This window comes from Leuresthes tenuis, unplaced genomic scaffold (assembly GCF_036924035.1).
Source record: "Leuresthes tenuis unplaced genomic scaffold, fLeuTen1.0.hap1 SCAF_13, whole genome shotgun sequence".
Taxonomy (NCBI): Eukaryota; Metazoa; Chordata; class Actinopteri; order Atheriniformes; family Atherinopsidae; genus Leuresthes; species Leuresthes tenuis.
The window spans coordinates 22,566,579-22,710,757 of NW_027325367.1; the positions used below are offsets into that span (position 1 = coordinate 22,566,579).

Below are 144,179 nucleotides of genomic sequence, written 5' to 3' on the forward strand. Positions count from 1 at the left end.
AAGCCTCAGATCAGCTGAAACACTCAGTGTATTTAAGTCCAGGTTGAAGACACATCTATTTTCAGCTGCATTTGAATAAGCTTGAGTTTCAAAACGGAATCATGTTTTAACTATTGATTTTATCTATTGTTCTTATTTCCTTCTTTTGTTTAAATTTTAAATCATGCTTTTTATTTCTTCTGCACTTTGAATCACCTTGTTGTTGAATTGTGCTATGCAAATAAACTTGCCTTGCCTTGTATTCTAAGTGCAGATTGTTCTATTGTGTTTGTCTACTTACAAGTTCTTCTTTTTTTTCTTCAGATTTTTGTATTTATTCTTAAATGAACTAAACTTCTGCGTAGAGAAGAAAGTAAATGAATCCTTGGTTTTTAGGAGCAAATATGAACTATTTGTAGCATTACAGCATGGCGTCTTGCATTCCATTATGTGAACGTTATTTTTGTTATTTTCCATGCTTCTTTTTACAAAGGATTGTCATTGCGCCAATTATGAATTTCCTCTTCACGTTGTGTAATATAAACCAGTCTTCTGCTCTCATGTCAGCATGGTCACATGCATAGTTGAATTCAAGCTATGATTACAGCTTTATAGTCACATGGACCCAGGGAGCCCCAGTAGAAGTTTGAATTGTAATGTAACGAGATTTTCTTCACATATACCTGACAGTAGTTTTGATGTTGTGGCTGATCAGTCTTTACAAACAGTGAGAAAGAAAACATAAAAGATTGTTTGAGCTGCAAACATTGTTTGCCACATTGCTCTGGGCACAAGTCACTGCCACATTGCTCTGGGCACAGGTCACTGCCACATTGCTCTGGGCACAGTCCACTTGCACATTGCGTGCCACGTTATGAGAATCTAGATGTACATTCTTGACCAAAACAACATCAAAGCATATGATGCAACAGCTATTGTGACGTCCATTTTAGAACGCTCAGCTATTCGAGGGAGCTGGAAACATGGACCATGACAAAATGCCGAACATAGACAAGTCACGTGGTCATAAACTAAACATAACACCCTAACTTGGTCTGACTTTAACTTGCATATCAGTGTTACTTGTACTTATTCAGTTCAAGATATTGAAAGTGATATATAGCACTCAGTGTATAGACTGTGAGGATGCAAATATCCACATGAAAATTAGCAGCTCCCCCTTTATAAAATCTCCAGAATATTAGCCGGTGAGACAATGTATGAACATGTTGGCAAATATTTCGAAGCATTTGCTGTGCCTGTGTGCTGCTTTCCACTCACTCCCTGCTATGTTGTTTACATACAGATACATGCGGAACTCATATCAACATAATAAAGAGCCTTAACTGCTACTCTCACGCTGTGGAGAAAAAAGACATTTCCACAGTAGTTTTCGGATCACATGATCACATACCTCTTGTGTGCTGTAGACATTCATCACACAGCTCTCTTACCCTTGCATTAACAGTCTGGAGAGCACATGACCAGCAAAAAGCCTTGTGCTGCGTTGGTCTTGTGTGAACAACTGCAGAGAAAGTAAAGACCAAATTGTTGGCATACCCCTGAACGCCTTCCTGTGTGAAAACAGCTTCAGGTTTCTTATTACACTGAAACTTGAATACTTTTCTGCACTTGTAAGTTGTTTTGGATAAAAGCACTTAGTCGATGTAAATGTTAAAAGTTCCCACATAGGTAAATAGTGGTATATCCATGTGTATTGTTAGTTTTCTCCAAGTGAATTAATGCAGGGATGTCTTTTTCATGCAGCAATGTGGAATCGGTGCCAGTGACACTGGAGGCTGGAGGATGCAGGATTCCACACCATTGAAGCAGTGGCCTATGCACCCAAGAAGGAACTGCTCAATATTAAGGGCATCAGTGAGGCCAAGGCCGACAAAATTTTAGTAAGGAACTCTCATTACATGTGTAGTTTCAAAGTCTTTTATGTGTTTTTACTAGAAATTAAGCATACATACGTTTTTGCAGTTTCTATAATTAAAGACTTGTGGCCAGCATGGCTCGAGTTTGTTCAATTTTACTTCTTAATATGCAGGTGTGTATTTTTTCCTCTCATAGTCCTAGATACATCTGGGCATTCAGATGTAGGGCATACAGTCATAAAACTCTCATAACGGTTAACTTCACTGAAAATTAATTTTCAAACAAAACCCCAATGATGTTCTCTTAATTCTCAACAATAAAACATGAGATGATGGTTTGCACAACTCAACAATACATTTGTCATTGCTAACTGTATGGGCCTCAGCTATTTGTTTTCATTATATGTTCAACAATGGGCCACACCAAGCTGGCCAAGTTGCAGTAGCTCTGCTGGATTTGTGTGCATTTGTTGTTTTTTGTGATTATACTGAGCTATTTTTCCTCAATTTACTGATTTTTGAGATATTTTTCTGTGCTGCTTTGGAAGCTGTGCTGCTTTAGTGGATTCTCAATATCTGTTATGAAGAGTTGGCAAGCCAACAAAAGAGTCATTTATCAACGGGAGCAGCTAACGGAGTTTCCAGATCCCAGCTCAAGCCCAAAATAAGACACCGAATTCACAACCATTTGAAGAGAAAACGCCTTGGATGTCAGGCAGGAGCTAGAGAAAAAACAGATGGAAGGACGCATACAGACCAGGGGCCTCATGTACAAAGGGTACGTACGCACAAAAAAGTGGCGTACACACTTTTTCACGTCAACGATCAGATGTATCAAAAGCGAAATGACCGTGGAAATGTGCGGTGCCTCACGCAAATTTCAGGGCTGTCGTACGCACTTTTCTACAGCGGTTGTTTCTTTGGCGACACTTACAGGTGATGTTGGGAAACTGTTATAATGATAAATTTAAACACAATTTGTCCTCAGAATGAGCGTTGTGCACATCTGAGACACATGAACAATTATCACTGATAAACAATTAACACACCCATGTGTCTGCAAATACAGTTAGAGTGAATATAAAAGTATGCGCAAAGTGGTGCAATGCATACTATTAAAAACAATGGCTGCTTTAGCGGTGTTGGAAGACATATGAAATGGTGCAATAAGGAGAGAGCGTGTATTTAGAGACAGACATAATTTGTTGGCACATGAGGACAAGTGGCTCATCAGCCGCTTTAGGTTCCCGAGGGCAATCCTCATGGAGCTATGCACAGAGCTGCGGCCGGCGTCGGAGCGCAACACAGCGAGGAGCCATGCGCTGCCTGTTCGTTGGGGTTCCTGGCAACCGGGGCATTTCAAAGGGACTGTGCCAGTCGACCCTGAGCCGAGCCATGCCAGCCGTGTGGGATGGGATTATATGCATCTCAGCCAGGTATATCAAATTCTCATACAATGCAGCTGAACAGGCCAACATTAAAGCGCAATTTGCAGCGACAGCCGGTTTTCCTAATGTAATCGGAGCCATCAACTGCACACACATTGCTATAAAAGCGCCATCACATGATGAATTTGTGTATGTCAACAGGAAGCAATTCCATTCCATCAATGTACAGATCATTTGTGATGCGCAAATGCACTTAACTAACATTGTGGCAAGGTGGCCTGGTTCAACGCACGACTCATACATTCTGAGTAACAGCATTGTTGGGAACAGACTACAAGCTGGCACTGTGCGCGATGGGTGGCTTCTTGGTGAGTAACTTTCCTAATATTATTCCCCATGAAGTGCATTGAGCATGTGCGAAGAAAATTTCTATCCCGTCTTCACAGCATCATAGTTGGTGGTTAAAGTTAGAAACTTGCTGTCTTTTTGTTGGTTAAACTACAGTTTAAGATCTTTCTAACAAGCCCCTGATCGTCTCTGTGTGCAAATGTTAATAACCCCGTGCTTGTGAAATGTCTCACTGAGTCTCACCTTTTCCCCGGTGCACTTCTGCTCTAGATTACTGTATGAACACGTTTGTTGTGAGTTACACAAATATAGGTATTTACCTTGGGGGTAATCAGAGTCACCCACATTCCCACACCCACCACCCCTGAGAGAGCAGTGTCACCCATAGTTGTGTCGACTCTCTGTTCAACTCCTCAGTATTAAAGGCCTCGCTCACGCTCACGCTCTCCCACCCACTCCTCTTACGTTTGCTGCTTATATCGTAGGCCAGCATGCCAAAGAGCACATTTTTCTCCTCCACTTCAGAAAGTAGCACCAAGTTATTCATTTTTCTGTTTTACGCATTCTTTATTCTTTCTTTTCTGATCGTGCAGAGAGGGGAATCGCAGGTGTAAGGCTCATTTAAATATGATTTGCATATTTAAGTAGGGGCGTGGACAGGGAGGAGTCGGGTACTCCAACATGCGCGCTCAATTCCACGTTGATTGAGATGTACAAAGGAAATGTGCTTGGATTCATGCGTGCTCACACATTGATACATCTGGATATTTTTGTACGTTTGTACGGGCATTTTGGTTTGAGCGTACGCCATGTTTCAGTAGGAAATCCACGCAAGTCTTTGTACATGAGGCCCCAGGTCTTCCTTCGATATTGATGGCAAATATTAGATTGCTTGCAAACAAAATGGACGAGCTTCGCTAGCTCAGTAGGACACAAAATTAATCTAATCTTGAGAATGCAGTATTATGTAGTTCACTGAGACATGGCTGCTGGAGCATATTCTGGATGCAAATGCATCTCTGTCCAGCTTTAAGACAAAATGAGCCGACGGAGACATCAGGAGCAGTGGCAAAGGCAGAGGTCAAGGTATTGCAGTGCTTGTTAACAAGAGATGGTGTGATCCTTACCATTTCACTTTGAAGGAGAGGATCTGTAGCAGGTACATTGGACTGCTTGTTGTGAGTTTATGTCTATACTGTCGACCAAAGGAATGCAGCAGTGTTGTTCTGGTAGCGGTTTATACATTAACTGCAGTCCCTGCTGACGCAGTCTGTGACGTCATCGACTCAGTTGTTGCCAGGCTACAAACGCAACATCCCAACAACTTCATGGAATTCTGGAGGTTTTAATCGAGTCTACTTCTCAGCTGCACTTACAGCCTTTCAACAGTTTGTCAACTGCTGTATTTCACCAGAGAAAATAAAAAGTTTTTTATGCTAATGTAAAAGATGCATGCAGTTCCAGTGCTCTGCCTCCACTAAGAAACGCTGACCACAATATTGTTCTTCTAACCTCCAACCCATTGTTAAGCAGCAACTTTGAAAGTACAAACTTCAAAAAAACATTTCTCAGGAGGCTTAGGATGAGCTGCAGAGATGCTTTGAATATACAGACTGAAATGCACTCTGTGAACCACATGACAGATGATATCAATGCCACCACTGAGTGTGTGACAAATTACATCAGCTTCTGTGTGGATGGTATTATTCCCACAAAGGACAGAGAGATGCTTCCCCTGTGACAAATGCTGGGATCACCACTGACCGAAAAAGCTGCTGAACATGAAACAAAAGTCTTGTGTGAGGGAGACGAGGAGTTATTGAGAACTGTTCAAAAACAGTTGGAAAAAGAAGACAACAGTGTGCAAGGAGGTATACATAAAATGCTATAAAGAAAGCTCCAGCAAAATAACGTGAGTGATAGGTGGTCAGGGATTAAAAAGATCAAGGCTTTAAAGTGAAAGAAGATCTGATGGAAGCCTGGACAGAGCCAATGAGTTAATATGTATTTCAGTGGTTTCAGCGTAGGTCGACATGCAGCATGTTCCTCCCCTGCCCCCAGCAACACAAACAGTACCTCACACCCTACCTGTGCCCACATCCGCCCTGTCACACTCCATGATGTCATCCTCCACCACGTTGATCTTAATACAGCCTTACTGAAACCCGTGTCTCCAGTAGTCGGGGGAAGAGGCAGCTAGAGAGACTGAACCAGAACAAGGCTGCAGGTAATGGTCAGAAATTCAGTGGGAGGGGGGTTAGAATAGTCCCACACAGGGCTCTACCTCTCACTATGGCCCCACATACTACTACGGTCCGCCCAAACATTGTTCCATCAGTCTTGTGGTTTGTTAAGAAAGATGCAACTTTGCAAACCTAAAGTATGCTTTTTACAGAGAAGAGGCTTTCTCCTGACAACCAACATCACTGAGATGTTTCTTTCTCTTAGCGTTACATGGTCTAATCTCGGGTAAACTTGCTTGGACATCCACTCTCAGCATCTTGCCCGGAAGTTCACTAGCAATAATCTTTCCCACTATAGAATGTTGAACTGCCGATTGTTTCAAATCTCCTCAAAACGCTTTCCAGATTGATGGGCACCAAGAGCTGCTCCTGTAGGGCCATTGCTGAGGTCTTTCTCCTTTGGCATTGTTTTAATACACACAGACATGTTTTAGACCAGCTAACGGCTAAAACCTCTATTTGCTGATGACCAGGTAATCAGTTGCACCTGGTTGCTACTTACCCTCTTAATTCCTATGGAAGCAGTAAGAGTGTACGTGGTTTTTCACACACTGCTTGTGCTTTGTAATGTCGTCGGGCTGTCTTGCTTGACACGCTTGTGCAACACTTTATGGAGGTGTGGGACACTGCAGACCAGACGTACGATGTAGTACAGTCTCTTCTACCCTGGATATTTCACAACCTTTCACACCTTGGATCTTGTGACCAAAACATTTTAGATGTTGGTTTGGGCTGCAGATTAACTGTAAAGCCAAAATCATTACCTGATTAGTTACCGGGCACAGTTACCTGCTTTTTCCTGATTGGTGCAAAATATTTATATGCATTTGCTTAGTCCCAGGCGTTTGAAAAGCGCCCCCTAGTGTTAGGGTTGCCTCGTGGTGTTACACTTTTCGAACAGCTTGGGGCGCTTATTTAATGCCTGATAGCACTTGTAATAAAGTGCAAGGTAAAGCAAATCGTATTTTGGATAGCGGGTGAAGTGGATAAATTAATACCTTTTTGTCTGTGTCTGTTTGCCCACCTACCTCACCTACCTAAGGTAAGATATGAACTACCATCCAAAGAGGAAGTTTGCTTTTATTTTGAAAACTGTCCCTAAACATAGATAAGATGATGCCTAATATATACAAGCACAAAAAAAAATAGCATGAGCTGACTTGACTGCAGTTTGACAATCATAGGGCATAAGCACTGACACCATGGCTGCTGTTTTTCTGCTGGACAGATAATGCTTTGGTTTGCTTTGTGAGAAATTTCTAATTTTTAAGACTATACAGCTAGCTCAACTATGTTGTGTTTTAGTGAGTGACTGTATTTGCCACAATTTCTGATGTTAGCCCAAGGCTAACTCACTGCTCTTCCAGCTGACTGTGATGGTGAGGGTTCACACGTTGTAGAGGCGTGGCTTTGGAGGGGATGGTTTAAAAATCTAGCTTTCTCTTCCTTATTACTTTTGTTAGACTTTTGTGGGACGGCTGTAACTCAGGAGGAAGAGCAGTCACCTACCAATCAGAAGGGCAGTGGTTCGACTCTCAGCTCCTCCAGGTCACGTCACAAGTGTCCTTAACCTCACATTGCCTACCGATGCATGTGTGAATGCTTTGAACAAAGCACTGTGTAGCGTGCTGTACGCGTGTGTGAATGAATGGGTGAATGTAGCATGTAGTGTGAAAGTAATGTGAGTGATCAGCTAGACTAGAAAAGCCCAATACAAGTACAGTCCATTTACCAGAAATTGTGTTTGAAAATCAGCCCATTGGGGCGCAGGGTTGAACAGGTCCTCCTCATACAGAGGCTAAAGCTCCTCGACACAGTCAACTAGGGTTAGAGTCCCAGCTCGGTCCCTTCGCTGCAGGTTATCTCCTTCCTGTCGTGTTATATTTAAATGATGGCCAATTGTGCCAAAAAAAAGTTTTTATAACTATGGCAAAATCTGGTAAAATCTCCATGATGATCTCTCACAGACAAAGATGAAAGTTTTGACAGAAAGCCTACAGCACCACAGCGCAACAATTCCCGTCGTGTATACTGGGACAAAGACAGTAGTCCAGTTAAACTACCAAGTTGAGTTGTAACCACAGCTTGACTCAACTGTGCATATAACAGATGCAAGCATCCACAACATCTGCGAGAGACGCGTCTCAAGCCATGACAGCCGTGAGGCATCTATTATTTCAGCATGGTACCTATTTATCATGCACAAGGTAATCATAAGGAATCTTTTCTCAGTAAAATACATAATAATAAAATATGTATTTATCATATTTACTTAATATCCGCAACAATATGCTGTAGTTTCAGTGTGTAGGCAACATTTCGTAGACAAAAAAACAAATGACCTGTTATGATGATGATTTTCAATTAATTTTGGCAGTTACATGTTGCTGCTTTCAACTAACGGCTGTGAAACTTGAATGTGTTCACTTTTCAAATCTCAACCGCCATGGATTTTACAAAAGTCTGTATTTGTGGTCATTAGCAGAGGCATGTGAAAAACAACTGTCTACATCTGCCGCACTTCAGCAGATTCGCAGCATCAAGATTGTTGGTGTGTTTCAACTTTTTAATTCTCATTAAACTATAAGAAATTGAGTACTTTCTGCTACTACTGTGTTGATATGGAACTATATGTTTTAAATGGCAGGTGACAGTGATGCGCTTCCAGCATGGTGGTAATGTACAGTGCCATTTTACTCACTGGGGCGCTTTTGGCTCATAGGTGGAAGAGCTCAGTGTTCATGGCTAGCACATAAACTCTGCATAAATTCTGCTTAATTTGATACACACACACCAAAGCATCTTTCAATCTCACTGTTGGCCTCAGAAAACCTTCCTGTTCATTCACTGTCAGGAGCCATTACCTCTATTGACACACCAACTAGAGACTAAGCACCAGAGCAAAGTTAACAAGTCTCACTTCTCACTCCTCTCTTAAAAGCAATGAACAGAATTGAAATGAACATTTGATCTCAAAGACTCAGAATAAAAGATTAAAAGAACACTGACTTTCGGTCGAAGAGAACAGATGGCACTGTATCGTTGTTTGTATCATTTAACAGAATGATGTTTTTATTTTTGGCTTGCACCCTGAGATTGCCACAACCTTCACAGATAAGTGGTATACTTCAGGATACACAGGTGTTCAATCCAAAGACCTTGAATTCTTATCATAGTGTGCATGTGGAAATGTTCTTACTTTCGCTATCAAACATTATTGTTTTATCCTCTTAAACTCTGTTTCAATAAAAGTTTAGATAACCTCTGATCACGGTAACCATATTGTTTCAGGCTTTTATAATGCATTGAACAGTTATTTCTTTATTTGCTTGATGCCGACAAATATTTGAACCCTTTTACAGCAAAATTACACACTGCAGTACACACTGCAGTACACACTGCAGTACACACTGCATTACACACTGCAGTACACACTGCATTACACACTGCAGTACACACTGCAGTACACGCTGCATTACACGCTGCATTACACACTGCATTACACACTGCAGTACACTCTGCATTACACACTGCATTACACACTGCAGTACACTCTGCAGTACACTCTGCATTACACACTGCATTACACACTGCAGTACAGTCTGCATTACACACTGCAGCACACACTGCAGTACACTCTGCATTACACACTGTAGTACACACTGCAGTACACACTGCAGCACACACTGCATTACACACTGCAGTACACGCTGCATTACACACTGCAGTACACACTGCAGTACACACTGCATTACACACTGAAGTACACACTGCACACTACAGCACACACTGCAGCACACTGCAGTACACTCTGCATTACACGCTGCATTACACACTGAAGTACACACTCCACACTACAGCACATACTGCAGTACACACTAATACACACTGCATCACACACTGTAGTACACACTGCATTACACACTGCAGTACACACTGCACACTACAGCGCACACTACAGCACACTGCAGAACACACTGCAGTACACACTGCACACTACAGCACACACTGCAGTACACACTGTAGTACACACTGCAGCACACACTGTAGTACACACTGCATTACACACTGCAGTACACACTGCACACTACAGCGCACACTACAGCACACACTGCAGTACACACTGTAGTACACACTGCAGTACACACTGTAGTACACACTGCAGCACACACTGTAGTACACACTGCATTACACACTGCAGTACACACTGCACACTACAGCGCACACTACAGCACACACTGCAGTACACACTGTAGTACACACTGCAGCACACACTGTAGTACACACTGCATTACACACTGCAGTACACACTGCACACTATAACACACACTGCACTACACACTACTGCGCACTATAGTACATACTGCAGCACACACTGCAGCACACACTGCACACACTATAACACACACTGCAGTACACACTGTAGTACACATTGCATTACACACTACTGCACACTATAGCACATACTACAGTACACACTGTAGTACACACTGCAGCACACACTATAACACATACTGCAGTACACACTGTAGTACACACTGCAGCACACACTGCAGCACACACTGCAGCACACAGTACAGCACACGCTGCATTACACAGTACAGCACACGCTGCATTACACAGTACAGCACACACTATAACACACACTGTAGTACACACTGTAGTACACACTACAGCACAAACTGCAGTACACACTGCAGTACACACTGTAGTACACACTGTAGTACACTCTGCATTACACAGTACAGTACACGCTGCATTACACAGTACAGCACACACTATAACACACACTGTAGTACACACTGCAGTACACACTACAGCACAAACTGCAGTACACACTGCAGTACACGCTGCAGTACACACTGCAGTACACACTACAGTACACACTACAGTACACACTACAGCACACAGTGCAGTACTAGCAGGCTTTTAAAAATGTGCTTGGTTAAATGCAGGTGATGTCAGGTTTTGGGCCAGGCAGTCTGTCGTGATGCACTGTGATGACCAGGGTCCAGCTTGACTATATTGCTTTGGGGCCCAGTGTTGACTTGTTATGCCACTGCTGGATTATCTAATAAAATCAATATTTTTTGTAGAATTATCTATCACAGTCAGATTTTATATATACTTATTTTAGTTACTCATGCTGATGGTCTTTGATGTCACAAAATGTTTAAGTCAAATTTCTTTGATATTTTTCACATATTAGATCTGACATGCTTTCTAAAGTTTAAAAATGCTATCCTATGAATTTGCACATTTGTGACATGTTACACATCCCTTTTTGTGTAGACTTGACTCCTGTGATCCAGGATTTTGTTCTTTCCTATGGGCAAATTTGACCTGCCTTGAACAAATATTTTCTACATCTTTTTAACATTTTATTTATGTTTTGTGAAGCAGCACTAGAGATTTTTTTTCTTCGCTTAAGCCTTTTGTTAGGTTTTAAATCTTCCATTGTAAAGCAAAAAGATATGCATCAGTTTTGTTCGGCATTCAATGCAACCAATTGCTGTGCTTACTATAGCTGTAGGTTTCTCTGTCATTGTGTACTAAACGTTTTGATTTTACTGCAAATTTTATCTTCCCTTCTTTTCAGGCAGAGGCTGCCAAACTGGTGCCTATGGGCTTCACCACAGCAACTGAATTCCATCAAAGGAGAGCAGAGATTATCCAGATCTCTACAGGCTCCAAGGAGCTGGACAAACTCTTGCAGGGTGGTTTTCATGTTGCTAATTTATCATCCAGATGTTATAAAAGAGAAAACCTGATGTTCCTCTGACCATCAGCAGTATGAAACTGTGTTAGTTGACTTCCTGTTTCCATGCAGGTGGGATTGAGACAGGCTCCATAACGGAGATGTTTGGAGAGTTTAGAACGGGAAAGACCCAACTGTGCCACACACTCGCTGTCACCTGTCAGGTAGGGTCTGCTGAGAAAGCAATGGTGGGGTAGGTTGTGATGTAAAAGGTCCACTGGTAAACTGAAGTTAGAAAATCTGCTTGGGTGATAGAATCTACATGTTTTCATCTGTCCACAGCTGCCCATTGAACAGGGAGGTGGAGAAGGTAAAGCAATGTACATCGACACAGAGGGAACTTTCAGACCAGAGAGACTCCTGGCAGTGGCTGAGAGGTGAATTGGTACATTTCCCCCCTTCAGGTTCAATGCATGGCAATTTACTTAAATGTATTAATATTTATTTACACCAATGTTTTTCTTATTCCATATTTATTTTAAAACTATAGGCTCTGGGAAGGAAACATCACACCATGTAAGATGTGTTATGCATTGTGGAATATGCCACAATATTAACACACACTGTTTCCAGTTGAATTATTATTTAAACAGAAGAGTTGAACAAAATTAGGCTTCCATGGCATGGACTGTGGCTTTCAGCAGCATTCTACAACACATAACAACATTTTTATACTAATTGTGCATTTTACCTATAAATAGACAGTGAGCCCTACTTCATCTGCAGCATAATCAGATCTACCCGGCCGGACATCAAGTATGCAGCTCTATCTCCCAATGAAGTTACACCTTTAGATAGAAGGTGAATATAGATAATACTAGATCAAGCAGAATAGCATTCATATTTACTTCAAAGCGCTAGCCCAGGCAGCAGTCCACAACAGTGCTGAAACAGCAAAAACAAGTATCTGCTGTAGAGCACACTGAATGAAAAGAGAAACTAATGGTAAAAAGACTTTGGACAGCAATTAAGTGGAATTCAGTGTTGTTTCTACAAAAATGTTATGATGAGCTAACACGAATTACAAGGAAACATTAGCATCTATAAATGACGATAACGTAACTTTGTGAGAACAACGTTTTCTGGTCATTTAGTCAGAAAATCTGCAGGTCTTGCACCCAGCTGTCGGTGATCTGATGATGGGCTTTAAGGGATTTTAACATTTTTGAACTGCTTGGATGTGTCAACTCCCATTTTAGAAAACCCTTCTGGAAAGGTTACGTGTGGTCGCTTGTTGAGATCTTTCATATGACAGATTATGGGATGTGTCACACGGATCAGCAGTTTCCTGACGCAGTATAGCTTTTTTGTCTTTACAGAGTGACCTTCATCTGCTCCATCAGTCTCTCCCTCTCTTTCACTTCATATCTCTCCTTGAGCTGTTAATCTGTGTTTGTTTTGGGGTGTCTGCAGGACAGGACCATCATGCAATATGTGTGACATTCTTGCCCATTCTCTATATTTATTTATTAAATAGTTAACTCTTATCGCAACACCTTTTAATCCTGAGATTTTTTTTAAATAGAATTTCTTTGTTATTGTGACATTAGATATGGGCTGGTAGGCAGTGATGTTCTCGACAATGTGGCCTACGCCAGAACATTCAACACAGACCCTCAAACTCAACTGCTGTATCAAGCATCTGCCATGATGGCTGAGTCCAGGTAAGTCATAATGATACCTACAGTTCTACCTACAGCCAACTGTGGTTGCTCTTTTGTCTGTTTTGTAAAATCCATTGCATGGGTGGGTGTTGGACCAGTCCCTTCCCCAGCAGTGAAGATGTGGTCAGCTATTTAAAAAGGTTTGACAACAACATTCTGGAACACAGTAGTAACTTGTAAAAAAATAATGAAAATTAAAGCTGCAACCTGCCATAAACGGCTGTCGCACCTCAGCACCACACCTCACAACCGCTGTTCAGGCCCAGACTCATCAGGGATGTTGCTTGAAGAAATATTTTCCGCTCAGCAGACATTTGGTAGTGATGTGACCTTCTGCCAGGACTGAGGTGTAGACGTTTTCAGGTGTCAGAAAATGCACTACTGCATAACATTCACTTCCTCTTTCATTGCAAATGATTGTCATTTCACAAGAAGCCAGTAGAATAATTACAATATGTAGAAGGAGACATGTTCTGTTCTGGTTAAGGTTGAAATGGCTTGAGTTGAACTGACATAGAAGTGTGAAGCATGCAACACGTACGGGACTATGGTGGTGACATAACATTCACTCGTACAGGTGAAGGAGCTAGCTGTCATTTGTAAAGATTGGATCATGTATGTGTGAGGTGAAAGTACTTTCATGGTGAAACATCAAAATTCACCATGCAAACGTCTGGCAAGAATAATGAATTTGAATCCGCTGAAATCGTGAAAGACTTTGGCATATTCTGAGATAATGTGAAATATACAGACTCAAACATATATGGGCAGGTCGTCAAAGTAAAAAAAAAAAAAAAATCCACATTCTGTTCGTGGTAGGCAATATATCTGGACGTCAGAGCATCAAATTCCAGCCAACGCATCATTTGTGGTATGTGGTTCAGCGCTGCCGTTTAAAGTGGAAAAATAAAGAGACTAAAATAAACGGTCTAAAGTAAAACAAGCTATTGCTGCACTGATGGGGGATAAAGTGTGTGTGAATGAGGTTAGGAGTGAATCTTAAAGGTTTTGTCTGAAGAAACACACCAGGTACACAAAGTTTTGTTGGCTTTATTGCCCGTTGATGAAGCACAGAAGCATGACATATGGTATCAAGCTAAAATGTCCATGATTTTTTTTTGCTGATGCTCAAAGTTGCTCAGCTGCTGTGCTTGATGATACTGAACAGAACGACATACAAGTTCAAGGTCAATCTATTATTGACAATAATAAAGAGAATAGTGAAACTCCTGCTGCTCCTGTTGAGGAACACGACATTAAAGCTGCCCACAAACCACCGTCAAGGTAATCTGGAGCAAGACATTGAAGAATGCCATATGTCTGTTTTATTTGAAGCTCTTTCCTCTCCAAGCTGCGCTTGCTTTGCTCTTAGAAAGATTGCAAACTGAAAGATAAAGCAGACACGGCCCCCTCTGACTTTATTTATACTCAGTTTTGTGCATCCAGCCAATTTCTAAAGGGAGAGAAGACCAGGCAAGTTAGTCACAGACAGTTAAAGAACACGCTGACACAGGGGCACAGTAACAGTGTTACTGTCATCAATTATATTCCAGTCAGTGCTTCTGAAAGAGTCTTGGATCTCTGAAGCTCTGAAGCTCCCTCTGGTGATACTTGCACCTCCCTGATAGTTGGCTTGACTGCACTGATATTGTAGCATTTCTTTTTGTCTTTTCCAGATTTTTGCCCACCCCAGCTTTAACATGGGCAAAATTCAGTTTTTCCAGGCCAGCTTGATTTGGCTGAGGGCTAAAGTTTCCTTTAACATGTAATCAATGATTCAGTTGTTATAGGAGCTCATTCTAAATTGTTCCATCATAAAGTGGAGGAGGAAAGCCTCTAGATTTCTGTTGAATCAGTGGGGTTTGGTATGCTATTTAATGTTTTCAATGACTGCAGATTTCAGTAAGAGTATTTTTGATAATTGTCTGATCCAGGTGTATATTCTAACACAAACATTGTACATATCAGGTATGCTCTGCTGATAGTGGACAGTGCCACAGCTCTGTACAGAACGGATTACTCAGGCAGAGGAGAGCTGTCAGCCAGGCAGGGCCACCTGGGACGTTTCCTCTGCATGCTGCTCAGGCTGGCAGATGAGGTAAGCAGCTTCTGCAGTGGCATCTGAGGTGGAGAGAGGCTGGGAGGAAAAGTAGGTCGATGCATGGTTACTAAAGTCTTCACCTAATCAGATTCTCTTGTTGTCACTATCTTACAACAAGCTGACAAAAGCTTAAATCATTTAATTCTATTAAACAAACCTCGAATGACGTTTACAAGTTGTTTTTTTATAGATAGCAAGTCATCTATCCAAAGGACAAAAGCACTATCATTATCATCCTAAAGTCAAAGATAATTGAATATATTGATAATTGAACAATATTAAATTAATAACTGTTTTAAAATATGATAATTTTCTCCCAAAAATGTATTTTTTCTTTCTTAAAATATCTTTTTAACATAGATATAGTTCTTGTCTTCATTTTGGCAATATTCCATTTGGTCATGGAAATCTTCCATTATTATGCAGAGGATACAGCTGGATTTCTACATCAAACCAAATTAAATTAGTTCCTTTCATAAACTCATTCATTTAATAATTTGATCACATATTCGAAGAAATGAATCTAAATGCCTCAAAGACATAAGACCTGGATAATCGGTAATTATGCTTCCTAACTTAAGTTATCATAACTGTCCCTTAACACCTTAAGAACACACTATCAAACCACACAAAAATGATTCAACCCCCACTGAACAGGGGTAGACTAAAGCCCATTTCAAATGCACTGCTTTCCATTAATCTAGTGGCAATTTAAAATGTTGGCCATGTAAATTAGCCTCTTGCTGCTTTTCCATAATATTTTAAGACAAAAATCAGACTAGGTTTGACCAAACATATACGTATCACATTCAACACAGCAAATGTGTAAACTACAGAAGCCACATTAAAGGATAGACATGCATAGCAGTATTTGGTAAATTCAACATAAGATTAGTTGTTTAAACTTACTGCTGACTTAATGTGCTGATGAGAACTGCCAGAAATGCAAACAGTGAAGCGTAAAAAAGCTGCAGCCAAGCTGAACACGAGCGTAGACACAAGCAGCTCACAACAGCAGCTGATCAAACAGTGAAGTGTTAAAAAGATGCAGCCAAGCTGAACACAAGCAGCTCACAACAGCAGCTGATCAAACAGTGAAGTGTAAAAAAGCTGCAGCCGAGCTGAACACGAGCAGCTCACAACAGCAGCTGATCAAACAGTGAAGTGTAAAAAAGCTGCACCCAAGCTGAACACAAGCAGCTCACAACAGCAGCTGATCAAACAGTGAAGTATAAAAAAGCTGCAGCCAAGCTGAACACGAACAGCTTACAACAGCAGCTCACAACAGCAGCTGATCAAACTGTGAGGTGTAAAAAAGCTGCAGCCAAGCTGAACACGAGCAGCTCACAACAGCAGCTGATCAAACTGTGAGGTGTAAAAAAGCTGCAGCCAAGCTGAACACGAGCAGCTCACAACAGCAGCTGATCAAACAGTGAGGTGTAAAAAAGCTGCAGCCAAGCTGAACACGAGCAGCTCACAACAGCAGCTGATCAAACAGTGAAGTGTAAAAAAGGTGCAGCCAAGCTGAACACGAACAGCTCACAACAGCAGCTGATCAAACAGTGAAGTGTAAAAAAGCTGCAGCCAAACTGAACACAAGCAGCTCACAACAGCAGTTGATCAAACAGTGAAGTGTAACAAAGCTGCAGCCAAGCTGAACACGAGCAGCTCACAACAGCAGCTGATCAAACAATGAGGTGTAAAAAAGCTGCAGCCAAGCTGAACACGAGCAGCTCACAACAGCAGCTGATCAAACAGTGAAGTGTAAAAAAGGTGCAGCCAAGCTGAATACGAGCAGCTCACAACAGCAGCTGATCAAACAGTGAAGTGTAACAAAGCTGCAGCCAAGCTGAACACGAGCAGCTCACAACAGCAGCTGATCAAACTGTGAGGTGTAAAAAAGCTGCAGCCAAGCTGAACACGAGCAGTTCACAACAGCAGCTGATCAAACAGTGAAGTGTTAAAAAGATGCAGCCAAGCTGAACACAAGCAGCTCACAACAGCAGCTGATCAAACAGTGAAGTGTAAAAAAGCTGCAGCCAAGCTGAACACGAGCAGCTCACAACAGCAGCTGATCAAACAGTGAGGTGTAAAAAAGCTGCAGCCAAGCTGAACACGAGCAGCTCACAACAGCAGCTGATCAAACAGTGAAGTGTAAAAAAGCTGCACCCAAGCTGAACACAAGCAGCTCACAACAGCAGCTGATCAAACAGTGAAGTATAAAAAAGCTGCAGCCAAGCTGAACACGAACAGCTTACAACAGCAGCTCACAACAGCAGCTGATCAAACTGTGAGGTGTAAAAAAGCTGCAGCCAAGCTGAACACGAGCAGCTCACAACAGCAGCTGATCAAACTGTGAGGTGTAAAAAAGCTGCAGCCAAGCTGAACACGAGCAGCTCACAACAGCAGCTGATCAAACTGTGAGGTGTAAAAAAGCTGCAGCCAAGCTGAACACGAGCAGCTCACAACAGCAGCTGATCAAACTGTGAGGTGTAAAAAAGCTGCAGCCAAGCTGAACACGAGCAGCTCACAACAGCAGCTGATCAAACAGTGAAGTGTAAAAAAGCTGCAGCCAAGCTGAACACAAGCAACTCACAACAGCAGCTGATCAAACAGTGAAGTATAAAAAAGCTGCAGCCAAGCTGAACACGAGCAGCTCACAACAGCAGCTGATCAAACAGTGAAGTGTAAAAAAGCTGCAGCCAAACTGAACACAAGCAGCTCACAACAGCAGTTGATCAAACAGTGAAGTGTAACAAAGCTGCAGCCAAGCTGAACACGAGCAGCTCACAACAGCAGCTGATCAAACAATGAGGTGTAAAAAAACTGCAGCCAAGCTGAACACGAGCAGCTCACAACAGCAGCTGATCAAACAGTGAAGTGTAAAAAAGGTGCAGCCAAGCTGAACACGAACAGCTCACAACAGCAGCTGATCAAACAGTGAAGTGTAAAAAAGCTGCAGCCAAACTGAACACAAGCAGCTCACAACAGCAGTTGATCAAACAGTGAAGTGTAACAAAGCTGCAGCCAAGCTGAACACGAGCAGCTCACAACAGCAGCTGATCAAACAATGAGGTGTAAAAAAGCTGCAGCCAAGCTGAACACGAGCAGCTCACAACAGCAGCTGATCAAACAGTGAAGTGTAAAAAAGGTGCAGCCAAGCTGAACACGAGCAGCTCACAACAGCAGCTGATCAAACAGTGAAGTGTAACAAAGCTGCAGCCAAGCTGAACACGAGCAGCTCACAACAGCAGCTGATCAAACTGTGAGGTGTAAAAAAGCTGCAGCCAAGCTGAACACGAGCAGCTCACAACAGCAGCTGATCAAACAGTGAGGTGTAAAAAAAGGTGTAAAAAAGCTGCACCCAAGCTGAACACAAGCAGCTCACAACAGCAGCTGATCAAACAGTGAAGTGTAACAAAACTGCACCCAAGCTGAACACAAGCAGCTCACAACAGCAGCTGATCAAACAGTGAAGTGTAAAAAAGCTGCAGCCAAGCTGAACACGAGCAGCTCACAATAGCAGCTGATCAAACAGTGAAGTGTAACAAAGCTGCAGCCAAGCTGAACACAAGCAGCTCACAACAGCAGCTGATCAAACAGTGAAGTGTAAAAAAGCTGCAGCCAAGCTGAACACGAGCAGCTCACAACAGCAGCTGATCAAACAGTGAAGTGTAACAAAACTGCAGCCAAGCTGAACACGAGCAGCTCACAACAGCAGCTGATCAAACAGTGAAGTGTAAAAAAGCTGCAGCCAAGCTGAACATGAGCAGCTCACAACAGCAGCTGATCAAACAGTGAGGTGTAAAAAAGCTGCAGCCAAGCTGAACACGAGCAGCTCACAACAGCAGCTGATCAAACAGTGAAGTGTAAAATAGCTGCAGCCAAGCTGAACACGAGCAGCTCACAACAGCAGCTGATCAAACAGTGAGGTGTAAAAAAGGTGTAAAAAAGCTGCACCCAAGCTGAACACAAGCAGCTCACAACAGCAGCTGATCAAACAGTGAAGTGTAACAAAGCTGCACCCAAGCTGAACACAAGCAGCTCACAACAGCAGCTGATCAAACAGTGAAGTGTAAAAAAGCTGCAGCCAAGCTGAACACGAGCAGCTCACAACAGCAGCTGATCAAACAGTGAAGTGTAACAAAGCTGCAGCCAAGCTGAACACGAGCAGCTCACAACAGCAGCTGATCAAACAGTGAAGTGTAAAAAAGCTGCAGCCAAGCTGAACATGAGCAGCTCACAACAGCAGCTGATCAAACAGTGAGGTGTAAAAAAGCTGCAGCCAAGCTGAACACGAGCAGCTCACAACAGCAGCTGATCAAACAGTGAAGTGTAACAAAGCTGCAGCCAAGCTGAACACGAGCAGCTCACAACAGCAGCTGATCAAACAGTGAAGTGTAACAAAACTGCAGCCAAGCTGAACACGAGCAGCTCACAACAGCAGCTGATCAAACAGTGAGGTGTAAAAAAGCTGCAGCCAAGCTGAACACGAGCAGCTCACAACAGCAGCTGATCAAACAGTGAAGTGTAAAAAAGCTGCAGCCAAGCTGAACACGAGCAGCTCAGAACAACAGCTGATCAAACAGTGAAGTGTAAAAAAGCTGCAGCCAAGCTGAACACGAGCAGCTCACAACAGCAGCTGTATATATATTAAATGTATTAAACCTTATGAATTAAGAATGGGATGTCACTCAAGTTCATAAATTCGTAAAGGCAGATGAGCGAATACTTTTGGCAATATAGTGTTGTTACTGTTTACAATCATTACAAAATCTGGTCTTAAAGGTTTCGCGCATTGCACCCACTTCTCCCAATTTCTGTCTTTAGGTCTACATAAAAAGTAAACTTATCCATCTTATAAATCCCAACTGAAACCTCTATTCTGTCATTTATAGTTGGTCCAACAGGCATCATCCATTTCTTGGTCAGTGCTGTTTCGCTGGTGTATTGTACAAATATTTTTTCATACCTTTCACTTCTGGAGGAATATAGCCTAAATAAACCACTTTGAATTTAAATGGTATCTGTGTTTTAAAAATAATCTGGACTGTCCTGTGAAATTCTCTTCAATAATTTCTTATATTTGGACATTCCCAGAACACATTTGCTATCACTTGCTCCACCACTGGGCAACAGTTTTGACAGTTTTCCTTCATATGAGGGGTGATGGCAACATTTTTCCAGTCACATTTTCTCCATATAATGTGATTTTGTACATCCACTGGGAGTCACATATGACATGCCATTCATCATCTGAAATGAACAGGTCTCCTTCTCTCTCCCACCTGTTCTTTATACATCTATATATTATTAAAGTTGAGTGGGCTTTCAAACTGTTTAGGTACTTGTATAGTTGAGTTATGAATCCTCTAATAATTTGTATGCTTTCATAAAAATTTGCTGGCCTCCCTGCAGTTTTTATTTTTATGATGTTTTGGCTGCAGGTTTCTTAGTTGTAGATATTATTAAAAGTCGTGCCTTTTCTTGTCCATGATTTAAATCTATCATCCATTTTGTTTGGTGTGAAATCCAAATCATGTGCTTCCTAACTAAGAATCTTAATATCTTTTTCCAGTTTGTGTTCTTTTAGGATTTCTTTCCACAACCTAAAAAACAATTTCACCCTTGGGTTTTCCATCCTATCTATATAGCCATGCACGTTATCTGACAATATGGCCTTTATATGTACATCAGGCATCGTTTCACATTCTGTAACTTTCCACTGTGCCCCATGAGATGAGTTCCATCAACACTGTAATACTTCAACCTGCCATAAGATATAATAGTTTCTTAGACACGGTAGGCCCGTCCTCCTTTTCTTTATAACTGTAGCATTCTGTATTATATTCAGGTTTTTCTCCCCCTGCAATATAAATCTAGATATAATTTTGTCCCACTGTGAAATAATTTTGGAAAATTATAACTGGGAGGCCCTGGAATAGATATAGAAATCTATGCAAAACATTTATTTTAATTGTTCCAGTCCTTGAGCTAATGCTTGTAAATGCTTTCAATCTTTTTTAATGTTCTACATCAAAATGCCAGTTTTTCTGAAATAGTCTTAAGGGGTTTTTGAACAGGACTACCCCAAGTATTCCAGATATTCACGTCACTTTAGCAGATATGCATTTTGGATTTTTTTTCAGCCAGGTCTAGGTCGTATGCAAGAGTTTCTGTTTCATCTATGACTGTATACCGATAATGGGCTAATTTCTTCCAGGGAATTCATAACTTCTGGGAGGGATGACTGTTTTTGGCTTTTTTAAAAAGTACATTAGAACACTGTCCACGTCGCATGCTGTTTTGTGTTCCGTTTTTGCACATTTTGATACCTTTAATTTTGTAGCTCTGCCTAATATATTGTGGTCGGGTATAAGTATAAGTATAAGTATAAGTATAAGAGGGAACCAGGTGCAACCCTGTCTCACTCCTCTCTTTAGTGTGAAGGGTTCAGACAATCCTTGCAGTGGGCAATCGTAGATGGTGTTAATACATTTTATCCTTGCATCTTGGAAGCCAAATTTATTAAGGACTTTGTCGAGGTATTGGCAATTCAAAGAGTCAAAAGCTTTTTCAGCATGCTTTTTCTTAGTAATATTGCTTTTTTCTTATGTTGCTGTATGTTTTTTTTATTATATGGAGGGTGTGTCTCATATTATCATGCGTTTGACAACTATGGATAAATAATGACTATACATAATGACCTGTCCGGTCATTAAAGCTTTTCACTGTCTTGCTGTCTAACAAATTTCAGTATCAAATTGTTTTAACTTTACACTCAGCAGGCTGTTTTCGAGTTCTGCTGGAAGAGAGTGCATTTTAGGCTGCCATCTCAGGTGAATCCCAGAGTTTCTATCTCCCTTCAGTTATCAGGCCCCTCTCTGTGGAGCCAGCTGCCAGTCCAGGAGGCAGACACTCTCTCTACCTTTAAGATTAGGCCTAATCCATCCATTTACTGTACCCGCTTAATCCGTCGGTTGGGGGTTGGAGCTTATCCCAGCGGGTCATCGGTACACCCTGGACAGGTCGTCAGTTCATCACAGGGCCACACAGAGACAAACAAGCATACACACGCTTAATTTTAGAGACAATTAACCTAATTAATTAACCTAATTTTTGGACGGTGGGAGGAAGCCAGAGTACCTGGAGAGAACCCACGCATACACGGGGAGAACATGCAAACTCCACACAGCTGGGAGAGTTGAACCTCTCGCTGTGAGGCAACGGTGCTAACCACCACACCACAGTGCAGCCGCCTTATAATTTTGTATTTGGTAAATCTTATAGTTGGGGATGGCATAGTTACGCTACTATAGGCCTGGACTGCTGGGGAAACTATAATCTCATGATGCACCTCTCCTCACTCTGCTCTCTTTTGCTCTGCATGTACACACTCATTAAATGCTTCTTTTTCTCAGCAGGTATCCGTGGTCTGGTGTTATGGAGCTTATTGTTCCCTCTTTCTGGTCCTCTCAATCCCCAGCCAAGCGAGCCAGATGCCTTGGTCTATTTCAATCATGTGAAGTGTGTACAGGCAGGATTGATTCAATACCCAACCACACAATCTGCGCGTGTTAGTCAGCCTCTGAGAGCTTTGGTTTTGTATCATTTTGGTTACACTAATATGATTACATGCATTTAAAAATCAAATCTTGGTTTCACGAAGAAAATAATGCGTTTGTTTTTTAGTTTCATGTAAATATGCTCACTGAGGCCTCCAGAGGCCCTCTGACTCACCTAGCAGCTGTGACATTTTTTGGCTCTCTCCTCCTGAAGATGGTCATGGCTTCTGGTTCACCTCCTGAACTAAATACCGCCTTTAATACCTGGCTGAGCCAGGACTGGTGGACAGTAGATTTCAGTGTTGTTTATTATCTCCTACATTTCAGTTAGATGGCTTTTAAGAACTCACAAGAAACCTCAGATGTTCCAGGCACAAGTCAGAATTTTTGTTGATGTGATCAACCAGTCAACCAGGAGCAGCCACAACTATGTCTGCTGTACTGTGCCTCACGCTCCCTCTGGAAAATAAATCAGTTACAAAAACAGCTCAGCCTGTGTCCATGTGTGTCCAGTCCTTCAACAGTGAATACTGCACCACATCCTGATCCTGTCACAGCAGCAAAAATTTACATAATGTCAACTTGAGTGACAATAAAAAGAAAAAAACAATTGGGGAAAAACTGTTAAACTAATATTAATCACCAAAGCAGTTACTTGTAGTGTTTAGCTACAACGAAACCAGTCATTTTTCATCTTTCTGTCTGTTATTTTCGCTCTTGAAGTGCAAAACACAGAACAACAGCAGTACCACAAGATACAAGCCTGTTTCATGTTGAAACAGGAAAGTTTGAGGGGCCGCCACACCCACTCCCACTCACGAAAACTCAGGCTTTTGATAATTCATTTAATCACACATAGCTTATGACCATATGAACCAAGCTTCAGGCATCTCCGATTAAATCTCTAGGAGGAGTTCAGTAAAATCTGAGGTGCCAAAATGGCATCTTTGAATCAAAATGGCCAACTTCCTGTTGGATTTGTTGGTCTTGACATAATCTATACGATCTCAAAGTTTCATGAAATTCCAGGAGTTGAGTTTTTGAGCGTGTTCAGGCCCCCAAAAGAGCAATTCATTTAGGAACAGAAGAAGATGAAGAAAATTAATAAACACTACAGATAAAATGAGCCTTTCGTGTTCAGGCCTAACAATAAACACGACAGATACATAAGGCCTCAGCACCACCTTCGGTGCTTGGGCTTGATAAAAAGCATTGAACTGCAAGATTTTTTTGGACCCTTACTTTTTGTCTAAGATCAGCATGCATATGCTTTGTGAGTAACTAAATAAGCTTTATCTCCCTAAAACTGTTGCAGCTCTCTGACCTTTCCAGTATTACAGCTTTTGCCCTCACCTGTGCTCTGAGAGTGAAGCCTGCTCTGCAGCAAAGGACTTCTGACCAGCTAGCATCACCACTTTTAATGTAGTTCCTTCAGCATATGATGCAAACACTTTGTAAACTTGTACAAGAAAAAATGTCAGCAAAGCTAAAGAAATTTAGAGTAAAGTTCTTTCAAATGTCTTTGAACAAATGGTTAAGATCTTGGTTCTTAGGTTGGCAACATGGCCAAAGCCCGGACTTCACACACCACTCGCTCCATTAATACCTGGCAGTGAACAATTTATACTATTTACACACATGCACCAGAGCCTGCACATTACTTTCTCAATGTTATTTGACGGAGATGGCGGCAGCTAACCTGTATGACAGGCAAGACGAAGGAAAGAGTCTTGCCACTGCCTGTTGGTGCAGACACGCAGATGTCTCTGGGTCTGTAGCCACCTTCACCAATCAGCAGTCCATACTGTGCACCTTCCAATATGGCTGGAATGACTTCAACTTGCACTGTGAAACAAAAGAAAATTATTCAAACCTCTATACTCGTGCATCCTCAAAACATCAAAATGTTCTCAAACAATTTCAAATAACAGCATTTTGTCAAAGTTTGTCAAGTTACCATATTTACATCTTTGGGTTTCACAACTTCAAAAAATGTGTATACAAATACAATGTTTCATCACCTGGAAAGAAGTGTTGAATGCCATTATCTTGCAGTCTTTTAAGGAGCTGAGCACAAATCCCTGACACATTTTTAACAGGAACGAGGTTGCTTTTAATGTCTCTCTGAATCACATCAGGCTCAGTGAGCCACTGAGGCAGGACTGCGTTTACCTGTGAACAGAGGAAACAAAAATGTATGGAGAGATGGTTCTTTTTCTGGTGACTACTGGCCCTGTTTTTAACCATCAATGTACCTTTTGAACAGGTTTGCTCTCAAATCCTCCAAGAAAAGTAAATCCAGTTAGAGCAGATGTTTTATCTGAACTTTCTTTTGAGTCATTTTTCATCTCTTCCAACTCTTGTCCTCCTTTGCATTCCCCTCCATCTCTTTCAGACCCAGGAGAAACAGCTCCAGCTGAGTTCCCTAAAAAACAAAAACAGATAAACACAATCCTCAGTTTGAACTTTGTGTATCATTTGAGTATTAAGAATGGGTCAAGCATGACGCTGCAGTACGGCACGAGACTCAACCCCCCTTAGTCTTCCAGATAGGTTGTGGCGCTCATACATCTGGAGGTAAGTTTGAGTAAAGTAGCTATTTATCTGCATCGAAGGTGTGTGGGCATCTAATCGGAATGCCTCCCAGTTGCCTACTTTTTGAGGTTTTCTGGGCACGTCCAATTGGGAAGAGACACAGAACTCACTGGAGGAATAACATATATCCCCTCTGAAAAAATCTATTTCAAGACCAACAAAATATCATTTATTACCATAAAGTCACATTAAATTGAACAATTGATCAATTAAGAAAGTTCCTGCTCATAACTCAAAAATGAAGCTTATAACAGATCAGATTTTGTTCTCCACCAAATGACAGAAAACGTTGAAGAAAACAAATGTGTGAATAAAAGTGTGTCCAAGTGAATTTAAATCATGAGGAATGAAACTGCATTGATGCATTACTTTAGGCTTTTAGGGCTCCCTAACATCCACCCAACAATCAGCCATCAAAGCATTGGGACTGTACGTCATAGTCTCTCTCTTTGGTCTTCTCTGCGTGTTTTTTGATGTGGAAAAGGCATATGACATGTTGCGGAGAGAGGGATTGCTAATTAAAATGCATTGAATGGGAATTTAGGGAAACATGTTTAACTGGACTATGGATTTTTTAAGTGAAAGAGTTATACAAGTTAAAATAGGGTCGGAGGTGTCAGAGAGCTATGTGGTAGAGAATGGTACACCGCAGGGGAGTGTGATAAGTCCAACGTTATTTACAATATTGATAAACGATATATTCGACAGTATACCAGCAGGAATGGGAAGATCTTTGTTTGCAGATGATGGGGCATTATGGAAGAGGGGAGGCAACATAGATCACATAGTTAAGAAACTACAGGAAGGGATAGATCAAGTGGAGAAATGGGGAGAAGAGTGGGGTTTTAAATTTTCAGTGGAGAAAAGTAAAGTAATGTTCTTCTCAAAAAAGAAAATTAGTGAAAATAAAAAGTTAAACTTGTACAGAAAGAACTTAGAGAGAGTAAATAGCTTTCGATTCTTAGGAATGATAATGGATTCTAGATTATACAGCATTAAAATATATATACATAGCATTAATAAGGTCTAGAATAGATTACGGTTGTGTGGGATATGGATCGGCAGCAAAATCAGTACTCTCGCAATTAGATATAATCCAAGCCAGAGCATTAAGAACTTGTCTCGGAGCAATAAAAACAGCACCAATATGTTCACTACAGGTTGAAGCAGGAGAAATGCCACTATGGCTCAGAAGAAAACAGCTCATAGCCAACGACTGGATAAATTTAAAAGGACACAAAGATGAACATCCAGCAAAGACAGTTCTGGAGATGTGCTGGGAAAAGGGGAAGGAGGAAAAAACGAGTTTTGGGTGGGTCAGTGAGGGTTTAGCAGAACAACTAAAAATACAACATATGGAATTCAGCCCAACAGTTCTGTGGACAGTAATACCAAAATGGATGCTAGACTTAAACATGTGGAACATCAAGGAAAGAAATAAAACAGCAGATCTAGTGCAGGAATTTTATAACTATGTGGAGGAAAAATATGGAGAATATGTGTGTATATATATACAGATGGGTCCAAAGAACAGGCAACAGGAGTAACAGCAGCAGCAATGGTGGTTCCCATTTATAATAGGACAATTTCAAGAAGAACATCAGATCATTTAAGTATATATGCAGTAGAATTATGTGCAATATTGCTAGCAATAGAATGGATGGAGGGGGTGAGGGATAGGAGAATAGTTATATGTAGCGATTCATTTTCATCACTCTTAAGTATTAAAAGCGGAACAGCAAAAACACATCAGGAAATTTTATATGAACATCCAGGTTAATGCAACAGGGGAGGGAAATAGTGTTCATGTGGGTACCAGCTCATGTAGGAATAAAAGGAAATGAAAAAGCAGACATAGCTGCTAAGGATGCAGTAAAGAAAGAGATGGTGGAAATTAAAGTAAAATTATCAAAAACAGAAGGGAAAAGTTTAGCATGGAAAGAAATAAACAATCAGTGGAATCAATATTGGAAGACTCAGGAAAAATGAAGACATTTATATAAATTACAAAGTGTAGCAGGAGAGGCAGGGTGTTATGGACAGAACAGAACAGAACAAGTCATTATTAGTAGGATAAGAATAGGTCATTGTAAGCTGAATAATACACTTAAGATAATGGGGAAGCATCCAACTGGGCAGTGTAGCTGTGGGGAGAAGGAGACAGTGGAACATGTGTTGATAGCATGTCCCAGATATGGAAGGGAGAGGGAAATAATGAAGATAGGGCTGCAGAGGGCAGGAATAACAGAATATAATTTGAAAAACATAGTAGAATCTGCCAAGTCTAAAGAAGGGAGGAGAATAACAATGCGATTCTTGGTAAATACTGGAATAATTAAAAGAATATAGAAAAGAAGAAATAAGGAAAAAAAAAGAGAAATTTAGTCCAGTAGATGACGGCATAGGCAACACCAAGGATGCCAGCTGCCATTAAATATCAAAGAAGAAGAAGAAGAAAGTGGTTAAAATCACCAAATGACGTTAACCAATCACAACAGAGTGCCATACATTCAAAAATAAAGAAAGAGAGCGCCGGTGGCTTTGCTGTCTTTTGGATCTATTTAGTTTCTAATAATTAAAAAAAGAGTCATATTCGTCTATTTGATGGTTTCTTATTTGTTAGATCAGTGTTTTTCAATTCCGGTCCTCGTGACCCACTACCTTGCATGTTTTCAATGTTTCCCTCCTCCACCACACCTGATTCAAATGCTCATCAAGCTCTGCAATGACCTGATAAGGAGCCATTCTAACTATGTTAGATCATTGCCATAAAGACAATGACAGACGAATCAGCTGTAAAAGTTTGTGTTCGAGTTCGTCCACTCGTTGCAAGGTAAGTTTTTAGCTGCTGAAGTTTAAATTTCAATAGCTACGTACGTTACCACAAGCTAATGCTATCTAACATTAGCATAGCAAAGGATTTTTCGCATCTTTTGTTAATTCAAGTTTGCAAATGCTGAGAGGATGCTTAATTCATACCCTAATTATTAAATGTTTTTATAAATTAATGCTTCCTAGCTGTTTTCCATTAAATAGTGAAGTATTGGTTAAAAAAGTTAGACAAATTATTCCCACAAAGCAATGTTAAACTATAGTTCCTTAAGATGCTATTCAGATCGTCTGCTAAACATTGTTAGGGGTCTAGCAGCGTAGCTGCAGAACCCTATTGTTTTTGTAGCTTTTCCTATTATTATTATTATTGATCTACTTTCCGCTGCAATTGAAGTCTATGGCAGCCCCATTAACGCAATGGTAAAAACTTGTAAAATTTGGCCCTTATTTTTAGGACAAACCCATTAGCAAACTCAACAAATTTGGTGCCCAAAATCTAAACTCTCTATCGCCACCAACATGTCAAAGTTTGAAGCACATTTAGCTAAATAACTTTTGACTCGTTGGTCCACTCGTTGACGTCTGACTAGATTTTCCGCCATCTTGAATTTAGTTGAAAACCTTAAAGTTTCACAGGTCACAAATTTTGACCAATTCTCATGAAAATTGGCACACAGTATCTTTGGACAAAAGTTACGAAGCGGATTTTTCAATTTCGACTTTGTTCACCCAATATAATCAATCAAAGTTAACGGCGACAACGCCAAAAAGAACGTGAGGCCATATCTCAGCAACCGGTTGGTCTTTTGACATCAAACTTCTACCAGAGACTCAAGACTCGTTCTCTAAGAGGCCAAAGAATTATGGTGATCTTTGACCTATAGGTGGCGCTATATTTAGCAAAAATGCATTTTTGCTCATATCTTTGGACTCGTTTGTCCAAATTTCACAAATGAGGGACCGTTGTAATCCCTGGATATAGCCGAGGTCAACCCACCCTATGACGTCATTCGCGCCATCTTGGATTGTCCGCCATTTTGAATTATATCAAAAACCTTCAAAACGCACTACAGGTCACCCAGATTGTCTGATTTCTACGGGACTTGACACATAGAATCTTCAGACCAAGCCTCACAAGAGCTTTCAAGTGGTATTTTTTAATTCGATTCCGTTTGCCCATTGCAGCCAATCAAAGTCAGCGATGACGCGCCAAAGAGGACGTGAGGCCATATCTCAGCAACAATTTGATCTTTTGACATCAAACTTATAACACAGACTCATGACCAAGTGTTTAAGAGGCCCAAGAAGTCTGAACCTCCACCCAGAGGGGGCGCTATAAGTAGCAAAACTGCATTTTGCTCATAGCTTTAGAGCCGTTGGTTCAAATTGGACAAATGAGGTACCGTTGGAATCCCTGGATGAAGACGAGTTCATCTCAAACTTGGTCTATGGACTCATGATGCCTTCCTGAGCAGCCACAGGCTTACCTGCTGTTCTGCTAGACCCCACCATCGCTGCTTGCAGCTATATTTATAATTGTCTTTGTAATTAGGTATTATGTATTCATATTTTTTATTTTACTAAATAACCTATGTTCCTAGTTTGTACTTTCCACTCTGCTCATACTACACAATAGATGACCTTAAATGGTCCAAGACTTTAAGATAGCATAACTAGACTAAATTACTGGGTCAGATGAAGCTTCTCTGTCTTGTCAGACTGGTACACGCCTAAAACAACACTCACACACACACATTTTTTTTTATCACATCCAAAGAACATGATGAAGACGGTGGCTGGCCTGCTCATTCCACTAAAAACTGGCCAATTATACTCTGTCAAGTGTGAGTACAACCTCTGTGAGATAAAGCTGATAAATGTTTCGGGAAATCGGTACTCAGGCTGACGGATTTCCTACAGGAGCTCTGTCACTCCGAGTCCAGCGCTGACATATACTTCACATGTGATCACTAATAAATACTTTGTTTAACTTAAGATTTCTCCAGCTTGTTCTTGGGCTTCCAATGAAAGATTGGGGCAAACATTTTTCTTATATCTTGAACATATGAATATATCTTTTTTTCTTTCTTTTACTTTGCAGGGAAGAAAGAGCAGGATCTGAGAAGGCACAACCAGTCCAGTTGTTTTGAAAAGCTGATGAGAAATCAATTAATCAGATAGATAATGGAAATTCCAGCAAGAGCTTTAGCTTTGGTATGTATGGCAGCATGTGTAACATTAGGACATATTTATAGTGTCTTTTTTGTGGTACTTTTGACATATTTTGTTGTTCAATCTTTTCCCTCTCGTTTGCAGACCGTGTGTTCACTGCTGAAGAAACAACCAATCAGCTCTACCAGGCTATTGCAAAGCCTATAGTTGTCTCCACTGTTGAAGGATACAATGGTATGTAATAGATGGATAACTTTATTTATCCGCTTGGGGAAATTCAGTTGTCACCTAGCTCATCCATACACACATCCACCCATAAAAAATATTCAACATTAAAAATGTATATAAAACAGATCAACAGAATCAGAATTATAACGGCATAACAACGATGCACAGAGCAGATGCAGCAAGAACCCAAAAATAGTAAAAGTGTGTCATAGTGATGAATAAATAAAAACTAGCTAATAAAATGAACATAACCAGGTATTACTGGAGGTTATTAAAAAGCCTGATGGCTGTGGGGACAAAAGACCTCCTGAACCGTTCTGTCTGGCAACGCAGCGAGTTGAGCCTCCTGCCGCTGTTGCTTCTCTGCCAAGCAAAAAGGCTATACAGAGAATGTCTTTTGTTGTGCAGAATGACCTGAACTTTAGCCCCTGTGCACCTCTCCACCACCTGCTCCATAATGACAAGAAAGATAAGACGGATGCTTACCTTAATGTGACGTTCCATCCAATCACTTTAGCTGCTGCTAGAAATGTTTTTCTGATTGATAAGTATCAGGTTACTGAGTATGAAAGATAGACCTGCCACAAAAAAGATAGACATGTCATGAATCAGAAAATTTATGAAATATTAAGATTAATAACTTAAACTATTAGTGTGATAAGAAAATTGTGCAAAATATAGGGAAATTAAATTATTCGAAAAATGGGTTCTTCTGTGACTTCCAAAAGTTTCTGTAGTGCTTGTGGTTTTTCTCAGTGTCCTTTTCAACATTCACTCATATTAGATTTTATCTACAGATGTGTGAAATCCAGTTCCAACCCAATAAAATCAACTTCATAAAAAACAAAAGTAGTCCAATTCATATAATGCTAATTAAAAAAAGTTATCAAGCCAAGGAAACAAACTGATCTCTTTGAAACTTCTCATCGATCCAATCCCCCATCTGAGGCAACAGTGGAAACCTCAAGCTGTAACCAGCCTCAGGAAGGGTGACCATCTACCTCAGAGATGTCCAGAGTCGGTCCTCGAGGGCCGCTATCCTGCAGGATTTAGAGGTTTCCCTGCTCCTACACACCTGATTCAGATGAAATGGATCTCTGCAAAATATTAAGTTCTGCACAAGCCTGCTAATGATGCAATGATCTGACTCAGATGTGCTGAAGCAGGGAAACATCTAAAACCTGAAGGACAGCGGCCCTCGAGGACCGACTTTGGACATTCCTGATCTACCTCAACTGATTTGGGGTTTTGATATCTGTATTGCCTTCAGCCTTTTCTCAGTTGTGTGTGCGTTTCATGTTGGGTTTGCATTTGCCGGTTTCAATTTCCTTTTACAATTTAGTTTTGCTGTGTCACTACTTTGTGTGCTACTCTGAAAATTTAAACAACACCATCACATTGTAGTCTTTCTGCTAGACTTTGCCCACCAGCTGAATCTAGTGTCCAGACTGAGTATTAACTACTTGAGCACCAAATTTTGTCCTTTCTCTGACAAGAGCTTGGTACCACAACATGATACAGTTCTATTCAGTATATGCAAAGTGTGACACTGAAGAATATTTTTATTTATTGGCACTCCTGTCAACTTGCTTTCCGACGTCTGTTTTATGTCAGCTGTAGAATAAGTGTCCACATAATATTTCTCTGCTGCAGGGTAGTGTTGGTAGGGTGCGTGGAAGTTCTTCCTACCAGCGAGTCGCTATAAAGGTTCTCTGATGCAGCAGAGAACCTTCCATTGGTTTCTATGACAACACATCTCCACTTTAACTATTGTTTACACATTTAACATTAGTTTACACCTTTGCTTTGAATAGTTTAAAAATAATTTGCCTGAATATGTTTAACTAAACATTTCTTAATTCACCGTGAGTGACTCTATACCGACAATTGTATGAGCTTGTCTCAAGGCACTGTGATAGCTGTGGTGCAGGAAGAGGTCAGTGGGAGAAACAATTTGTTTGAAAAATCACTACAATGATAATCTATTATGAGAAGGAGTCTGATTCTGGGCTTATATTTGAGTGAGTCTCTGTTATGATCGTGATGCCAGAACACAACAAACTTCCAGAGATGTTGCTCAGCTGGCACCTGCCAGACAAACTGCAGGTCATGGAGACTGTTGGAGCTTTGTTGCCAGCACATTGATGGACCTCTGTTATCATCACTTAGTATTGAACTGATCTCCCAAAATTGGGCTCTACATTCATTTTATTTTTCTGTCCTCCACTCAAAAACAAGAACAAGTTTCTCTCTTTTTTTGTTTTTGGTTACCATGGCGACAGTTTCTGCTCATATGATTGGTTGTCTGGGGAAAAAAGCAGCAGTGATGACACTGGGTGTCTTTATGAAAAGTTTAAACTGGGATTTTTGCAGCCACACAGAAAGGTAGAACACCCAGAAAAAATATGCCTTTCGTAGCTCTTTTTCTCAAGGCGGCCACGCATACACTTAATGCTCATTGGGAAAAACAAAAAAAAGGCGCTAGCGCTCAGAAAAACAGTGTTACGTAGACGGCATCCCTAATGTGAAAAAAAAAAAAAAAAAAAGTGGCAGGAGCTTGCAAACCTTTCCCCTGAGTGAAAATAAAATAGAAAAAAATGTTGATTACCCCAAAAGGAAATTATGATGATGCAATATTTATTATTTGATTCATCTTCTTATTTGATTTGTATGTCCTACCGAACTGTCACTCATGATCAATCAGTAGCTAGTGGTTAGCCCCCCTAGTGTTGCGTCCAATCCCCTCTGGGCCTGGCTCATTGCCTGCTCATCTTATCTGCTATGATGCCTGACAGGAGCTTCCATGTTTTACAGAGGCGGGCTATTGGACTGTAGTTGGATGGAACTGCTCCCTTCTGGGGAGCTTTTATGACCCAAACTGTCCATCCTTGGGTTGACCAGTCTGGGTGTGTCCCATCCATTAGCAGCGTGTTCATTTGTGCTCCGAGGCATTCATGAAGTGTAGTTAGTTTCTTTAGCCAGTAGGTGTGTATCATGTCCAGCTCTTCATACTTGACTCTCTCTTGGATATCTGCTCCTGTGATGGTCACTGGTTCCTAGTCTGGGAAATTGCTGTGGTCTGCTTTCAGATCTATTTGCATGTCATCTTATTACCTTGTCACTGAACATATACTTTGGATGGTTAAGTGGACAGCATCCTATTTATTCTCCTGGTTTCAGCTTCTTTCTTCTTTTTTTTACCTTTTCCTTGTCCTGTCCAGCATTATGGCAGTAGAATTGTAATCTGAATACCGTTTTATGCCAAACACATTTGCTTTGCCAAGGGAACCTTTATGAATGTAAAGCTCAGCTGGATTCCCAAGTTCTGCTTATTTATTTATTTTGTTACAATACTTTACATGTAATAGTGCCGAACCTGACAGGGAAAGAGGGAGAGCAAAGAAAGTAAAACAAGACAAACATGGAAAGAAATGATCAGAGAAGACAATGGAAAAACAGGACGAAACCAAGCAACTAGCTGCTTACCTGTAGAAACCAAACAAAAAAGATCCTACGGCCTCTGTGGGGAAACCAGGTGGAGAACCATCCGGAGCACCTGCAAGTAGACAAACTGAGAGGGGAAAAAAAGCACAAACAACACCAGCATTACTGTAGATACAGATGGTTTGGACGACACAGCAACTGTATCATAGGTGTGTGTGTGTGTGTGCGCACGAACATGCAAAATATTTGGTAGAGGTTTTACATGAATTGTGCTCAGTTATGAGTGCAGAGGGCCGTGGCTGTCTGGTTTTATCTGGCTTTTATCTTAAAGGAACTATATTTGCCTATGGGCAGACGTCTTCTGGGAAGACCTTCACCATGATGGGGAGTGAACACAACCCTGGAGTTATGCCCTTGGCTTTAGAAGACGTCTTCCAAACCATTAAAAAGGTAAGGGTTGTGTAACATTTTTGTTCCATACTGCAGTTTGAGTAGTCACTGTTTATCGTAAACAATTGTTTCACTTTTTATTTCAAGTTTCCAAAGAAGGAGTTCCTTCTCAGGGTGTCTTACATGGAAATCTACAACGAGACTGTAACTGATCTGCTTGTTGATAGCTGGAAGAGAAAACCCTTGGAAGTCCGAGAAATGATTAATGTAATTTTGAATAATCCCTTTTCCCATCTTTGTGGATTTAGTGTTCTACATTTGCTTCTGAGAGAAAGCGTAAAATTGGTATCCAATTCTGAGTCGAATGACTAACCATTTATATATTTATTATGTCAGTTTGTGTTTGCCTAAATGATTCTTGTGATTGTGTCTTTGTGTTTTCCTTTAATGCACCAGATGGTGGATCTTTACAGCTAATTTGTCCTAGCTCTTCTTCAGTTACTCGAAAGGGATTTTAATCTGTTTGATCTAGAATAGAAATATAATAGAAAAATACTTTATTCATCCCCCAGTGGGGGAAATTCAAATTAGTTGAGTAGCTCAAATAATATAATATAATATGATAATTATTATATTATGATTATGGCTGTGGGGACAAAGGACCTCCTGAACCTCTCAGTCCTGCAGCGCAGTGAGATGAGCCTCTTCGTTGCTCCATCTCAGCACTGAGAGGTTTAGTCTTCCACCTAACACAGAACTGGCATTTTTGTCCAGGCGCCTACAGTTTTTGTCTGTAGTGCAACTCCCCCAGTGCACTCTCAATGATGGTGTGATAAAATGCACATCTAACAGTAGTCATTGGGATTTGTTAGCCACAGCTCTGATGAGCAGGAACTGGAAACATAACTCCCAAAACTAGATATGCTCATTTTTGCACCAGTTCGTGGTGCTTTCTGCTGTTGCTAACTCTGCTTTTAAAAAGATTTATGAAATAAAATGAGAAAAAAAACAACTTTATTTATCCTGATGTAAAATTTCCAACACAGACTTGGAGGACCATATGAAACATGTTTTTGCAGACTTTGAAGGACCAAAGCTTGTTTAAGAAGTACAGTGTTTTTGTACCTTCATTTCTTTCAGTAGATAATGTTGATGTAAAGTCACCGCTATCGGTTAATTGTCTGGGGTACAGATTCTCTGCTTCACAGTGACATATCCGGTATTACACCCTCTATTAACAATTTCTACAATGATAAAGGGCAAGAAAATAGAAATGTTGTATTTTTCTACCAGAAAAATTGTGGGTGGGCAACGGTTTCCCGCTCTGCCTGTGAAAATGTGCCATGATTTTTGTTTTAAAAAAAAAATCTATAAATATAGGTGTTATTAGTAAAGAACTACAATAATCTGTTCATTAATGACCACAGGTGGGCAAGTATGCGGGGGTGGACTCATCAGTTTTGCCAAGGGAAAAAAAAAAAGATAAAATGAGACAATGAATGCTTTTGGTACATTTTTTTTCTTCTTCTTCTTAAATTCTTGGAACGACTGAACCCTGTGAAATGTGCTTTGGTGTTTTGCATGATCGTTATGTGTTGACAATTACTGTTTGCAGAAAAATATCTACGTGGCTGATCTGACTGAAGAACTGGTTACATCTCTTCCACAAGCTCTTGCCTGGATTCGTAAAGGAGAAAGTAAGATCTGATAGTTTTCATGAGAAATTCCTTCACGGTATTTATAGCTGATCCTAAATAAAAATCTGAAAACTATGCTTCAATAGAGAACCGTCATTATGGAAAGACTAAAATGAACGAGCGAAGCAGCCGCTCACACGCCATATTTCGTATGGTAAGGATCCTGTCTATATGCTGTCTCTAACAGCAAGGAATCAAAGGGATTACTTTTTCATTATTAATGATAAACAATTAAAAATTGTTCTTTTTTGTTACATTTTTTTATTTAATTTCCCTAGATCTTGGAGAGCCGAGAAAGGAGCGACCCTGAGTCGGGTGACGACGCAGATGGCGCCATTATTGTGTCTAATTTAGTAAGTTACTTCCCATTGTTATTTGCTTTTTTTTTCTCTATTTATTTTTACTTCGTTCACTATTTTGTCATTAGTACCATTTCTTTTGTATTATAATTATTTAGTCTTTTGCCGTTGGTCTTTTAGAATTTAGTGGATCTAGCGGGATCTGAGAGAGCAAGTCAAACAGGAGCTGAAGGTAAAGTAGAGTTGAACCTGTTGAATATATTTTGGTTTATGGGACATGTGATGCATGGTTGTTTGGACCTTATACTGTAATTTTATTGAACAGACTCTGTAGTTTACAGTCCTTTCTTTTTATATCGTAGGTGCACGTTTAAAAGAAGGTTGCAATATCAATAGTTTGTTTACACTCGGCCAGGTGATCAAGAAACTAACTGATGAAAGCCAGAAGTAAGTAGACTAAAACTAAAATTATAGAAGCGATGAGCAAACTTCAGAGCTGCACAGACTTGCTGCCGATAAAGCCGTCGCATAGAAACTGCTATCTGTGTGTGTATGCATGCATAATAATATTAGAATATTGTTCTTTCTCTTTAGGGGTTTCATAAACTACAGGGACAGCAAGCTAACCTGCATCTTGCAGAAATCCTTGGGTGGGAATGCTAAAACTCTCATCATCTGCACCATCACCCCCGTCACTCTTGAGGAGACCCTTAGCACTTTGCAGGTTTGGAAAAATGCACTTTTGTTTTTTCCTACCAACTCTACCTTAAACTTTTTATGCTTATTTCTTTAATATTAAATGGGATAGTAAATTTTCTACAGTTTGCTTTGCTCAGTACATTTTAAAGAGACATTTTACTGTTGCTGTTCGAGGTGGATGGAAGTGAAATTTAAACAATTATAGCAAAAAATATGAAGTAAATCCAATCAAATTCCATGATGATCCACATTCTTTTTTTTTTTTTTTTTTAAGTTTGCCAGCACTGCAAAGAAAATGAAGAATGACCCGCATGTAACAGAAGTGTCAGATGATGGAGCTTTGCTCAAAAGATATCGCAATGAAATTGAATATCTAAAGCGACGTCTTAATGAGGCAAGTGTCATCACTCTGTCTTCAGTCATGTTCTCTGTGGTCTGTGTGTGGTAATTTCATCACAGCGACTTTGAAACTTTTACAGGTTTCTTCATCAACGCAGACCACAGTTACTGAAAAGGAGGTTCTAGCCCAGCTGCTTCAAGAAAAAGGTCAGCTCCAAAGAGAACAAGAAGACAGGATCAGAAACCTGACCAAGCTCCTTGTCACAAGTTCAAATCAGGTCCCTGTTCCAAAGGTAACTATGAGAGCAATAAAGTGGTCATCGGAGGACTTTCTTCTGTTTGCTTTCAGAATGGTAATGAGCCTTGTTTTGTTGTAAGATGCCTAAACGCAGGGTTACATGGGGAGGGAAGATGCTAAGACTTGCCCATCCATCTGCCTGTGATGATGGTATGTCTGACCTCAGCTTAGTAGAAACTTTCAGGAAGAGGATGGCAAACTCCTGTTCAATGGGGCTGGCTGAAGGTAACTGGAAAAAAAAAAACAAATGCCCAAACTACACTATTCCATAATTTGTTCCAAAAATATATGCAGGCTGTATCTTAACAGATGAGATTTTTGACTCTCAATGGGGGATTCCTGATGAGCTGTCGGATGAAATGGAGATATCTGGGAGCTCTGTTACTGTTCGAAGCTTTGGAGACAGGTGAATTTCTGTTACTTCATGAGTATTCCTGGAGACGTATGTATGACAGCTATATTATGGAGAGAGGTGTAAGAGGAAACATTTGTTTTTAGTTTATTTGGTCGTCTGGGTAAAAGAAAGTGAGGCACAAGTAAAGTTAAATCCTCTAATCAAATTTAGGATGTGTCTTACCAATTTAGATATTCGGCATGGATTAATTGTAAAGCTTCATATAAAATGAGCACGTGGCTTAATTTTCCCCACAGGTTAGGGATAAAATGACCCAGGTCAGAGGTTATGTTGCGCCATCTGGGGTAAATGGACCATCTCATTGTATTCCTGTAATAAAACTCAGGAAACACTGTGGGGTGAAAAGTATTGTATACACACAAGTGTTGCCACGTTTGCTTTAGGAAATAGAACTATAGAAGTATAACTTCAAAATGCTCACACTCGAGAACCTTGCATTGTGAAACCCAAGTTATACTTGAAGTTTCACTACATGGATTATATTTTCAAATGAATCTGCCGATCAAAGTAAGATAGAACTGGGTACGTAGGTTCTCTGTTATAAACTCTTAAATGATGCATGCATTTCTGCTGTCAGTTGCGTGCCATTCTGTTGTTAGTGGCTGTGGATATGTTCCACACTGAGTACGTAGTTACTAACTTGAAAATGGGAAGAATGCATGTAGAAGAAAACTTTGAACATGGAGTATCACACACTCACGTTTTTTTTGTTTTGTTTTTTGTCCTTTTTCCCCAGAGATTTTGCCTCTCCTGATTTAATGTGTGAGGTTTCAGAGAAAGTGTCCACCCTGGAGTTGCAGCTAGAAGTCGAGAGACAACAGAAAGAGGAGGCCATGAAAAAGTTAGCAATGTTAGATGGTAAAGTGGTAGAGCTGCAGGATCAGCTTCAAACAGGGGCTAAAGAGAAGCAGGAAGCCTTTGAGAAAACACAAAGAACAGAGCTGAGATTAGAGGAGCTGGCGGTACATCTACAAACTGAAGATCGGCAGAAGATGGAAGCCTTGGAGAAACTGCAGATAACGGAGAAGAGGGTAGCCGAATTGGAGATGCAACTGCAAACGGAAGCTCAGCAGAAGCTTGATGCCTTTGATAAGATGCAGATCACAGAAAAGAGGGTGGCAGAGATGGAGATGCAACTACGAAATTGTCACACCGTAATGAAGTGCGGGCCCCGGTGCGGTCACAGAGTAAGGAGAACAAGAACTCTTAGTTCAAACAAAAGTTTATTGGATAACACAAGATCTCACACAGAGGAAAAACGTGGCCTAGTGAGCAGGGAAGTCGGCCTGCAGAACCGGAACAAAAAAAACAAGGTAATCCAAGAACAGAAAATAATCCACAAAACACTAAAGGTCAGGATCCAGGTCGTGAACCAAACAGGCATAACAAATACATTAACACACGAGCGAAGAATGGCAGAGAAGACCAGATATTTAAACTAACGGGGCAATCAAAGGAAGATGGAACACAGGTGACTTAAGAACCAGGTGTCACAGCTGTGGCTGTGACAGTACCCCCCCCCTCCGACGACCGCCTTTAGGTGGCCCACCAGGCTTGTTAGGGTGGGCTCTGTAGAAGTCGGTGATGAGTGAGTGGTCCAGAATAAACCGACGTGGAACCCAAGAACGCTCCTCCGGCCCATAACCCTCCCAGTCAACCAAAAACTGGAAACCCCTGCCACGACGTCTGACATTCAGAATCTGACTAACGGAGTAAGCAGGATGGCCATCCACAACCGGGGGGGAGGAGGAGGTTCAGCTGGAGGGTCATGTGCACAAGAAGTGACTGGCTTTAAGAGGGATACATGAAATGTGGGGTGTACCTTAAGGGAGTCTGGGAGCTTAAGGCGCACAGCCGAGGGATTAATGATTCTGACCACTGGAAAAGGACCAATGAAACGAGGAGCCAGCTTTCGGGAGTCTACCTGCAAAGGCAGGTCCCTGGTGGATAACCACACCATCTGCCCAGGCTGATTATTAGGAGCGGGCGAACGCCGACGGTCTGCCAACCGTCGGTTCCTGGCAGCGGACCTAACTAAAGCAGCCCGAGCCTCCCGCCACACTCTGCGAACCCGTCGCAAGTGTTCCTGTATAGAAGGGACGGACACCTCATCCTCCTGGGAAGGGAACAAAGGGGGTTGAAAACCATACATTACCATGAATGGCGACATACCAGTAGCAGATGTGGAGAGACTGTTATGAGCATACTCCACCCAAGGCAGCTGAACACTCCAGGAGGACAGGTTACGTGCACACACACATCTTAAAGCGGCCTCCAGGTCCTGGTTGGCCCGTTCTGTCTGGCCGTTTGACGCTCCACAGAATGCTCGCCAAACCTGGGAAGAAAACTGGGGTCCCCGATCAGAAACTATGTCCACGGGGATACCATGGAGACGAAAAACATGGTGAACTAAGAGCTCAGCAGTTTCCAGAGCAGAAGGGAGCTTCGACAGTGGCACAAAATGCACAGCCTTAGAAAAACGATCAATAACAGTAAGGATGACAGAGTTACCTGCAGAAGGAGGCAGACCAGAGACAAAATCCACCGCGATGTGAGACCACGGCCTTGAGGGAATGGGGAGAGGGTTCAGCAAGCCAGCGGGCCGTTGGTGTGAAGCCTTCCCTCGGGCACTGACGGAGCAAGCTGCCACAAACTGATTGGCGTCACGGACCAGCGTGGGCCACCAGAACCGCTGTCGAAAAAGCTTAAGTGTGCGTGCCGCCCCAGGATGGCAGGCCAATTTGGAGGAGTGCCCCCACTGCAGCACCTGAGATCTAACGTTCTCGGGAACGAACAAGCAGTTAGGTGGTCCAATCTCTGGACGGGGACAACGGGAAAGGGCCCTCTTAACCTGCTGCTCAACCTCCGGACCGCCCCCACAAAACAGCTTGGAGGGAGCACAGACTCAGAAGGATCAGTCAATGGCTGTCTCTCTGTCTGACGGGAAAGGGCATCAGGCTTTAAATTACGGGAACCAGGTCTGTAAGAGAGAGTAAAATTAAATCGGCCTAAAAAAAGTGCTCATCTGGCCTGTCGAGAATTGAGACGTTTGGCTCGCTGAAGGTAGGCTAAATTCTTATGGTCCGTCCAAACTACAAACGGAATTTCTGCCCCCTCCAGCCAGTGTCTCCACTCTTCTAATGCCAGAACAACTGCTAAAAGCTCTCGGTTACCCACGTCATAGTTGCGCTCAGCCGGAGACAGCCGGCGAGAAAAATAGGCGCAAGGATGCAACTTCTGTTCTGAGATCTGTGAAAGCACGGCTCCCACACCACTGTCAGAGGCATCCACCTCCACTATGAACTGCATAGAGGCATCAGGGTGGATGAGAACAGGCGCAGAAGAAAACAGCGCTTTAAGTTTTAAGAATGCCTGGGCAGCTTCAGAGGTCCAGGTAAAAGGGCTGGAGGTGGAGGTAAGTTGTGTGAGTGGTGCAGCTACCTTACTAAAATTCCTAATAAAGCGCAGGTAAAAATGAGCAAAACCAAGGAAACGCTGAAGCTGCTTGCGGTTTTCAGGTACTGGCCACTCAATCACCGCCCTTACCTTGGCTGGATCAGAGCAAATCTGTCCCCTTTCTATGACAAAGCCCAAAAAGGAGACTGACTGGACATGGAATTCGAACTTCTCAGCCTTGACAAATAGTCTGTTCTCAAGCAACCTTTGGAGAACTAGTCTGACATGCTTGCAATGTTCCTCCAGTGTGCTAGAAAAAACTAAAATGTCGTCCAGATAAACAAAAACAAAACGGTTGAGCATGTCACGGAGTACATCATTAACTAAGGATTGAAAAACTGCCAGTGCATTAGTTAACCCAAAAGGCATGACCAAGTACTCAAAATGGCCAAGAGGTGTGTTGAACGCCGTTTTCCACTCATCCCCCTCTCGAATACGGACAAGATGGTATGCATTCTGAAGATCTAGTTTAGAAAAGACAGTGGCTTGGTGAAGGGAGTGAAAGGCTGAATCCAACAGTGGCAGGGGATATTTATTCTTGACAGTGATAGCGTTCAGACCACAATAGTCAATGCAGGGGCGCAAAGTCTTGTCTTTCTTAGACACAAAAAAAACCCCAGCACCTACAGGGGAGGAAGAGGGGCGAATGATACCTGCTGCCAACGACTCCTGTATGTACCTCTCCATAGTCTCTCTCTCGGGACGGGAGAGGTTGTAAAGGCGGCTGGAGGGGAGAGGGGACCCAGGCAGTAAGTCTATGTGGCAGTCATAGGGACGATGTGGTGGGAGAGAGAGAGAGAGCTTGATGTTTGCTAAATACCTCAGCCAAGTTATGATAACAAGGAGGAACCCCAGAAAGATCAGGAAAGACGGAAGGAACTATGGCAGGAGGGCTCAAGGCTGCAACAGCAGATCTAAGACAATTATTGTGACATGCTACACTCCAGCTAATGATTGTGCTCTGTGTCCAGTCAATGTTGGGATTGTGCAGTCTAAGCCAGGGGAGACCTAAAACCACAGGAGTATGAGGAGCAGGCATAACAAAAAAACTGATAAGCTCATGGTGGTTACCAGAGATAAGTAGAGATAAAGGAACAGTCTGGTGAGAAATTATAGACAACAACCTACCGTCTAGAGCATTTACCTTACGAGGTGCTGTAAGTGACACAACAGGAATCTTATGTAGTTCAACAAAATCCGCGGCAATAAAATTCTCATCTGCCCTAGAATCCACAAACGGGTTTATACCCACCTCCTTAGAGTCACAAAACAAAACGGCAGACAACTGAGTACGTGTGGAAGGAAAACAACTTGAATCTTGGCTCACCTGGGTCCCCCCCTCCTCAGGTGAGCCTAGGCTTTTGGCAGATTGGGGCAGTTCTCTCGAACGTGGCTGGGTTGGCCACAATAAAAAGCACAGCCTCGCCTGAAGTCTCCGTTGACGTTGTACCTGTGTATGTATCTTCAACAAAAGTCTGATGGTCCTTATGATCTGCACTCTCAGGACTTGTACACATTGATTGTCCCTCGTGTTTGTACAGAGTGGGAAGCTCCTTCAGACTGTAAGATGCCTGGAGATGCAATCACTGCTTTTAATTCATTTTAATATGAACCTTTTTTTTTTAAATTATTTATTGTAACTGTCTTTAACTGTGGTTGTCTCTTGTTTGTGGGTCATGTTGCTGCTTTTTCTTGGTCAGGATTTCCTTGAAAAAGAGATCTGTGATGTTAGTAGGATCTTCCTTGTTAATCATAAGCGATATATTTTTTTTTTTAATTGTGTCTCATATAAAGGTGTCATACACCAAAAATTATAGTGAGGTGCTGATCACTGGGAACAAATCATTAGAAAAAAACATACAATGTGTCACTCTAGCACTATCCACAGGACAGAGTTTTTCTGTGTGTCATTATTGAACACTAAATATTGAAATTGGCATTTGCTCACTGACCTTTAGTAACATGACCATTAATTACGTTTGATATATTGGATTAGAGAAAAAGGCAGAGGGTCTATTTTGCTTAGGCACCGTACTGAGAAAAGACCCGGTCGTGTGTGAAATTCAGTTCCCTTGAAACCTTCTGTTACCCCCTATATCTCTGACAGAGAGTAACCAATCATGTCATATTTTGGGCCATTTATTTCACTCATAATGCTCAACTATTCCTGTGAATTTGAAGTCAATATGTCACAAGGACAGAGTGTTTGATGAGAGGAATACACAAATTACTTCAATACTACATCTGCTAGCGCGGATGATTTTAAGACACAAAGCACATTAACTGACATTAATGATTAAAAGCCATGGTAGCTACTAGAAATCCTTCATTTATCCAGTAATGTGTTATATATTACATTAGAAACGTGGTTTACAAGAATAACATTGAAAACATCCAGGAAGTTTTATTTTTCATGTCCAGCAGACCGAGCTTCCAGCATTTTATATTAGCAATAAGAATAAGTAAAACGGGCTGCACGTTGGTGTGTTGCCTCACAGCCAGAGGGTTCCAGGTTCAACTCCCGGCTGGGGCCTTTCTGTGTGGAGTTTGCAGGTTCTCCCTGTGTATGCGTGGGTTCTCTCTGGGTACTCCAGCTTCCTGCCACTGTCCAAAAACATGCATGTTAGGTTAATTGTCTCTGAAATTGTCCTTAGGAGAGACTGTCAGCAAGTGTGTGGTTGTTTGTCTCATTTGTCTCTATGTGGCCCTGTGATGAACTGGCGACCTGTCCAGGGTGTACCCCGCCTCTTGCCTGATGACCGCTGGGATAGGCTCCAGCGCCCCTGCGACCCGGGATTAGATGGATGGAATAAGTAAAACACGATGTGTTAGAATACAGCGTTTGGGTTAAAGTGAACAGATAAGAGCTGTGATTATCCAAATTATCTTTAATATGATACATACGACACAATTTTCATGTAACAATGTGATAAGAATTGAAGAGGAATAGTAGGATCTGAAACATATTTTTATTGTACATTTCCCATGTCAGAGCTGCAGACCCACATCACATCACAGCTCAGTGAGGTCGGATCTCATTGCATCACAGTCGTCTTTTCCCAAGTCTTCAAGACTTTTCCCTACCATTTTCCTTAACCCCCATGGCGTTTTCGAACGAGGTAAAATAAGAGCTGAAAAGGCTATACGAGATCACCTTTTTGACTATTCGATGGGACCCCTGATCTTCTTTTACTCCCAACCATAGGAAATGGCACAGATACCAACTTAAGGGTGATGTGATAAACGAATACTGAAAATGTAATAAGCTTCAGCACCTTATGTAAGGAGTTCATATGCAATTTTGTATTTTAGAAGTGATCCTGTTATTGCTTATGACTAGCCCACAATGAGTGCTGGAGCTTTTATATTGAAGGAGTAATGGTTCCATCGGTTTCAGTGATGCTGAATGGACCGACACAAGCTTGACTACACAGACCAAAGCATATTGCAAACAAGAGAACAACTGCGAATCATCCTAAATGTGTACTATAATGTCAGGGAACCCCTTAACATGCAGAATTATGCTGTTTTAGTAATAATCTAGTTATCTCAGTTATAGTAAAAACCATTATTAATTAATTTGTTCAATATTGAGATCCTGATCCGTTTCTATTTACAGATGAGCATCATGCATTTGGTTAACATCTGTTGTTGTTCAGAAAAAGAACAAAGACAAAGAAAAGAAAAAAGACCAAAGCAGCAACTTTACATAACTGTTCAGTTCCGTTTACCCTCCAACACCCTCCAGAGCAAGAATGTACCTTTGTATTCCCTCATGTCACAAGTCACTGATGACTCTTACTCTTGACAGGTGCATAAACCAATTTCTCTGTCAGCGCAGCAGGATTCTATAAAGCCTAAAGACACTGCCAGGAGATGGCCAGCTCACCCTGTAGATAGTATCATTGGGTTTTATCAGCCTTCCCCTGTTCCTTTTATTTAATTATTAACACTTTCCAATGGTGTGATCATTGTTTAAATGCAGCGCTTTATAATTCATTTATCAATGTCTAGATTGACTTCAACAAAGAACAACATTGGACTTTGCAGTAGAAGAAGTTGAAATCGATCTAGACATTGATAAATATGAAGGACAAAGCAGTTTCCACTTGGTTTGAGTGAAGGAATGAATTTTATAGCAAAATCCGATATCATGCATAACTCCTCAAAAGGAACGTATTGCCCGCTTTTTACAAACTATAGTCAGACATTCACACCTTGCAGCTGAACCACCTACGCTCCCTGTTTTGATCATATATGGTCTGGCAATACTACCTTATCTTACCCGTTTGTGAGTAATTATGGCTGGACATTCACACCTACTTGCAGTCGAACAGCTCTGCTCCCGCTTTTGATTACGTTTGGTTGGATATTCGAACCTTTTCTCACCCGCTTTTTACTATGGTCGGCCATTCACAGCTTCCTCTCCACCATACTTGTATGGTGGGATATTCACACCCACTTGCATCCAAAGACCTCCGCCCCGACTTTTGTTGATATTTAGTCGGTCATTCGCACCTTACCCGCTTTTGGCAAACTATGGCCTTCTTGCAGCCAAACACCTCTGATCTCGCTTTTGATGATGTAAGGTTGGGCATTCAGACCTTGCTTCACCTGCTTTTCACCAAATATAGTCGGACATTCACACCTTCTTGCAGCCGAACACCTCCGGTTCCGCTTTTGATGGTATATATTCGGGCATTCGAACCTTTTCTTACCCGCTTTTTACAAACCATGGTCGGACTTTCACACCTTCTTGTAGCCGAACAACTCCGCTCCCGCTATTCATTGTGTACAGTCGGGTATTTTAACCTTTTCTTATCTGCTTTTTACAAACTATGGTCGGCCATTCACAGCCTCCTCTCCACCATACTTGTATGGTGGGATATTCACACCCACTTGCATCCGAAGACCTCCGCCCTGACTTTTGTTGATATTTAGTCGGTCATTCGCACCTTACCCGCTTTTGGCAAACTATGGCCTTCTTGCAGCCAAACACCTCTGATCTCGCTTTTGATGATGTAAGGTTGGGCATTCAGACCTTGCTTCACCTGCTTTTCACCAAATATAGTCGGACATTCACACCTTCTTGCAGGCGAACACCTCCGGTTCCGCTTTTGATGGTATATATTCGGGCATTCGAACCTTTTCTTACCCGCTTTTTACAAACCATGGTCGGACTTTCACACCTTCTTGTAGCCGAACAACTCCGCTCCCGCTATTGATTGTGTACAGTCGGGTATTTTAACCTTTTCTTACCCGCTTTTTACAAACTATGGTCGGCCATTCACAGCTTCCTCTCCACCATACTTGTATGGTGGGATATTCACACCCACTTGCATCCGAAGACCTCCGCCCCGACTTTTGTTGATATTTAGTCGGTCATTCGCACCTTACCCGCTTTTGGCAAACTATGGCCTTCTTGCAGCCAAACACCTCTGATCTCGCTTTTGATGATGTAAGGTTGGGCATTCAGACCTTGCTTCACCTGCTTTTCACCAAATATAGTCGGACATTCACACCTTCTTGCAGCCGAACACTTCCGCTCCACCTTTTAGTGTTCTATGACACCTTATTTTACACCGCATTTTATAGATTATGGTTGGAAATTCTCAACCACTCTCATCCGAAGACCTCTCCTCCCGCTTTTGTTAATATATTTGAACTTTAGTCGGACATTCACACCTTCTTGCAGCTGAACCACCTCCGCTCCCTGTTTTGATCATGTATGGTCTGGCAATACTACCTTTTCTTACCCGTTTGTGAGTAATTATGGCTGGACATTCACACGTACTTGCAGCCGAACACCACCTCTCTCACTTTTGATGATGTATGGACCGGCATTCTTACCTTTTCTAACACATTTTTCAGCAATTATGGTCGGAGAGTCACACCTACTCACAGCCGAACAACTCCGCTCCCGCATTTGATGGTGTATAGTCGGGCATACTCACCCTTTCTCATCAGCTTTTTGCAAATTATGATCTGACATTCACACCTACTTGCAGTCGAACAGCTCTGCTCCCGCTTTTGATTATGTTTGGTTGGATATTCGAACCTTTTTTTTTTTTACCCATTTTTCAGGAATTATGGGTGGACATTCACACCACCTTGCAGCTGAACACCTCTCCCACTTATGATCATGTGCGGTTTGATTTTCGAAAACTTTCTTTCATGTTTTCTAGCAATTATTGATGGACATTCAGACCTTCTTGCAGCTGAACACCTCCGCTCCAGCTGTTGATGGTGTATAGTCGGGCTTTCGAGCCTTTTCTTCCCCGGTTTTTACCAACTATGGTCGGACATTCACACCTTCTTACAGCGGAACACCTCCGCTCCCTCCTTTGATGGTGTATGGTTGGGCATTCGAACCTACTTGTTGCCCGCTTTTCATTGATTATGGGTGGACATTCGCACCTTGTCGCAGCCAAACACCTCCGCTCCCGCTTTTGATCATACATTGTCGGGCATTTGCACCTTGTCTTACCAGCTTTTTACAAACTTTAGTCCAACATTCACACCTTCTTGCAGCTGAACACCTCCGCTCCAGCTGTTGATGGTGTATAGTCGGGCTTTCGAGCCTTTTCTTCCCCGGTTTTTACAAATTATGGTTGGACATTCAGACCTTCTTTCAGCCGAAAACCTCCGCTCCCTCTTTTGATCATACATTGTTGGGCATTCGCACTTTTTCTTAGCCGCTTTTTACAAACCATGGTCGGACTTTTACACCTTTTAGTAGCCGAACAACTCAGCTCCTGCTATTGATTGTGTACAGTCGGGTATTTTAACCTTTTCTTACCCGCTTTTTACCAACTATGGTCGGACATTCACACCGTCTTACAGCGGAACACCTCTGCTCCCTCCTTTGATGGTGTATGTTCGGGCATTCGAACCTTTTCTTACCCGCTTTTTACAAAGTATGCTCGGACATTCAAAACTTCTTGTAGCCGAACACATCCACTCCTGCTTTTGATGATGTATGGTTGGGCATTCAAACCTACTTGTTGCCCGCTTTTCATTAATTATGGGTGGACATTCACACCTTGTCGCAGCCAAACACCTCCGCTCCCTGTTTTGATCATGTATGGTTGGACATTCGCACCTTTTCTCACCCGCTTTATACTATGGTCGGCCATTCACAGCTTCCTCTCCACCATACTTGTATGGTGGGATATTCACACCCACTTGCATCCAAAGACCTCCGCCCCGACTTTTGTTGATATTTAGTCGGTCATTCGCACCTTACCCGCTTTTGGCAAACTATGGCCTTCTTGCAGCCAAACACCTCTGATCTCGCTTTTGATGATGTAAGGTTGGGCATTCAGACCTTGCTTCACCTACTTTTCACCAAATATAGTCGGACATTCACACCTTCTTGCAGCCGAACACCTCCGCTTCCGCTTTTGATGGTATATATTCAGGCATTCGAACCTTTTCTTACCCGCTTTTTACCAACTATGGTCGGACATTCACACCTTCTTACAGCGGAACACCTCCGCTCCCTCCTTTGATGGTGTATGTTCCGGCATTCGAACCTTTTCTTACCCGCTTTTTACAAACTATGGTCAGACATTCAAACCTTCTTGTAGCCAAACACCTCCGCTCCCGCTTTTGATCATACATTGTCGGGCATTCGCACCTTTTCTTACCCGCTTTTTACAAACCATGGTCGGACTTTCACACCTTCTTGTAGCCGAACAACTCCGCTCCCGCTATTGATTGTGTACAGTCTGGTATTTTAACCTTTTCTTACCCGCTTTTTACCAACTATGGTCGGACATTCACACCGTCTTACAGCGGAACACCTCCGCTCCCGCTTTTGATGGTGTATCGTCGGGCATTCGAACCTTTTCTTACCCGCTTTTTACAAACTATGGTCAGACATTCAAACCTTCTTGTAGCCGAACACATCCACTCCTGCTTTTGATGATGTATGGTTGGGCATTCAAACCTACTTGTTGCCCGCTTTTCATTAATTATGGGTGGACATTCACACCTTGTCGCAGCCAAACACCTCCGCTCCCTGTTTTGATCATGTATGGTTGGACATTCGCACCTTTTCTCACCCGCTTTATACTATGGTCGGCCATTCACAGCTTCCTCTCCACCATACTTGTATGGTGGGATATTCACACCCACTTGCATCCAAAGACCTCCGCCCCGACTTTTGTTGATATTTAGTCGGTCATTCGCACCTTACCCGCTTTTGGCAAACTATGGCCTTCTTGCAGCCAAACACCTCTGATCTCGCTTTTGATGATGTAAGGTTGGGCATTCAGACCTTGCTTCACCTACTTTTCACCAAATATAGTCGGACATTCACACCTTCTTGCAGCCGAACACCTCCGCTTCCGCTTTTGATGGTATATATTCGGGCATTCAAACCTTTTCTTACCCGCTTTTTACAAACCATGGTCGGACTTTCACACCTTCTTGTAGCCTAACAACTCCGCTCCCGCTATTGATTGTGTACAGTCGGGTATTTTAACCTTTTCTTACCCGCTTTTTTACCAACTGTGGTCGGACATTCACACTGTCTTACAGCGGAACACCTCCGCTCCCTCTTTTGATGTTTTATGTTCGGGCATTCGAACCTTTTCTTACCCGCTTTTTACAAACTATGGTCGGACATTAAAACCTTCTTGTAGCCGAACACATCCACTCCTGCTTTTCATGATGTATGGTTGGGCATTCTCACCTTTTCTTACCCATTTTGCAGTAATTATGGTTGGACATTCACACCTTCTCGCAGCTGAACACCTCCTCTCCCGCTTATGATCATGTTGATCATATTCGAAAATTAGGCTCAGAGTCGCTGGATACGATTAATTAACACAAAACATTTATTTCTTGCAAGAAAGAGACAAGTCCGCACAAATCCACACATCCTGTCGGGAAGATCGCTCAGAGTTGTCTCCCGACAAAATGGTGCTCCAGCTATTTATGTTGTTTATGCTTGCTGATCACACAATGTTATAAGAAAAGGCGCTTTTCTCACCATTCATTATTATTGGTAGGAACATTCAATGTTATGGGGAAAGGTGCTTCTCTCCCCATTCCTTGTTATGGGAAGGAACATAAGAGGTGCTTCTCACCAGTTAATATTATGGGAAAGTCTAGTACCAGAGTCAAAACCCTTTTGCTTGAATCATAGAAGGTGAACAGATGGAGTGACTCTTCTGTCATAGTATAACTATATAATTTTTCCAACATTCCCTCCTGTTTATGCTATGAAGTATTAAAACTGTACAATTAACATTGAATGTATTTCTATTGTTCGCAGTGCATAGGAGCGAAAAACCCATTTGCTTTATTTACGGGAAAATTCTCCTATGGCCCCATTCTCTCCTTGGCGACCGACCGCTTAGTCACTTTCTCAGTATCAAAGGTCGCACTCCGAACCGTTAATTTCAATGAATGGTGATGGACCTAGGTGTGACCAGCAAACACAAAATGGATACAACCAAAAATACATGGAAATAAGGACAAAAATCAATAAAAATGGAAATCAATAAAACTATGACTAAATGATTAATGAACAAAATTAATACAATGGAATAATAAAAATGGAAATATGACACAAACAAAAAATTAATTAAATGAAAATATGATTATATGCAATTAATAAATTGATATTAAATGGAAAAATTAATAAAATGAAAAAATTAATAAATGAAAATCAAGAATAGTCAAACAATAATAATAATAATACAATGCAGTTTATTCAGTCCACTCTGCAATCGTCTGCTTCTGGCCGAACATCAGTCCGGCTGGGTCTGGAACTGCTAAGCTATCTTGGAAGGAGAGGTTACTAGCACTTCACTTCCCGGAAGAGGTCTTTACCACCTCTTATTCCCTAACTAATCCTCTTTTAGGACACTTCAGGATATAATTCAGCCATACAGTGGTTGGAGGCTGTAGATTGTTAGACGTTACTTGGTGGAATGAACTCTTCAAATCAGCTTTTCATTCAGTTGGGGTGGAGCGCTTAGCTTCGCCGTCCACCCTTTTGTACACATGTGGATAAAAATTTGTGATTGTTCCGCCATCATCTTGGCATGATCAGAATTCCAGAAACCTGGTCAGTTACCTGACTTTGAGTCCTGTAGTGGTTCTGCTGCTGATGCAGTTCATCAAACTGTGGACAAATGTTAGCAGGAAGAAGCAACATATCATCTTTATACAATGCTCTACATTCAGGAATTGCCTTTTATTATGTCCAATTCCCATGTTCATTGGTCTTTCATATGAACGCAAAAATAATCATTAAAGAAATCATTGAGAATTCACTCGGGGTCATTCAAAGTACTTTAAATGTTATCTGTATCATCGTCTCCATCATCCATGTGTCGCTCGTTGTCATCGTCACCCTCTACCTGTTGATACATTATGCGGGTACGGATGGTTTCAATCAGTCTTTGGGACAGTCCTCTCAAGCATGTGATACAACATCAAGCACAGGTGGCTACTATGGCTGTGACAACAGACAGAGACCAAACCACTTCTCCATCATGTCAGTGAAGGGGTCGTTGATTTTCTATCAGCTCTGCAGAGAGTGATGCGAGTCCCTCTTTGTGATTCTGCCATCTGCGGAAGTATTGTTAGGAATAAAGGAACAGGATAAAGTTCCAAACATTTTAATTGTTCAGCAATGCCTTGTAGATGTAATTTATCCAATAAACATTTTTATTTATTGTTGCCCACCAGAAAAGAAAAGATTCGAAGTCTGTAGTTACTTAATTTCTAGCTTTAAATTCATCTGGGACTCAGAATTCCAATGCTATCCAGGTACACTCTATTGTCAAATGAACCTCCAGACACAGTTGAACGCTTGAGACGTTGCAGCTTCTCACCCAAGGCCTTAAAGTCCCCCTCAGGGAACAGACGGAAAGGCATCAGTACTGCTATTGTGCAGCTGCCAGTTAGGCAGAAGGACCTAACTGGCGGACCTCAGTTTCATCTCCCCACACAGCCATCAGAGGTCTGCTCTCATGGAAGTCTGGTTCCGAAACCAAGATGCTGAGTAGTTACCTGCGTCCCGAGTGACAATAGATGGATTCTTGACAATTATGTGACATGAGTGTACCCACATTCTTACCTGTACCCCTGTGGATGAAACATATATAAATTACCCTTATAAGCCAACGCTGAGGGCAGTTGTCTCTTTTCTTAACTGCTGGGAACAACAAAGAGAGAGTTTGTTAGATTGGTGATTTTGTCATGCTGTATACATTCTAACAAAATTCCAACTGATACACCGGCGATTCTTCAGAAATCTTGTATTAACATACATTTCACATATGTACTTTTCAGAATACACATGGGCTTTTTGGTTGTCTTTACATAAAATAATTGAGCATAAGTCAATGTCAGCCACCCCATCTATTCCTGCAACAAAAAAATAGGTTGACAAGTTGTCTGTTGGACCTGAGGGACCTCTTATCTCTGTGGTCAGTCTGTGTCCGTGTGATTCATTGTAGTGCATTATCTTTTAGTTTTTTATTAATCTGTGCTTAATCCCATAGAATTAGGAATACGATAATAAGAATAATGATTAACAATACACAACTGGTTCCTTTTAACCTACAAATCCTGGTCATTTAAATGGATGCCACGGCTGCTGCCTGTCTATCCCTGTCTTATTTTATCCACACCCTATGTTCTCGTTTTAGCCGTTGTTTTCTTCACTGAGGTTGAGACGAACCCCCTCCTGTTGAGAGAATTCCCCTTTGTAGTCAGACTTATGCCTCAGAGAACGGTGGTGGGTAACTAATCTTTCCCTACTTCTGCAGGTCGTGACCTTGCTAGTTTGCAGTGTGATAAGTGCATCCAGGATATATTAGTTTAGCTGCTGTGGTTTCTGAAAGCAGTACCTGATATGGACCTTCCCACCTTGGGCTGGAGCAGTTATCTTTCTTTATCACTTTGATGAGGATCCAGTCTCCAGGTTTTAGAGATTCCTCCACAGGGTCACCTGGAACAGACACTAGACAGAATAGATCTCTCTACTTGTTAACATTTTAACCATGTATCCTGCTAAGGTTTCTTCTCTTTCTTCATCATGTCCGGTGAATAGTTCTGTGGTAGTAAAAATGGTCATACATTATACATTATCTCAAATGAAGTTAATCCTGTGCTAGTTAGAGTAATATGCATGTTTAGGACTACTAGTGGTAAACAGTAAACCCAATTCTTCCCAGTTTCTTCAGTCTTGACCTAATTATTCAATTGTGTCTCTCCAGCAAACCTGCTGATTTTGGATGATATGCACAGTGGTTTCTGAGATCCTTTTTTGTTTTTAAGTTCTTTGCCATCAGGAAGATAATATTGTTTACAAAGTGTGTCCCATTATCACTGTAGATTTTTTCAGGAATTCCAAATCTAGGTAATATTTAATTCACCGGTGTTGAGGGTACATCTGCCTGTGCATCTGGAAATACTTCAACTAATTTGGTAAAACATCACTAATCACCAGGGAGACCCCTTTATTTAATTCAATGAAATCCATACAAACGTGTTGAAAAGGGTCCTCCGGCCTCGGGAACTGTCCTCGTCCCGGTCCTAGGCCATATGTATGGATCATATTTGCACATATTTGACATGTTAGACAAAAATTCTTTATTATCATATTATGATATTATGATTTTATTATAAATAAAACCATACACTGCAAAAACCTTGTTCATTATTGCTACCTTCCCTCCTGTAGAGACATGACGTGCTCCATGGCTCGATACTGAAGCATATTTAAACAAACTCTTTGGCAGTATAAGTTCTACATTTCATAGTAAATGGCACCTTTATTCTTCCAGATCTGTCCTTGTAAGTGTACATTTGGTTTTGCATCCATGGTCCAATTTAATGGACTAATATATTCATCCAGTTTCCCAGAATACTCTATTCCTGGCTCCACCTTCTCCCAATCTGAGGCTTCTTCACATGTAGTCACAAACACACCTAAACGCCTCCAGTGGTCGTCTGTGGGTTTGGAGAGTGACACATGGGGTGCATAACATGATATTAAAAACTTTCTCATGCTGTGGGAGAGTAAGCAGCTAGCTGCACAACAACCCTCTTTATTCCAGTATAAGTGTTTTAACTTTAGCATGTTTTAACTTTCTCATTTGTTTAAAAAATTAAATATGTCCTCCCCTTGAGTATATTTGTAAGACATAGTGCAGTGTAATTCATGTGGTGACCTGAGGGTGAGCTCTCCTGAGACGTGTTCTTTTCCCTTCTGAAGGAGAGGAAGCGTGATAGAGCTGGGGCCTGTAGACACAAGATCCAAACTATACCAGTATGAAGGTGTTCTCATGCTGAATCATTGTTTGAGCGGACTTCATTCGAACTACAGTTAACCCTTTTTCTTCTGGAACTATTCTTAGCTTCAATAAATGGAGTAAATCCCTTCCCAGTAAGTTACAGGGACACAGAGTGGACAAGACAACTTGACAATCAGCACTTACTCCACTCCGTGTATCTGTTACTGTCAAGAGTTTTGATAAACACTCAGGATGGCTCTTACCATTTGCTGATTTGACCCAAATAATTTCTTTGGATTCCTCAACTCCCGGAATGTCATCAGGATGGATTACAGTTCGTTTTGCACCTGTGTCACATAGAAAAGTTACCTCCGTCCCGGAAACATTCAATCTAATCTCAGGTTTGATGTCATACTATAAGATAAGTTCAATTCCCTCTAAGTTTAACACTTTATCTGGCTTTCCTGCTTCTATCCTGGTTACAGCTCCTGTTTTTTTTTCTTATCTAGTCATAACTGACTCCCAAACTCTTCCTCTATCTTACTGTTGCTCCTGCAGTCCCTCGCCCAATGCCCTCTCCTGCCACACAGCCGACATGTATATCCTCCTGCTCTGTCTCTCCTTCTCCGTCACTGTTGTGATCTGTGTTTTTCCCTCATCACCTCAATAGTTGCTTCTCTCCCTTCCAACAAAAAGTTTAGTCCTTTCTTCCTTTTCTTTTTGTTGTTAGAGTGCACCTCCTGTGCATTCCCTCTTTATTCCATTGCTGTGCAAACGCATTAAGATGACTGTTTATTGTCATGTTACAAGTCACACAAAATTACTCTCTGCATTTGACCCATCTAGTTTGGCACCTGTTGAACACACATGCACAACCTTTCTGTTTAATTTAATTAATATTTATCTGCAGGCTTAGAAACTGCTTATAGTATTAATATATTACTCCATATATTACGCTGATTTATTGCAGCTGTCTTTAAATTTCTCTTTAAGAAAGCTATTGTTTGATATCTGACTCACATAGCATATTTCATTGCTGTGTTGTTTTTTTTTTTAAATATATATTTTATATATATAAATATATTATATATATATACTAATACTCTTTTGGTTCCCATTCTGTGAGATAAATGCTTTAATCTCTGATGAATATGATGTCAGTTCCTAAGCTCATAAATTCATAAGTTTTAGGGAAGTTAGTCAATCAGAAGTAATGAAGCATTACTTAACCATAGCATTACTTAACATTAATATGTTAAATTCTCTATTTCCGGCTTATGTTTCTGATACACTTATGATTTTTTTTTTTTTCAGAAGAGCTAATCTCAAATTTAGAAAATGTTTCAGTTTGGCTTGAAAATCATCTGCACCTGAAAGGTTGCTGGTCTCAGACCTGCTTCAGGTGGAAAGTATTTCATTTTTAATGCCTTGAACTTTGTCATTAAAGAATATTCCAACTTCATTACCCTTATATGTAGAAATGAGTTCTAAATGCAACCTGGAGGGTTTGTTAATCTGTTTACTGTAGCAGAGAGTTGTTACTGCAGTTTTTTATGATTTCAGAAAAATAACTCTCTCTTCATCTATGCAAAGTCACACGCTGAGTTAGACCAAACATTTCAAGGAAAGCAGTGAGTTCTTTAGCTTGCTTATTATGGGCTACATCCATGTGCACCTCCAAGTCCCCTGTTATGACTAAACAGTCAACAGCAGTGCACACAATTGAAAGAAATTCCAGTAAAATCATCAATAAAATCATTCTGCGGTGAGACAAAGTATTTAAGATAATTTTATCTCCATTTTTAAATGACACATGCTCGAATTAAGGACAAAAATAAATGTTTTATCTTGTGAGTGGGTATATTGGCCCTGAATATGGCACAAAGACCCTCCCCACTCTCGTCTTGTCTTGTTGTTTCATCTCTCAGTTAAACACATAAAATCAAGACTATGAGAGGAAAGTATCAAAAGCATTGTTAGACAGGAAAAAGTCAGAAAGCTGTTGGTATACAACTTTTCCTAGGACTTTGCCTAAGAATGGCAGGTTTGATATGGAAATGATAAAAATCTCAGCTTGTAAAACATCTTTTGCTCAGACAGTTTTTCCTGTGAAGGGAGTAAAGATTTGAAATGATCTGTTTGTTCGTCTGAGATCTTCTGAACTTTAACTCTTTAAGAGAGCTGCTAAATCTCAATACACAAACTTGTACAAATGTCTAGCTCTAATCCTTGTTGTTCTTTTTTTTTGTTGTGTTTTTTTAAACTAGATTTACTTTGTACATTACTTTTGTCTTCCCCTTCTCTAGGATTGGGCAATTTTACCATGTTCAATTCTCCCTCAAACCCAAATTTATTTTCTCATCTCTCTAAGTATTCAATATTATCTGGTTTTTAGCACTCCCACTTAACTCCCGGTTAGCTTTAAAACAGATATTTCCCATACTGTCCTCTTGCAGCTAATCAATTTTTGGTGGAGTTATTCTGAGTACTACCGAATGAAACACTACTTCTGTCGTTATGTCACGAGCAACAACCAGATTCCAATGTTCACTTCAACTCAATTAGTCAGTAATACATTTTTTCTGTCGTCACCATCCGCAACATCACACACCAGCAGCTGTTTCACTCTTATCCAAACATAGCAAATCAACCAACACTGCAGTCAAGCAGGAAAAAATCACAATTTAACAAACAAATAACTTCGGTAACCAGCCCTTTTAGAAACAAACAATCTTATCACCAAGCAACAATTCAACAATAACCTATCCTTTTAGCAACAATACACACACACACACACACTTGTTTTTCCCCCCTACATACATAGCAAATAAAACAACACTGCAGCAAAGACTTTAGCAACCTTCGGAGGTTGGCAAAGACCTTTACAAACAATTCGACAAACAAACAATAACACAACTAACATGGATTTAAAACTTGCGATCTTTCATCGCAAACTCTCTTAAGAAAGATTCCGTTTCTAACGCGCGGCGCAGAGTTATTTATTCCTGTAGTCTTCTCACACAGACTATGGACTAACCTTTTCTGACTGCATTTTTGTTGTCCTTGGTTAATCCCACCACTACACACGGTTACCAGTTAAAAGGCTGACATTTTCTGATCGTTTCATTTGTGGGTTATCCAACACAACATACAGTTACCAGTTAAAAGGCTTTCTTCCTTTGCCTCACCTTTTCTGACTGCTTCTTTTATGGGTTCATCCAGCACAATTTACACACAGTTACCAGTTAAAAAGATGACCTTTTCTGACCGCTATTAGGTTTCCATGGGTTAATCCTATACACAGTTACCAGTTAAAAGATGACCTTTTCTGACTGCTTCTTTTATGGGTTAATCCAACACAACCTACACACGGTTACCAGTTAAAAGGCTAACTTTTTCTGACTGCTTCAATTGTGAGTGTTCCAACATAACTTATACACAGTTATCAGTTAAAAGGCTTCTTTACTAGGTTGCATTTGAAATAGTAATATTCTTAGGAAAATAGCAACGACTCAATCTATTTAAAGGCCTCCATTTTCTATCACTATAACTGGAGCACCATTTTATATCAATTTCTAGTTAATTAATCAAAATTTTCCCTAATAATCACACTATTTCCAACCAACAATAGTAATACAAAGGGTTCCTTACCATAAATCCACTGGTAAGTTAAACAACGAAGAATCCAGCGAGTCTGTCCACTGATTCAAAAATAGATTCTGTCACCTTTCCTCCAGCCAGTGGCAGCCGGCCTCTATCAGAAACTGTGCTGAGAGGACTTCAGTTAGGAATCCTGGACTCCCCCGTGCACGGTTTCAGCTCCGATTCTGGAAGGTGGAAAGGACTTAGAATCCGGCTCGAAGGACCATTATGTTAGAAAAATTCTCTGTAAAATTAGGCTCAGAGTCGCTGGATACGATTAATTAACACAAAACATTTATTTCTTGCAAGAAAGAGACAAGTCCGCACAAATCCACACAACCTGTCGGGAAGATCGCTCAGAGTTGTCTCCCGACAAAATGGTGCTCCAGCTATTTATGTTGTTTATGCTTGCTGATCACACAATGTTATAAGAAAAGGCGCTTTTCTCACCATTCATTATTATGGGTAGGAACATTCAATGTTATGGGGAGAGGTGCTTCTCTCCCCATTCCTTGTTATGGGAAGGAACATAAGAGGTGCTTCTCACCAGTTAAGATTATGGGAAAGTCTAGTACCAGAGTCAAAACACTTTTGCTTGAATCATAGAAGGTGAACAGATGGAGTGACTCTTCTGAAATAGGATAACTATATAATTTTTCCAACAGACATTCAGACCTTCTTGCAGCTGAACACATCCGCTCCAGCTGTTGATGGTGTATAGTCGGGCTTTCGAGCCTTTTCTTCCCTGGTTTTCACAAATTATGGTTGGACATTCAGACCTTCTTTCAGCTGAAAACCTCCGCTCCCTCTTTTGATCATACATTGTCGGGCATTCGCACCTTTTCTTACCCGCTTTTTACAAACCATGGTCGGACTTTCACACCTTTTAGTAGCCGAACAACTCAGCTCCTGCTATTGATTGTGTACAGTCGGGTATTTTAACCTTTTCTTACCCGCTTTTTACCAACTATGGTCGGACATTCACACCTTCTTACAGCGGAACACCTCCGCTCCCTCCTTTGATGGTGTATGTTCGGGCATTCGAACCTTTTCTTACCCGCTTTTTACAAACTATGGTCAGACATTCAAACCTTCTTGTAGCCAAACACATCCACTCCTGCTTTTGATGATGTATGGTTGGGCATTCAAACCTACTTGTTGCCCGCTTTTCATTAATTATGGGTGGACATTCACACCTTGTCGCAGCCAAACACCTCCGCTCCCTGTTTTGATCATGTATGGTTGGACATTCGCACCTTTTCTCACCCGCTTTTTACTATGGTCGGCCATTCACAGCTTCCTCTCCACCATACTTGTATGGTGGGATATTCACACCCACTTGCATCCGAAGACCTCCGCCCCCACTTTTGTTGATATTTAGTCGGTCATTCGCACCTTACCCGCTTTTGGCAAACTATGGCCTTCTTGCAGCCAAACACCTCTGATCTCGCTTTTGATGATGTAAGGTTGGGCATTCAGACCTTGCTTCACCTGCTTTTCACCAAATATAGTCGGACATTCACACCTTCTTACAGCCGAACACTTCCGCTCCACCTTTTAGTGTTCTATGGGGTATTCACACCTTTTTTTTCACCGCATTTTATAGATTATGGTTGGAAATTCTCACCCACTCTCATCCGAAGACCTCTCCTCCCGCTTTTGTTAATATATAGTCGGGCATCCGAACCTTTTCTTACCTGCTTTTTACAAATTATGGTCGAACATTCACACGTACTTGCAGCCGAATACTTCCGCTCCACCTTTTAGTGATGTATGGTTGGCATTTGCACCTTTTCTTACCCTCTTTTTATACTGATTGCTGAAGATTAAGTTGTTCTTTCTCAAACTACAAAATTTTTTTAATTGCTGAAACTTGATTTGAAGTGGATAAATAAGGAGGACAAACAGTTTTAAGTCAGGCTGATAGAAGGAATTAATTTTATAGGAAAATCTGTATTTCGTCATATGTCGAGAGATGCTTATTGCTGAAGAAGTTCTTTCTCATTCTACAAAGTACAACGTTGTTTATCGTTGAAACTTGATTAGACATGAATAAATATGAAGGACTAAGCAGTCTTAACTTGGTTTGAGTTAAGGAATTCGTTTTATAGGAGAATCCAAATTCGTGCATAACTCATAAAATAGAGCTTATTTTCGGATTCCTGAAGAATGAATCTGGTTCTTTCTCATAGTACAAAGTTTGTTGTTTATTGTTGAAACTTCATCAGAAGTGAAGAAATAAGGACAAACCGTTTTAGGTCAGTTTGATAGAAGGATTTAATTTTATAGCAAAATCTGTATTCCTTCATATCTCCTCAAGAGAAGCTTATTGCTGAAAATTAGGTCTGGTTCTTTTTCATACTACAAAATACAATGTTGTTTATTGTTGAAACTAGATTAGAAGTAGATAAATATGAAGGACAAAGCAGTTTGAACTTGGTTTGAGAGAAGGAATTAATTTTATTGCAAAGTCCGAATTCATGCATAACTCGTCAAATAGATAGTGATGTGTCGTTCGTGAGCGATTCGTTCGATATGAACTAATTTTTTATATGACTCGGGAGTAACGAGTTGTCTCAGTGAGTGATTTGTTCATTTTCATGAGGTACCCTTCCTCACCACATGGCAGGCGGCAGCTTCATAAGCTCAGTCAGCAGGACAGGAAACAGTATTGATTCGTTCACGACTCAACTCCTCGGGTGACGGGTCCTCGCACAGGAAACAGTATTGATTCGTTTACGACTCAACTCCTTGGGTCTTCGTTCATTTGTCACGTTTCAAATTCTATGTTTCATTTGACAGGCTGAAGAGCAGTAGGCACAACAGTTCGTTCATAAACCGGATCATTAATCTCATAGACTATTCTACCATCAACAACTTGGAAACCACAATCGACTCTCTAGATGCAGAAAAAGCATTTGATGGAGTGAACTGGAAATTTTTATTCGCAGCATTAAACAAATTCAGGTTCATCAACACACTTCATCAACTGGATAAGGATATTATATAGCTCCCCAAATGCAAGTGTCAGGACAAATGATCAAACTTCTCCAAGCTTCAGTCTGCAGAGAGGTACAAGACAGGGTTGCCCACTTTCTCCCTCACTTTTTGCTATTTTCATCAAACCTTTAGCAGCTGCTATCAGACAAGATAGAAATATTAAAGGCATCCAATCCCAAAATATTGAGCATAAAATAAGTCTTTATGCTGATGATGTTTTACTTTTCCTTCAGAACTCACAGACGTCTCTCACTCACACTCATAAATAAATTCTCAGCACTTTCTGACTACTCTATCAACTGGTCTAAGACCACAGTTCTGCCCATTAACTGTAGGGTCCAGAATATACCTGCGATCACTTTACAGTCAGGAAATATTAGATATTTAGGCATAAACATTTCCTCCAGGCTCTCAGAGCTAACAAAGCTAAATTATGTGCAATTATTAAAGAGAGTAGAGGACGATCTCTCTCGTTGGAAGTCCTTACCTATATCACTTATGGGGAGAGTTACAACCATTAAAATGATGATAGTACCAAAAGTTAATTATTTGTTCTCAATGATCCCCATAAAACCATCTGCTACTTGGTTTAAGTCACTAGATTCATGCATCTCCAAATTTCTGTGGAAAAACAAACCACCACGTATTAGTTTAAAAACCCTACAGAAGACCAAGGACAGTGGTGGATTAGATTTACCTCATTTTCAGCACTATTCCTTAGCCAATAGGTTACAATATATATCAAAATGGTTTAAACCTTGTTGTTGTCACAGTTCCCAGAGACGTTGTAATCGTTGAGGATTCTATATTCACCCTCTCATTAGAGGCACGTGTTGCAGATTGATGACACTGAATCTTCTTCTCTGTTCATTGCTGGCATCATTCCCAGCATCGTAAGTGTTCGTGGCATTGTTAGCCTCTTCTTCTGGATCTTGATATCGAGCATCCTTTTGTATTTCTGGTTTGTCAGTCCTCTCTCTTCGTTCACCGGAGTCTTCGTCTCTTTGTCCTTGAGTTTGGTGATTTTTTCTTCTTTTGATGCCTTGACACAGTGTGACAGGTGATACCACGTGGAAGATCCTTTAACTTGGACTGCTGATCTACAATGTGCTTGGTCGCAAAGCTGCTCATCTGTGGTAAACAGCTCTTCAGAAAGGCATTCTTCAATTGATTTCACTAATTTTATGTAATAATTTATTGATTTCTTACAAAACTACACTTCTTCTCCCATCTGTCTGAATATTTAATATTGTCTGGGTCCCGTTAAAACATGTATTTTTCCCATCTAATTCCTTGTTTGCTTTAAAACAAGTATTCCCCATTTTCTAGGGCAAGGCTTCCCCCGTCGGTTGTTTCACTGAGACTCTACTGAGTAACTATAACTCAACACAGTTTATACACATAACATTCATATAAATACTAACAAACAAACAAACAATTATTTATCGCAATTTTCTCATTTCTGTTTGAACGTACACCCAGGTAAATATTCCTGTAGTCTTCTCATACTGACTATGGACCCATTCATTGTTTAACTTCACTGTTTTGCAAATCCTAATTGAATATTACACATTGACATTGAACTTTACTGGATAAGCAGGTCTTCATTGCATTCAGCAGCCTATATGTGAGCATCTATGTGTAAGCTGTTCTTCTTTGCATTTATCAGCAGCAAGCAATTCTTCATTGCACATGCATATGAAAATAGTAAAACAATTCCAATGCGTTAGCGAAACCTTCTATATCAGGAGTGTCCATCATGATGCTGGGAATAGAACCTCATGTGGCCTAAACCCAATCTCTGTGTGGCAATATTAATTTAAACAAGATGAACTCTGCCTCTGATCATTTAAAAAAGGTGTGTACCAATATCAACCTTTCTCAGGTAATTACTGATCCTACAAAACCAAACTTAAGAGATCCTTCAAGGTTGTCCCTGATTGGCTCAATCTTAACAAATCAAAGGTAGAAAATCCGCAGTATCTGAACTTGGTGTTAGTTATCACTGCTCAAAAACCTGTATCAGAATTGCAAAAATGAAAACATTAGGTCCACGCTTGGTATCCAGATCCTGAAACATCTCCATGAGCAGGCTTTTTTTTAAACTGATCTGTTGAATAGTTATACTCATGACACTGTTAAAATCCCAGATGAAGATCTAGCACTTGACCATTTTTGTAAATCTTCTAATTCCATAGTTGATAAACACGCCCCTTTTAAAAAGTATAGAACTTAGAACAGGTCTAGTCCCTGGCTTTCGGCAGAACTGTCTTCTTTACTTTTTTTTTTCCCCCTTGTCCTGTTCAGCATTATGGCAGCAGAATTATAGTCTGAATACCTTTGATGCCAAACAGATTTGCTTTGCCAAGGGAAGTTTTATAAATGTAAAGCTCCCCTTGATGCCCATTCATTTATTTCTGTTTACAATATATGACATGTAATAGAACTGAACCGGACCGGGAGAAAAGGAAAGAAGAAGAGGAAAGAAGAGGAAACGGAACAAAAATAGAAACAAAAACCAGACAACCAGCTGCTACACCTGTAAAAAACAAAACAAACAACAATCCATGGCCTCTGAGGGGAATCCAGCCTTAGTGCCACCAGGAGCACCTGAAAGCAGACAAGCAGAGAAAAAACAAACACACAAACAAACAAAAACAATGCAATCGCATACAACACAGCTGTGGATATAGATGACCTGAGACGACATGATAATACATCAACTGCTTAGCGACCATGCTACTGGACTAATGAATGTGTGTGTGTGTGTGTGTGAGAACATGCAATACCCATGGCACAGGACCTACATGATAACCGTGCTTAGTTATGAGTGTATAAGCGTACAGGGCCACAATCCACAATTGGGGGGGCCAAGCAATCAGAAGCAAGCAGAGAGGGCCACAAGACCCAGGCCACCAGCAGCCCCCACAGAGCACAGAACCCAGGAAGCCCACCGCAGGGGCAACCACGCATCCATCCAGAAGACTGCAGAGGAAGCCCCCGGAAAGAGCCCCCATAAGCATAGGGCAGAGGCCCTCCGGGAGCCAGGGGCAACAGCCCACCGACCCCGCCAGGCCCCAGCCGCCCAGACATGGGCCGTGCACTGGACCCGGGCCCCAGGAGCCCGAGCGCCCCCAAACCCCCCGGCAGAGGCCCCAACCAATACCCAGGAGGGTCAAGCGCCCCAGACAGCCACACATTGGGTCAGCGCCTGCCCCAGCGCCCCTGGCCAAGTGCCCTGGGAGTCAAGACGTGCCCACAGGTGGGTGAAGTTGCGAGCAGCGGGGAGAGGCAACGCTGCCCCCCCATCGGTGACATATTTTAGCTTTGTTAGCTCTGAGAGCCTGGAGGAAATGTTTATGCATAAATATCTAATATTTTCTGACTGTAAAGTGATCGCAGGTATATTCTGGACCCTACAGTTAATGGGCAGAACTGTGGTCTTAGACCAATTGATAGAGTAGTCAGAAAGTGCTGAGTATTTATTTATGAGTGTGATCGTGTGAGTGAGAGACGTCTGTGAGTTCTTGAGGAAAAGTAATACATCATCAGCAAAAAGACTTATTCTATGCTCAATATTTTGGGGTTGGATACCTTTAATATTTCTATCTTGTCTGATAGCAGCTGCTAAAGGTTCGATGAAAATAGCAAAAAGTGAGGGAGAAAGTGGGCAACCCTGTCTTGTACCTCTCTGCAGACTGAATCTTGGAGAAGTTTGATCATTAGTCCTGACACTTGCATTTGGGGAGCTATATAATATCCTTATCCAGTTGATGAAGTGTGACCCAAACCCGAATTTGTTTAATGCTGCAAATAAAAATTTCCAGTTCACTATTGTGGTTTCCAGGTTGTTGATGGTAGAATAGTCTATGATCTATGAAACTGATGTATGTTACTGTCTGATGGATCATTTTGTGATGAATATAAGGTTTTATAAAAGTCCCTAAAAGCATTGTTGATTTCATGGGTGACATTTCCTTTTCAGTCTTTAACAGAAGTGATTGTTGTTTTCTCTTTGTTTCTCTTTAGTTGGTTAGCTAGGAACCTTCCAGATTTATTGCCGTGCTCAAAGTTCTCCAAGCGAAGTCTTTGTATCAGAAACTGTGTTTGTTTGTTAATAATTTTGTTTAATTCAATTTAGCTTTTCTTAGTTCATTCAGTGTGTGTTCCTCTTTGGAGGTACTGTAGACAACTTCTAATGATTTGATCCTGAGTTCTAAATCTGATATCCTTGAACTTTCCTACTTTTTCTTATTTGATGAAAAAGAGATTATTTTGCCTCTCATGACTGCTTTTCCGGCTTCTCAGAGTTTACAAGCTGACATTCCTCGCAGGTCATTATTTTCTAAATATACAGACCGTTCCATTTTTAAATAATTAATAAAATCAGGGTCTTTTAGTAATAATGTATTAAATCTCCAATTCCTGGTGGTGTAACTCTGTTATTCTTCAGTGTGATAGAAACTGGAGCGTGATCACTGATACTGATGGGGTGGATTTTGGTGTCTGAAATATCCCTCATCAAGGAACTGCTAACTATGAATTTCTTCACTTAAACCAAGTTAAAACTGCTTTGTCTTTCTTATTTGTCCATGTTTAAGCTGGTTTCAAACATAAACTTCTTTTTATAACCTTATATGAGAAAGAACCACACTTGTTCTTCTGGAATCCAAAATTCGCTTTCTTTTAAGGAGATAGTCAAGATTTTAGATATTGCCATAAAATGAATTGCTTCACTCAAACCAAGTTAAAACTGCTTTGTCCTTCATATTTGTCCATGTCTAAGCTCGTTTCAAACATAAACTTCTTTTTATAACCTTATATGAGAAAGAACCACACTTATGTTTGAGCAATACACTCCTTATGAGGAGTTATGCACGTTTCAGGATTTTGCTGTAAAATGAATTGCTTCACTCAAACCAAGTTAAAACTGCTTTGTCCTTCTTATTTATCCATGTCTACGCTGGTTTCAAGTATAAACTTCTTTATATTACCTTATATGAGAAAGAACCATACTTGTTCTTCTGGAATCCGAAATTCGCTTTCTTTTAAGGAGATAGTCAAGATTTTAGATATTGCCATAAAATGAATTGCTTCACTCAAACCAAGTTAAAACTGCTTTGTCCTTCTTATTTATCCATGTCTAAGCTCGTTTCAAACATAAACTTCTTTTGATAACCTTGTATGAGAAAGGACAACACTTATGTTTGAGCAATACACTCCTTATGAGGAGTTATGCACGATTCAGGATTTTGCTGTAAAATGAATTGCTTCACTCAAACCAAGTTAAAACTGCTTTGTCCTTCATATTTGTCAATGTTTAAGCTGGTTTCAAACATGAACTTCTTTTTATAACCTTGTATGAGAAAGAACAACACTTATGTTTGAGCAAACCACTCCTTATGAGGAGTTATGCACGTTTCAGGATTTTGCTGTAAAATGAATTCCTTCACTTAAACCAAGTTAAAACTGCTTTGTCCTTCTTATTTATCCATGTCTACGCTGGTTTCAAGTATAAACTTCTTTATATTACCTTATATGAGAAAGAACCACACTTGTTCTGGAATCCCAAATTCGCTTTCTTTTAAGGAGATAGTCAGGATTTTAGATATTGCCATAAAATGAATTGCTTCACTCAAACCAAGTTAAAACTGCTTTGTCCTTCATATTTGTCAATGTTTAAGCTGGTTTCAAACATGAACTTCTTTTTATAACCTTGTATGAGAAAGAACAACACTTATGTTTGAGCAATACACTCCTTATGAGGAGTTATGCACGATTCAGGATTTTGCTGTAAAATGAATTCCTTCACTTAAACCAAGTTAAAACTGCTTTGTCCTTCTTATTTATCCATGTCTACGCTGGTTTCAAGTATAAACTTCTTTATATTACCTTATATGAGAAAGAACCACACTTGTTCTGGAATCCCAAATTCGCTTTCTTTTAAGGAGATAGTCAGGATTTTAGATATTGCCATAAAATGAATTGCTTCACTCAAACCAAGTTAAAACTGCTTTTTCCTTCATATTTGTCAATGTTTAAGCTGGTTTCAAACATGAACTTCTTTTTATAACCTTGTATGAGAAAGAACAACACTTATGTTTGAGCAATACACTCCTTATGAGGAGTTATGCACGTTTCAGGATTTTGCTGTAAAATGAATTCCTTCACTTAAACCAAGTTAAAACTGCTTTGTCCTTCTTATTTATCCATGTCTACGCTGGTTTCAAGTATAAACTTCTTTATATTACCTTATATGAGAAAGAACCACACTTGTTCTGGAATCCCAAATTCACTTTCTTTTAAGGAGATAGGCAGGATTTTAGATATTGCCATAAAATGAATTGCTTCACTCAAACCAAGTTAAAACTGCTTTTTCCTTCATATTTGTCCATGTTTAAGCTGGTTTCAAACATGAACTTCTTTTTATAACCTTGTATGAGAAAGAACAACACTTATGTTTGAGCAATACAGTCCTTATGAGGAGTTATGCACGTTTCAGGATTTTGCTGTAAAATGAATTCCTTCACTTAAACCAAGTTAAAACTGCTTTGTCCTTCTTATTTATCCATGTCTACGCTGGTTTCAAGTATAAACTTCTTTATATTACCTTATATGAGAAAGAACCACACTTGTTCTGGAATCCCAAATTCACTTTCTTTTAAGGAGATAGGCAGGATTTTAGATATTGCCATAAAATGAATTGCTTCACTCAAACCAAGTTAAAACTGCTTTTTCCTTCATATTTGTTCATGTTTAAGCTGGTTTCAAACATGAACTTCTTTTTATAACCTTGTATGAGAAACAATAACACTTATGTTTGAGCAATACAGTCCTTATGAGGAGTTATGCACGATTCAGGATTTTGCTGTAAAATGAATTGCTTCACTTAAACCAAGTAAAAACTGCTTTGTCCTTCTTATTTATCCATGTCTAAGCTGGTTTCAAGTATAAACGTCTTTATATTACCTTATATGAGAAAGAACCACACTTATGTTTGAGCAATACACTCCTTATGAGGAGTTATGCACGATTCAGGATTTTGCTGTAAAATGAATTCCTTCACTTTTTTTCCCCTTGTTCTGTTCAGCATTATGGCAGCAGAATTGTGAATACCTTTTATGCCAAACAGATTTCCTTTGCCTAGGTAAGTTTTATAAATGTAAAGCCATTCCATTTTGGCTGAGAGGAACGGACTTCAGCATCAACGACCAGTTTCCCAAAGAAATCCTGGAAAGACGCAGGGTTCTGTTCCCCATCCGGAGAAAGTTCATGGAAGGAGAGTCCCGAGCTATCATCGCGGTGGATAAATTATTCATCAACGGACAGCTTTACCGCGACCAGGAAACCACTCCTTGGCTCTTGTAAACTCCAGGTGATCTGTATTCGTTAACTTGTATGAATCATTTCACTGTAGATGACATATAAGTAAGATGAAATAATCTATCCAATTCACAGTTATCAAGGCAAAATATATAGCTCACTGCAAGTCTCACCAGCGCAGGATATATGCAGTTCATATTTGTTTATTTGGGTATGTTTTTTGTTTTTGTTTTTTCTATCTCACACTTCCACTCTTTTAAACTGTTTTTCTATTCTGTCTTTCTTCCCCAACCCGCTGCATTTCCACCTTAATAAGTAATGTTAACAAGCACGGCGCACATACAGTTTTGAGCAGAGCACATAATCAAGTTCCACACAGCATCGACAGCGCAAGTACATATTGTAGCAAGCTCATACTGACAACTGAAACACCAACAATGGCATGTTCATGGAAGCATATATGCACACACACGCACGGGATGCTTTTAGCAAGCATCCAGCACTCACTGCGTTAGTCTGAGCATGTCCACGCTGAGCTTTATCTCATGGAATGTGCATGGAGCTCGGTTCAGGGAGAAGAGATTAAAAATCTCCAATAAATTGAAGGATTTACAGGCGGACATTGTTTTATTACAGGAGATTAATTTATCAAAGACTGTAGCTGATGTTCTCACCACAGCACAGTTTCCTCATGTGTACTCAGCCTGTCACAACTCCAGACAAAGAGGTGTAGCCATTCTGATAAATAGAAGAGTAAATTTCACCGTAAACAACACAGTTATAGATCCAGAAGGTAGATTTCTAATAGTTAATTTATCTATTCAAAATATGAATTTATGCATTGCAAATATATATGGTCCAAATGTGGATGACCCCTCATTTTTTCACTCCTTTTTCACTTCACTCTCTGATCACTCAGATAACACACTCATCATAGGAGGGGACTTTAATATGGTATTAGACTCAGGAGTAGACAGACTCAGTACTTCAGGAAGTGCTGAGTCTGTCTACTCCTGAGTAGACAGACTCAGCACTTGTTTAACAATATTCGTGGACTGCCAGTTCCGCAACTGGCAGTCCACGAATATTGTTAAACAGTATATGAAAGATTTTGGTCTTTGTAATGCTTGGCGCTCCCACCTCCCCACTCTTAGAGAATACACCTTCTTCTCACCGGTACACCACTCATATTCAAGAATAGATTATTTCTTAGTTAGCAGTTCCTTGATGAGGGATATTTCAGACACCAAAATCCACCCCATCAGTATCAGTGATCACGCTCCAGTTTCTATCACACTGAAGAATAACAGAGTTACACCACCAGCTAGGAATTGGAGATTTAATACATCATTACTAAAAGACCCTGATTTTATTAATTATTTCAAAAGGGAATGGTCTGTATATTTAGAAAATAATGACCTGCCAGCAATGTCAGCTTGTACTCTCTGGGAAGCTGGAAAAGCAGTTATGAGAGGCAAAATAATCTCTTTTTCATCAAATAAGAAAAAGTAGGAAAGTTCAAGGATATCAGATTTAGAACTCAAGATTAAATCATTAGAAATTGTCTACAGTACCTCCAAAGAGGAACACATACTGAATGAACTAAGAAAAGCTAAACTTGAATTAAACAAAATTATTGATAAACAAACACAGTTTCTGATACAAAGACTTCGCTTGGAGAACTTTGAGCACGAAAATAAATCTGGAAGGTTCCTAGCTAACCAACTAAAGAGAAACAAAGAGAAAACAACAATCACTTCTGTTAAAGACTCAAAAGGAAATGTCACCCATGACCCCGATGTAATCAACAATGCTTTTAGGGACTTCTATAAAACCTTATATTCATCACAAAATGATCCATCAGACAGTAACATAGATCAGTTTCTTAGTAATATCAACCTTCCAAAATTACAAACCGAACAGGCAATAGCTCTGGATTCACCTCTTTCAACAGGAGAACTCCATGAAGCCCTTCAACATATGCCTAGTAACAAAGCCCCGGGACAAGATGGTTTTCCAGCAGAGTTCTACAAAGAATTTTGGACTGTTTTGGCACCTGCATTTCACAAAATGGTATTACAAGTTAAGCAGAATGGCAGATTATCCCCACACATGAACTCTGCTAACATTATCTTGCTACAGAAACCAGGAAAAGACCCCATACTTCCATCCAGCTACTGCCAGACCTAATTTTCAGTAATAAGCTTCTCTCGAGGAGATATGAAGGAATACAGATTTTGCTATAAAATGAAATCCTTCTATCAAACTGACTTAAAACGGTTTGTCCTTATTTCTTCACTTCTGATGAAGTTTCAACAATAAACAACAAACTTTGTATTATGAGAAAGAACCAGACTCATTCTTCAGGAATCCGAAAATAAGCTCTATTTTACGAGTTATGCACAAATTCGGATTCTCCTATAAAACGAATTCCTTAACTCAAACCAAGTTAAGACTGCTTTGTCCTTCATATTTATTCATGTCTAATCAAGTTTCAACGATAAACAACGTTGTACTTTGTAGAATGAGAAAGAACTTCAGCAATAAGCATCTCTCGACATATGACGAAATACAGATTTTGCTATAAAATTAATTCCTTCTATCAGCCTGACTTAAAACTGTTTGTCCTCCTTATTTATCCACTTCAAATCAAGTTTCAACAATTAAAAAAATTTTGTAGTTTGACAAAGAACAACTTAATCTTCAGCAATCAATATAAAAAGAGGGTAAGAAAAGGTGCAAATGCCAATCATACATCACTAAAAGGTGGAGCGGAAGTAATCGGCTGCAAGTAGGTGTGAATGTCCGACCATAATTTGTAAAAAGCGGGTAAGAAAAGGTTCGAATGCCCGACTATATATTAACAAAAGCAGGAGGAGAGGTCTTCGGATGAGAGTGGGTGAGAATTTCAGTCCATAATCTATAAAATGCGGTGAAAAAAAAGGTGTGAATGCCCCATAGAACACTAAAAGGTGGAGCGGAAGTGTTCGGCTGCAAGAAGGTGTGAATGTCCGACTATATTTGGTGAAAAGCAGGTGAAGCAAGGTCTGAATGCCTAACCTTACATCATCAAAAGCGAGATCAGAGGTGTTTGGCTGCAAGAAGGCCATAGTTTGCCAAAAGCGGGTAAGGTGGGAATGACCGACTAAATATTAACAAAAGTGGGGGCGGAGGTCTTCAGATGCAAGTGGGTGTGAATATCCCACCATACAAGTATGGTGGAGAGGAAGCTGTGAATGGCCGACCATAGTAAAAAGCGGGTGAGAAAAGGTGCGAATGTCAAACCATACATGATCAAAACAGGGAGCGGAGGTGTTTGGCTGCAAGAAGGTGTGAATGTCCACCCATAATTAATGAAAAACGGGCAACAAGTAGGTTCGAATACCCAACCATACATCATCAAAAGCAGGAGTGGATGTGTTCGGCTGTAAGAAGGTGTGAATGTCCAACCATAGTTGGTAAAAAGCGGGTAAGAAAAGGTGAAAATACCCGACTGTACACAATCAATAGCGGGAGCGGAGTTGTTCGGCTACTGAAAGGTGTGAAAGTCCGACCATTGTTTGTAAAATGCGGGTAGGAAAAGGTGCGAATGCCCGACAATGTATGATCAAAAGAGGGAGCAGAGGTTTTCGGCTGCAAAAAGGTCTGAATGTCCAACCATACATCATCAAAAGCAGGAGTGGATGTGTTCGGCTACAAGAAGGTTTGAATGTCCGACCATAGTTTGTAAAAGGCGGGTAAGAAAAGGTTCGAATGCTCGAACATACACCATCAAAAGAGGGAGCGGAGGTGTTCCGCTGCAAGAAGGTGTGAATGTCCGACCATGGTTGGTAAAAAGCGGGTAAGAAAAGGTTAAAATGCCCGACTGTACACAATCAAAAGAGGGAGCGGAGTTGTTCGGCTACAAGAAGGTGTGACAGTCCGACCATGGTTTGTAAAAAGCAGTAAAGAAAAGATTCGAATATCCAACCAAACATAATCAAAAGCGGGAGCAGAGCTGTTCGACTGCAAGTAGGTGTGAATGTCCAGCCATAATTACTCACAAACGGGTAAGAAAAGGTAGTATTGCCAGACCAAAACAGGGAGCGGAGGTGGTTCAGCTGCAAAGTGTGAATGTCTGACTATAGTTTGTAAAAAGCGGGTAAGACAAGGTGCGAATGCCCGACAATGTATGATCAAAAGAGGAAGCGGAGGTGTTCGGCTGCAAGGTCTGAATGTCAAACCATAATTTATTAAAACCGGGGAAGAAAAGGCTCGAAAGCCCGACTATACACCATCAAAAGCAGGATCGGAGGTGTTCAGCTGCAAGAAGGTCTGAATGTCCACCAATAATTACTGAAAAATGGTTAAGAAAAGGTGCGAATGCCCAACCTTACATCATCAAAAGCAGGAGTGGATGTGTTCGGCTACAAGAAGGTTTGAATGTCCGACCATAGTTTGTAAAAAGCGGGTAAGAAAAGGTTTGAATGCCCGAACATACACAATCAAAAGAGGGAGCGGAGTTATTTAGCTACAAGAAGGTGTGAAAATCCGACCATGGTTTGTAAAAAGCGGGTAAGAAAAGGTTTGTATGCCCGAATATACACCATCAAAAGCGGAAGCGAAGGTGTTCGGCTTCAAGAAGACATGAACGTCCGACCAAAGTTTGTAAAAAGCAGTTAAGAAAAGGTTTGAATATCCAACCAAACATAATCAAAAGCGGGAGCAGAGCTGTTCGACTGCAAGTAGGTGTGAATGTCAGATCAGAATTTGCAAAAAGCTCATGAGAAAGTGTGAGAATGCCCGACTATACACCATCAAATGGGGCAGCAGAGATGTTCGGCTGGTATTTATCAATGTCTAGATAGATTTCAACAAAAAACAACGTTGTATTTTGTCGTAAAAGAAAGAGCAAAGGTTCAGAAATCCGAGAAAAAGCTTTTCATGAGTTCTGCATGATTTCGGATTTTGCTATAAAATTAATTCCTTCACTCAAACTAAGTTAAAACTGCTTTGTCCTTCCATATTTATCAATGTCGAGATAGATTTAAACAAAAAAAACCACGTTGTACTTTGCAATATAAGAAAGAGCAACACTGAAACATCAGGAATCCGGGAATAAGCTTTTCGTGAGTTCTGCCTTTGTTGGGATTTTGTTTTAAAATTAATTCTTTCACTCAAACTATGTTAAAACTGCTTTGTCCTTCATATGTACCCATTTCTACATTTATTTCAAGCATAAACTTCCTCATATTACCCTGAATGAGAAAGAACCACACTTGTGATTAAGCCATACGCCCTTTTTGAGGAGTTCTGCATGATTTTTGATTTTATCTATAAAATGAATTCCTTCACTCAAACTATGTTAAAACGGCTTTTACCTTCATATTTATCAATGTCTAGATAGATTTAAACAAAAAAAACAACGTTGTACTTTGCAGTAAAAGAAAGAGCAAATCAAAAGTTTTAGGAATCCGAGAATAAGCTTATTTTCACGAGTTCTGCACGATTTCGGATTTTACTATAAAATGAATTCCTTCACTCAAACTATGTTAAAACTGCTTTTAACTTCATATTTATCAATTTCTAGATCGACTTCAACAAAGAACAACATTGTATTTTGCAGTAGAAGAAAGAGCAACACTGAAGGATCAGGAATCCGAGAATAAGCTTCTTTTCATACGTTCTGCATAATTTGGGATTTTATGTATAAAATGAATTCCTTCACTCAAACCAAGTGAAAACTGCTTTGTCCTTCATATTTATCAATGTCTAGATCGACTTCAACAAAGAACAACATTGTATTTTGCAGTAGAAGAAAGAGCAATACTGAAGGATCAGGAATCCGAGAATAAGCTTGTTTTCATACGTTCTGCATGATTTGGGATTTTATGTATAAAATGAATTCCTTCACTCAAACTATGTTAAAACTGCTTTTAACTTCATATTTATCAATGTCTAGATCGACTTACACAAAGAACAACATTGTATTTGGCAGTAGAAGAAAGAGCAACACTGAAGGATCAGGAATCCGAGAATAAGCTTCTTTTCATACGTTCTGCATGATTTGGGATTTTATGTATAAAATGAATTCCTTCACTCAAACCAAGTGAAAACTGCTTTGTCCTTCATATTTATCAATGTCTAGATCGACTTCAACAAAGAACAACATTGTATTTTGCAGTAGAAGAAAGAGCAACACTGAAGGATCAGGAATCCGAGAATAAGCTTATTTTCATACGTTCTGCATGATTTGGGATTTTATGTATAAAATGAATTCCTTCACTCAAACCAAGTGAAAACTGCTTTGTCCTTCATATTTATCAATGTCTAGATCGACTTCAACAAAGAACAACATTGGATTATCAGTTTAATATCTGATATGTCCTCTATACGAGGACTACATATTAAATGGATTTTTAGAAATAGGAGTTGAAAAAGGAGCTTGCTCCGTTCACTCCAAGCATCGACCTGGTTCTGCGGTGCCGCTGGGAACGGTGCGCTCTTCTCTGCTCTTGTGAAAAAGCAAACAGTGGTGCAGGATGGAAGTTTCAGGGAGCCCAAGGTGAAACTTTCTTTTAGTCTGCTGAGAAAAGAGAGTGAATGCAAAGTAGACTTTAACACGGCTCTGGGAGCGAGCCGAGTGCGGGCTAACCGGGAGAATTGCTTGAAAGAAACGCGACACCGAATGAGCGGAACAAAGCCTCAATACGGTGTTCCCGGGGTGTTTGTGGCTGCCTTGTCTTTTGCACAGAGTAAAAGACAAGGCAGTCATCGAATAGGGCCCGATTGTTCCTACTTGGTCAGCCGAGGAGCAAGGGAGGGGGGAGCAAGCGTCTCAACCAAGCAAAGCTCACCATGGGGAAGGTGGCTATGCCAACTAGCCTGATGCCCTGCTCCCGCAGTGACGGATAATCGTACTCTGGTTTCTCTTCATAACGTACAAGTCTTTCGCCTTTTACTAAAGACTTCTGTGGCGAGCAGCACTAATGAGTTGTTTCTATTTTTGGCAGGCTTTACCTTTGTGGGTGAAGCCCTTTCTGTCTGTGCAAAAGAAATCTTGTTACTGTGCAGAGTGACTTCTCTGAGTAGAGTCGCCTTACTTGTTGCGATTGTGCCGATGTTCGAAGCTAGAGTGCAAAGTTGTTGCTTGAATGGTGCTCGCTGGAGCGTGCGGGAGTGCAAAGTTATACCATTTAAAAGGGCTGAAGAGTGCTCAGTGCAGCGGGCGGGCGGAGGTGCAAAGTGACACTCTGGCCACCTATGGCCATAAAAAGAACACCGCTACAAGTGCGCATTGTGCAAGGAAGGGCCCTCGGACGTGAACCAGAGGACAGTTATCGCTTCTCGGCCTTTTGGCTAAGATCAAGTGTAGTATCAGATATGTCCTCTATTCGAGGACTACATATTAAATGGATTTTTAGCAATAGGAGTTGAAAAAGGAGTTTGCTCCGTTCACTCCAAGCATCGACCCGGTACTGCGGTGCTGCTGGGAATGGTGCGCTCCTCTCTGCTCTTGTGAAAAAGCAAACAGCGGTGCAGGATGGAAGTTTCTTTTAGTCTGCTGAGAAAAGAGAGTGATTGCGAAGTAGACTTTAACACGGCTCTGGGAGCGAGCCGAGTGCGGGCTAACCGGGAGAATTGCTTGAAAGAAACGCGACACCGAATGATCGGTCAGAACAAAGCCTCAATACGGTGTTCCCGTGGTGTTTGTGGCTGCCTTGTCTTTTGCACAGAGTAAAAGACAAGGCAGCCATCAAATAGTGCCCGATTGTTCCTACTTGGTCAGCCGAGGAGCAAGGGGGGGAGCAAGCGTCTCAACCAAGCAAAGCTCACCATGGAGAAGGTGGCTATGCCAACTAGCCTGATGCCCTGCTCCCGCAGTGACGGATAATCGTATTCTGGTTTCTCTTCATAACGTACAAGTCTTTCGCCTTTTACCAAAGACTTCCGTGGAGAGCAGCACTAATGAGTTGTTTCTATTTTTGGCAGGCTTTACCTTTGCGGGTGAAGCCCTTTCTGTCTGTGCAAAAGAAATCTTGTTACTGTGCAGAGTGACTCCTCTGAGTAGAGTCGCCTTACTTGTTGCGACTGTGCCGATGTTCGAAGCTGGAGTGCAAAGTTGTTGCTTGAATGGTGCTTGCTGGAGCAAAAGTTATACCATTTAAAAGGGGTGAAGAGTGCTCAGTGCAGCGGAGGTGCAAAGTGACACTCTGGCCACCTGTGGCCATAAAAAGAACACCGCTACAAGTGCGCATTAGAGAGATAATAGGATACCTTCGATCAAACTCATTTTGACAGGTGACCTCTGACCTCTTATCGATCGATCAAGCTATTTTGACGTGTGACCTTTGTTTGACATAGATTAGCCATCTGTTGAAGAGGTCTTTGACTTCTAAGGAAGGGGGTGTTTATGGCTAGGGTTAAGAATGATTACAGCTAAAGTCAGGAGGTTGTGAGAAATATATTAGTTGAATGTTTAAATAAGAGAAAGGGTTAGGGTTAATAGAAAAGTTGTAGAAGCGGTCAACATTTTAACAGCTTCAAAGACCGGTCCCTGTAAGGTAAAGATGGGAAAATAATTAGATGTGTGGGGGGTATTGTTCGACCCCAGATGTGAGGGCCAATGGGTGGACAGGGGAGGGGTTTCGAGTAAAGGATAAAAACCCTGAGACAGTCAGTGTGTAGAGATCGACTTTGGGGTGAAAGATAGCTGAGTCAAGATGCCCAAGACAAGAAGCAGAGTGAGTGTAGAGTCTACTAATCTACGCAGGCACCGGAGAGGACGTGTGCTCTGCGGTCTCTCATTTGTGAGACTCCGGTAACGATATTTGAAGATCAGCCCTTGATACCAAATGCTCCCAAGAAAAGGATGGTGTTTCTGTGCAGAACGCAGCAACCGCCGCCCGTGTCTCTACAGGAAGAATGGTCACTGGAGCCTTATGGACTGCGGGGAAGATGGGGCTATGTGTTCATGTATTAAACAGGTGACCTCTGTCTGTATCAGCTTGACGAGGGTGGTGAGAAGCCGGGACCTCTGACCACTGAGGGTATGCTAACTTCCAACGACTGGGGAGTGCTGAAACTAGCGATACTGCGTCATATAGAAGGAGGCAAGGGCTCGGCTGAGGAGGTGTTAACAGTGAAAGAAGAACCCGAAGAAATCCCAGCAGCGTCTGCAGCCAAACGACCGAGACTGGAGAGTCCGAGACTGAAGAATCCTCTGGATGATGCTGAGCTGGTCAAAACAAGGATGGTTTTCACTGCTGTGTGGCAATCGAAAACGGGCGTTACAGGCCGTTGGTTCTTCCGTGCAAGCCACCGGAAATCTAATGAGAATGAAGAGGGGGATCTTTTTGTTCTTGAGTGTTATAACTCTGACTGTGGTGTGTTTAGGACGCTGTTAGCAATACCTCAGGCAGCCTGGGTGGAGAAGATGAATGATATAGCGGATCAAGTTTCCACGCTGTTCCGCAGTTGCCAGAACTGGGGCGAGATTCTAGCAGTCAAGAAAACCCTGGCTGTGTAGACCTCCCACCACTGAGCACCCTCTCCTCAACCTCAATAACCACACCCCCTTCTGGTTTATAAGGACACACTCCAGCACAGGTCATACACCGATCAACACGAGAAACAGGATGAGAACTAGCGTCCAGAAGACATTGTGCGAGGAGATCACTGACCGCGATCTGGAGAATGCTTCTCCATCGCTATTGATGCATACAGGGAGCCCTTCTGCAACATCCACATCACCGCAGTTTGGATCTTGAGACAGCGACAGATACTACCTGGAGCCGTATCACCCTCCTTCACCAGCGACTTCGTCTGAGTCTTTCTTCTCCTCCAACTCCTCCTCTTCTCTCGAGATCGAGTTCTCAAATTCGGCACCTGATGACTGCTGCTTAACGCTCTACCCGATAGGATCCACCATGGCCGTAACAACGGAGGAAGCTAAATCGGACTCTCAGCTTCCACCAGGCCAGGGGTCCCCTGCAGACACTCAGGATGGGGGAGGAGAGGGCGAGGACGAATTAGATGGATGGGTCCCCTCAGGTTTTATCAAAGTGAAAACTGCAGTGATACACCTCTTGAATGAGACCATCAAAAAATTTATGATTGAATCATGCTACGGGTGTAGTGTCGATCACCCTAGTTTACGCCAACATCAGTGCAAGGATGTCCTCGAGGACGACTATTTTCATGACCATTATTACAGTCTGATGCGGAGACTTTATAATCAACGATTCATTGCTTCCATTTAACATCTTCTAATTGCGCATAACATTTGTGAAGATGATGCCAGAGTCAGGGCTGTGGCAGAAGCTTACTTGTACGAACTAACTCTGGTGAAACAAATCAACACTTCTATACACGATATGTACGAGCAGTTGATTGGAGAAGATGTAAAGAAATTGCAGCAGCTTCAAACCATGACAAAGTTCTGGGAGGGTTAAAAGAAGGGTGTAACATTCCTTCTTTCCATCAGCCGGATGTGTTTAAACTAATATTGTAATCATGTGATGTTGTTATAACATTTAACTTTTTTTAAATCCTATATTACTAGCATTCCTGCTTTTTGTGATCATTTGTATGTGTGTGTGTATTATCACACATTAGAGAAAAAATAAAAAGTTGAAATATACTTGCGTTTTGTGTTTTCTGTCATTACAAGCCAAAGTTTGTATAAGGTGAGATGGCTGACACGAGGTTAATGAAAAAGGTTTTCTACAATCCTATCCACCCTGGTAGTTTTGGGGGAGTAGAGAGGTTGCATAAAGCTGTACAGGACGAAACGGGTAAGAAAGTCGCGTGCGAAAAAGTGCAAGACTTCTTATCAGAGCAAGATGTATATACTCTACATAAACCTGCAAGAATACATTTTCCGAGAAACAGAGTTTTTGTCACCAGCCCCTTAAAAGAATTCCAAGCAGATCTCTGTGACATGCAAGCCCTGGCTGAGTACAATGACAGGTATAATTATCTATTAACCGTCATTGACGTGTTTTCAAAAAAGGCTTACGTTCGCACTATGAACGCAGAGGTGGTAAAGGCTTTTGAATCCGTTTTTAGAGAAAGCGAGACACCTAAAAAACTTCAAACTGATGCGGGGAAAGAATTTTTTAACAAAAAATTTAAGGCATTATTTAGAGAACCACAGAGTTGTGCATTTTGCTACGCTGAGCGAGGTAAAGGCATCTGTGATTGAGAGGTTTAACCGCACGTTAAAAACCAGGATGTGGAGATATTTTACTGCTAATAACACACGTCGATACCTCGACATCCTGCAGGATCTCGTGGAAAGTTACAACCACAGTTACCACACGAGCATCAAAATTAAGCCTGTAGCGGTGACTCTAGAAAACACCTTTAAAGTTTTTCAGAACCTGTACGGCTCTGCACGCGATCGACGCTGCAAGGACTCAAGGATAAATTTTAAAAAAGGAGATCTTGTAAGAATATCTAAACTGCGAGGCGTGTTTGACAAGAAATATCAACAAAGTTTTACAGATGAAGTGTTTACAGTGACCGAGCAGCTTGCACGATCTCCCCGTGTACAAACTCAAAGATTTTGATGGAGAAGCTATTGAAGGTTCCTTTTACGCGGAGGAGCTTCAAAAAGTTAAACTGAATAAAGACAAGATGTATCAAGTGGAGAAGATATTAAAACGACGCAGCATCAGGGGTGTAAAACAGGTTTTTGTCCGTTGGAAAAACTGGCCTGAGAAATTCAACAGCTGGGTCAGAGCCAGTGACCTTCACGAGGTATAAAGGGGGCCATCGCTACTCCTAGCCCGCTACATTACACCATGAACCGAACGGTAGAGGATGAGGGGTTTTATATCACCCTGCCCTCCAACGCTAGTCTCAACGTCTTTAAGAATAATACCAGTTCCAGTTTCCGTGTGGATTTAGCCCAGCATATCGATTTGGAAGGTTCGTGGCAGGTTGCCTTGACGGAGATTTCTTATCCGTACACATGGCATAATGCCCCCAGGGACCAGGCTTTTTTTGAATGGAGGAAAGCGGGGCTGGAAAAGTTCTACCGCCAGAATATAGGATGCGGACATTTCAAGGATTTGAATCAGCTCAAAGCCGAGATTGAGGGTCACCTTAGAGAAATAGGTTCTGATATTTATTTAGTCGTGAACACGGTGGAAAATAGACTCATGTATCAGGCAGGTGCCCAGTACCACCTGCGTTTTTATCCACCACTGAGCTACAAGCGAGGTGTGAAGCCTGGCAAATTGGATCGTATTTGATAAAAGGAGTGCCCCTTACCCGATGGATTTAAAAGCAGGTTTCTACCAGCTTCACTGTTACAGCGATGTGGTTGCTCCTCAGATAGTCGGCGATGCTTATGCCCCGCTCTTGCGAACAGTTAGAGTAGAGTTTGGCGATATAATTACACATACTTTTAACCCGGTCAACTATCTACCTGTAGCAAAGAGGCATATTGAAAACATCCACTTAGAGATTAAAACGGATCAAAACACTCCGGTAAATTTTACTTATGGGAAAACCGTTGTGAGACTACACTTCCGACCCGTTATATCACAACGCGTAATGAAATGATGGTCATTCACTCTGATATCACAGAGAGAGTAAGAGGGAATTGTGATTCTATCTCTTCCGATAAGCTCTGATCAGAAGTAAATATATATATATATATATATATATATATATATATATATATATATAAACGGGTCGATCACAGACTCATTAGTCACTATCAAGCAAACGTTCAGTCAGAGGTCACCTCAGTGTCTGTGTCTGTGTCAGGAGGAGGACAACAAAACAAAGCAACATGGTTCAGATAATCATGAGGGATGATCCTCACCACTTCGTAAACTATTACCAGAACCAGGTCGGAGGTACCCTGCCTGGTTTTTATGGAGCACCTGTAATGTACGGTCGCGGAATAGGCTCTATATTTTCAAAATTATTTCGCTTCGTAGCCCCCCTTGTTAAAAAAGGTTTTGCTATAGCTAAGCCTCATCTGAAAACAGCAGCTACAAACATTGCCTCAGATGTCATAGGGAAAACCATGAGAAGGATCTCTGGTCCTGCAGAGACGGGAGGACAAGAAGGATCGGGTATTATGGTATGGTCCAGCATTCTAGTCTTCTCTAACACATTTTTCAGCAATTATGGTTTGACATTCACACCTACTCACAGCCGAACACTTCTGCTCCCGCATTTGATGGTATATAGTCGGGCATTCTCACCCTTTCTCATCAGCTTTTTGCAAATTATGATCTGACATTCACACCTACTTGCAGTCGAACAGCTCTGCTCCCGCTTTTGATTATGTTTGGTTGGATATTCGAAACTTTTCTTAACTGCTTTTACAAACTTTGGTCGGACGTTCACACCTTCTTGCAGCCGAACACCTCCGGTTCCGCTTTTGATGGTATATATTCGGGCATTTGAAACTTTTCTTACCCGCTTTTTACAAACCATGGTCGGACTTTCACACCTTCTTGTAGCCGAACAACTCCGCTCCCGCTATTGATTGTGTACAGTCGGGTATTTTAACCTTTTCTTACCCGATTTTTACCAACTATTGTTGGACATTCACACCGTCTTAATGGGGAACACCTCCGCTCCCTCTTTTGATGGTGTATGTTCAGGCATTCGAACCTTTTCTTACCCGCTTTTTACAAACTATGGTCGGATATTCAAACCTTCTTGTAGCCGAACACATCCACTCCTGCTTTTGATGATCTATGGTTGGGCATTCGCACCTTTTCTTACCCATTTTTCAGTAATTATGGGTGGACATTCAGACCTTCTTGCAGCCGAAAACCTCCGCTCCCTGTTTTGATCATACATTGTCGGGCATTCGCACCTTGTCTTACCCGCTTTTTACAAACTTTAGTCAGAAATTCACACCATGCAGCTGAACCACCTCCGCTCCCTGTTTTGATCATGTATGGTCTGGCAATACTACCTTTTCTTACCCGTTTGTGAGTAATTATGGCTGGACAGTCACACCCACTTGCAGCCGAACACCACGTCTCTCGCTTTTGATGATGTATGGACCGGCATTCTTACCTTTTCTAACACATTTTTCAGCAATTATGGTCTGAGATTCACACCTACTCACAGCCGAACAACTCCGCTCCCGCATTTGATGGTGTATAGTCGGGCATTCTCACCCTTTCTCATCAGCTTTTTGCAAATTATGATCTAACATTCACACCTACTTGCAGTCGAACAGCTCTGCTCCCGCTTTTGATTATGTTTGGTTGAATATTCGAACCTTTTCTTAACTGCTTTTTAAAAACTTTGGTTGGACGTTCACACCTTCTTGTAGCCGAACATATCCACTCCTGCTTATGATGATGTACGGTTGGGCATTCACACCTTTTTTTTACCCATTTTTCAGGAATTATGGTCGGACATTCACGCCTTCTTGCAGCTGAACACCTCCTCTCCCACTTATGATCATGTGCGGTTTGATTTTGGAAAATTTTCTTTCATGTTTTCTAGCAATTATTGATGGACATTCAGACCTACTTGCAGCTGAACACCTCCGTTCCCGCTTTTGATCATACATTGTCGGGCATTCGCACCTTGTCTTACCAGCTTTTTACAAACTTTAGTCGAACATTCACACCTTCTTGTGTTGTGACTTTTGTGGAGTCCAAATTACCTAATGTGCTATTACCACTCAGTAGTTAACGATGAGAAGTCACGAAGTGTCAAAGATGAGACAGATTCAGCTGGTTCGCGGTCCAATGATGGTTTTATTGCAGAGTTACAATTCGACCATACATGAGAAGTAGCCCGGGCTAAGTCTGAAAACTCTTCTGAAAGTCCCGTCTTTTATACAAGTTGGGCCTGTGGACGCTCCTCCCCGGGGCCCCTCCTTTCGTATGGCGTGTTTTCCCCAATCTTCCACCTTTATGTTTTAATCAATTAGCTTACCCGTGGCAGGGCCCTTCGTCATGTCTTTTTTAAAAACATTTATTCATGCAATAGTCCTTCCCCCTACTCCTGACTTCCCCTCTACATCCATTTTTTCCTGTTTTACAATGTTTGCATTGATGCGTGACTCGACACTGACCTTAGGTACTTTCCATGACCCTAACGCCTGACTCGTCCTTACACAGAGCTAAACGTTGGTACTTTTCCATATATTATCCTTCGTCAGCATGCCTTAATTGTCGACAGCATGCCTTAATTTTCGACAGCACGCCTTCGTCAGCATGCCTTAACTGTCGACAGCATGCCTTAATTTTCAACAGCTCCCTCTTTTGATGGTGTATGTTCAGGCATTCGAACCTTTTCTTACCCGCTTTTTACAAACTATGGTCGGATATTCAGACCTTCTTGTAGCCGAACACATCCACTCCTGCTTTTGATGATCTATGGTTGGGCATTCGCACCTTTTCTTACCCATTTTTCAGTAATTATGGGTGGACATTCAGACCTTCTTGCAGCCGAAAACCTCCGCTCCCTGTTTTGATCATACATTGTCGGGCATTCGCACCTTGTCTTACCCGCTTTTTACAAACTTTAGTCAGAAATTCACACCATGCAGCTGAACCACCTCCGCTCCCTGTTTTGATCATGTATGGTCTGGCAATACTACCTTTTCTTACCCGTTTGTGAGTAATTATGGCTGGACAGTCACACCCACTTGCAGCCGAACACCACGTCTCTCGCTTTTGATGATGTATGGACCGGCATTCTTACCTTTTCTAACACATTTTTCAGCAATTATAGTCTGAGATTCACACCTACTCACAGCCAAACAACTCCGCTCCCGCATTTGATGGTGTATAGTCGGGCATTCTCACCCTTTCTCATCAGCTTTTTGCAAATTATGATCTAACATTCACACCTACTTGCAGTCGAACAGCTCTGCTCCCGCTTTTGATTATGTTTGGTTGAATATTCGAACCTTTTCTTAACTGCTTTTTAAAAACTTTGGTTGGACGTTCACACCTTCTTGTAGCCGAACATATCCACTCCTGCTTATGATGATGTACGGTTGGGCATTCACACCTTTTTTTTACCCATTTTTCAGGAATTATGGTCGGACATTCACGCCTTCTTGCAGCTGAACACCTCCTCTCCCACTTATGATCATGTGCGGTTTGATTTTGGAAAATTTTCTTTCATGTTTTCTAGCAATTATTGATGGACATTCAGACCTACTTGCAGCTGAACACCTCCGTTCCCGCTTTTGATCATACATTGTCGGGCATTCGCACCTTGTCTTACCAGCTTTTTACAAACTTTAGTCGAACATTCACACCTTCTTGTGTTGTGACTTTTGTGGAGTCCAAATTACCTAATGTGCTATTACCACTCAGTAGTTAACGATGAGAAGTCACGAAGTGTCAAAGATGAGACAGATTCAGCTGGTTCGCGGTCCAATGATGGTTTTATTGCAGAGTTACAATTCGACCATACATGAGAAGTAGCCCGGGCTAAGTCTGAAAACTCTTCTGAAAGTCCCGTCTTTTATACAAGTTGGGCCTGTGGACGCTCCTCCCCGGGGCCCCTCCTTTCGTATGGCGTGTTTTCCCCAATCTTCCACCGTTATGTTTTAATCAATTAGCTTACCCGTGGCAGGGCCCTTCGTCATGTCTTTTTTAAAAACCTTTATTCATGCAATAGTCCTTCCCCCTACTCCTGACTTCCCCTCTACATCCATTTTTTCCTGTTTTACAATGTTTGCATTGATGCGTGACTCGACACTGACCTTAGGTACTTTCCATGACCCTAACGCCTGACTCGTCCTTACACAGAGCTAAACGTTGGTACTTTTCCATATATTATCCTTCGTCAGCATGCCTTAATTGTCGACAGCATGCCTTAATTTTCGACAGCACGCCTTCGTCAGCATGCCTTAACTGTCGACAGCATGCCTTAATTTTCGACAGCATGCCTCAATTTTTCGACAGCATGCCTTTTTATTCTATAACTTTTGGGGCCCGGTAAACTTACTCCACATTTCCCCCCTGTGGTCCTGATAAGGACCACCCATCAAAGAAAACCACGTTCCAGTAGATATCGTGCACACACAGAGTAATGAAGTACAGCACACTGGTTATATGATAGAGGTAAAAACACCACACCAACAGTAAGTAGTAAGCACATATGTATCCCACAGTGAGGAACACGAGAAGATGAGGTTCCAGCTGTAAGGACAGCTGTACGACTTCACCTTAAAATCCATCCTGGGACTGGCCCATCCAGATGGCTCTCGTGATCGTCCCTGACGGCTCCTAGCTGAACCTTGCAGACATGGCCAGGGAAACATCCTCTCACATGTAAATTGTGAGAGGTAAAGCCCTCGCCAGGTGGCAACGTCAGCAGTACAACATGTCAACACTAAACTAATCGTACCATAAAAATCACACGTGAACATGCAGGGTAAATATACTTGTGACATAATGATAGTTGCAACAGCACACACCAAACCATGTCCATTTCTGCTCACGCAGCCAGTTACCTTTGGTTTGTTCTAAGGGCGAACCCTTGGCACACGTATGAGGGTTAATCCTCTGAAACTTTTTTTATAGAAAGATTTTTAATTATTGTTTTCACTAGCTTCATTGCCACTAGGACAATGCTTAAATTGCACCAATTTAAAAGCACCCATCAGGCCTGTGCCTGTGACGCAGGCTAAGCTTACAACCGAGGGTTCACACCCACGCTACTTCCGTATGTATATTGCTATAGAGCATCACAACATAGTGCTATGTAGCAATATACTTATTCACAGTGCGTATGCACTTGTGAATACATCATTGAACCATGCCTACACAGCAAGGTTACTGATTTACTAATATTAATCATTATTCCCTATCCATAACCAAGCACTAAGTGTATATCTGTATTTACTACCTTTGCCTTAATTACTTTCATTCCTTTAATCCATCGTAATATGTTATACATCCTCTTTCAGATAGTCCCATTTCTATTGTCTTAATCCTCCAGCCGGTCCTTCCTGGGGTAAGGTGGGTTCCCCCACCCCCCTTCTCAGTATGGCTTCTATTCCATTGACTGCAGTGGTTTGTCGCCGCAGTCTGTTTTGACAGAACGTGAGAAGAGAGGCATTGGCTTGTCGCAGATGCGTTAGGGTTAGCTGAGCCTGATCATAATCAGCCTGTGTCCGATCCATCTGCCTTTGCAGAGAGTTGGCTGTCTGTTGGGCAAGGACCAATTGCTGAGTCAGTCGCTCTTGCTCTGCTCTCGCCCTAGTCAGGTTCTGTTTGTACTTGCCTCTATGAGCGGAGCTTCTGACTTTCTGGATCTGTTTGCGGGCCATAGGAGTGAGACCTGCTCGCAGCGCAGAGTAGACTGTTTTTGTCATGGTCCCAATCTCACCCCGAAGATCACTGAGTTGTATGTACTGATCGAAAGGCCGGGTCAGGAATGCTGAGATATGAGCCCTATCACCCGGGCCGACTTGAAGATAGGTCGGTCTGACAGATGGAGGTCTTGCCATCGGTTGGATCGCAACTGCTGGTTGGTTGATGTGGATCTCCGAAGGATGCCCTCGATCCTCTGGATCGTCTGGACTTTGCGGGTTGGACGGAGGTCTGCGGAAAGCTGGTGGCCACTGGATGTCGGATAGATCTGCTGCTGGTCTCGCTGGATTCCCCCTTGGAGGTGTCTGGGACTGGCTCCACTCAGGCCCCCCTGACGGCGGGTCGAAGTGCCTTTCGTCCTGCTGGGAGTCACCAAGGTGCCTATTTGGAACAAATGGGTTGGCAGCTAGGGGTGGGTGTGTTCCTACGGGTGTGTGTGTGTGTAGTCCCCTCTGCTAGAACTTTGACCAAACCAATCATCCACGGCCACATGTGGTCGGATAAAGAAAGCTTCCGCCATTTCCAACAGTCCGTGATGGAGACATGGTAGGTTTTAGTGGTTATATGAGTATAACATGTATACGAGAGACTTGCCTTCCTTTGTATATATAACGATCGACAACATGTACGTGAATATTTACAACATGTATGTGAGTATTTACAACACGTATGTGAGTATTTACAACACGTACCTTGTGGGGAGCAGGCGGCGACCATCTACCTTCCTACCTATTGTCCTATATTTCATACAGCCCTATACGTTCTTCCACGTCTGGGTGGCTTTGCAGCAGCACTACAGGGAATTGTCCAGTTATGCTAACAAAAAGATGTGATACTAGGAGGCGGAGCAAAGGTACGACACAGCAGATCACCAGCAGCACCACCAACACAATTCCGGCCAGTACTATTCCAGCCATTTTTAGGTATTTTAGCCATCCTAATTTACCTAGCCAGTCCCAAAAGCTTGTAATTTGCGTATTCCAATTGGAATTTTTCACATGTTCATCTCGCAGCAGCTTCATTTCTTTCAGGGCTCCTGTCAAACTACCGTTGGCGCCTGTGTGCATTGGAATCAAGGTGCAACATTCTTCCCCAATTACATCACAAACTCCCTGATCCTCTGCCATGCGTGTTTCTATCACAAATCTATTTTGTAAGGTCATTAATGACGTTGCATGTAATTGTTCCCGCACTAGCGCCACCCCTTTGACAGTGAAATTCATAAATCTCTGTTGATTAAACCAAAGGAGATTGACCCACCGACTGTTTATAGCTATGTATTGGGCGTTTGCTATAGTTCCTGCAAACGGAACCGAGCCTAATACCCTCCCAGACTCTATCCAGGCTTCTCCTATAGCAGTGTTATCATCAGGAACACCCAAGGGGATCTGATCCCAGGTAATATAAACTTCATTGGATGCTCTCCAATCCCATGCTTTCCAAACGTCCCAGTCCTTATCTGGGTTGGAGTCAGGAGCACTTCGTTTGCTCCTAAGGTGTATTTTAGTTTCATTTGATTCTTGTGTAATTAAGGATAAATGTCCTGTTAACATTATTGGTGCACATATGCCCGTCCAATTGGCCGGTAGGTGTGGCAACATAGTGGCGTTACTCTCACAAGTCCAAAAGATATCTCCCAATGGTTCTGTTCCCTTTCCCAAATCCAGCAGTCTGTACTGGGCTATATACGACGAATTTTGTTCATAAATCACATGTCCCCCGTTTGGTACTATTTGCTTACATTGTATTCGGGCTTTCGGACTGGTCTCACATATTTTGATGGTTCCTGTGGCATTTCCTGTGGTTAGTTTCGGGTTCCATGTTAATCTTCTGCATCTCACCAATCCCTCCGCATCCGTCATCACTGCAGATGCTCTCTGCGTAACCTCCTCCAATTCGTCTCCTCGTGCTATGCAGAAAGGAAAGATAAGGTCGTCAGGCTTGCGCACCACTGGGGGAAGTACTGCCAGTGTGTCATAATCATCAAAAGCAAGCTTTTTGGGGCAGACCTTCTTGTTTCCACTCCACCCCGACCGTCCCCCTGCCATGTGCATAGTACAGTGGGGAAAACATTTGGAAATGTCTGGACAATCCCCTATCTTACTCCCTGGTAATATTTGAACTTGGAGCAGTTTTTTAGCATTATAGCAGGCAATGCAGTCTCGTTTTTCCTGCCTTCTTGCTGCAAACATATCGCTTATTGAATACTGTATCCATTGTTGGAACAAATTTGTGTTCCAATGTGCTGTTCTTAATTTGTTCAAATCCCGTCTTTGTCTTTTATTCATCAATCTTACGTTGATTCTGGCTTCTTCTACTGACTACTCTGTCCTGTTTGTGTGTTTTTACACATTGTCTTGGTGCATCTTACCTGAATGGTCACTGTCCCCTCCCCACTGCAGTCCGCGTTTTGGGGATATCACAGCCAATGCTTACCCATTGACTCGGACCCTATTTCTTCTGTTAACACATAATCATATATATCTGCTTTGACATGCATTATGTATTTAATTTCCCCATTATCACTATCTATTATCCCTCTGTTAGTGGCTAATGTGGTCATTGCCAAAGCGCATGTGTCTAATATGTGTCGCGGGGTGACTGTGTGAGGATTAGCAGTGGTGGTTACTATAATTTCCCCCGTTGTTAACCCACAGAGGGTTAACACCAACATGCAGCTAATCTGAATCAGAGGTAAACCAGTCCGCTCCCGGCGTGGGCGGATATGTGAAAGTTTGTGGGTCAGACGGGCCTGGTACTTCCTCTTGCGGTGGAAGTGGCGATGGGCATGCATGTGACGGGCCATCTGATGAACGTGCCACACCGCCATCAGAACCCTGTGTGTGTTGCGAATGGTGCTCTTCAGGTGCTGGTGTGCCGTCTTGAGGCACCACCTGACTTGCAGGAGCACCTGCGTCAGTAAGAGGGTTACTGGGCCTGTCAGGTGTCTCAGCAGCATGTGAATGCTCTGAGTCACTGGATTGCGGTCTGTGCCGACGGGCTGACAAACGGGCTGACCTCCTCTGACCATGTGGTGATAGTGATTCAGAACTTGAGGAGGTCGGTGACGGACTGGAACCGGTGTCCTGAGGGAGGCTGTGCGCCACCCTTTCAGCATGCTCAGACCCCGACGGTTCTGGAAAGTGTCCAGGTGGGTCTGGTGGCCTATAGCGGGTGCAGTGATTCTTGTGGAACCAGAAGGGCTTACCTTCAACCTTCAAAGCAGTGGGAGTAGTGAGCACAACCTTAAAGGGTCCCTCCCTACGTGGTTCGTTCCACTGTCGCCTAAACACCCGTATGAACACCAGGTCACCAATTTGGACGTCACGAACGTCAAGGGGAATGTGTGTCTCGTCTTTGCCGTGGGCTTCTTTCACCTGTTGGAACACAAGTCTGTGGATTTGAGTTAATGCACGTAAATACTCTCCCAACTCACGTTCCAGCTGAGCCATGGCAGGCCCCTCCAGTGGACCTCTAGTTTGTGGGAGAGGCATAGGACGCCCTGTAAGCATCTCATGAGGAGTTAGATGCGTTAGTCGGTTAGTTTAGGAGCGCATTGCCATCAATGCCAGGGGAAGTGCGTCTACCCATGTTAGTTTGCCATTGCAATCAGCCATGATTTTAGCTATTTTGGTTTTCAAGACACCATTGGCTCGCTCCACAGACCCCTGAGACTGTGGGTGATAAACACATCCATACTTCTGCTTGATACCCAGGATTTTGAACATTTCTTGTATCACCTGTGAAACAAAATGCGGACCATTATCAGATGAGATGGTGTCTGGCATGCCAAACCTGGGAAACACCTCTCTACACAGAAATTTTGCTGCCGCCTTGTGATCAGCCTTGGAGGTGGGGCAGGCCTCGATCCACCTACTGAACCTGCAAACAACAACCAGCATGTATCTTTTTCCTTGTACCCGATCAATCATATCCACATAATCCATAACCAGATGTCGAAAAGGACCATCTGGCATGGGAATGTGAGCCAAAGGCTGGGTAAACATTTTGCGGACATTGTACTTTGGACAGTGAGGACACATGGCAAGTTCTCTATCAACCATCGGTGTCATGTATGGCGACCACCACACAGCTTGCAGCTTTCTGATAACTTGGGCCCTAGAACAATGATCAGGTTCATGCATCTTTTTGATAGCAATAGGCAGCAGAGATAGTGGCAAAACAAAATGCCTGCGGAATCCCCGCCACAACCCCAGATGGGGGTGTGAAGTTCGAACAGCTCCCCTTTGAACCCACAGGCGTTTTTCTGCTTCCGAGACCTTGTTTTGTGCTTCTATCAATGATGCTAGGTTTGTTATAGGTGCACAATCTTCCTCAAACAGAATTGGTCCCTGCACTACCTGTCCTGTCGCTTCTTTGGCTGCCTCGTCTGCCAAATTGTTGCCTACCGCAATGGGTGAGGTGTTGTTCTGATGTGCTGCACATTTAACTATGGCTAACGAGGTTGGAAGTTGTATGGCCTGTATTAGTTCGATCACTGCTTGTCCATGCGCCACAGGGGTGCCATCAGTACGCACAAACCCTCTTTGCTTCCAGATACTGGCGTTTATATGGCACACTCCATAGCCATATCCACTATCTGTGTAGATTGCTGCTCTTTTGTCAGCTGCTAATTTACAGGCTGCTGTCAGTGCTTTAATCTCAGCTAGTTGGGCAGAACAAGGCTGGTCCAGACTTACTGATAGTAGTTTGGTGAAGGAGCCATCAGGATTAAGTTGGACGATTCCATACCCAGCCTTGTTCCCTGTCTCGCCCCTGACACATGAGCCATCAACGAACAAGGTCAGGTCGGACGGAATAGGGTGATTGAATAAATCATCCCTGACTTTCATGAAGGTGTCCGTCTCCTTGAGACAATCATGGGGCTCACCTTCTGTTGGCAATACCATTCTTGTGGCCGGGTTTATGGTAGTGCATCTCAGTACCGTCAAGTCAGGTCCTGAAAGCAGGATCTCATAACCCGTTCGTCGTGCGTGTTATCACAAAGCGTGGGCTTGTGAGCATTGCATGCAGCTGATGTGAAGTGTACAATAATATTGGATGGCCCATAGTAATGACAGAGGCCTTCTTGTATGCAAAAGCGGCCGCTGCCAGTCCCTGGTAACAGGGTGGCAGCCCTTCTTCCACATCTAATTTTGTGCTGTAGTACGAAATTGGTTGTTTACCTGTGGGGGTTTCTTGCATCAATACTGCGCATGCATACCCTTGCTTTTCTGCCACATACAGATGGAATGGTTTGCCATAGTCTGGATTGGCTAGAGCTGGGGCAGTCTGGAGATCATTTTTCAGCAGTTGGAAGCCCCTTCTGCCTCATCAGTCCATTGCAGCTGGGTCGACTGTTGTCCTTGTCCCGCTGCACGGATCAAAGCTCTTAATGGTGCCGTTTTGAGAGCGTAATCACAAATCCAGGGCCTGCTGTAATCTGCCATACCAAGGAAAGACAACATGTGACCAACAGTTTGAGGTTTAGGCGTTTTACTGATGGCTTCAAGCTAGGACGGTGCAATTTGTCTTTTGTCCCCACTTAGCTGTCTGCCCAAATACTCAACCGTTGTTTGGCAGAACTGCAGCTTCTTCTTACTCACTTTGTGTCCTCCTTCCGCCAGAGCTGTCAATACAGCGATGGAATCTTTCTCGCACTGTTCTTTTGAGTCAGAGCAAATCAAAATGTCATCCACATACATTAAGGTGGTGGACTGTATGTCCAAGTGACTGAGATCATGTGCAAGAACGCGATTGAAGATGGAGGGAGAGTGTACAAATCCTTGTGGCAAGCGAGTGTAGGTGTATTGTTGACCCTTGAATGTGAATGCAAACAAATATTGGGAATCTGGATGCACTGGTACACTGAAGAATGCAGAGCACAGGTCTATCACCGTGAACCATTTTGTGCCTGGTGGTATGTTGGACAACAATGTGTGTGGATCAGGCACGATAGGCACTTCTTCCGCAACAATAGCATTGATTAGCCTTAAATCATGCACTAGTCTGTATTCATCACCATTTGGTTTCCTTATGGGAAAGATGGGGGTATTGCATGCACTGTTCGTTTTTATCAGGACCCCTGCCTCCACTAATCCTGTTATGATGGGATTTATACCGTCTATGGCTTCCTGTCTGAGGGGATATTGCTTTTGATACGGCAATCTGATGCCTGGTTTCAAGTGGAATCGCTGTGGTTCAGCCGATTTCACTATCCCTACATCTGTCTTGTGTTGGGACCATACTTGGGATGGGACTTGTTCTAATAGTGTCAAGTGTTCTTCAGTTGTCACCATAAGCCCAACTCTGTCTCTGGATACCTTAACCCTTTCTGCTATCACCTCATCTGCATATGTGAAAGTGATTTTGAAAAATTGTCCATCTGCGGAGACACTAATCTCGTGGCAGTCTGTGGGAGTCCAATCTTTGATTTGTCTTGCGGCTTGAATCATGGGGCCCAAGTCATGTGATTCATACTTGTCAGCAATCAAAAGAGTGACGTGAGGTGTGGAGTTGGGGACTTGAAACCAGTCACTGACATCTTTTCCTGCAAACTTCACAGCTGCAGCTGCCCCTTGAGGTCCTACTATGATGTCTTCGTACTGGACAATCAGTGCTTTGTTGTTGATGTTTTCATCCCAACTTTTCTCATAGTCCTCGTGAACTTGATCTTTGTCGTAAAACATGGTGCAATGGAGTGGGCGTGTTGGCTCTTTAGCCATGTCATAGTGATTCATTACCAGTGGTCTCCATGCTTCCCATTCATGACGAAGAAAAGAGTCCGGTGTTGTCAGCTTCATCCAGAAAACTTGGGCCTCTGGGTTGTTAGTTGGCATCTGTGGAGATCCTATAGGAGTTGTTAGTGGCATCATAGGAACAGACATGTTATCAGATTTATCCGACTGGTCGTCTGTCACCTCAAAATAGATGCCATCAGGAGTACATTTGATTTTTGCATTAAGCTTACACAACACATCTCTTCCCAGGAGATTAATTGGTGTATCTGTTGAATATAAAAGAGAAGAATAAATTGTCTTTTCTCCTATTTTCAACGGAACCGGTTCAGTCATTGGTATTATTTGTGTTTTCCCAGAGAAACCTACTGTTCGAATCTTCGAAGCTGAGAGGGGAAGGCTGGCTCCGTCTTTTCCTATACAGGAGTATGTGGCTCCTGTGTCTATCATGAACTGGTGATGCTGGTTATATACAGTTACATCTATTGTGGGTTCAGCATGTGGGCGTTGTGTTAAAATTGGTAAAATCACCTCCCCTTCAGGTTTCTCTGGGCCTCCCTATTGCCAATGTGCTGCTGGACCCATCCATGGTCCATTGTTCTGAGGATTAGCACCTGTCCCAGTGCTTGGGGGTCCTGAACCCGGTTGTTGGGGCTCTGGCCATGGGTTGATAGGGCAGTTCCTCTGCATGTGTCCCGTCTGTCCGCACCCCCAGCACTGCAGTCTTGATTGGAATGAGGGTGCCGTTGAGGCTACCTCTGGCTGTGGTTGATATTGCCCGGGTGGGGGTCCCCCAGACGGTCCTTGGGGCCTCCTCCATCTACCTCGCATGGGAGGGCCACCACGTCCTCTTCCTGCTGAAGGCTGCTGGATGCCTCCCCCTTGGTTGAGGTGCACATGGATTGGAGGGATCTGCTGATTCTGGAATTGACCTGCAGGTGGAGCTGTGGGATAAACATTAGGCACAGCAGATGTTGGTTGAACATGAGGTGATGACATGGTGGGTGTAATGACGGGTGCCTGCATTACCCCTCCTTCTGTTGGTCCTCCTTCCACTGGAGCGGCCACACTTACTGCTGCTTGAGGCTTTGGTCTCTCCCTCTCCTTCTTCTGCTTTGCCAGTTCACCTATTTGTAGCTGAGTCAGTTTAGTAGCCAGCATCTTACTCTGATCATCCAGGGCCTGTTTCTCAGCCCTGTGTGCCTTCACATAGTGTATTATATGCTCAGAGAAAACTGGCCAGTCCATTTTCATCAGTCCCACCACTGCATTCAACTTATCTTGTACTTCTTTTGGCATGGCGTTTTTCACATACAACATAAACAGAGCTTTTGTTGACTCATTACTGTCCCACTCACTTCCCGTCTCCGCCTTCCACATTCTCTGATAGTTATGCAGGAACTGTGAAGGGCTGTCACTATCCTTCAAACATTCTTTCTCCAATTTAGCTGGATCCATGCGTGAAGGGTACTTTTCTCGTAGGGCCCGCCACACTTGCGGTCGTATCGGGTCGAAAGTTATCGCATCATATTTGTGTGTGGTAGCCAACCTAATATATCCAGCCATCCTGAATACTTCTGTGGCGGCTGCCTGTCCTGCTGTCTTTATCAGCAGTGCCTTGATGTCGCCACCCGCCAGCTTAAGTCCTCCAGTGAGTTCTTCAAGCTTCTCGATCCATTTGTCAGCTCCGTCTGTTAAAGGAGTTAGTTTACTTGCAAGTGTCATCATATCCATAAATGACCATGGCACATACCTGAAGCTGTTATTGGGTCCTTTGGCCAGCAGTGGGTGCATTCCAGAGGGGGGTTGTCGCTGTGAGTTCTGCTGACGTCTTCGATTGCGCAACTCCATCCTCTCACTTTTGTTTCCTGTCTCCATCAGTAAGTCAAGATCATAAGTTGTCTCTGTGGTCTTAGAGCGTGGGGGTGGTGAACATTCTTTGCCGCACGCCTGCTGACTTTTGAGGTTCTCACGTTCCTGTTCGTATTCCTCGTCTTCATCTTCATCGTTTCCTAGTGTGACTGACTCTTCGTCTTCATCCTGTGAGTCCCCGGCCTCACCTTTGCCAATCGAATGTTCTGATCCCTCTTCCTTTTCCTGTTCTTCTGACTTTTCCCGTATTGGCCCGGTCGCACCCTGTTGACTCTCTGTCATTAGTCGGTCGACCATTGCTTGGTCTTTTTCTTCTTCCAACATTGTTTTCTTTTTCCAGTTGCCACTATCCTTCCCCGATCCTGTTTTCCTAGGTTCTGCCTCTACATCTACCTCCCTCTGTGTCTTGTGTGTTGATTTCTTATGTGTTCCCTCATCTGCGTACTGATGAGATGATGATTCACTTGTCTCCCTCTGCCTGCGTGGCCTTCTTTCTGAGTGGTGACGAGATGATGATGAGGCACCTGCCTTCCTGTGTCTGGGTGGCCTAACTTCTTCTTCTTCCTCTTCCTCGTTTACTATGATCTTTATTGTTCCTGTAATTACTCCCCCTGCTCCGTTCTGCTCTAGCTGCACAAATTGTCCCGCTCTACCAGGATTGTAAGGTGGTGGTCTGGGGCCTGTGTTTTTATTTATCATGGGGTTTCTGCTGGCTTCTACTCTGAAATACTGCAGGATGTCTCTCTGCTCAGCATTCTTCTGTTTTTTCTTCATGTGTGTTACATCGTACTTTTTGTTTTTATTTCTTAACTCTTCCTCCACCTCATCACAACATCTTGGATCAAAGCTGCCTTCGAAAGGCCATCGATTTTTACCAGATGTTATCCTGTGCCAACTTTTCATACATCGGAGAATTTTGCGCCCGTTTGTTGGATGGGTGACCATGACTAGTTTTGCAGGCGTTATCTCATTTTTCTGCTTACTTTTGTTGGCTCCCATGTTTTATGGCAGTTCACAGCAATCTCCGGGGTAGTGTGGTTACTTATTAACTTTTTCTTCTATCACCTACTTTCTTACACCTGCTTTCTTTCCCACTGCCCCTGCTCTACTCAATGCAGAGCTGATATCTGCACTTTGGTATTTCCCAATTTTTGTTACAATTTCGTTATTCTACTAATAATTATTTTCAGTGCTTTATGCTTAATTGGAACTTTTAGAGATAATATCACCTATCGTGTGTCAATTCGTTACACCACGACGTTTCTAGCGACCATATCTTATTTATTTATGCTTATGCACTATTCTTACAACATTGACACCTTTCATCTATGCCTAGTTTGCACTTTTAGCAACTATTCCAATTATACTTTAACTTTATTAATTAATTACACATTAACAATAACATAGGTACATTTTACAACACTTTTTTGGAAAACATCAATCCTTTTGTTAACTGCAAGTCTCTTCCTTCAACAGTTACTTTTTTGTACTCGCTGTACTTTACTGTTTTCTACAGTTTTTTCCCTGCCTTGGACCACCCCTCGAGAAGGCACGGTGGTTGACGTCTCCACAGGCGGTACTTTTATCCTTATGCTTTACCTTAGCATCTTAGTCACCAATATAATTATTTCATCAAAAACATAGACAAAAACACGATTATCCTACAAAGTTTCCACTCGTCTTCTTGTTGCTTTCTTTACTGACTTACTGCGACCTTCTTGATCAGACAGTCAGTGGGGCTGTCTGATTAAACCTTCCTCCTTCACCCTTCATATACCTCACCAGCACATAACTTACAACTCCAAGACCTGTAAGTGACATAACAGCCCATAGACAGATCAATAGGTTAAATATGCATTGTTGGAGCTTATCCATCCCACACTTGTCATATTTTCACACAATCATTCATACGTGGACCGATCACCAGCTGTTACTTCTGCTCGTATGCACATTCAATGTTACTAGGTTGTTTTAGGATAGTGTTTTAATACCTTCTGACCACTGGAGCTTAGGTGGAGGCTGGATCCCAATAAATTTGGAAAAAATAAAAAGGAATTGGTATCTCACCTGTTCTTGGTGGATATGTGGACCTTCTTGTAGCCGAACACATCCACTCCTGCTTTTGATGATCTATGGTTGGGCATTCGCACCTTTTCTTACCCATTTTTCAGTAATTATGGGTGGACATTCACACCTTCTTATAGCTGAACACCTCCTCTCCCGCTTATGATCATGTGTGGTTTGATATTCGAAAATTTTCTTTCATGTTTTCTAGCAATTATTGATGGACATTCAGAACTCCTTGCAGCTGAACACCTCCGCTCCCGCTTTTGATCGTGTATAGTTGGGCTTTCGAGCCTTTTCTTTCCCGGTTTTTACAAATTATGGTTGGACATTCAGACCTTCTTGCAGCCGAACACATCCACTCCTGCTTATGATGATGTATGGTTGGGCATTCGCACCCTTTTTTTACCCATTTTTCAGGAATTATGGGTGGACATTCAGACCTTCTTGCAGCCGAAAACCTCCGCTCCCTGTTTTGATCATACATTGTCGGGCATTCGCACCTTGTCTTACCCGCTTTTTACAAACTTTAGTCAGAAATTCACACCATGCAGCTGAACCACCTCCGCTCCCTGTTTTGATCATGTATGGTCTGGCAATACTACCTTTTCTTACCCGTTTGTGAGTAATTATGGCTGGACAGTCACACCCACTTGCAGCCGAACACCACGTCTCTCGCTTTTGATGATGTATGGACCGGCATTCTTACCTTTTCTAACACATTTTTCAGCAATTATGGTCTGAGAGTCACACCTACTCACAGCCGAACAACTCCGCTCCCGCATTTGATGGTGTATAGTCGGGCATTCTCACCCTTTCTCATCAGCTTTTTGCAAATTATGATCTAACATTCACACCTACTTGCAGTCGAACAGCTCTGCTCCCGCTTTTGATTATGTTTGGTTGAATATTCGAACCTTTTCTTAACTGCTTTTTAAAAACTTTGGTTGGACGTTCACACCTTCTTGTAGCCGAACATATCCACTCCTGCTTATGATGATGTACGGTTGGGCATTCACACCTTTTTTTTACCCATTTTTCAGGAATTATGGTCGGACATTCACGCCTTCTTGCAGCTGAACACCTCCTCTCCCACTTATGATCATGTGCGGTTTGATTTTGGAAAATTTTCTTTCATGTTTTCTAGCAATTATTGATGGACATTCAGACCTACTTGCAGCTGAACACCTCCGTTCCCGCTTTTGATCATACATTGTCGGGCATTCGCACCTTGTCTTACCAGCTTTTTACAAACTTTAGTCGAACATTCACACCTTCTTGTGTTGTGACTTTTGTGGAGTCCAAATTACCTAATGTGCTACACTCAGTAGTTAACGATGAGAAGTCACGAAGTGTCAAAGATGAGACAGATTCAGCTGGTTCGCGGTCCAATGATGGTTTTATTGCAGAGTTACAATTCGACCATACATGAGAAGTAGCCCGGGCTAAGTCTGAAAACTCTTCTGAAAGTCCCGTCTTTTATACAAGTTGGGCCTGTGGACGCTCCTTCCCGGGCCCCTCCTTTTCCATATATTATCCTTCGTCAGCATGCCTTAATTGTCGACAGCATGCCTCAATTTTTCGACAGCATGCCGTTTTATTCTATAACTTTTGGGGCCCCGTAAACTTACTCCACACTTGCAGCTGAACACCTCTGATGTTGATGGTGTATAGTCGGGCTTTCGAGCCTTTTCTTACCCGGTTTTTACAAATTATGGTTGGATATTCAGACCTTGCAGCCGAACACCTCCGCTCCCTCTTTTGATCATACATTGTCGGGCATTCGCACCTTGTCTTACCCGCTTTTTACAAACTATAGTCAGACATTCACACCTTGCAGCTGAACCACCTCCGCTCCCTGTTTTGATCATGTATGGTCTGGCAATACTACCTTATCTTACCCGTTTGTGAGTAATTATGGCTGGACATTCACACCTACTTGCGGTCGAAAAACTCTGCTCCCGCTTTTGATTATGTTTGGTTGGATATTCGAACCTTTTCTTAACTGTTTTTTAAAAACTTTGGTCGGACGTTCACACCTTCTTGCAGCCGAACACCTCCACTTCCGCTTTTGATGGTATATATTCGGGCATTTGAACCTTTTCTTACCCGCTTTTTACAAACTATGGTCGGATATTCAAACCTTCTTGTAGCCGAACACATCCACCCCTGCTTTTGATGATGTATGGTTGGGCATTCGAACCTACTTGTTGCCGGCTTTTCATTAATTATGGGTGGACATTCACACCTTGTCGCAGCCAAACACCTCCGCTCCCTGTTTTGATCATGTATGGTTTGACATTCGCACCTTTTCTCACCCGCTTTTTACTATGGTCGGCCATTCACAGCTTCCTCTCCACCATACTTGTATGGTGGGATATTCACACCCACTTGCATCCGAAGACCTCCGCCCCCACTTTTGTTGATATTTAGTCGGTCATTCGCACCTTACCCGCTTTTGGCAAACTATGGCCTTCTTGCAGCCAAACACCTCTGATCTCGCTTTTGATGATGTAAGGTTGGGCATTCAGACTTTGCTTCACCTGCTTTTCACCAAACATAGTCGGACATTCACACCTTCTTGCAGCCGAACACTTCCGCTCCACCTTTTAGTGTTCTCCTTCTATATGACGCAGTATCGCTAGTTTCAGCACTCCCCAGTCGTTGGAAGTTAGCATACCCTCAGTGGTCAGAGGTCCCGGCTTCTCACCACCCTCGTCAAGCTGATACAGACAGAGGTCACCTGTTTAATACATGAACACATAGCCCCATCTTCCCCGCAGTCCATAAGGCTCCAGTGACCATTCTTCCTGTAGAGACACGGGCGGCGGTTGCTGCGTTCTGCACAGAAACACCATCCTTTTCTTGGGAGCATTTGGTATCAAGGGCTGATCTTCAAATATCGTTACCGGAGTCTCACAAATGAGAGACCGCAGAGCACACGTCCTCTCCGGTGCCTGCGTAGATTAGTAGACTCTACACTCACTCTGCTTCTTGTCTTGGGCATCTTGACTCAGCTATCTTTCACCCCAAAGTCGATCTCTACACACTGACTGTCTCAGGGTTTTTATCCTTTACTCGAAACCCCTCCCCTGTCCACCCATTGGCCCTCACATCTGGGGTCGAACAATACCCCCCACACATCTAATTATTTTCCCATCTTTACCTTACAGGGACCGGTCTTTGAAGCTGTTAAAATGTTGACCGCTTCTACAACTTTTCTATTAACCCTAACCCTTTCTCTTATTTAAACATTCAACTAATATATTTCTCACAACCTCCTGACTTTAGCTGTAATCATTCTTAACCCTAGCCATAAACACCCCCTTCCTTAGAAGTCAAAGACCTCTTCAACAGATGGCTAATCTATGTCAAACAAAGGTCACACGTCAAAATAGCTTGATCGATCGATAAGAGGTCAGAGGTCACCTGTCAAAATGAGTTTGATCGAAGGTATCCTATTATCTCTCTAATGCGCACTTGTAGCGGTGTTCTTTTTATGGCCACAGGTGGCCAGAGTGTCACTTTGCACCTCCGCTGCACTGAGCACTCTTCACCCCTTTTAAATGGTATAACTTTTGCTCCAGCAAGCACCATTCAAGCAACAACTTTGCACTCCAGCTTCGAACATCGGCACAGTCGCAACAAGTAAGGCGACTCTACTCAGAGGAGTCACTCTGCACAGTAACAAGATTTCTTTTGCACAGACAGAAAGGGCTTCACCCGCAAAGGTAAAGCCTGCCAAAAATAGAAACAACTCATTAGTGCTGCTCTCCACGGAAGTCTTTGGTAAAAGGCGAAAGACTTGTACGTTATGAAGAGAAACCAGAATACGATTATCCGTCACTGCGGGAGCAGGGCATCAGGCTAGTTGGCATAGCCACCTTCTCCATGGTGAGCTTTGCTTGGTTGAGACGCTTGCTCCCCCCCTTGCTCCTCGGCTGACCAAGTAGGAACAATCGGGCACTATTTGATGGCTGCCTTGTCTTTTACTCTGTGCAAAAGACAAGGCAGCCACAAACACCACGGGAACACCGTATTGAGGCTTTGTTCTGACCGATCATTCGGTGTCGCGTTTCTTTCAAGCAATTCTCCCGGTTAGCCCGCACTCGGCTCGCTCCCAGAGCCGTGTTAAAGTCTACTTCGCAATCACTCTCTTTTCTCAGCAGACTAAAAGAAACTTCCATCCTGCACCGCTGTTTGCTTTTTCACAAGAGCAGAGAGGAGCGCACCATTCCCAGCAGCACCGCAGTACCGGGTCGATGCTTGGAGTGAACGGAGCAAACTCCTTTTTCAACTCCTATTGCTAAAAATCCATTTAATATGTAGTCCTCGAATAGAGGACATATCTGATACTACACTTGATCTTAGCCAAAAGGCCGAGAAGCGATAACTGTCCTCTGGTTCACGTCCGAGGGCCCTTCCTTGCACAATGCGCACTTGTAGCGGTGTTCTTTTTATGGCCATAGGTGGCCAGAGTGTCACTTTGCACCTCCGCCCGCCCGCTGCACTGAGCACTCTTCAGCCCTTTTAAATGGTATAACTTTGCACTCCCGCACGCTCCAGCGAGCACCATTCAAGCAACAACTTTGCACTCTAGCTTCGAACATCGGCACAATCGCAACAAGTAAGGCGACTCTACTCAGAGAAGTCACTCTGCACAGTAACAAGATTTCTTTTGCACAGACAGAAAGGGCTTCACCCACAAAGGTAAAGCCTGCCAAAAATAGAAACAACTCATTAGTGCTGCTCGCCACAGAAGTCTTTAGTAAAAGGCGAAAGACTTGTACGTTATGAAGAGAAACCAGAGTACGATTATCCATCACTGCGGGAGCAGGGCATCAGGCTAGTTGGCATAGCCACCTTCCCCATGGTGAGCTTTGCTTGGTTGAGACGCTTGCTCCCCCCTCCCTTGCTCCTCGGCTGACCAAGTAGGAACAATCGGGCCCTATTCGATGACTGCCTTGTCTTTTACTCTGTGCAAAAGACAAGGCAGCCACAAACACCCCGGGAACACCGTATTGAGGCTTTGTTCCGCTCATTCGGTGTCGCGTTTCTTTCAAGCAATTCTCCCGGTTAGCCCGCACTCGGCTCGCTCCCAGAGCCGTGTTAAAGTCTACTTTGCATTCACTCTCTTTTCTCAGCAGACTAAAAGAAAGTTTCACCTTGGGCTCCCTGAAACTTCCATCCTGCACCACTGTTTGCTTTTTCACAAGAGCAGAGAAGAGCGCACCGTTCCCAGCGGCACCGCAGAACCAGGTCGATGCTTGGAGTGAACGGAGCAAGCTCCTTTTTCAACTCCTATTTCTAAAAATCCATTTAATATGTAGTCCTCGTATAGAGGACATATCAGATATTAAACTGATAATCCAATGTTGTTCTTTGTTGAAGTCGATCTAGACATTGATAAATATGAAGGACAAAGCAGTTTTCACTTGGTTTGAGTGAAGGAATTCATTTTATACATAAAATCCCAAATCATGCAGAACGTATGAAAATAAGCTTATTCTCGGATTCCTGATCCTTCAGTGTTGCTCTTTCTTCTACTGCAAAATACAATGTTGTTCTTTGTTGAAGTCGATCTAGACATTGATAAATATGAAGGACAAAGCAGTTTTCACTTGGTTTGAGTGAAGGAATTAATTTTATACATAAAATCCCAAATCATGCAGAACGTATGAAAAGAAGCTTATTCTCGGATTCCTGATCCTTCAGTGTTGCTCTTTCTTCTACTGCCAAATACAATGTTGTTCTTTGTGTAAGTCGATCTAGACATTGATAAATATGAAGTTAAAAGCAGTTTTAACATAGTTTGAGTGAAGGAATTCATTTTATACATAAAATCCCAAATCATGCAGAACGTATGAAAACAAGCTTATTCTCGGATTCCTGATCCTTCAGTATTGCTCTTTCTTCTACTGCAAAATACAATGTTGTTCTTTGTTGAAGTCGATCTAGACATTGATAAATATGAAGGACAAAGCAGTTTTCACTTGGTTTGAGTGAAGGAATTCATTTTATACATAAAATCCCAAATTATGCAGAACGTATGAAAAGAAGCTTATTCTCGGATTCCTGATCCTTCAGTGTTGCTCTTTCTTCTACTGCAAAATACAATGTTGTTCTTTGTTGAAGTCGATCTAGAAATTGATAAATATGAAGTTAAAAGCAGTTTTAACATAGTTTGAGTGAAGGAATTCATTTTATAGTAAAATCCGAAATCGTGCAGAACTCGTGAAAATAAGCTTATTCTCGGATTCCTAAAACTTTTGATTTGCTCTTTCTTTTACTGCAAAGTACAACGTTGTTTTTTTTGTTTAAATCTATCTAGACATTGATAAATATGAAGGTAAAAGCCGTTTTAACATAGTTTGAGTGAAGGAATTCATTTTATAGATAAAATCAAAAATCATGCAGAACTCCTCAAAAAGGGCGTATGGCTTAATCACAAGTGTGGTTCTTTCTCATTCAGGGTAATATGAGGAAGTTTATGCTTGAAATAAATGTAGAAATGGGTACATATGAAGGACAAAGCAGTTTTAACATAGTTTGAGTGAAAGAATTAATTTTAAAACAAAATCCCAACAAAGGCAGAACTCACGAAAAGCTTATTCCCGGATTCCTGATGTTTCAGTGTTGCTCTTTCTTATATTGCAAAGTACAACGTGGTTTTTTTTGTTTAAATCTATCTCGACATTGATAAATATGGAAGGACAAAGCAGTTTAACTTAGTTTGAGTGAAGGAATTAATTTTATAGCAAAATCCGAAATCATGCAGAACTCATGAAAAGCTTTTTCTCGGATTTCTGAACCTTTGCTCTTTCTTTTACGACAAAATACAACGTTGTTTTTTGTTGAAATCTATCTAGACATTGATAAATACCAGCCGAACATCTCTGCTGCCCCATTTGATGGTGTATAGTCGGGCATTCTCACACTTTCTCATGAGCTTTTTGCAAATTCTGATCTGACATTCACACCTACTTGCAGTCGAACAGCTCTGCTCCCGCTTTTGATTATGTTTGGTTGGATATTCAAACCTTTTCTTAACTGCTTTTTACAAACTTTGGTCGGACGTTCATGTCTTCTTGAAGCCGAACACCTTCGCTTCCGCTTTTGATGGTGTATATTCGGGCATACAAACCTTTTCTTACCCGCTTTTTACAAACCATGGTCGGATTTTCACACCTTCTTGTAGCTAAATAACTCCGCTCCCTCTTTTGATTGTGTATGTTCGGGCATTCAAACCTTTTCTTACCCGCTTTTTACAAACTATGGTCGGACATTCAAACCTTCTTGTAGCCGAACACATCCACTCCTGCTTTTGATGATGTAAGGTTGGGCATTCGCACCTTTTCTTAACCATTTTTCAGTAATTATTGGTGGACATTCAGACCTTCTTGCAGCTGAACACCTCCGATCCTGCTTTTGATGGTGTATAGTCGGGCTTTCGAGCCTTTTCTTCCCCGGTTTTAATAAATTATGGTTTGACATTCAGACCTTGCAGCCGAACACCTCCGCTTCCTCTTTTGATCATACATTGTCGGGCATTCGCACCTTGTCTTACCCGCTTTTTACAAACTATAGTCAGACATTCACACTTTGCAGCTGAACCACCTCCGCTCCCTGTTTTGGTCTGGCAATACTACCTTTTCTTACCCGTTTGTGAGTAATTATGGCTGGACATTCACACCTACTTGCAGTCGAACAGCTCTGCTCCCGCTTTTGATTATGTTTGGTTGGATATTCGAATCTTTTCTTTACTGCTTTTTACAAACCATGGTCGGACTGTCACACCTTCTTGTAGCCGAACAACTCCGCTCCCTCTTTTGATTGTGTACAGTCGGGCATTTTAACCTTTTCTTACCCGCTTTTTACCAACCATGGTCGGACATTCACACCTTCTTGCAGCGGAACACCTCCGCTCCCTCTTTTGATGGTGTATGTTCGAGCATTCGAACCTTTTCTTACCCGCCTTTTACAAACTATGGTCGGACATTCAAACCTTCTTGTAGCCGAACACATCCACTCCTGCTTTTGATGATGTATGGTTGGACATTCAGACCTTTTTGCAGCCGAAAACCTCTGCTCCCTCTTTTGATCATACATTGTCGGGCATTCGCACCTTTTCCTACCCGCATTTTACAAACAATGGTCGGACTTTCACACCTTTCAGTAGCCGAACAACTCCGCTCCCGCTATTGATTGTGTACAGTCGGGTATTTTCACCTTTTCTTACCCGCTTTTTACCAACTATGGTTGGACATTCACACCTTCTTACAGCCGAACACATCCACTCCTGCTTTTGATGATGTATGGTTGGGTATTCGAACCTACTTGTTGCCCGTTTTTCATTAATTATGGGTGGACATTCACACCTTCTTGCAGCCAAACACCTCCGCTCCCTGTTTTGATCATGTATGGTCGGCCATTCACAGCTTCCTCTCCACCATACTTGTATGGTGGGATATTCACACCCACTTGCATCTGAAGACCTCCGCCCCCACTTTTGTTAATATTTAGTCGGTCATTCCCACCTTACCCGCTTTTGGCAAACTATGGCCTTCTTGCAGCCAAACACCTCTGATCTCGCTTTTGATGATGTAAGGTTAGGCATTCAGACCTTGCTTCACCTGCTTTTCACCAAATATAGTCGGACATTCACACCTTCTTGCAGCCGAACACTTCCGCTCCACCTTTTAGTGTTCTATGGGGCATTCACACCTTTTTTTTCACCGCATTTTATAGATTATGGACTGAAATTCTCACCCACTCTCATCCGAAGACCTCTCCTCCTGCTTTTGTTAATATATAGTCGGGCATTCGAACCTTTTCTTACCCGCTTTTTACAAATTATGGTCGGACATTCACACCTACTTGCAGCCGATTACTTCCGCTCCACCTTTTAGTGATGTATGATTGGCATTTGCACCTTTTCTTACCCTCTTTTTATATTGATTGCTGAAGATTAAGTTGTTCTTTGTCAAACTACAAAATTTTTTTAATTGTTGAAACTTGATTTGAAGTGGATAAATAAGGAGGACAAACAGTTTTAAGTCAGGCTGATAGAAGGAATTAATTTTATAGCAAAATCTGTATTTCGTCATATGTCGAGAGATGCTTATTGCTGAAGTTCTTTCTCATTCTACAAAGTACAACGTTGTTTATCGTTGAAACTTGATTAGACATGAATAAATATGAAGGACAAAGCAGTCTTAACTTGGTTTGAGTTAAGGAATTCGTTTTATAGGAGAATCCGAATTTGTGCATAACTCGTAAAATAGAGCTTATTTTCGGATTCCTGAAGAATGAGTCTGGTTCTTTCTCATAATACAAAGTTTGTTGTTTATTGTTGAAACTTCATCAGAAGTGAAGAAATAAGGACAAACCGTTTTAAGTCAGTTTGATAGAAGGATTTCATTTTATAGAAAAATCTGTATTCCTTCATATCTCCTCGAGAGAAGCTTATTACTGAAAATTAGGTCTGGCAGTAGCTGGATGGAAGTATGGGGTCTTTTCCTGGTTTCTGTAGCAAGATAATGTTAGCAGAGTTCATGTGTGGGGATAATCTGCCATTCTGCTTAACTTGTAATACCATTTTGTGAAATGCAGGTGCCAAAACAGTCCAAAATTCTTTGTAGAACTCTGCTGGAAAACCATCTTGTCCCGGGGCTTTGTTACTAGGCATATGTTGAAGGGCTTCATGGAGTTCTCCTGTTGAAAGAGGTGAATCCAGAGCTATTGCCTGTTCGGTTTGTAATTTTGGAAGGTTGATATTACTAAGAAACTGATCTATGTTACTGTCTGATGGATCATTTTGTGATGAATATAAGGTTTTATAGAAGTCCCTAAAAGCATTGTTGATTACATCGGGGTCATGGGTGACATTTCCTTTTGAGTCTTTAACAGAAGTGATTGTTGTTTTCTCTTTGTTTCTCTTTAGTTGGTTAGCTAGGAACCTTCCAGATTTATTTTCGTGCTCAAAGTTCTCCAAGCGAAGTCTTTGTATCAGAAACTGTGTTTGTTTATCAATAATTTTGTTTAATTCAAGTTTAGCTTTTCTTAGTTCATTCAGTATGTGTTCCTCTTTGGAGGTACTGTAGACAATTTCTAATGATTTAATCTTGAGTTCTAAATCTGATATCCTTGAACTTTCCTACTTTTTCTTATTTGATGAAAAAGAGATTATTTTGCCTCTCATAACTGCTTTTCCAGCTTCCCAGAGAGTACAAGCTGACATTGCTGGCAGGTCATTATTTTCTAAATATACAGACCATTCCCTTTTGAAATAATTAATAAAATCAGGGTCTTTTAGTAATGATGTATTAAATCTCCAATTCCTAGCTGGTGGTGTAACTCTGTTATTCTTCAGTGTGATAGAAACTGGAGCGTGATCACTGATACTGATGGGGTGGATTTTGGTGTCTGAAATATCCCTCATCAAGGAACTGCTAACTAAGAAATAATCTATTCTTGAATATGAGTGGTGTACCGGTGAGAAGAAGGTGTATTCTCTAAGAGTGGGGAGGTGGGAGCGCCAAGCATTACAAAGACCAAAATCTTTCATATACTGTTTAACAATATTCGTGGACTGCCAGTTGCGGAACTGGCAGTCCACGAATATTGTTAAACAAGTGCTGAGTCTGTCTACTCAGGAGTAGACAGACTCAGCACTTCCTGAAGTACTGAGTCTGTCTACTCCTGAGTCTAATACCATATTAAAGTCCCCTCCTATGATGAGTGTGTTATCTGAGTGATCAGAGAGTGAAGTGAAAAAGGAGTGAAAAAATGAGGGGTCATCCACATTTGGACCATATATATTTGCAATGCATAAATTCATATTTTGAATAGATAAATTAACTATTAGAAATCTACCTTCTGGATCTATAACTGTGTTGTTTACGGTGAAATTTACTCTTCTATTTATCAGAATGGCTACACCTCTTTGTCTGGAGTTGTGACAGGCTGAGTACACATGAGGAAACTGTGCTGTGGTGAGAACATCAGCTACAGTCTTTGATAAATTAATCTCCTGTAATAAAACAATGTCCGCCTGTAAATCCTTCAATTTATTGGAGATTTTTAATCTCTTCTCCCTGAACCGAGCTCCATGCACATTCCATGAGATAAAGCTCAGCGTGGACATGCTCAGACTAACGCAGTGAGTGCTGGATGCTTGCTAAAAGCATCCCGTGCGTGTGTGTGCATATATGCTTCCATGAACATGCCATTGTTGGTGTTTCAGTTGTCAGTATGAGCTTGCTACAATATGTACTTGCGCTGTCGATGCTGTGTGGAACTTGATTATGTGCTCTGCTCAAAACTGTATGTGCGCCGTGCTTGTTAACATTACTTATTAAGGTGGAAATGCAGCGGGTTGGGGAAGAAAGACAGAATAGAAAAACAGTTTAAAAGAGTGGAAGTGTGAGATAGAAAAAACAAAAACAAAAAACATACCCAAATAAACAAATATGAACTGCATATATCCTGCGCTGGTGAGACTTGCAGTGAGCTATATATTTTGCCTTGATAACTGTGAATTGGATAGATTATTTCATCTTACTTATATGTCATCTACAGTGAAATGATTCATACAAGTTAACGAATACAGATCACCTGGAGTTTACAAGAGCCAAGGAGTGGTTTCCTGGTCGCGGTAAAGCTGTCCGTTGATGAATAATTTATCCACCGCGATGATAGCTCGGGACTCTCCTTCCATGAACTTTCTCCGGATGGGGAACAGAACCCTGCGTCTTTCCAGGATTTCTTTGGGAAACTGGTCGTTGATGCTGAAGTCCGTTCCTCTCAGCCAAAATGGAATGGCTTTACATTTATAAAACTTACCTAGGCAAAGGAAATCTGTTTGGCATAAAAGGTATTCACAATTCTGCTGCCATAATGCTGAACAGAACAAGGGGAAAAAAAGTGAAGGAATTCATTTTACAGCAAAATCCTGAATCGTGCATAACTCCTCATAAGGAGTGTATTGCTCAAACATAAGTGTGGTTCTTTCTCATATAAGGTAATATAAAGACGTTTATACTTGAAACCAGCTTAGACATGGATAAATAAGAAGGACAAAGCAGTTTTTACTTGGTTTAAGTGAAGCAATTCATTTTACAGCAAAATCCTGAATCGTGCATAACTCCTCATAAGGACTGTATTGCTCAAACATAAGTGTTATTGTTTCTCATACAAGGTTATAAAAAGAAGTTCATGTTTGAAACCAGCTTAAACATGAACAAATATGAAGGAAAAAGCAGTTTTAACTTGGTTTGAGTGAAGCAATTCATTTTATGGCAATATCTAAAATCCTGCCTATCTCCTTAAAAGAAAGTGAATTTGGGATTCCAGAACAAGTGTGGTTCTTTCTCATATAAGGTAATATAAAGAAGTTTATACTTGAAACCAGCGTAGACATGGATAAATAAGAAGGACAAAGCAGTTTTAACTTGGTTTAAGTGAAGGAATTCATTTTACAGCAAAATCCTGAAACGTGCATAACTCCTCATAAGGAGTGTATTGCTCAAACATAAGTGTTGTTCTTTCTCATACAAGGTTATAAAAAGAAGTTCATGTTTGAAACCAGCTTAAACATGGACAAATATGAAGGAAAAAGCAGTTTTAACTTGGTTTGAGTGAAGCAATTCATTTTATGGCAATATCTAAAATCCTGCCTATCTCCTTAAAAGAAAGTGAATTTGGGATTCCAGAACAAGTGTGGTTCTTTCTCATATAAGGTAATATAAAGAAGTTTATACTTGAAACCAGCGTAGACATGGATAAATAAGAAGGACAAAGCAGTTTTAACTTGGTTTAAGTGAAGGAATTCATTTTACAGCAAAATCCTGAAACGTGCATAACTCCTCATAAGGAGTGTATTGCTCAAACATAAGTGTTGTTCTTTCTCATACAAGGTTATAAAAAGAAGTTCATGTTTGAAACCAGCTTAAACATTGACAAATATGAAGGAAAAAGCAGTTTTAACTTGGTTTGAGTGAAGCAATTCATTTTATGGCAATATCTAAAATCCTGACTATCTCCTTAAAAGAAAGCGAATTTGGGATTCCAGAACAAGTGTGGTTCTTTCTCATATAAGGTAATATAAAGAAGTTTATACTTGAAACCAGCGTAGACATGGATAAATAAGAAGGACAAAGCAGTTTTAACTTGGTTTAAGTGAAGGAATTCATTTTACAGCAAAATCCTGAAACGTGCATAACTCCTCATAAGGAGTGTATTGCTCAAACATAAGTGTTGTTCTTTCTCATACAAGGTTATAAAAAGAAGTTCATGTTTGAAACCAGCTTAAACATTGACAAATATGAAGGACAAAGCAGTTTTAACTTGGTTTGAGTGAAGCAATTCATTTTATGGCAATATCTAAAATCCTGACTATCTCCTTAAAAGAAAGCGAATTTGGGATTCCAGAACAAGTGTGGTTCTTTCTCATATAAGGTAATATAAAGAAGTTTATACTTGAAACCAGCGTAGACATGGATAAATAAGAAGGACAAAGCAGTTTTAACTTGGTTTAAGTGAAGGAATTCATTTTACAGCAAAATCCTGAAACGTGCATAACTCCTCATAAGGAGTGGTTTGCTCAAACATAAGTGTTGTTCTTTCTCATACAAGGTTATAAAAAGAAGTTCATGTTTGAAACCAGCTTAAACATTGACAAATATGAAGGACAAAGCAGTTTTAACTTGGTTTGAGTGAAGCAATTCATTTTACAGCAATATCCTGAATCGTGCATAACTCCTCATAAGGAGTGTATTGCTCAAACATAAGTGTTGTCCTTTCTCATACAAGGTTATCAAAAGAAGTTTATGTTTGAAACGAGCTTAGACATGGATAAATAAGAAGGACAAAGCAGTTTTAACTTGGTTTGAGTGAAGCAATTCATTTTATGGCAATATCTAAAATCTTGACTATCTCCTTAAAAGAAAGCGAATTTCGGATTCCAGAAGAACAAGTATGGTTCTTTCTCATATAAGGTAATATAAAGAAGTTTATACTTGAAACCAGCGTAGACATGGATAAATAAGAAGGACAAAGCAGTTTTAACTTGGTTTGAGTGAAGCAATTCATTTTACAGCAAAATCCTGAAACGTGCATAACTCCTCATAAGGAGTGTATTGCTCAAACATAAGTGTGGTTCTTTCTCATATAAGGTTATAAAAAGAAGTTTATGTTTGAAACGAGCTTAGACATGGACAAATATGAAGGACAAAGCAGTTTTAACTTGGTTTGAGTGAAGCAATTCATTTTATGGCAATATCTAAAATCTTGACTATCTCCTTAAAAGAAAGCGAATTTTGGATTCCAGAAGAACAAGTGTGGTTCTTTCTCATATAAGGTTATAAAAAGAAGTTTATGTTTGAAACCAGCTTAAACATGGACAAATAAGAAAGACAAAGCAGTTTTAACTTGGTTTAAGTGAAGAAATTCATAGTTAGCAGTTCCTTGATGAGGGATATTTCAGACACCAAAATCCACCCCATCAGTATCAGTGATCACGCTCCAGTTTCTATCACACTGAAGAATAACAGAGTTACACCACCAGGAATTGGAGATTTAATACATTATTACTAAAAGACCCTGATTTTATTAATTATTTAAAAATGGAACGGTCTGTATATTTAGAAAATAATGACCTGCGAGGAATGTCAGCTTGTAAACTCTGAGAAGCCGGAAAAGCAGTCATGAGAGGCAAAATAATCTCTTTTTCATCAAATAAGAAAAAGTAGGAAAGTTCAAGGATATCAGATTTAGAACTCAGGATCAAATCATTAGAAGTTGTCTACAGTACCTCCAAAGAGGAACACACACTGAATGAACTAAGAAAAGCTAAATTGAATTAAACAAAATTATTAACAAACAAACACAGTTTCTGATACAAAGACTTCGCTTGGAGAACTTTGAGCACGGCAATAAATCTGGAAGGTTCCTAGCTAACCAACTAAAGAGAAACAAAGAGAAAACAACAATCACTTCTGTTAAAGACTGAAAAGGAAATGTCACCCATGAAATCAACAATGCTTTTAGGGACTTTTATAAAACCTTATATTCATCACAAAATGATCCATCAGACAGTAACATACATCAGTTTCATAGATCATAGACTATTCTACCATCAACAACCTGGAAACCACAATAGTGAACTGGAAATTTTTATTTGCAGCATTAAACAAATTCGGGTTTGGGTCACACTTCATCAACTGGATAAGGATATTATATAGCTCCCCAAATGCAAGTGTCAGGACTAATGATCAAACTTCTCCAAGATTCAGTCTGCAGAGAGGTACAAGACAGGGTTGCCCACTTTCTCCCTCACTTTTTGCTATTTTCATCGAACCTTTAGCAGCTGCTATCAGACAAGATAGAAATATTAAAGGTATCCAACCCCAAAATATTGAGCATAGAATAAGTCTTTTTGCTGATGATGTATTACTTTTCCTCAAGAACTCACAGACGTCTCTCACTCACACGATCACACTCATAAATAAATACTCAGCACTTTCTGACTACTCTATCAATTGGTCTAAGACCACAGTTCTGCCCATTAACTGTAGGGTCCAGAATATACCTGCGATCACTTTACAGTCAGAAAATATTAGATATTTATGCATAAACATTTCCTCCAGGCTCTCAGAGCTAACAAAGCTAAAATATGTGCAATTATTAAAGACAGTAGAGGACGATCTCTCTCGTTGGAAGTCCTTACCTATATCACTTATGGGGAGAGTTACAACCATTAAAATGATGATACTACCAAAAGTTAACTATTTGTTCTCAATGATCCCCATAAAACCATCTGCAACTTGGTTTAAGTCACTAGATTCATGTATCTCCAAATTTCTGTGGAAAAACAAACCACCACGTATTAGTTTAAAAATGCTACAGAAAACCAAGGAAAGTGGTGGATTAGATTTACCTCATTTTCAGCACTATTCATTAGCCAATAGGTTACAGTATATATCAAAATGGTTTAAACCTAGCCCAATAGATGAACCATGGAAAAATATAGAACAAGCATTGTGTGATAATCTGGAAATCTCTGACCTGCCACTTATTAGTCAAAACGTAAAAAATCACAAATGTTTTAAAAGCATTAACATCAGCACCTCTCTGACAGCCTGGTGGGAATTTCTTAAAATAACAAAGTCTTCCCTTGTCCCGTGTAAGCTTACACCCATCTGGAACAATCCTGACATCCTGCAAAACCAAAAAATGCTAAACTTTACTCTCTGGAAGATCAAAGAAATCAAACATCTGGAACATATAATCCAAAATGGAAATTTTATTTCATTTGATGAGCTCATATCACAACATGAGATAGGCAGCAATAAATTCCTAGAATATCAACAATTTAAGTCTATAATAACAAGGAAATATATCCTCCACCAACCAGACTTACAACTCCCGATTAGGGTAGCAGAATTTCTAAGCATCTGCACCCCAAAACTACTATCAAAATTATATAAATTATTGTCTAAGATAGATGACACAATGTCTCTACCATCCTCAAAATGGGAGGCAGATTTATCTATTAGTTCTAGTCATAGCTTCTGTCCACAAACATGTTTGAACACCTTTAGAATTACTCGAAATCCAAATTTACAGCTCATACAATACAAAATTCTTCATAGAACACAGTATACAGGACAAAGGATGTTCAGGATGGGTCTAACACACTCAAACATCTGCTCACATTGCACAGATAACAAACCTGATGATTATGCACACGCTTTGTGGTTTTGTGCGCCTGTCCAGAAGTTCTGGTTTGAAGTCTGTACGGACCTATCAACATGGCTAAGGTTTAGCATTCCTGCATGCCCCACACTGTGCATACTGGGTGACTTAGACAACATCAACATGGAAATGAACTCAGCACACATGGTCCTCTCCCCCCTGAGCTGTCACCTTATCGTGGTGGGGGAGTTTGCGTGCCCCAATGAGTCTGGGAGCTATGTTGCCCGGGGCTTTAAGCCCCTGGTAGGGTCACCCAAGGCAAACAGATCCTAGATGAGGGACCAGACAAAGAACAGCTCAAAAGACTCCTTATGATGAACAAAAAATTTGGACCTCGTGATCCCTTGCCCGGATATGGGACACCAGGGCCTCCCCCCGGAGCCAGGCCTGGGGGTGGGGCCCGGCAGCGGGCGCCTGGTGGCCGGGCCTGTGCCCATGGGGCTCGGTCGGGCATAGCCCGAAATGATGACGTGGGTCCCCTTTCCGACGGGCTCACCACCCGTGGGAGGGGCCAAGGGGGTCGGGTGCGATGTGAGCTGGGTAGCAGCCGAAGGCAGAGGCCTTGGCGGTCTGATCCTCGGCTACTGAAGCTAGCTCTTGGGACTTGGAATGTCACCTCTCTGTTGGGGAAGGAGCCGGAGCTGGTGCGCGAGGCTGAGCGGTTCCGGCTAGATATAGTCGGACTCACCTCGACGCACGGCGTGGGCTCTGGAACCAGTCCTCTTGAGAGGGGTTGGACTCTCTTCCACTCTGGAGTTGCCCGTGGTGAGAGGCGCAGAGCAGGTGTGGTCATACTTATTGCCCCCCGGCTGTGTGCCAGTACATTGGGGTTTACCCCAGTGAACGAGAGGGTAGCCTCCCTCCGCCTTCGGGTGGGGTGACGAGTCCTGACTGTTTGTGCCTATGCGCCAAACAGCAGTTCAGAGTACCCACCCTTTTTGGAGTCTCTGGGGGAGGCACTGGAGAATGCTCCTACCGGAGACTCCCTCGTTCTGCTGGGGGACTTCAATGCTCACGTGGGCAATGACAGTGAGACCTGGAGGGGTGTGATTGGGAGGAATGGCCCCCCCGATCTGAACCAGAGTGGTGTTATGTTGTTGGACTTCTGTGCCAGTCATGGACTGTCCATAACGAACACCATGTTCAGACATAAGGGTGTCCATATGTGCACTTGACACCAGGACACCCTTGGCCGCAGTTCGATGATCGACTTTGTGGTTGTATCATCGGACTTGCGGCCGTATGTCCTGGACACTCGGGTGAAGAGAGGGGCGGAGCTGTCAACTGATCACCACCTGGTGGTGAGTTGGCTCCGCTGGTGGGGGAGGATGCCGATCAGACGTGGCAGGCCCAAACGTATTGTGAGGGTCTGCTGGGAGCGTTTGTCAGAATCCCCCGTCAGAAGGAGCTTTAACTCCCACCTCCGGCAGAGCTTCAACCATATCCCGGGGGAGGTGGGGGACATTGAGTCCGAATGGGCCATGTTCCGTGACTCCATTGCCGAGGCAGCTGATCGGAGTTGTGGCCGTAAGGTGGTCGGTGCCTGTCGTGGCGCAACCCTCGAACCTGCTGGTGGACACCAGTGGTGAGGGAAGCCGTCAAGCTGAAGAAGGAGTCCTATCGGGCCTTTTTGGCCAGTGGGACCCTGGAAGCAGCTGATAGGTACCGACAGGCCAGACGGGCTGCGGCTTCGGCGGTTGCTGAGGCAAAAACTCGGGCCTGGGAGGAGTTCGGTGAGACCATGGAGAACGATTTCCGGACGGCCTCGAAGAGATTCTGGTCCACCATCCGGCGTCTCGGGGGGGGGAGCGGCTCACAGTCAACACTGTTTACAGTGGGGACGGGGCTTTGCTGACCTCAACTAGGGATCTTGTGAGTCGTGGGGGGAGTACTTCGAGGAACTCCTCAATCCTACCAACACGTGCTCGGAAGAGGCAGAGTCGGAGAGCTCGGAGACGGGGCCTCCCATTTCTGGGGCTGAGGTTGCCGAGGTGGTCAAAAAGCTCCTCGGTGGCAAGGCCCCGGGGGTGGATGAGGTCCGTCCTGAGTTTCTCAAGGCTCTGGATGTTGTAGGGCTGTCTTGGCTGACACGCCTCTGCAGCATCGCGTGGACATCGGGGACAGTGCCTCTGGACTGGCAGATTGGGGTGGTGGTCCCCCTCTTTAAAAAGGGGGACCGGTGGGTGTGTTCCAACTATAGGGGTATCACACTCCTCAGCCTCCCTGGTAAGGTCTATTCGGGGGTATTGGAGAGGAGGATCCATCGGATAATCGAGCCTCGGATTCAGGAGATGCAGTGTGGCTTTCGTCCTGGCCGTGGAACAGTGGACCAGCTCTATACCCTCGGCAGGATCCTGGAGGGTGCATGGGAGTTCACCCAACCAGTCTACATGTGTTTTGTGGACTTGGAGAAAGCGTTCGACCGTGTCCCTCGTGGAGTCCTGTGGGGGGTGCTCCGGGAATATGGAGTGCCGGACCCCTTGATAGGGGCCGTTCGGTCTCTGTATGACCGGTGCCAGAGTTTGGTCCGCATTGCCGGCAGTAAGTCGGATACGTTTCTGGTGAGAGTTGGACTCCGTCAGGGCTGCCCTTTGTCACCGATTCTGTTCCTAACTTTTATGGACAGAATTTCTAGGCGGAGCCAGGGCGTTGAGGGGGTCCGATTTGGCGACCTCAGAATCGGGTCTCTGCTTTTTGCAGATGATGTGGTTCTGTTAGCGTCGTCAGGCCGTGACCTTCAGCTCTCACTGGAGCGATTCGCAGCCGAGTGTGAAGCGGCTGGGATGAGAATCAGCACCTCCAAATCCGAAACTATGGTTCTCAGCCGGAAAAGGGTGGAATGCTCTCTCCGGGTCGGGAATGAGATCCTTCCCCAAGTGGAGGAGTTCAAGTATCTCGGGGTCTTTCAGCACCTCCAAATCCGAGACTATGGTTCTCAGCCGGAAAAGGGTGGAATGCTCTCTCCTGGTCGGGAATGAGATCCTTCCCCAAGTGGAGGAGTTCAAGTATCTCGGGGTCTTGTTCACGAGTGAGGGACGAATTGACGGGCGGATCGGTGCGGCGTCTGCAGTGTTGCGGGCTCTGCACCGACCCGTCGTTGTGAAGAGGGAGCTGAGCCAGAAGGCGAAGCTCTCTACTTACTGGTCAATCTACGTTCCCATCCTCACCTATGGTCACGAGTTGTGGGTAGTGACCGAAAGAACAAGATCGCGAATACAAGCGGCCGAAATGGGTTTCCTCCGCAGGGTGTCTGGGCTCTCCCTTAGAGATAGGGTGAGAAGCTCAGTCATCCGTGAGGGGCTCGGAGTAGAACCGCTGCTCCTCCGCATTGAGAGGAGTCAGATGAGGTGGCTCGGGCATCTGGTTAGGATGCCCCCTGGGCGCCTCCCTGGGGAGGTGTTCCGGGCACGTCCCACTGGGAGGAGACCCCGGGGGAGACCCAGGACACGTTGGAGAGACTATGTCTCTCGGCTGGCCTGGAAACGCCTCGGGGTCCCCCCGGAAGAGCTGGAGGAAGTGGCCGGGGACAGGGACGTCTGGGTTTCTCTGCTCAAGCTGCTGCCCCCGCGACCCGACCCCCGGATAAGCGGCAGATGATGATGATGATGATGACACATGGTCCTCACAGTGTTGTTAGCCCGATTTTTTCATTGGAAGCCCAAGAATAAGCTGGAGAAATCGTTTATTAAAAAAGTATTTATTAGTGGTCACAAGTAGAGTATATTGCAGCGCTGGACTCGGAGTGCCAGAGCTCCCGCAGGAAATCCGTCAGGCCGAGCCCCGTTATCCAGAAACATGTCATATTTCTTGTCAGAGTATAATTGGTCAGTTTTAAGTGGCATGATTAGGCCAGCTGCTGTCCTTGTTGTGTTCTTTGGATGTGATAAACAATGTGTGTGTATGTGTGAGTGCTGTTTTAGGTGTCTAATGTACCAGACCTATCTGCCCTAATGGAGATGTTTTGTCTGACTCAGTTGTTTATGTCATTCTAAGGTCTTGGACCATTTAAGGTCATCTGTTGTGCAGTATGAGCAGAGTGGAAAAGTACCAGCTAGCTTGCAATTATCAGCAGCAAGCAGGTTTTCATTGCATATGCATGTGTAAAATAATTGTAATGCGTTAGCTAAACCTTTCTGTATCAGGAGTGTTTATCATGATGCTGGGAACAGAACCTCTTTCCCAGAATAGTTCAACTTTCATTACTCAACTGATCATAACTCTGCAATGAGCACATTTCTTAAAAGCTATAAGTATCACGCCTGTACGTGTATGCAAGGAATAAATTAATAAATGTTTCAATATGTCTTAAAATTAGTGTGTGTATGTGGCCCCAAACCCAATCTCTGTGTAGAATCTTAGTTCATTTTGGCCCAAAACTATATGTGGTTTAAGCAGTGGCAAGACCCTGCTCACCCATAAGTACCATTACAACACATAACAATAATTAACTAAGCTACAACAATTCATAAAATATTGAAACTCAAAAAGTGCTTAAGGCAATTAACATTACCATCAGGATCGTCCACTGTTCGCAGTGAATAGGAGCGAAAAACCCGATGGCTGATATCCGGGAAAATTCTCCTATGGCCCCATTCCCCCTTGGCGACCGACCACTTAATTACCTTTCAGTGCCTAAGGTCCCGCTCCGAACAGCCGATTCACACCAATGGCAATGGACATATGTATGAACTCCTATGATTAGTAATTGGTCTACTTAAAATCATTAAACTAAAGAGGAACATCACAAAACACAAAACAATACAGTACAGACATTTAAACATGATGTGAATATGAAGATATGACCCTGTTGAGAACAGATGAGTAATGATAGATGTAGTGTAAAAACTAACAATTTCTTTTGAGTGAAAATTTTATGATAACATTGTGCAGAGTGGTGTAGTGCAGCTCAGTCTCTTGTGGTCCAATCCTGTCACTGCTTGGTTGTCCTTCTGGCTGAACTTCAGTTCAGCAGTCTGAGCTAACTAGGAAGGAGAGGTTACCAGCACTTCACTTCCACAAAGGGGTCTTTACCACCCGTTTTCCCTAACTAATCTTTTTCTTTGGGACAATTAAGGAGATAATTCAGATTATTTTGTTTACAGTGGTTGAAGGTTGTGTGGTTGTTCAACCATTATCTTGGCATGATGATCATGCCTCCCAGAATTTCAGACTGACGTCTTGTCAGTCACTTGGCTGTGAGTCCTGTAGAGGTTCTGCTGCAGATGCAGTTAATTTAAGCTGTGGATGAATGTTAGCAGGAGAGAGAACCGAGCAGCACAACATGTCATTTTCACAATGTTTTATATTCAGGAATTGCCTTTTAACAGGTTCAAGCCCAGTATTCATTGGTCGACAAATTAAGTTTTCATATGAACCCCAAACAAAAACAAGTAAATAAACCGAAAAAAAAAAATAAATAAATGAAATGAAAAACAAAACAACTGGCCAGTTGATAGAAACCATGTTTTAGGACAGTACCTTTAGACTCACCAACCTGCTGTACAGCATTAATGTGAAATCCAGTACCATCAACCTTTTCTGTGGAAAAAACTTCAAACCATTTAGAGAACACAGCAAGACAAAGACAAAACACAAGACAACATAGAACAAAAGACAAAAGGAAGACAAAGACTCACAGAATTTTGGGAAAATCTTGAGAAGTGTTAGTAAACTATGATTAATTGTTGTATCTCCACCCCCTCCCGATGAGACTTAGTTTCATCCGTATGTTAGTTCTGCTGAACTCTTCCACTGCAGTTTCTGCTCCTGTGTTGCTGCTGCAGGACAGAAATGTTTGTGGTTAGAGTTCATTTTGGGAGCAGCACAGCATCAAGAAAGCAGCCAATGAGTAACGGATTAACCTTTTTGGGATAAATATTGTCTGTCCTCTTAATTCAGCTCAGAGTGCTTTTGATAAAATTTCAGCACGATCTGCTTAATTCTCACTTGTTACTTTATACTAAATTCTATTTAATTCTTACCAGTGGCTGTGTTTCGTGATGCTGAGCCATCCATAGACAGTTCAGGATCAACATTAAGTTTTTTCTGCTCCATTTGAATTAGAAACACTTCATGGGGTACCAACAGTGTGACATCAGAGTTTCTTATAACATCACATGATACAATAACATATTTCCATACAAATTAGAATCAAAGACAAAGGTTTATTCTATTTTTCTATTTGTCTTAATTCCTCATTTATTTATTTTTTAGATGAGCCATGTGGCCTTGTGCTGCTAACTTTTTCCTTAGCAGTGCCACAGCATCGTGCTTGTGTTGTCAGATATCAGATCTTTGGTTGGTTATTGATCACTGTTATCTTGCATGCATGCTTTGACCTAAGGGCCCAGATTCTTGATATTATTTTGTAATATTTTTTTTAATTTATTTTTTCCTCGTAGCAGTTTTGGAATGTTAGCTAAATTGTTCAGGATCATTCTTGTTTTTTCTTGACATGAATTAGGCCTTTAATCGTGCAGTTCAAAGCTCTGTGCTTTACCTTACTTCGAGCAGCTCTGCCTCAGTTTGTTATGTTTTGCTTAATCTTTACTTCTTCCTTCCAGTATGTGTGGATGTATGTGGGTGTATGTGTACGTATAGATGTGCGTGTGTGTGTGTATGTGTGTCTATATGTGGCCTTGGGTTTCACTGCTTTGTTTTATTTTCTTCTATCATTTTCTTGTATGAAAAGTGTTATGAAAATAAAGTTTGATTGATTGATTCATTGATTGATTGCACCAGATTAAACAACTTGGGTCATCTCCCATGTAAATTCTTGAATGAACCAGAACACATGATTAAAACTGTTCTCACAGAACATTTTATTCATCCCATTCATATCTTTTTCGTTCGACCAACATGTCATGACGTATCTTGTTTCTCAATAAATTGTAATTGAAGTGGGTTGTTGCCATTTTCCAGAGATCTTTTAGTCACCTGGTGTGGAGTGGTGGGAAGAGAGGGTGTGTCCAGATTACTGTTGTAGTTCTTTGTAACTTGAGCTTTTAATGTCTGACTTTCACACAGGAGAGGTGTGAAAATTAGTTATTGTAACCTTTATTGTTTCTGCTACTGTGGTTCTACAGTCTAGTCTCCACAGTGGTGTTTTCCTTTGGTTTCATCGTCAGTGGTCCGTTCAGTCTCTGATAGAGTTTTAGTCCCCGTGGTCTAGTCTTTGTCAGCAGGTGAGGTTCCTAAGTCAGTCCGGACCTCAGTTAATGTTCTTTCGGTAGGATCTTGAGCCTGAGTACAGTGATCCTTGTGGATCCAGTTACTCAGTCTATTCTCAGTCAACCATACCTTTACACAATGTGTTGTAGCTTCTGCGTCCTGTCCATATAGGAGAGGACCAGTTAAGTTTGTTCACTTTCCTGGTCCTGTTCCTTGGTGAGTATTTCTGTAACCTGCTGAGATATACTCATCACTGTGTTATTCAGTTGTTTCACATTCATTCACACAAGTTTCCATACTGTAGTACAACAAGGGGTGAGCCTGTTGGTGCAGTTGTAAATGGAGAGGGTGTTTCCTCCCTGTCATGACCTCATGTGGGACAACATGACAACATTCATGGTGGCATTTGGAGTAAATCTTAGGCTAACACAATACGTAGAGCTTCAGCCCAGGTTAACTGTGTGTCTGCACAGACTTCTGTTCGGCCTTTTTGATGGTTCTATTTGCTCTTTTCACTAGTCCTTGTAAAGCTGGGTGAGAGACTGCACCGAGCTTATGTGTAATTCCAAACAATTTTTCCACTTCTCCTAGTTCTTCATTGGAGAAGTGAGAACCATTATCTGATCTTATCACTTCTGGTACCCCAAATCTTGGAATAATTTCTCTTGTAAGCCATTTAATGACTTCTTTTCCTTTTTCGGTTTTAGTAGGTGTGGCTTCTACCCATCTAGAAAAGGGAGCTACACACATTAGAAGAAATAGTTTACCTTCAGTCCTGTTCGCTGCTCCCATGTCAGTAAACTCAATTACTATCTGTTTCCAAGGGGCATCAGGTACTGGGAAACTACCTAGTCCTGCTTTGAGATTGAACAGCTTGCAAATTTCACAAGACTGCACAAAATATTTTATTGTGTCTTTTAGGTGGGGGTGCCACCAGTGTTGTGAAATGAGCGCTGTTACTTTTGAGCTAGCGCAGTGAGCTCTACTGTGTGCTTCTTGACATAGCAAATTTAGTAGTCCAGTTGGAGCTACTATTTTGCCTTCATGATTCCAGCAGCGTCCTGTGGAATCTTTTTTTTTTGTTCCATGCTTGCTTTTCAGATGGTGCCGCTGCTTTGTGAAGTTCTTTAATGTTTTCTAAACATAATTCTCGTTGTGATTTTTCCTCCAATGTTTTCTGAGTCATATGGTTAAATGCAGTATACCCTGCTTTTGTTTTTGCTGCCTTATCTGCCGCATTGTTGCCTCTCGCTACTCTCCCATCTCCCTTTTGATGTCCTCTGCACTCGACTCTAGCAACTTGTTTTGGTTCAAGTATGGCATAATATAGTTCGAGTAATTGATTCAAGTGTTTAACCGGGGTGCCTGCTGAGGTCACAAAGCCTTTCCTTTTCCAGTGACACGTCTGGTTTAGAGGCATGTCTTTAACTGTAAACACTGTTTTTATTTCACTAATTTATTCAATGTTTATTGTTAGATTAATTAATATTTATCTGCAGGGTTAGAATTTGCTAATAGTATTAATATAGTGTTCAGCTGTACAGCTCTCTGGTTGCTGTGGCTGTTTTTAAATGTGCCATGAAAACAAACCTTGACTTGACTTGTTATGACTCAGACTTACTGCAGCTGTCTTTAAATTTCTTTTAGAGTTTTCTTCTTCAAGAAACTCATTGGTGATATCTGACTCTCGTTGTGCCTTTTATTGCCGTGTTTTTGTTAATTTCCTAATAATCTAACTCACTTTAAACCTTTACATAAAGCACGTTGCTGCTCTGTTAAGATAACAGATCCATTGATTCATAGATCTGCTGCAGTTAAATAGTTAAATGGTTTAATGGGATCAATTATAAATACTGATGATAAATATTAACTCAGAATTGGTGAAAATAAGCAGAGGAGAAGTATTTAGATCAGCTAAATTTTAAGTCATGTTACTGTGATCTCTAACACAATAAAGGCTAACCTTTAATGCTTTAAGATGGTAAGAAACTGTCTGACACCTATCTGCCTGACCTTGCTGTTAAATCCCGATATATTCTAATATGTCATATGGTCTGACCTGCTTCAGGTGGAAATCATAAAGTCTCAATTTGTAGAACATCTTTTGTTGAGGCAGTTTTTCGATTAAAGGATCAAAGATTTAAATGCTATGTTTGTTTGTCTGACTTTTTAAGAGAGCTGTTAAATCTTAATTCAACAACAAACTGGTTCTAATGTTTAGTTTTAAACAGTCTGTTCTTCCTGGATTTATTTTGGACATTGTATTGCTTCTTATCTCTTCACTGTAATACTTGCATTGAAAAGCAGTTTTCAGATTGTCCATTCAATGTGGTATTTCTCCCATTCAAATTTATTTAAAAATAAATTAATTATTGAATTGATGATAAATGCTCTAGTAAAAACTTCCATTATCATTGTAATTTTTTTGACTAAATAACTATATGTAACTCTGGTACTCTTTAAGTACAGGCCCATGATCAATCAGAATCTGTCCTCACTCTCAGGGCTGAATGGGGGAAGAAGGAAGCAGGGTTGGGATGAGATAATCTTAGGGTGAGAGCATTTATGACAAAACTAAAGATATCTAACCTTTTCTTTTCCAATTACACATGTCCACATGTACAATCTAAGCTGTTTATGCTGAATCTGTATAAATGGTCAGTTTTTTATTTTGCTAAATGGCATGCTTCTGTTATTGAGTGTGATGTTAAGAAGATGTGTCTTATCTGCTAGTGTAGTAGGATGTGTGCCTGGAAAAGATGACGTTGTGTCTGGCACGTGCTGTGGTAGAGGTGCAGAGGACTGCGTCTGAATAGAGAATTTAACTTCTCCAAAAAAAATACTGACAGTCTGCAAGAAATGTTACTTCTTTTTTTTTCGTCTTTTTCTGCCCTTGCTCTCTGCAATAAACCTGCCTCCTTTAGCTTTGCTGTTGCTTGATTTGAAAACATAGAGAAATCACTCAGTTGCGGTGGCGCACTTTCAAACCCTCCAAACATTCCTTTCCCTTGCATTTCTCTCGTCCAATTTACAAATCTATCTGTCTCTCTTTTTTCGTCTTCTCTTGGAACTTTTTTCTGCCATCTCGTCAACGTGTCAAATAATACCGACCCCAATGAGCCGGGTTTACATGTTTTCCACTTATCAACAAAGGTTTGTGACATATTCAGGTATTTCACGTGTTAATCAGAATGGGTGAATGGTGCAATGCCCGAGTGTTGGACCCGACCAAGAAGCTTCTACACAGAATCTTTTACTCTGTGCGCTTGATCGCTGGGGGTTCTCCCAGTCTCTTCACTCGTTTTAATTCACCAATCTCTGTAACCCCCTAACTAAATTCCCCTTTATTTTCTAGTCCAATGCCCCCTTTTACAGAACTACTTGAGATCTGTGTCAGTGTAGGAATTCTCCAGCAGTCTCTATTGCTAGATACACTTCCACTAACACAGTAAAATATCAACCAAGTAGCAAACCACCCCACATTTTCATGAAAAATAACCAACTTAGCCCTGTGTCCTTATGCAGAGATAAACACTTAGTGTATCGCCTGCTCACAACAACTGCAGAACCACCGCCGCTTGTGGAAGATAAAAAAAAAAAAAAAAAAAACCAAGACACACCGCCAATTGTGGATTTTACAGTCCAAGCACCAAATGCGTAGTAATAACAGACACACCGCCGATTGTGGATAAAGGTCTAAGCGCCCTTGTGCACAGAAATTACTCACGTCGCCTGTTGTGCAGTAATGCAGACCCACCGCCGATTGCGGATTTTACGGTCCAAGTGCCAATTGCACAGACATTACTCACGCCGCCAATTGCGGACTAACAGACCCCCGCCCATTGGCATCTACTTCCTATTCAGTTTAGAAGACAGGATGAATTTTACGTCTTTTATTTGGCCAAATTGTACTAAACTAGGACACATATGACTCTCCCTATGTGAGACTATGTGTTTATACTTTACATGTGACCACCTAGTAAACCTGTAGACACAAATTTTGTGCTTTTGATTTAGTGATCGGAGGACATCCTAATTCAGACAATTTAGTTTAGAATGACCAATGTGCAAAAATTTCACATATCCTGATACAAGAGGTTTTCTGCTCACCTTGTGTTTTAGGCGCCTTGAATTGTCTGAAGAAGGGTCCCCTCCAACCAGCTCCGGAAGTCCTCGATCGGACACGGTCTCAGAGTCAGCCAATCCGGGTCACGGCACCAATTGTTAGCCCGATTTTTTCATTGGAAGCCCAAGAATAAGCTGGAGAAATGGTTTATTAAAACAGTATTTATTAGTGGTCACAAGTAGAGTATATTGCAGCGCTGGACTCGGAGTGCCAGAGATCCCACAGGAAATCTGTCAGGCCGAGCCCCGTTATCCGGGAACATGTCATATTTATATTCAGCTTTATCTCACAGAACTTGTATTCACACTTGTCAGAGTATAATTGGCCAGTTTTGAGTGGCATGATCAGGCCAGCTTATGTCCTTGTTGTGTTCTTTGGATATGATAAACAATGTGTGTGTATGTGTGACTGCTGTTTTAGGTGTCTAATGTACCAGACCTATCTGCCCTAATAGAGATGTTTTGTCTTACCCAGTTGTTTATGTCATTCTAAGGTCTTGGACCATTTAAGGTAATCTGTTGTGCAGTATGAGCAGAGTGGAAAAGTACCAGCTAGGAACATAGGTTATTTAGTAAAATACAGAATATGAATTTATAATGTCTAAGAACGAAGCCAATTATAACAGTGTAATGTATCGCAAAGAAAACTATTCTCATGAACTGGAAAGCGAAGAACAATCTGTGTATTAACCAGTTTAGAAATGTTCTTTTAGATTATATTAGCATGGAAACAATGTGTGCCTCCTCAAAACATCAATTGGCTGAATTTCATTCTCTCTGGTCCCCGCTGATTAGGTTTATCACATAGTGGTGGTGGGTTGCTGTCCTGTCGCTCTGGGCGGTTGGGTGTGTGCTGGGGGGGGGGGGGGGGCTGTGTGGCTTCGGGCGTCTGGTGGTCTCTCGGGTCGTGAGGACGGGGTTGGTCATTGCTGGAGGGGACTGTGTGTCGGGCTTGGACGGCAGTTTTGGGGGCTTGCGGGTGGGGCTGTCTTGCGGTGTGGGGCAGGGTACCTTAGGGGCCTTGGGGTGGTGACTGCTGGCTCTGTACCGGGTGGCCGGGCCGCTCTGGCGTGGGTGGTGGTGCTGGGCCTGGGCCCTGGTGGCTGGGCGCTGCCTTGCGCCCGGGGGGGCTGGGTTACCCTGGACATGCCACAGTATGGGTGGGTTGGTGCAGGTCCTGGTGCCAGGCTTGTTGCTCTGGGACCTCCAGGGTGTCCGCAGGTGGTTGTTATCTTTAGGGTGTTGGGGCGTGCGGTGGGGGGGGGTGCTTTTCCCCTTTTGGGGGGGGCCTGGGTGATGGTGGGTCTCAGGCCCGGGCTGCTGCGTCTGGTGTGACCGGGTGGTTTGTTTGTTGTTGTTTGTTTGTTTGTTTGTAGAGGTCCTCCGGGGTGGGGTGGGGTTGGGTTGAGTCTGGGGGTACAGTAGCTCCCGGAATATGGTCGCTGCAGGCCCCGAGCCTGGTGGACATCAGGCCCTCCTGCCCTGTGTTGGGTCCCAGGTAGCGGGGGTGCCTATTGCAGCCAGTCCCTGGCTGCCTTCTCTGGGGGAGAGTAGCTGCCCCGGTGTATATCCCCATACCCCTCTCCCTTTTGGCTCCTGTACACAGCACACACTCACACATGAAGGGTTTTGGGGGCGTGTGTGTTCTGTGGGGTGTAGTGGATGGGGCCACGTAGGTGGTCCCCTTGGCTGCACTCTGCAGTTCCCCGCCCCTGTTTTAATTACACCTTAGACATCACTACTTATCAAACACACACACACACATTAGGTCTTGGCGGGTGGTTGCAGTGAATGGCATCTGGTGGGCGGGGCTCTTTGGGTATGTAGGCCGCCCAGAGGGCCGCACTCCCAGTTCTACAAGGTTGGCTGCCCCTCAATTTTAATCGCTCACTATTAGAAAATATTGAAGAGCCAGAAGGGTTAGGGGAGGGGTCTTCTCACACCCCTGCTTCCTGGTTGCTGCTCGGGCAGGAGTGTTCAGGAGGAATTAATTATTCTGCTGGTTCAGGGTCTGTGGTGGCTGGGGGGCTGCTGGCCCCCTGGTGTGCCCGCTGTGCTACACCCCAGCGGAGTCAAGGGAGGGAGGACGTGTGGATGTATGGGATGTGAAAGTGTGTGTGGTGATGATTGGGACTGGGTCTGGGACTTGCTGTCGCCTGGCCTGCCTGTGCTTCTCCCAATGGGGGGGCGGCGTTGCCTCTCCCCACTGCTCGCGACTTCACCCACCTGTGGGCACGTCTTGACTCCCAGGGCACTTGGCCAGGGGCGCTGGGGCAGGCACTGACCCACTGCGTGGCTGTCTGGGGCGCTTGGCCCTCCCAGGTATTGGGTGGGGCCTCTGCCGGGGGGTCCTGGGGTCCGGGTCCGGTGCACGGACCATGTCTGGGCGGCTGGGTCCTGGTGGGGTCGGTGGGCTGTTGCCCCTGGCTCCCGGGGGGCCTCTGCCCTATGCTTATGGGGGCTCTGTCCGGAGGCTTCCTCTGCTGTCTACTGGGTGGATGCATGGTTGTCCCTGCGGTGGGCATCCTGGGTTCTGTGCTCCGTGGGGGCTGCTGGTGGCCTGGGTCTTGTGGCCCTCTCTGCCTGCTTCTGATTGCTTTGGGGGGCTGTGGATTGTGGCCGTGTACACTTATACACTCATAACTAAGCACGGTTATCATGTAGGTCCTATTCACAATTCTGCTGCCATAATGCTGAAAAGAACAAGGGAAGAAAAAGTGAAGGAATTCATTTTACAGCTAAATCCTGAATCGTGCATAACTCCTCATAAGGAGTGCATTGCTCAAACATAAGTGTGGTTCTTTCTCATACAAAGTTATAAAAAGAAGTTTATGTTTGAAAACCAGCTTAAACATGGACAAATATGAAGGACAAAGCAGTTTTAACTTGGTTTGAGTGAAGCAATTCATTTTATGGCAATATCTAAAATCTTGACTATCTCCTTAAAAGAAAGCGAATTTCGGATTCCAGAAGAACAAGTGTGGTTCTTTCTCATATAAGGTAATATAAAGAAGTTTATACTTGAAACCAACGTAGACATGGATAAATAAGAAGGACAAAGCAGTTTTAACTTGGTTTAAGTGAAGGAATTCATTTTACAGCAAAATCCTGAAACGTGCATAACTCCTCATAAGGAGTGAATTGCTCAAACATAAGTGTTGTTCTTTCTCATACAAGGTTATAAAAATAAGTTTATGTTTGAAACCAGCTTAAACATTGACAAATATGGACAAAGCAGTTTTAACTTGGTTTGAGTGAAGCAATTCATTTTATGGCAATATCTGAAATCTTGACTATCTCCTTAAAATAAAGCGAATTTCGGATTCCAGAAGAACAAGTGTGGTTCTTTCTCATATAAGGTAATATAAAGAAGTTTATACTTGAAACCAGCGTAGACGTGGATAAATAAGAAGGACAAAGCAGTTTTAACTTGGTTTAAGTGAAGGAATTCATTTTACAGCAAAATCCTGAAACGTGCATAACTCCTCATAAAGAGTGTATTGCTCAAACATAAGTGTTGTTCTTTCTCATACAAGGTTATAAAAATAAGTTTATGTTTGAAACCAGTTTAAACATTGACAAATATGGACAAAGCAGTTTTAACTTGGTTTGAGTGAAGCAATTCATTTTATGGCAATATCTGAAATCTTGACTATCTCCTTAAAATAAAGCGAATTTTGGATTCCAGAAGAACAAGTGTGGTTCTTTCTCATATAAGGTAATATAAAGAAGTTTATACTTGAAACCAGCTTAGACATGGATAAATAAGAAGGACAAAGGAGTTTTAACTTGGTTTAAGTGAAGGAATTCATAGTTACATGATTTGGAATTTTATGTATAAAATGAATTCCTTCACTCAAACCAAGTTAAAACTGCTTTGTCCTTCATATTTATCAATGTCTAGATCGACTTCAACAAAGAACAACATTGGATTTTGCAGTAGAAGAAAGAGCAACACTGAAGGATCAGGAATCCGAGAATAAGCTTATTTTCATCCGTTCTGCATGATTTGGGATTTTATGTATAAAATGAATTCCTTCACTCAAACCAAGTGAAAACTGCTTTTGTCCTTCTTATTTATCAATGTCTAGATCGACTTCAACAAAGAACAACATTGGATTTTGCAGTAGAAGAAAGAGCAACACTGAAGGATCAGGAATCCGAGAATAAGCTTCTTTTCATACGTTCTGCATGATTTGGGATTTTGCTATGAAATTAATTCCTTCACTCAAACTATGTTAAAACTGCTTTTAACTTCAATTTATCAATGTTTAGATCGACTTCAACAAAGAACAACATTGTATTTTGCAGTAGAAGAAAGAGCAACACTGAAGGATCAGGAATCCGAGAATAAGCTTATTTTCATACGTTTTGCTTGATTCTGGATTTTGCTATAAATTTTTTGAGGAGTTATGCATGATTTTGGATTTAGCTATAAAATTAATTCCTTCACTCAAACCAAGTGGAAACTGCTTTGTCCTTCATATTTATCAATGTCTAGATCGATTTCAACTTCTTCTACTGTAAAGTCCAATGTTGTTCTTTGTTGAAGTCGATCTAGACATTGATAAATATGAAGGTAAAAGCAGTTTTCACTCGGTTTGAGTGAAGGAATTTATTTAATAGCAAAATCCCAAATCATGCATAACTCCTCAAAAGGAACGTATGGCTTAATCACAAGTGTGGATCTTTCTCATTCAGGGTAATATGAGGAAGTTTATGCTTCAAACATTTTTAGACATGGATAACTATGAAGGACAAAGCAGTTTTAACATAGTTTGAGTGAAGGAATTCATTTTAAAACAAAATCCCAAAACATGCAGAACACATGAAAAGCTTATTCTCGGATTCCTGATCCTTCAGTGTTGCTCTTTCTTATATTGCAAAGTGCAACGTGGTTTTTTGTTTTGTTTAAATCTATCTCGACATTGATAAATATGGAAGGACAAAGCAGTTTTAACTTGGTTTGAGCAGAGCAATTCATTTTATAGCATAATCCGAAATTGTGCAGAACTCATGAAAGCAAGATTATACTCGGATTCCTGAAACTTTAGATTTGCTCTGTCTTTTACTGCAAAGTACAAAGTTGTTTTTTTGGTTTAAATCTTTCTAGAAATGGTAAATATGAAGGACAAATCAGTTTTAACATAGTTTGAGTGAAGGAATGCATTTTATAAGCAAAATCCCAAATCATGCAGAACTCACGAAAAGCTTTTTCTCGCTTTTCACTGCTTTTTACAAACTTTGGTCGGACGTTCACAACTTCTTGCAGCCGAACACCTCCGCTTCCGCTTTTGATGGTGTATATTGGGGCATTCGAACCTTTTCTTACCCGCTTTTTACAAACCATGGTCGGACATTCACACCTTCTTGCAGCCGAACATTTCCGCTCCCGCATTTGATGGTTTATAGTCGGGCATTCTCACCCTTTCTCATCAGCTTTTTGCATATGATGATCTGACATTCACACCTACTTGCAGTTGAACAGCTCTGCTCCCGCTTTTGATTATGTTTGGTTGGATATTCGAACCTTTTCTTAACTGCTTTTTACAAACTTTGGTCGGATGTTCACACCTTCTTGCAGGCGAACACCTCTGCTTCCCCTTTTGATTGTATATATTCGGGCATTCGAACCTTTTGTTACCCGCTTTTTACAAACCATGGTCGAACTTTCACACCTTCTTGTAGCTGAACAACTCCGCTCCCTCTTTTGATTGCCGGGCATTCGCACCTTGTCTTACCCGCTTTTTACAAACTTTAGTCGAACATTCACACCTTCTTGCAGCCGAACACATCCTCTCCTACTTTTGATGATGTATAGTTGGGCATGCGCACCTTTTTTTACCCATTTTTCAGGAATTATGGGTGGACATTCAGACCACCCATAATTCAGACATTCAGAACTTCTTGCAGCCGAAAACCTCCTGAAAACCTCATACATTGTCGGGCATTCGCACCTTGTCTTACCCGCTTTTTACAAACTTAAGTCGGACATTCACACCTTCTTGCAGCTGAACAAGCTCCGCTCCCTGTTTTGATCATGTATGGTCTGGCAATACTACCTTTTCTTACCCCTTTGTGAGTAATTATGGCTGGATATTCACAGCTTCTTGTAGCCGAACACCTCTCCCGCTTTTGATGATGAATGGTCCGGCATTCTTACCTTTTCTAACACATTTTTCAGCAATTATCGTCGGACATTCACACCTACTCACAGCCGAACACCTCCGCTCCCGCATTTGATGGTGTATAGTCGGGCATTCTCACCCTTTGTCATCAGCTTTTTGCAAATTATGATATGACATTCACACCTACTTGCAGTCGAACAGCTCTGTTCCCGCTTTTGATTATGTTTGGTTAGATATTCAAACCTTTTCTTAACTGCTTTTTACAAACTTTGGTCGGACGTTCACACAGTCTTCCACCGGAACACCTCCGCTCCCTCTTTTGATGGTGTATGTTCGGGCATTCGAAACTTTTCTTACCCGCCTTTTAAAAACTGTGCTCGGACATTCAAACCCTCTTGTAGCCGAACACATCCACTCCTGCCTTTGATGATGTATGGTTGGGAATTCGCACCTTTTTTTTTACCCATTTTTTCAGGAATTATGGGTGGACATTCAAACCTTCTTGCAGCTGAACACCTCTCCCACTTATGATCATGTGCGGTTTGATTTTCGAAAATTTTCTTTCATGTTTTCTAGCAATTATTGATGGACATTCAGACCTTCTTGCAGCTGAACATCTCCGCTCCCGCTTTTGATCATACATTGTCGGGCATTTGCACCTTGTCTTACCCGCTTTTTACAAACTTTAGTCCAACATTCACACCTTCTTGCAGCCGAACACCACCTCTCCTGCTTTTGTTGATGTATGGACAGGCATTCTTACCTTTTCTAACACATTTTTCAGCAATTATGGTCGGAGATTCACACCTACTCACAGCTGAACACCTCCGCTCCTGCATTTGATGGTGTATAGTCGGGCATTCTCACCCTTTCTCATCAGCTTTTTGCAAATTGTGATCTGACATTCACACCTGCTTTTGATGATGTATGGTTGGGCATTCGCACCTTTTTTTTTATACCCATTTTTCAGGAATTATGGGTGGACATTCACACCTTCTTGCAGCTGAACACCTCCTCTCCCGCTTATGATCATGTGCGATTTGATATTCGAAAATTTTCTTTCATGTTTTCAAGCAATTATTGATGGACATTCAGACCTACTTGCAGCTGAACATCTCCGCTCCCGCTTTTGATCATACATTGTCGGGCATTCGCACCTTGTCTTACCCGCTTTTTACAAACTTTAGTCCAACATTCACACCTTCTTGCAGCCGAACACCACCTCTCCTGCTTTTGATGATGTATGGACAGGCATTCTTACCTTTTCTAACACATTTTTCAGCAATTATGGTCGGAGATTCACACCTACTCACAGCCGAACACCTCCGCTCCCGCTTTTGATGGTGTATAGTCGGGCATTCTCACCCTTTCTCATCAGCTTTTTGCAAATTGTGATCTGACATTCACACCTGCTTTTGATGATGTATGGTTGGGCATTCGCACCTTTTTTTTTATCCATTTTTCAGGAATTATGGGTGGACATTCACACCTTCTTGCAGCTGAACACCTCCTCTCCCGCTTATGATCATGTGCGATTTGATATTCGATTTTCTTTCATGTTTTAAAGCAATTATTGATGGACATTCAGACCTTCTTGCAGCTGAACCCCTCTGCTCCCTCTTTTGATGGTGTATAGTCGCGCATTCGAGTCTTTTCTTACCCGCTTTTTACAAACCATGGTCGGACTTTCACACCTTCTTGTAACCGAACAACTCCGCTCCCGCTATTGATTTTGTACAGTCGGGTATTTTAACCTTTTCTTACCCGCTTTTTACCAACTATGGTCGGACATTCACACCGTCTTACAGCGGAACACCTCCTCTCCCTCTTTTGATGATATATGGTTGGGCATTTGCACCTTTTGTTACCCATTTTTCAGTAATTATGGGTGGACGTTCAGATCTTCTTACAGCGGAACACCTCCGCTCCCTCTTTTGATGGTGTATGTTTGGGCATTCAAACCTTTTCTTACCCGCTTTTTACAAACTATGGTCGGATATTCAAACCTCCTTGTAGCCGAACACATCCACTCCTGCTTTTGATGATGTATGGTTGGGCATTCGAACCTACTTGTTGCCCGCTTTTCATTAATTATGGGTGGACATTCACACCTTGTCGCAGCCAAACACCTCCGCTCCCTGTTTTGATCATGTATGGTTTGACATTCGCACCTTCTCTCACCCGCTTTTTACTATGGTCGGCCATTCACAGCTTCCTCTCCACCATATTCACACCCACTTGCATCCGAAGACCTCCTTCGCACCTTACCCGCTTTTGGCAAACTATGGCCTTCTTGCAGCCAAACACCTCTGATCTCGCTTTTGATGATGTAAGGTTGGGCATTCAGACCTTGCTTCACCTGCTTTTCACCAAATATAGTAGGACATTGACACCTTCACTCAGCCGAACACTTCCGCTCCACCTTTTAGTGTTCTATGGGGCATTCACACCTTTTTTTTCACCGCATTTTATAGATTATGGTTGGAAATTCTCACCCACTCTCATCCGAAGACCTCTCCTCCCGCTTTTGTTAATATATAGTCGGGCATTTGAACCTTTTCTTACCCGGTTTTTACAAATTATGGTCGGACATTCACACCTACTTGCAGCCGAATACTTCTGCTCCACCTTTTAGTGATGTATGGTTGCTATTTGCACCTTTTCTTACCCTCTTTTTATACTGATTGATGAAGATTAAGTTGTTCTTTCTCAAACTACAATTTTTTTTTAATTGTTGAAACTTGATTTGAAGTGGATAAATAAGGAGGACAAACAGTTTTAAGTCAGGATGATAGAAGCAATTAATTTTATAGCAAAATCTGTACTTCGTCATATGTCGAGAGATGCTTATTGCTGAAGACGTTCTTTCTCATTCTACAAAGTACAATGTTGTTTATCGTTGAAACTTGATTAGACATGAATAAATATGAAGGACAAAGCAGTCTTAACTTGGTTTGAGTTAAGGAATTCGTTTTATAGGAGAATCCGAATTCGTGCATAACTCGTAAAATAGAGCTTATTTTCGGATTCCTGAAGAATGAGTCTGGTTCTTTCTCATAATACAAAGTTTGTTGTTTATTGTTGAAACTTCATCAGAAGTGATGAAATAAATGAATGCCTATCAACAAATGTGGGATCTAAACTCTAGTGCTTCCTCTAAAATAATTTCCTTTCTCAATTCAGAAATTTGTGTGTGTAAGTCACAACACCCGTGACACCAAAACGGCTTTCTTTTCTCTCTTTTCTCTACACTCTGCACTGTGAGCACACACACCAAATCAGAAAGGCTTTTTTCTCTCTTTTCTACATTATGGACTGTGGGGACACAAAACCGCTCTCTCTTTTTTTTTTTTGATTGTGTGCCAGGGCGTTGTCTCACGTATTAGATTATGTATAAGATACGAATGGGTTTATCAGTCACATCAGAATCCATACATACTGATCCTCCCGTAATAAAATGGTCGGATCTTATCAAACACACTTTGTTTCTTGTGACAATCAAGTCAGCGAAACAGCGTATACACGTCAAGACACTGAATCAAGTTTGCCACAAGAACTCATAAGTTTGGCAGTATTGCTCTGCCGTCAGCAATCATACACCCATTTTATTTTCGTGAGACATGTGCAGGCACGCAGGTACCTGTTCATCTACTGTTCTATCACTATGAATTAGTTTATCTATTATCAATAAGGATACTTCTACAACTACTATCAAAGTATGTCCGGACTTCTTATGTTGTCAGTTGCTATATATGAATAAGTGGGTAGCTACTGACAAGCATTAAGCATGTCACACAGCCCAAACATATACCATTTCAGGACACAACACACAGTTAACAACCACAGTGAAGCGTGTCAAAGCCCAAACATGTAACATTCAACAGGACACTTACACAACACATTCAAATAAAACAGTCAGACAACATACACCAAGAACATATACCCCAGCCGGCATTGCTCCCTGCCTATTTTCCTACAGCTCACTATGTGTGCGTACACCTTTATTCACAAACTCTTCAACTTATACTCTTTTACCGAAGCTGCTACAGCTCAATTGGCCGAATACCCTTAGATCCTATTTCGGTGAATTTGACATCTGCCTTACATGTAACAGATTAGCGGTTTAGCAGTTTTAATTTAGTTTGAGTGAAGGAATTCATTTTATAGCAAAATCCGAAATCGTGAAGAACTCATGAAAGTAAGCTTATTCTCGGATTCCTGAAACTTTAGATTTGCTCTTTCTTTTACTGCAAAGTACAACGTTGTTTTTTTTTGTTTAAATCTTTCTAGACATGGTAAATATGAAGGACAAAGCAGTTTTAACATAGTTTGAGTGAAGGAATTCATTTTATAGATAAAATCCCAAGAGTCTGCTGAGAAAAGAGAGTGAATGCGAAGTAGACTTTAACACGGCTCTGGGAGCGAGCCGATGGTGGGCTAACCGGGAGAATTGCTTGAAAGAAACACGACACCGAATGAGCGGTCAGAACAAAGCCTCAATACGGTGTTCCCGTGGTGTTTTTGTGGCAGCCTTGTCTTTTGCACAGAGTAAAAGACAAGGCAGCCATCGAATAGGGCCCGATTGTTCCTACTTGGTCAGCCGAGGAGCAAGGGGGGAGCAAGCGTCTCAACCAAGCAAAGCTCACCATGGGGAAGGTGGCTATGCCAACTAGCCTGATGCCCTGCTCCCGCAGGGACGGATAATCGTACTCTGGTTTCTCTTCATAACGTACAAGTTTTTCGCCTTTTACTAAAGACTTCTGTGGAGAGCAGCACTATTGAGTTGTTTCTATTTTTGGCAGGCTTTACCTTTGCGGGTGAAGCCCTTTTTGTCTGTGCAAAAGAAATCTTGTTACTGTGCAGAGTGACTTCTCTGAGTAGAGTCGCCTTACTTGTTGCGACTGTGCCGATGTTCGAAGCTGGAGTGCAAAGTTGTTGCTTGAATGGTGCTCCCTGGAGCGTGCGGGAGTGCAAAGTTATACCATTTAAAAGGGCTGAAGAGTGCTCATTGCAGCGGGTGGGCGGAGGTGCAAAGGGACACTCTGGCCACCAATGGCCATAAAAAGAAGACAGCTACAAGTGCGCATTGTGCCAGGAAGGGCCCTCGGTCGTGAACCAGTGGACAGTTATCGCTTCTCTGCCTTTTGGCTAAGATCAAGTGTAGTATCTGTTCTTATCAGTTTAATATCTGATATGTCCTCTATAAGAGGACTACATATTAAATGGATTTTTAGCAATAGGAGTTGAAAAAGGAGCTTGCTCCGTTCACTCCAAGCATCGACCCGGTACTGCAGTGCCGCTGGGAACGGTGCGCTCTTCTCTGCTCTTGTGAAAAAGCAAACAGCGGTGCAGGATGGAAGTTTCAGGGAGCCCAAGATGAAACTTTCTTTTAGTCTGTTGAGAAAAGAGAGTGAATGCGAAGTAGACTTTAACACGGGGAGCTCTGGGAGCCGAGTGCGGGCTAACCGGGAGAATTGCTTGAAAGAAACGCGACACCGAATGAGCGGTCAGAACAAAGCCTCAATACGGTGTTCCCCTGGTGCTTTTGTTTGGCTGTTTGGCTGAGGAGTGCTCAGTGCAGCGGGTGGGCGGAGATGCAAAGTGACACTCTGGCCACCTCGAAAACCGAGGTTACATCCACTACCAGGGGCAGCCCAAGCTCTGCCGCAAGTGCGGTGAGCATGGGCACCTGGTTGAGGCTTGTACCAAAGTGATATGTGGGAAGTGCAGAGAAATTGGGCACACTTTTGGAGAGTGTCCAAATGGCAGGAAATGTAATCTCTGTGGAGAATTAAATCACCTCTTCAGAGATTGCCCTAAATCTTTTGCCAACAAATTAAAGACGGTAAAGCCACAGTCAAGCCAACAAAGAGAAGGACCAGAGGTGGCAGTTGGTGAACAAAGTGAAGAGGTTGACCCAATAAATTCAAACTTCCCGCCAAAAGCTTGGATTGGAAGTGAGGAGCAAAAAGGGGAGGGGCCTGTAGAGGCCTCACCACTCAGTGCTGAAGTCTGTGAGAATTCACAGGCAGAGGGTGGAGCCACGCTAAATGAGGAGGAAGAGCAGACAAGTGAGTCTAGTGAAGATACTCACCTCCCCAAAGGTCAACAGCCGAAGAGGACGGCATCTGAGTTGTCCTCTGATTCCCCAATGGTATCAGAGAAGAGGGGAAGGGTTAGGTCCCTTTCAGACAGTTCTTCAGTGGAAGAACCTAGAGTCTTCCCCTCCGACTCACCAAATGAGGTCTCAAATGAGGTGTTTGGCTGCAAGAAGGCCATAGTTTGCCAAAAGCGGGTAAGGTGCGAATGACCGACTAAATATCAACAAAAGTGGGGGCGGAGGTCTTCGGATGCAAGTGGGTGTGAATATGGTGGAGAGGAAGCTGTGAATGGCCGACCATAGTAAAAAGCGGGTGAGAGAAGGTGCGAATGTCAAACCATACATGATCAAAACAGGGAGCGGAGGTGTTTGGCTGCGACAAGGTGTGAATGTCCACCCATAATTAATGAAAAGCGGGCAACAAGTAGGTTCGAATGCCCAACCATACATCATCAAAAGCAGGAGTGGATGTGTTCGGCTACAAGGAGGTTTGAATATCCGACCATAGTTTGTAAAAAGCGGGTAAGAAAAGGTTTGAATGCCCAAACATACACCATCAAAAGAGGGAGCGGAGGTGTTCCGCTGTAAGACGGTGTGAATGTCCGACCATATTTAAACAAAAAAAAACAACGTTGTACTTTGCAGTAAAAGAAAGAGCAAATCTAAAGTTTCAGGAATCCGAGAATAAGCTTACTTTCATGAGTTCTTAACGATTTCGGATTTTTGCTATAAAATGAATTCCTTCACTCAAACTAAATTAAAACTGCTAAACCGCTAATCTGTTACATGTAAGGCAGATGTCAAATTCACCGAAATAGGATCTAAGGGTATTCGGCCAATTGAGCTGTAGCAGCTTCGGTAAAAGAGTATAAGTTGAAGAGTTTGTGAATAAAGGTGTGCACACACGTGGGGCTGCTGTAGCTCAGGAGGAAGAGCAGTTGCCCACCAATCGGAAGGTCAGTGGTTCGACTTTGGCTTCCCCAGGATACATGTCGAAGCGTCGTTGGGCAAGACACTGAATCATTGGGGGTATGAATGTGTATGAATGCTTAGACGTCTTAAGACGTGCTGTATGAGTGTGACACGCTTCACTGTGGTTGTTAACTGTGTGGTGTGTCCTGAAATGGTATATGTTTGGGCTGTGTGACATGCTTAATGCTTGTCAGTAGCTACCCACTTATTCATATATAGCAACTGACAACATAAGAAGTCCGGACATACTTTGATAGTAGTTGTAGAAGTATCCTTATTGATAATAGATAAAGTAATTCATAGTGATAGAACAGTAGATGAACAGGTGCCTGCGTGCCTGCACATGTCTCACGAAAATAAAATGGGTGTATGATTGCTGACGGCAGAGCAATACTGCCAAACTTATGAGTTCTTGTGGCAAACTTGATTCAGTGTCTTGACGTGTATACGCTGTTTCGCTGACTTGATTGTCACAAGAAACAAAGTGTGTTTGATAAGATCCAACCATTTTATTACGGGAGGATCAGTATGTATGGATTCTGATGTGACTGATAAACCCATTCGTATCTTAAGCATAATCTAATAAGTGAGACAACGCCCTGGCACACAATCAAAAAAAAAAAAGAGAGAGCGGTTTTGTGTCCCCACAGTCCATAATGTAGAAAAGAGAGAAAAAAGCCTTTCTGATTTGGTGTGTGTGCTCACAGTGCAGAGTGTAGAGAAAAGAGAGAAAAGAAAGCCGTTTTGGTGTCACAGGTGTTGTGACTTAAACACACACATTTCTGAATTGAGAAAGGAAATTATTTTAGAGGAAGCACTAGAGTTTAGATCCCACATTTGTTGATAGGCATTCATTTATTTCATCACTTCTGATGAAGTTTCAACAATAAACAACAAACTTTGTATTATGAGAAAGAACCAGACTCATTCTTCAGGAATCCGAAAATAAGCTCTATTTTACGAGTTATGCACGAATTCGGATTCTCCTATAAAACGAATTCCTTAACTCAAACCAATTTAAGACTGCTTTGTCCTTCATATTTATTCATGTCTAATCAAGTTTCAACGATAAACAATGTTGTACTTTGTAGAATGAGAAAGAACTTCTTCAGCAATAAGCATCTCTCGACATATGACGAAGTACAGATTTTGCTATAAAATTAATTCCTTCTATCAGCCTGACTTAAAACTGTTTGTCCTCCTTATTTATCCGCTTCAAATCAAGTTTCAACAATTAAAAAAAAAATGTAGTTTGAGAAAGAACAACTTAATCTTCAGCAATCAGTATAAAAAGAGGGTAAGAAAAGGTGCAAATGCCAACCATACATCACTAAACGGTGGAGCGGAAGTATTCGGCTGCAAGTAGGTGTGAATGTCCGACCATAATTTGTAAAAACCGGGTAAGAAAAGGTTCGAATGCCCGACTATATATTAACAAAAGCCGGAGGAGAGGTCTTCGGATGAGAGTGGGTGAGAATTTCCAACCATAATCTATAAAATGCGGTGAAAAAAAGGTGTGACTGCCCCATAGAACACTAAAAGGTGGAGCGGAAGTGTTCGGCTGCAAGAAGGTGTGAATATCCGACTATATTTGGTGAAAAGCAGGTGAAGCAAGGTCTGAATGCCCAACCTTACATCATCAAAAGCGAGATCAGAGGTGTTTGGCTGCAAGAAGGCCATAGTTTGCCAAAAGCGGGTAAGGTGCGAATGACCGACTAAATATCAACAAAAGTGGGGGCGGAGGTCTTCGGATGCAAGTGGGTGTGAATATGGTGGAGAGGAAGCTGTGAATGGCCGACCATAGTAAAAAGCGGGTGAGAGAAGGTGCGAATGTCAAACCATACATGATCAAAACAGGGAGCGGAGGTGTTTGGCTGCGACAAGGTGTGAATGTCCACCCATAATTAATGAAAAGCGGGCAACAAGTAGGTTCGAATGCCCAACCATACATCATCAAAAGCAGGAGTGGATGTGTTCGGCTACAAGGAGGTTTGAATATCCGACCATAGTTTGTAAAAAGCGGGTAAGAAAAGGTTTGAATGCCCAAACATACACCATCAAAAGAGGGAGCGGAGGTGTTCCGCTGTAAGACGGTGTGAATGTCCGACCATAGTTGGTAAAAAGCGGGTAAGAAAAGGTTAAAATTCCCGACTGTACACAATCAAAAGAGGGAGCGGAGTTGTTCGGCTACAAGAAGGTGTGAAAGTCCGACCATAGTTTGTAAAAAGCGGGTAAGAAAAGGTTCGTATGCCCGAATATACACCATCAAAAGCGGAAGCGGAGGTGTTCGGCTTCAAGAAGACGTGAACATCCGACCAAAGTTTGTAAAAAGCAGTTAAGAAAAGGTTCGAATATCCAACCAAACATAATCAAAAGCGGGAGCAGAGCTGTTCGACTGCAAGTAGGTGTGAATGTCAGATCATAATTTGTAAAAAGCTGATGAGAAAGGGTGAGAATGCCCGACTATACACCATCAAATGCGGGAGCGGAGTTGTTCGGCTGTGAGTAGGTGTGAATCTCCAACCATAATTGCTGAAAAATGTGTTAGAAAAGGTAAGAATGCCGGTCCATACATAATCAAAAGCGGGAGCGGAGGTGGTTCAGCTGCAAGGTGTGAATGTCTGACTAAAGTTTGTAAAAAGCGCGTAAGACAAGGTGCGAATGCCCGACAATGTATGATCAAAAGAGGGAGCAGAGGTTTTCGGCTGCAAGTTCTGAATGTCCAACCATAATTTGTGAAAACCGGGGAAGAAAAGGCTCGAAAGCCCGACTATACACCATCAAATGTGGGAGCGGAGGGGTTCAGCTGCAAGAAGGTCTGAATGTCCACCAATAATTACTGAAAAATGGGCAAGAAAAGGTGCTAATGCCCAACCATACATAATCAAAAGCAGGAGTGGATGTGTTCGCCTACAAGAAGGTTTGAATATTCGACCATAGTTTGTAAAAGGCGGGTAAGAAAAGGTTCGAATGCCCGAACATACACCATCAAAAGCAGGAGTGGAGGTGTTCAGCTGTAAGACGGTGTGAATGTCCGACCATAGTTGGTAAAAATCGGGTAAGAAAAGGTTAAAATACCCGACTGTACACAATCAATAGCGGGAGCGGAGTTGTTCGGCTACAAGAAGGTGTGAAAGTCCACCCATGGTTTGTAAAAAGCGGGTAAGAAAAGGTTCGAATGCCCGAATATATACCATCAAAAGCGGAAGCGGAGGTGTTCGGCTGCAAGGTGTGAACGTCCGACCAAAGTTTGTAAAAAGCAGTTAAGAAAAGGTTCGAATATCCAACCAAACATAATCAAAAGGGGGAGCAGAGCTGTTCGACTGCAAGTAGGTGTGAATGTCAGATCATAATTTGCAAAAAGCTGATGAGAAAGGGTGAGAATGCCTGACTATACACCATCAAATGCGGGAGCGGAAGTGTTCGGCTGTGAGTAGGTGTGAATGTCAAACTATAATTGCTGAAAATGTGTTAGAAAAGACTAGAATGCCGGACCATACATCATCAAAAGCGGGAGAGGTGGTGTTCGGCTACAAAAAGGTGTGAATGTCCAGCCATAATTACTCACAAATGGGTAAGAAAAGGTAGTATTGCCAGACCATACACTATCAAAAGCGGGAGCGGAGGTGTTCAGCTGCAAGAAGGTGTGAATGTTCGACTAAAGTTTGTAAAAAGCTGGTAAGACAAGGTGCGAATGCCCGACAATGTATGATCAAAAGCGGGAGCGGAGGTGTTCGGCTGTGAGTAGGTGTGAATGTCCGACCATAATTGCTGAAAAATGTGTTAGAAAAGGTAAGAATTTCGGACCATAAATCATCAAAAGCAGGAGAAGTGGTGTTCAGCTGCAAGTAGGTGTGAAGGTCCAGCCATAATTACTCACAAACGGGTAAGAAAATGTAGTATTGCCAGACCATACATGATCAAAACAGGGAGCGGAGATGGTTCAGCTGCAATGTGTGAATTTCTGACTAAAGTTTGTAAAAAGCGGGTAAGACAAAGGTGCGAATGCCCGACAATGTATGATCAAAAGAAGGAGCAGAGGTTTTCGGCTGCAAGTTCTAAATGTCCAACCATAATTTGTAAAAACCGGGGAAGAAAAGGCTCGAAAGCCCGACTATACACCATCAAAAGCGGGAGCGGAGGTGTTCAGCTCCAAGAAGGTCTGAATGTCCACCAATAATTACTGAAAAATGGTTAAGAAAAGGTGCGAATGCCCAACCATACATCATCAAAAGCAGGAGTGGATGTGTTCGGCTACAAGAAGGTTTGAATGTCCGACCATAGTTTGTAAAAGGCGGGTAAGAAAAGGTTTGAATGCCTGAACATACACCATCAAAAGAGGGAGTGGAGGTGTTCCGCTGTAAGAAGGTGTGAATGTCCAATCATAGTTGGTAAAAAGCGGGTAAGAAAAGGTTAAAATACCCGACTGTACACAATCAAAAGAGGGAGCGGAGTTGTTCAGCTACAAGAAGGTGTGAAAGTTCGACCATAGTTTGTAAAAAGCGGGTAAGAAAAGGTTCGAATGCCCGAATATATACCATCAAAAGCGGAAGCGGAGGTGTTCGGCTGCAAGGTGTGAACGTCCGACCAAAGTTTGTAAAAAGCAGTTAAGAAAAGGTTTGAATATCCAACCAAACATAATCAAAAGGGGGAGCAGAGCTGTTCGACTGCAAGTAGGTGTGAATGTCAGATCATAATTTGCAAAAAGCTGATGAGAAAGGGTGAGAATGCCTGACTATACACCATCAAATGCGGGAGCGGAAGTGTTCGGCTGTGAGTAGGTGTGAATGTCAAACTATAATTGCTGAAAATGTGTTAGAAAAGACTAGAATGCCGGACCATACATCATCAAAAGCGGGAGAGGTGGTGTTCGGCTGCAAAAAGGTGTGAATGTCCAGCCATAATTACTCACAAATGGGTAAGAAAAG

The 144,179-nt window shown here is 42.1% G+C and overlaps 2 protein-coding genes, 8 non-coding genes and 3 pseudogenes across 10 annotated transcripts; 8 read left to right on the forward strand and 5 right to left on the reverse strand.

The window, feature by feature from the left end:
* The window catches only part of LOC140266800 (DNA repair protein RAD51 homolog A-like), an 18,003-nt pseudogene extending 2,645 nt beyond the window's left edge, over positions 1-15,358 (forward strand).
* A 9,117-nt stretch (positions 15,359-24,475) lies between these two features.
* On the reverse strand, positions 24,476-28,189 carry LOC140266801 (ATP-dependent RNA helicase DDX51-like). Its single transcript, XM_072361896.1, has 5 exons — positions 28,183-28,189; positions 25,182-25,351; positions 24,948-25,098; positions 24,626-24,771; positions 24,476-24,532 (listed from the first exon to the last, which is right to left on the reverse strand). The coding sequence occupies exons 1-5, from the start codon at positions 28,187-28,189 to the stop codon at positions 24,476-24,478; spliced, it is 531 nt and encodes a 176-aa protein (XP_072217997.1).
* Positions 28,190-30,544: 2,355 nt separating this feature from the next.
* On the forward strand, positions 30,545-37,034 carry LOC140266802 (uncharacterized). Its single transcript, XM_072361897.1, has 9 exons — positions 30,545-30,567; positions 30,670-30,759; positions 34,529-34,647; positions 34,735-34,854; positions 36,203-36,284; positions 36,371-36,438; positions 36,563-36,637; positions 36,764-36,815; positions 36,946-37,034. The coding sequence occupies exons 3-9, from the start codon at positions 34,576-34,578 to the stop codon at positions 37,032-37,034; spliced, it is 558 nt and encodes a 185-aa protein (XP_072217998.1). The 5' UTR covers positions 30,545-30,567; positions 30,670-30,759; positions 34,529-34,575.
* A 38,284-nt stretch (positions 37,035-75,318) lies between these two features.
* LOC140267779 (U2 spliceosomal RNA) lies at positions 75,319-75,504 on the forward strand. The gene has a single exon (XR_011907343.1). It is a non-coding gene; the product is annotated as a U2 spliceosomal RNA (small nuclear RNA).
* A 409-nt stretch (positions 75,505-75,913) lies between these two features.
* Positions 75,914-76,027, forward strand: LOC140267940 (U5 spliceosomal RNA). The gene has a single exon (XR_011907468.1). It is a non-coding gene; the product is annotated as a U5 spliceosomal RNA (small nuclear RNA).
* A 308-nt stretch (positions 76,028-76,335) lies between these two features.
* On the forward strand, positions 76,336-76,505 carry LOC140267756 (U2 spliceosomal RNA; annotated as a pseudogene).
* Positions 76,506-76,892: 387 nt separating this feature from the next.
* LOC140267924 (U5 spliceosomal RNA) lies at positions 76,893-77,006 on the forward strand. The gene has a single exon (XR_011907454.1). It is a non-coding gene; the product is annotated as a U5 spliceosomal RNA (small nuclear RNA).
* Positions 77,007-101,721: 24,715 nt separating this feature from the next.
* LOC140267925 (U5 spliceosomal RNA) lies at positions 101,722-101,835 on the reverse strand. The gene has a single exon (XR_011907455.1). It is a non-coding gene; the product is annotated as a U5 spliceosomal RNA (small nuclear RNA).
* A 387-nt stretch (positions 101,836-102,222) lies between these two features.
* LOC140267757 (U2 spliceosomal RNA) lies at positions 102,223-102,392 on the reverse strand (annotated as a pseudogene).
* Positions 102,393-102,700: 308 nt separating this feature from the next.
* On the reverse strand, positions 102,701-102,814 carry LOC140267941 (U5 spliceosomal RNA). The gene has a single exon (XR_011907469.1). It is a non-coding gene; the product is annotated as a U5 spliceosomal RNA (small nuclear RNA).
* Positions 102,815-103,223: 409 nt separating this feature from the next.
* LOC140267780 (U2 spliceosomal RNA) lies at positions 103,224-103,409 on the reverse strand. The gene has a single exon (XR_011907344.1). It is a non-coding gene; the product is annotated as a U2 spliceosomal RNA (small nuclear RNA).
* A 33,476-nt stretch (positions 103,410-136,885) lies between these two features.
* On the forward strand, positions 136,886-136,999 carry LOC140267936 (U5 spliceosomal RNA). Its single transcript, XR_011907465.1, has one exon. It is a non-coding gene; the product is annotated as a U5 spliceosomal RNA (small nuclear RNA).
* Positions 137,000-137,307: 308 nt separating this feature from the next.
* On the forward strand, positions 137,308-137,498 carry LOC140267635 (U2 spliceosomal RNA). Its single transcript, XR_011907232.1, has one exon. It is a non-coding gene; the product is annotated as a U2 spliceosomal RNA (small nuclear RNA).
* Positions 137,499-144,179: the final 6,681 nt, after the last annotated feature.

What these genes read in the sequence shown, in the direction of transcription:
- LOC140266801 (XM_072361896.1), bottom strand. An exon ending in AGAGCAAACCTGTTCAAAAG is followed by an intron (nt 25,099 to 25,181) that starts GTACATTGATGG and finishes CTCTGTTCACAG; the next exon opens with GTAAACGCAGTCCTGCCTCA. An exon ending in TCGTCTTGCCTGTCATACAG is followed by an intron (nt 24,533 to 24,625) that starts GTTAGCTGCCGC and finishes GTTCACTGCCAG; the next exon opens with GTATTAATGGAGCGAGTGGT.
- LOC140266802 (XM_072361897.1), top strand. Translation starts at nt 34,576, where the DNA reads ATGATGGGGAGTGAACACAACCCTGGAGTTATGCCCTTGGCTTTAGAA. An exon ending in CACACGCCATATTTCGTATG is followed by an intron (nt 36,439 to 36,562) that starts GTAAGGATCCTG and finishes TAATTTCCCTAG; the next exon opens with ATCTTGGAGAGCCGAGAAAG. An exon ending in AAGTCAAACAGGAGCTGAAG is followed by an intron (nt 36,816 to 36,945) that starts GTAAAGTAGAGT and finishes TTTATATCGTAG; the next exon opens with GTGCACGTTTAAAAGAAGGT.